Here is a 116,889-nt window from a genome sequence, read left to right as displayed (position 1 = left end):
CCTCAGGGTCACGGGTGAGGTCAATGTCACTGTTCCTGGTACCAAACTTTACAACATCTCTAGCTTTGCCTCTAAGATGAATGAGGATTTCCTCGGCTTGTTCCTCAGATCTCAGATTACCTCTCTTAATAAAAGCCTTCATGAGATCCTCCCATTCTCTCACGGAAACAGGGTCAGAGCTGTCCCCTCTGAAGCATGGTGGATCTTTCAGCTTTCTGTGAGACACAAGCTGCACATGGGAGGCATCTATCATGTTTGAAGTTGACATGTCATCTTTGGGCGGTGGGGTGAGAGCATTGGTTAAAGGGGTGCTAACAGATGGGCTAAGTTGAGTCATAATGTTCTGTAATACCTTCTGGCTAACCTGCTGGATTACATCTCCCATCTGACTGACAATTTCAGTGGCAAGAGCATCAGGGCTACTAATAGTCGAACTGGCGTTTTGAGACTCATGTGTAATTACATTATCATGCCCCCGAACAGGAGTTTCAAACTGCAAGAACTTAGGAGAACTCAATAATCCTCTTCCCCTTCCCCTGCCAAAGCTATGGGGTGTGCTAATATCTTCCCCACTAGTACTCATCATTAAATAAAAAAATATAGAGTATCAGAAATAAAAATGAAACACTCAAAATGTAAAAAGTTAAACACAGACGAGTGGCGAAAAGAAAAAAACTTAATATATGTGCATTCAGCTTAACACAAATCGAGTTACATGTCCACCTGGTCACACAGAGAAGATCAGCAGCAGCAGAACAATCCCCAGATCGGCGCTGATGATGAATCCACCATCCAGCAGGAGAATCGACGGGTCACGGCACCAATGTGACGGTCTCTGTTTTGCTCTGCTGCTATTTCTATGTATTTCACTGGAGTCAGGTTTAATGGAAGCAGTGTAACTTTATTCTGCAACATCTGCAACATCTGCAACATATATGGGACAAAACTGCCACAGTCATCTACAAAAGAAAGTTGCATATTACTTCACAGGTTTCATACACTAAATTAACCATAAGCAACTAACTAAAACACTAACAGGAAAGAATGACAACCTACCCGTAGCGCGCGCACCTGCTTCTGAGGTAAAAACAAAGTGCGCCAGACTTAATCCCCCAGAAGCTCCCGCGATAGGTTTTCAAAATAAAAGACACGGCAAAATTAAAGAAATACATCAAAAACTGTGACTGCAGTCCCACGTTGAACAGGATTTAACAAACAACATATTTACACCCTTACATTGGCAGAGCTCTGTCCTGGCTTGGTTTGGTGTCTGTAAAGTGAAGCAGGGCTGATTTCCAGCTCTTGTTCGTCCTCCATGTAATAAATCCTTTAACAAATGTATTTCGCTGAGGTTAAAGGCATTTGATTTTGCTTATATTTTCCCTTAATGTAACAAGCCTACATCTTCTCTTTGCGTGTGTGAGGATTTGTAAAGTAGCTGTTATCAACTGAGGAAAGCATCATCTGAATCCCTTTCAAAGCAGCTGCAAGACTAGTTCACTCAAAGGTGGAAAATTATATTGTTAAGTTTAGTAAAACATCCCATTATTTTCATAACAAACATTAAGATATGCATAACACACTGGTCCAGAAAAGCCCGATTCTCTTCATTTTGTCTGCAGAAATGACATCTGTTCTCAATTGGAACACCTGCAGGCAGAGGTAACATGAGTGACTCTCTCTCTTTTCAGCTGCTCATTGTTGCGCACGTCACTGCTGAGATGGTGAGACTGACACGCCACGAGAAGGAGAAGTACTTCCTGACCGCCTCAGGAGAGAAGGAGCCATTCCCCAGCTTGCACGACCCCCATTCCAGGGAGCTGTCGGTGGTAGTCCCGGCCTACAACGAGGAGCTCCACAGTGAGTGATATGGAAGGGGGGGCGGGGGTGTACAACCTGTAACTGTTCCACACAGTCGCCTCTGAGGGGGCAGAGACCCAGACTTGGTAACATCCGTCCTGAGTGATCCGATCACATGTGGTCAACACTAAGTTCAGGTCTGAATGCCCGCAGATGTGTCCTGAGATCAGATGACAAAATACAAACATTCTAAGGTTCTGACACCCATTTGGCCTCATGCTTTACGCACTGTGAAAGCAAATTTGTCCTTTGCCACACATGAGATTCAACCTCCTCAGCTGACATCCTCTGACCTGCTACACTTTCACAATGAATCTGTACTTTTACTCCTCTTGGTGGTCATATGTTGAATTGCTTGTGGCCACCACCACATATCAACAAACACACAAAAAACCTTTGTCAATGGATACATCTGTAAACTTTGATATTTATTTATTTACACATACTTAACGCTGTCGTCTTGTGATAGGATCTCTCAGGATGAATGTTAATACAACAGGGTCCGACTGACATTAGTCACTATAGTCCTATCAGCGTTTGACTTGGATGTGTAGATACAGAAAACTGTTGCATAATTTGTTGCAGTTGCATTATACTTATTTACAGGGAAAAAAACTTTTTTAAATATAGCACACATAAGTCTGTTTTTCAAGCAATTAATAGTTTTGGATCTGAAGTTCAAAAAGTGACAAATGCTCAGTTTACTTTATGTTGAACTGATGAATTGTCAAATATTCATTGTTTTACAAGATTCACCATGAACCTGCAGTAGGCTATAGACACTAACGGGGTTTTAACTGTGTGTCATGACAGTGCCTGTGATGTTGGATGAAGCTATGGAGTACTTGGAAAACCGACAGGTAAGTGCTCAGCTTCATATAGGTAAGTCTTTACAATAACTGAATTTAAGAACTTGAAATACATGCATGAACTGAGGAATAATGAGGAAGAAAGGGAGGGAGTCAGAGTAAGCTGCCTTGTCTGTTGAGACAGAATTCCTTATCGATGGGGCAGGAGTAAGAAGAGGAGGCAGGAGGGAGGAGGGAGGAGTAAGAAAAGGAGGCAGGAGAGAGGGAGGAGTAGGAAGAGGAGGCAGGAGGGAGGGAAGGAGGCAGGAGGGCGGGTGGGAGGAGTAAGAAGAGGAGACAGTAGGGAGAAGTAAGAAAAGGAGGCAGGAGAGAGGGAGGAGTAGGAAGAGGAGGCAGGAGGGAGGGAAGGAGGGAGGGAGCGAGGGAGGTAGGTAGGAGTAAGAAGAGGAGGCAGAAGGGAGGGAGGGAGGGAGGGAGGGAAGGAGGAGTAAGAAGAGAAGACAGGTGGCAGAGAGGGCAGAGGATGTCACACCTTGCTAAAGCCCTATAAGACAAATTGTGATTTGTGGATATGGGCCATACAAATAAAATTAGATATATTAATTGATTGATAATATCAGATGTATCAGATGTATGTACAAATATAATTAATTTTAGTAATACACAAGTCATATGTTTTTCATTTTCTAATGTTTACATTTCCGGAGGAACAGGCAACGCACCTCTACAACATGAGGCCAAATCTGACGTGCCGACACTCAATGTGTAGCAGCCACTATATGTCTTGAAAGAAAGAAGGAATCTGAAAATAAAATCCCAAAAATGCACAGTGGGTATTCAAAAAAAAAAACTGTTTTTTTTATATTAATACTTATTTTTTTACTCAGTTGGTGCTTGGTGAGAAATATTTTGTATGAAAGTTGAAATGCATGAATATCTGATTATTCTTTAATGTTTGTGCCACACAATTAAAGAAATGAACATATCTTTGGAGCCATTTCCTGTTTTCTTTTGTGTTTATTAATTAAAAATCTGTTTATTTTTTTTTGTTTAATATAACTAGTGAGACTATGCCAGTAAAACTATTGTTGTAGTTATTTTTACTTGGTTTTGGTAGTTTAAGCTTTTATTTTGAAGGTAAAACAGTTAATTTTATATATGTGTAGGCAGCATAAGCAGCCAGGGTTCATGTTTTTTTTACCAGGGCTTTTTGTTGCTTGCAAAAATGGAAAAATAAAGCCTACACAGCCTGCACAGCCCCGGCACAGTCAAGGGTTTCAGCCTGCCAGATTCTACCCTATATAGCTCTGTACTGTAAACCTTCGAGGAGGCTGGCACACAAATTTTCTTCGGGATTGATTAAGTCTTATCTCACCCTATGTTATCCGTTCGGAATCCTGAATGAAAATGTTTTTTTCTTTTATTTTAACATCTAAATAACTTTTTTGTCAAAACTTCACTGAGGACAGATTCTGAATGTGCTGCTGTACAACAGGACTCCTTCATCAGTGAAAGTTCATGGTTGACCATAGTTGATAGTTAATGTGGAGGAATGTTTGACCATCCTCACATATTACATCAGTACAAAACCAATGTGAGGCCTGTCTAATTCCAAACACTCCCTTCTCTCACAAAACAATATCCAAGGTCAGGTTGTAGACAAAAGGCCGACCGGCAGGACATTGTAGTGTCTACGCTCATGGACTTTCACATCTAACTCAGATGCCCCAGACAGAGAGAGTGACAACAATTCTACCCGTTCATGGATGTGCTGTTGGAATGGGTGATGCAGGGAGAGGGAGATATACTGGGATGCTGTGGGAAACATCTTCAGACTTGTTGGGGGTGACAATTGCTCATTTCCAGGGATGGACTGGCCATCTGGCATACCGGGCATCGTCCCGGTGGGCCGTTGACCCAATGTGGGCCGGTCTGGTCCGCTATGTTTTTTTTTTCTCTTCTTCCTCTCTAAATTCCCTCCAATTGGGCCGGCCAATTGGCTACAGATGGCTAGCAGTGTGTTGCCAGCATCGACACATATTATTGGTCTATTGTTTGTCATTGTCAATCAATCATGGGCTGACAGGCTCAGAGAGCCCTGACAGTGCTGTCAATCACAACACAAACCAGGGTGGGGCGGGACCTCATGGCATTGGCGGGGGGAGTCGCGGGACGGGCTGCTGCTGAGACAGAAACTTAAAATGGATAATAAGAGTTAAAAACGCCTGGGTGGCGCTGAGAAGCATCAGGAAAAAGTCTCTGAAGGTGGAGGCTGCTAAATGTGCCAAACTGACGGACCTGTTTGGTGCCGGGTTCACCAGCCCAGCAGCAGCAGGTGCGCCGGGAGACGAGCGAGGAGGACTCGACAAAGATGAGCGAGTGGAGGCAGACATGGTGAGTAACGTTGGCCTGGGGCTGGCCAGGCTACATTTTTTAAACATGTCCAAAACAAAGTAGAAAACGTTTTTGATTTTGTTTTAAAATGCCGAATTGTGATATTATGGGTTATTATTGTTCAGATGATTCAGCTAAGCTAGCTAAGAGCTGTTTCTGAGCTGTAAATAGAGATAAGAGTGCTTATGTGTTGATCCTTAATGGTGTGATCATGTACACTAAATGATCAATTATTCTCCATTACAGGTTGTTGTGATATATTTGAGGAGTCGTTCTCCCTCTGTTTTACATGTGGACATTTGGGACCACTGTTATAATTTGGTAAGTTTATCATGTATTTTTTAATGTATAAGTTCATACTTCATAATTATAATAATTTTCAAAAGGTTTTAAAAGAAACACACATCCAAAAAGTTCTCAACTCTAGGTGCAGGACAGAGGAAAACATTTTCTTTATTTTTTAGACATTATAATGTATCCATGTCCTTCTCAGGTCGACCACTTGACATGTGAGAGCCTGAGGAGTTGTTTTCCAGACACAGGTAGAGCTGGCACTCACCCTGGGCCTGCCCTTTTGGGCTGGGCTTCAGCTGCAGATCTAAAGGCTGCTTCCAGGGGCATGGGGCCCTCAGCCTTTGTTTTTCTTTGCTTATGCACTTTACAACATACATCACACCTTATTTTCACACATCCAAACACTGTTAACACCACTGACGCGTAACATATTTTACACATCCCACTACGTATTTAGAGCTATCTTGATTTGGGGTTAAATAAATTTACTTTTGGCTTGAGAGGTTTGTGTGTGGCCTCCCTTCTTGTTGCCATCTTTGAGCTAGGTGATAACAGTAGTATGCATGAGAGAAGACGCCGCGAGATTTGTGGACTTCTATGTGGTGTCCGCAGGGGCGGTTCTGGCTAATTGGAGGCCCTGGGCAAAGAACAATTTTGAGGCCCCCCCCCAAAAAAAAAATATCTATTTTGACTATGTGCGTGTGTATGTGTGTGAGAGAGAGAGAGAAAGAGAAAGAGAGAGAAAGTGATTAAATAAGTGTGTGTGAAATGGAGACTTGTCTGTGTGAGTGTGTGTGAGAAAGGGAGACATGTGAGTGAGTGAGTTAGTGTTTGTGTCATACTAACCCAGATGTAGTCAACCTTTACTATCGAAAGAGCCATTTTGCCCCCTCTTCCCCCAAATTAAATCTGCCTGGAGCCAAACAAATATTTGATAACACAGGTTATAAAGTTATATATATAGTTATACAATATATATAAAAACTATAGTTTGTTGCATTTATTGAATTATAGAACGACAATAAAAAAACTGTTTAACTGGTATTTTAACCTGTTATAAAAAAGGAAAACACCAAACTCTTATGAAGAGGAGAACATAATACATGTGTAGGCCTACTTTGAATTAAATGAAACACAGAACTCTGCTTTTTTTGCTCATCTCCAGCTTGGTACTTTTCAGCAGATGCTGTGTGCTTGCTCTGGAAATGTCTTTCAACATGACATTTCTTATTGCTTGCTAATTCCTCGCCACATATCAAGCATACAGGTGTATGACAATGTATGGTGATTTGTCATACACCTGCATCGTTGCATCGTTGGCAGTGAAAGCAAATTAATCTGTCCACGCAGAATTAAACTCTCTATTTACCTCATCTTCCATCCAGTCTGCATCTGAGAGCTCTGGGCTGTCCTTGCCTTTCTTTTCACAAAACTCTTGAATCTCTGCTCTCAGGTCCCATACTGTTTTAAGCACTTTGTCCAGACTGAGCCATCTGACAGCTGTGTGGTAGCCTACGTCCCCATGTTCAGTCTCATGCTCCTCCAAAAGTGCAACAAACTGTCTGTGATTCAGCTCCTGCCCTGATAAAGTTAACTAATTTAGTTACAACATCAGTAATGATTCATTTTTAGCACTGACTTACAAAACACCTCCTGATGTATAATACACAGGGTTCATACACATTTTTAACCCATGGATTTCCATGACTTTTCCATGACTTTCAATATCTTTAAACCAACTTTCCATGACCAAACATTTTGTCAAATCTCACTGTATACATGCAAAAGAGACTAAATTTAGTATTTAAGGTAACAATGAGAATTTCAAAGCATATAAGTAAACCTTGAATTACACAAATGAGTGAGACAATAGTTTGATTGACGTCTGTTGTAACATATGGCATGTACTTTTCCATTTGTAGCCAAGCATGGTTAAATCTACACTTCCCTGGCGTAGTGCATTATCTCACCTGCTTCCCCACCGAACATTTCAATTAGTATGAGATAGTAGGCCTGCTTATATTTTGAGCGTATTTCTTTTAAAAGCATTTGAATTAATTAAAACTCAGCGTAAATGAACGACATGAAAATATGAATATAACAAATCTCCATGACTTCTCCAAAACGTTTGGGATTTTTTTCAAGCACTTTTCCAGGACTGGAAAATAAACATTTAACAATTCCATGACTTTTCCAGGTTTTTCAAGACCGATGTCCTCGATCCTTCTCGTTACGTTTCGTCCGTAAAGCCTGAAACATGCTTCTGCGACTGCGTCTGCGTCTTTTCACGCCGCTGTGGCGCAAGACTCGTTGTCATTCATGCTTCCCCAACCATTGCGCGTCTTACAAAGCAATTCCGCGCCAGAACACTAGGCGGAGTAATGCTTTTTGTCGAAGCCTGAGAGACGCCTTCTTTCTTCTTCATCGATTGTTTATTTACATAGCTACTGCGGCTCCTTGTAGCCTTTTTCAGGCGGACAAATACGCCAGTCAGTGACAGGTTATACAAGTGGACATACTTTCGGATCTCTTCTGCCAAACGCTCTTCTATTTGGTCCATATTCATTCTTCTAAATCTCCCGTTGTTTCTGCCTGTATTATGGGGCATGAAACCGGAAATGCAGCTCCAGAAGGGATCTAGAGCAGACCAATCACAGCCTTGCGGGCTGAGTGAGCTTGCGGAGCTTTGCCGTAAATTTTAGAAAAGGGGGTCGACACCCGTCAGCACGTAAGGAGGGATACATAAGCACGTAAGGGACCCGGAAGGGCTCTTGCGCTTACGGGCCCGTGAAAACGCAGAAGCATGTTTCAGGCTTAAAGGCCTCAGTATGCTTCTCCGAGTCCGTTTCGGAAGGAGGGACGGACGGATCGGACGGACCCTTTTTGATTTATAGTTCTACGAGCCTTTTTGTTGTGAAAACAATTCACCGCCAGAACAGTAGATGGCGAAACGGAAGTCGAGCTTAGAGAAGCCTACCTGATGAGGTATATAGAAGTCCACGCTGGTTTATTTACGTCCTCCCGGCTCCTCACACACAGTGAACGATGGCAACTAACAGAAAAAGGATGTTGATGACGCGACAGTTTTTGCTGAATAAAGTGACACCCAGCGGGTCAAAATGCTTATGTTATCGTGTCTTAGCGCAGCGGTTCCCCGGTCTTGTTTCCAAACTGCGTTGCTAATTCAACAGCTGCAACAGCTTGAAGCTACACGGAGGCAGCTAGCTTCCCCCCAGCTTCCACACACAGTCAGCAGGGACAGCCGATGCTAACTACTACCAAGTGTTTGCTTCTAACCTGACGGTGTTTGAGAAACAGTGTCATGACAGCCTTGGGATTAAAGTCAGCGGGTTTTTGCGCTGTTCCCACCGCAGTTAGCATTGTGGCTAGCCCACTAGCCCCGTTATCAAAGTTCGTTATAACCTCATGTGACCGTACACACATGCTGTAAGTGCTCTAACCAGCCACCGTCAGCCGGACAACGCCGCTGGCTTAACACACTTGTCACATTAATCATAGAGTCGTAGTTGTGATTTTGGTTTATTGTGATGTAGGGAATGGAACAGGAAGTTTCCATTCCGAAATGCTGGCGTTAGCGGACCAATCACAGCCAAGTGCTATCCGTGGGCTGTCCGTCATTTCGATGTGTAGTTAGAAAAATGAGAGCTGCACGAAAAGCTCTCCGAGGAGCCTCGGAGAGGCACGGAGAGGGCGTTCCACGTTGGAGAGGGCGGTCCTATCTGTCCGTGTCCGTCAAAACGCAGAAGCATACATTGGCCTTAAGTCTCTCCGTGCTTTGTCTCGTAGTGGCGGTTCAAATTGTAATCCTTAAAAACAGCGATCTTTTCTCCACAAACTAAGCACACGGCTTTCCCATTGACTTCAGTAAATAAATACTTAGTAGTCCATGTCTCGTTAAAAACTCTATCTTTCTTCTCTTAACGTGGGCTGACATTTTTGCGGACTTTAACAGCTTTCACATCTCTTCTTAACTCCGTTCGCCAACACATCATCCGCTCGCGGCATTCAGGATGTACGTCAGGTAAATGTTAAAAAAAGGCACCTTCAAAATAAAAGAAATGTTGTTGTATTCTCTGCATGATGTTCACTTATTTACATGTGATTCCTAATATTCCGTTGACCTCACGCGGGCCGGTCACAGACAGCCAAAGGGCCGGATGCGGCCCGGGGGCCGTACAATGCCCAGGTCTGCTGTACAGTGTTGTGCGGGCGAGTGTGTGCGTGTGTGTCCCCAGACATCACACACACACAGGCTCCGCCCTCTCACATTCGCTCAGAGACGCAGAGTGAGATCAGAGCTCGTTCCTGTTAAGCAGCCGGTCAGTGAAAAACAAGACACAGTGTTCAAAAACCAAGTTGAAAAGAAAGTACGATGAAGCCTGTCTTGCTATTGGGTTCATATTGAATGAAGGAGGACATGAGGAGTGATTTATTTGAAAAATAAAGAAAAAAATCATAAATACGACGAGGCCCCCTGGTGGCCGAGGCCCTGGGCAACTGCCCGACTTGCCCAATGGGACGCGCCGCGCCTGGGTGTCCGCTGATAATGTAGTGGGCTGGTCTGGACAGACAATGCCAGGGCTGAATTTTTGTCCCAGTCCACCCCTGCTCATTTCCCTCTGTTGAAGGAGTCTGTTGTTTGCACCTTCTGGTCTCATTGATGCATCAAGTCTACATTAAACTCTTCTGCATCAGACTTCAGCTGCTGACTGAGTTCTCCTTTCATCAGCTTCCATTAAACGTCCATTACTCCATCTCGACAGAGCTGGTAAGTTGCAAGTTTAAAGTTATTCTTTGATTTGCCTTACCAGGTCAGAGCTTGAGAAGATCGTGAAGAACGACTGGCCTCATGGTCGACAAGAGTTAAATCCAAATTGATCTATCTGAATCAAAACTGAATGAGCAGAAATGAAAGGAAGGGAACTCAGCTGTAGTGAAAATTGGATATTCTATATTTATAACATTATAATGCACTGTACCAGTGTGCTTAGTCTATACTAAATCTGTTTACCAGTGGTCGGTCGGTTGACTTCGGGACATGCCTGTCAAAGGCATATGCCACCACCTGGTTAGACCCTGACCTCTGTGTAATGTGCAGTTTTTGTGGGAGCCTGTGTCTGTCAGGAAAGATTAGTGTCAGACTGTGGTGTGTTAGTTGAACCCCACAGCCCCAAAAAGGAGGGAATTTTTTCGGGGGCTTCGGGCTGTACTCGACACAGAGGGACCCACCTGAGGTTCAAACTATAGAAAAGAGGGTAGTATCTACTCTGTGTCCTTTGGGAAAAGCGAATACTTCGTTGGGATTTTCTGATCCCGGTGCCGAGGCCCCGATGGTTTTGAGAGTGTGTACACAAGGCGAAATACTTTCTGAGTTTCCGTTTAAAATCCTGTAAGTTTGCCACCACTGACGTAGTAAAGCTAAATGTAACTGTGGGAGCTCTGATGCTGCAGCAGGGTTTAGAGTGTATGAGTGAATTTTTTTAATTTTCAAATATATGTGATTATGCCAACAAATAAATCATCAGTCCACAGCCGAGGTGAAAACTAAACTGCTGAAAATGTGTTTTAAAAACATTTGATAAAATAAGGCAAATCGGAAAGCAGAGCAAAAGTGTCAAGTTAATTAAATCAGTCCCACGGTGATGAACAGGCAAAACAAGGTGCCTGGACTGAAGCCATGTTTTGCTCCAGAATGCCATCTGGAGCCACAGGCAGATGAAAAGAGCAGAGTTACAGTATGTTATGTATTTTACTGATGGAGACTAGTCTGTTGCTTTGTCATTTTCCCCACAAAGTTAAAAAGGTTATGACAAATGAGAGGAGATTGTAGAAACCAGAGCAGATGAAGCCTTATCCACAAATATCAGTGATAAAATGTTCCTGATGAATGCTGATGAATAAATGTACAAAAGTTTCATAAGAAAACACAATGATAAAGTGAACAATGATTGTTTTTTCACAAATCTACAAGATTAATGTGCTAAATAGGAAGTAAAGGTAGAATGTGTTTGTTCTGACATCCCTGTATGTGAGTCGGTATTCGTTTGAGGAATTTGCTACTGATAGCCGAAGTGATCATATCAGATAATGTGCGATATGCTTGAGGGAATCAATAAAATGGGATTTAGGAATGTATACTTAAGGCTTAGCTGTCCAATAGGATGCAAACACCTACATGTAACATGGAGCTCAAGCGTAAGTTCAGTAAGGAAGACTTAAAACCCCACTCAGATCAGCTGACTGCGGGCGGTCCTAAATATCGGGAATGCCCATGGGAGGGCTTAACCTGTATGCTGTCAGCTGATCGTAGGTGTTCCCAATCATCTAATCAGGCCCGCGCTGTTTCCTTCAGCCAGTCACACAGCAGCTGTCAAACTTTAAAAATCCCTTCTCTTCTCTTCCTCAGCAGTGTCAATGCAGTGACTTGCACAACGCAAGCGGTCACTCATCTAGCTTATTCACATCGCTTTCATTTCGACGTCGGATCCTGACAACGATTATCGTACACAAGAGGTTGGACCCATCATTCAAGAGATCGGTCAAATCCTGCGGCTCGTCGGTGCAAGGCTTCGCCGGTTTAACTTGACGAGGCTCCCATGGGGAGGCGACTTCATGGCTCAGATTCAACACCGCGGCATCATGCCAGCTTCAGGCGGCCTCCTCCTCGGCTCCGTGAGCAGCGGTTCAAGGAAACAGCTTGATTCTACCGGGTCGCAGTTCGGAACCTGATCCAGCGACCCCAGCGGGTCCCGCGCCGCATCTGTTCGCTGTCGAAAAAGTTCAACAAGCGACCTCTTCCAAAGCCCCCTCCCGAAGATAAGTATTACATTGTCCTTTTTAACACTCATAGTAACCACTCTAGCTTTAGATAATATTCTGACCACCACTCTGCAGTCCCCGGTCCTCAGCACACTGACACTCGTCTTAAACCCTCGCACACCGCAGGCGCCGCATCGGCGTATTTATTATCTGATCTGAGACTCGGAAGCATTTTACCTTTTCAGAATCATAAAACCGCGCTCAACTCAAATGGAGAGAAATAAAGTCTCAATGAATCGAAAGATATAGCGCTATGAGGGACACTATGACATTAAGTTTTCACTAGCATTAACTGATTATAAACAACAACATTCTATAGGCAACGATATTATTGTTTTAAAATACTAGAGATGGGTATTAATGCAAAGAATAGAGAGCTGTCGATAGTTTTTTACATTTCAAATTTGCTCGTTCAGTCTTGCTCACTGGAGACATTTTCTAACAAAATAGCTAGCTAAGTTGTTAACATAGCTCATTACAATATTCCCTTTCATTTGCCTCAAGTAAACCTAAATTTAGGCAGGTAACAATTGTTAACAACTACAGAGCCACATTTCGTAACTACCTGCACTTAAAATGTCACTCCGTGCATCATTTACTATGAGCTAAACTCCTTGGCTGTAATCCTGCTGTCTTGATGAGAGACGTTACTTGGCAGGGTGAGAGTCAGCGCAGCAGCAATGCAGACTCCCCAAGGTCCTAGTGCCCGGTTTTATTGTTAAGTATGATGAGAGGCTATTGGATCGTAATTTGAAGGGGGAGAAAACATACAAAACAGAAACGCACTCGCATATGTAGCAGGTTAGAGTTATAAATAACTTGTTCACTTGAAAACAATAGTTGATAAAAATAAAGATCCTAACTTATTTGGGGGGGCTGAAGAACAGTTTAGGGGGAATTCAGCCCCCTAAAAATCGTAGAATACTGAGCATTTTCATGACGTTTAAATACAGACTTATAAACTCTGGAGTGAACAACAATCTAAATTAATAGATAAATTAAATCATTCTTTATATTAAATCGATTCGTTCAACTCATCGTTCCCATAAAATAAATGCATAAATTCAAATATAAATAAATAAAAACAATCTATGAACACGTTTACTTACACGTTAATACACAAACTATCCCCAGTGGTGAGATTATAGGTACACCGCGATCTGATCAAGGTGCAAGCGCAACAGCGACTTCATTTTAAATTGTCAGATGCGTGTTCCTGAGAGGTCCTGCGGTTTTCATCTGCTGGATGATCCCCCCCCCCCCCCCCCCCCCACGATAGTTCCACGGAGTCAGGCACAGCCTCTCTAACTAAATGCTTCAATCATTCGGTGTCCCGCAGTCCGAATTAAAATAAATAAATCAATTGTACAGCATATTCGCGACATAAATCCTCCCATGCAGCTAATACGCCACAAATAAGCGGCTGCTTTCCTCAGCACTTCGCGGTACACATCATCTCATGAAATTCCATTAACTATTCCATCCATGGGACTCGGGACGTCACGCATAAGGTGCCGATCCGACCTGCGTCTGGCCCCATCTGCACAATCACATGTCACAATCAAAATAAATAAAAATAATAATATATTTAGCAGTGCATCTGACTGATTATCTGCAGTTATTCACAAATGTACTGCATCTGTGAGTTTTGGGGATTTTCAAGGACAATGGCGTAGCCTTGGCCTTCTCTATTCGTCCCGTATTCCTCATTGTGGAAACCTCCTCTCTAAAACAAAACAGTTCTTCACCAGCATAAACAAGTTTAATTAAAGCAAACTCTTGCCGCACTCTATTCAGCCATGCGTTCAGAATAGGAAATGCAACTTCTTCAGCCTTCCAAGGTATTCCCTTGGCTCACTAGAACAACCGGGAAGAGTATCTTTTGCCTTCACTCCCTATATCCGTCCTCGCATAAACACATTCCTTTTGAATCAAAGTTTGAAAAAAAAAAAAAATACTGATGTCTTCAAATGCATATAACTGGTGGTGGTTCCGGATCATCTGCTCATTCTTTGAGTGACGCTAGCTATACAGTTAAATTCTCTTTAAATCAGAATTATTTTCATTGCCATGTACATTTGCACATACAGGAAATTGCCTTGGGCACTCTCCTCACTACATACTGCACTACACCTGGTCGGATGACCCCATACGTGCGAGCGGCGTATGTGCACCCTGTATTTTACTTTCGGTCCAGCGGACCTTATTTTCAGTTTTGTCATTTGACTTAATTTCTGTTACGGTGTGCCGTGCCGATTTGCTTTCTGTTGACATTTAATCTCATTTGGTCTTGGACCGTGATTCTGTTGGTCGAATGACCTTTTATTTACGTTTGGTCCTCGCGACCGTTTTTTAAGTTTACATTCTGCATTCACCATGGCTTTAACTCGGTCAGTGGACCTTCACTTAAGTTTGCCATGCCACTTAATTTTTCTGTTGGCGGTGTGCCGAGCCGCTTTTAATTTCTGTTCGTCATGCGACTTAATTTCTGTTGCGATGTGCCATGCCGCTTTGCATTTCCGTTGTTATTTATTTAATTTGGTCTTGGACCTTAAAATTCATTTTTTGGTCGAATGACCTTTTATTTATGTTTGGTCCTTGTTGACCGTTTATTCAGTTCTACATTTAGGACCTGCATTCACCATGGCTTTAATTCGGTCAGTGGACCTTCACTTAAGTTGCCATGCCACTTAATTTCCGTTGGCGGTGTGCCGAGCCGCTTTTAATTTCTGTTCGTCTTGCGACTTAATTTCTGTTGCGGTGTGCCGTGCCGCTTTGTATTTCTGTTTCCATTTATTTATTTTGGTCTTGGACCTTAAAAATTCATTTTTGGTCGAACAACCTTTTATTTATGTTTGGTCCTTGTTGACCGTTTATTCAGTTCTACATTTAGGAGCTGCACTCACCATGGCTTTAACTCGGTCAGTGGACCCTCACTTAAGTTTGCCATGTCACCTTATTTCCGTTGGCGGTGTGCCGAGCCGCTTTTTAATTTCTGTTTGTCATGCGACTTAATTTCTGTTGCGGTGTGCCGTGCCGCTTTGCATTTCCGTTGTTATTTATTTAATTTGGTCTTGGACCTTAAAATTAATTTTGGTCGAATGACCTTTTATTTATGTTTGGTCCTTGTTGACCTTTTATTCAGTTCTACATTTAGGAGCTGCACTTACCATGGCTTTAACTCGGTCAGTGGACCTTCATTTAAGCTTGCCATGCCACTTAATTTCTTTTGGCGGTGAGACGAGCCGTCTTAATCCCTGTTCATCATGCGACTTAATTTCTGTTGCGGTGTGCCGTGTCGCTTTCAAATTCTTCTCAAAATGTTATCTAATTTTGGTCTCGGCCTTATTTCAGTCGTTCAAATTATCTTCTTATTAAGTTCTACATCTAGAACCTGCACTCACCACGACATTTTACCTTCAGTCCAGCGGACCTAATTTTCATCAAGCAACCTAAAAATGTTTGTAGCGGTCGCTTTATCGACATGTAATTACCTTCATATATTTTTGCTCCAATTATGTTTTAGATCCCTGTTTAAACTTGTGAATACCTCTTCATTCACCTCAGATCTTGTCCACTCGGGGGCGTAGATGCACTCCAACGAGTCATCTTCATATTTTTTGGATAAATGTATAACTATCGTCGTTTTCCAAAGTATGTATTATCCTCTAGGATTCTACAACACAAGGTAAGACTCACCAGTATCTCACTTCCCCTGATCTACATTCTTCGTCTTCCTTCTTTTGGGGGTATTCCTGTAAGACGTTCTGCTCCACCCCCTTCTAATCCTGATGACATCACACAGGGGTCTAAAATGCCAAAGACTATAAATATTCGCATTCTCTGTGCACTGTAAAAAATAAACTTGTTAGAGTAAAAACCAAGTCTCTCCTGATTGAAATGGAGCTCAAGCGTAAGTTCAGTAAGGAAGACTTAAAACCCCACTCAGATCAGCTGACTGTGGGCGGTCCTAAATATCGGGAATGCCCATGGGAGGGTTTAACCTGTATGCTGTCAGCTGATCGTAGGTGTTCCCAATCATCTAATCAGGCCTGCGCTGTTTCCTTCAGCCAGTCACACAGCAGCTGTCAAACTTTAAAAATCCCTTCTCTTCTCTTCCTCAGCAGTGACTTGCACAACCCCTCCTCCACCCCAATCTCCTCCAGTCCTGAGAAGAACATTCATCACCTCTTCCGGATCCCGATGACAACCGATCACGGACTAAGCTGGCAGCTGACTGCCTGACAACAGACTGTTACTTGTGGCATCCATTGCACTTCTGTCCATCCTGGAAGAGGGATCCCTCGCATGCGGCTCTTCCTGAGGTTTCTACGTTTTCCCTCAAGAAGGTTTTTTTTGTAGTTTTTCCTTACTCTTGTGAGGGTTAAGGACAGAGGATGTCACACTTAGGAAGTCCAATAAGACAATGCTCATACATGGACCATCTAAACAAACGATTGACCAATGAACCACCACCTGCTCCACCCCCTTCTAATCCTGATGACATCACACAGGGGTCTAAAATGCCAAAGACTATAAATATTCGCATTCTCTGTGCACTGTAAAAAATAAACTCATTAAAGTAAAAACCAAGTCTCTCCTGATTGAAATAGAGAGTGACTGCTATTCTAGCCATTCCTGGAGGATATGCTTTAAGAACGGGTGACACAGGGTGAGGAAGACATACTGGGATGCAGTGGGAAACATCTTCAGACTTTGTGCGGTGGTAATTGCTCGTGTTACTCTGTTGATGTTTGCGTATTGTTCAACCTTCTGGTCACATTGATGCATCAAGTCTACATTAAACTCTTTTGCATGTTAGATCAACTGCGGACTGAGTTCGACTTTCACCAGCTTCCATAAAACTTCCATAGCGGTAATTATATTAGTTATTATCTTTCTGCAGTAATAAAATTCACCTCAAACATCACTTGATGACAAAGTTTTTTATTTATAAGTAACTGAGTAACTTCCAAGATCAGGTAAACCCGCCATAAAATCTTCCACCGAGCAGCAGGTCATTCTCTCTGTAGTATTGATCAAGTTTCTGTGTGTCTTCCTTTCTTGCGTCCTTCCTTCTGTGTTTCTAAATATCAAAGATATTGTTGAGATCATGGTAAACTTAAAAATCAGGGACTATGACAGCATCACATCTTTTCTTGGAACTTGGGGACCTTTCCAGTTGAGGATTTTTTTGGCACTGGCTATCAGCTCCTTCCCGAATGGCTTTACCGGCGTCTATATAGTATTTGTGGGTGATACCCCACCTCACGAGTGCTATATCCCCGAGAACTACAGCATCAGTGAGATGTGGAGAAATGTTACAATCCCACTGGAAACAGTCAATGGCATCGAGAAGCGCAGCTCCTGCTCCAGGCTCAACTTGGACCTAGTCAGGAACTTCTCCCAGAATGAACTTGTTCCAAATGTGGATGTAAACATAAGTGAAGTTCCTCTGGAAAGTTGTTTGAACGGGTGGACATACAGCAACCAAATCTACCAGTCCACCATTGTCACAGAGGTGAGCAGACAATTCATGAATGAACTTCTGAAGATGTTTATGTTTTCTGGTATTTAGTCGGTTTTTTGTAACTATTCAGGAGGGTCATAGTAATGTAATCTGTATCCCACAGTTTGACCTGTGCGATAATCACTATAATCGATCAGAATTTTAGGCAATTTGGAGAAAAAAAGTTATCACAAAGAGTAATTGGCAATAATCAAAAGCGATAATCAAAAGCGAGACAGGAGACTTTGAATTAATTGAAACATACGTATGTGTAAAGTCCAAACCAAACCTGCTAGGATAACAAAAATGCTTGATTTACGATAGGACAAAGCCCGGTCAAAGGCCGAACTTTTAATCATTTTTAATGATTGTGTGATTGATGATTAATGACTTTTAATCACACACACACACAAACCTCGTCCCGTTTGCTATTGTGAACCAATACTTTAAACAGTGTTCTCACATGAAATAGTTCAAAAACTAAAAAAAAAATAGTTTCAATTACATTAGTGACACTAGTGACTTGATTTAGTTATGAGGAGTTAATAATACCAGCTTTGTATGTTTAAACTGCCGAGGTTATTGACTGATTTAATTGTGTGTAATCAGTAAAATAAAGCTGAGCATCATCACAGATTCTAGTTCATAACAGGAGATGCATTGTTTCTGGATATTTACAACCGAAACTATCAGCCATGAATGGTGTATCTGTAGCAAAGTAAACCGACCCCAAAGAAAAAGAAAACAAGGATTCCTATCATTTTCAGCGAGGAGTAAAGGAAAGACAACATTTGACATGAATCTATTGGCAGAAATTTAATAAAAGATAATCCTTGGGAAGTTTTCATTAGTGTGTGATCATCTAAATTGTACGAATTGTGAGTCCTCTTTACGGATTAAAATCAATTTAATATATCATTTTGTTTACTAACTGGAATGATTTTAAAGGTTCAGTGTGTAGAATTTAGTGACATCTAGTGGTGAAGTTGCATGTTGCAGCTGAAGACGCCTCACCTCACCTCCCCCTTCCAAACACGAAAATGAACCTGTGGTAGACGTCAGTGGTCATAAAGAATCAAAAGGTCTTAAGTTTGTCCAGTTTGGGCTACTGTAAAAAGCATCAGTAGAGAGGACCCGCTCCAGATGTAAATATTAAGTATTTAAATATGAAGGGCCCATTCTAGGGTTAAAAAAATCCTACAATTTGGATGAAACACACGTGCAAATATCACTTGGGTTATTTGATATTACATTTCTGCTAATAGATCCCTTTCACGTAAATCTTACACAATGAACCTTTAGGTTATAATTTCACAAAATTAACTCACGAGACTAATATCAGTTCTTAAATTTTGAAACCTTATGACCATAATGATTATATACTGCTGCGTGGGTTAGTGTAATCAGTATTTCTTAGATGTGGGAGGAGACAAAGATTTTTTGTTCCTGTATGTTGAGATATATTCATTATGTACTCAGATGTATATGTAATGCTGTATTGTAATATGTATATATGGTTACGCCACAGGATGGCGCCAAGGTACAGGCTATAAGAGCCAACCTGCTATATGTTAGTGCGTCAGTTAAAGTAGCTCTGACCGTGAGACTGATGTGTCAGCAGCCTGTTAATAAATACGCCAACAACGGCTAAAGATAACGCCATCATTTATTCTTTCCTCCGAATGCAACGGTAGCTGCAGCAATAGTGCAACACAACTCAACACTGTATGTCAATGAGTCTTAGCCGAGCTGAGATGTTAGAGGGGAACTCGTTATTTTCAAATACTTTTCATAGCCTGTACTTTAATACTTTTTTAGTTTTCTACTTGAGAGAATAATGTGAGTACTTTTACCACCTCTTGTTACTCATTGCACTGATGGATTTTGCAGTGGGACTTGGTTTGTGACAATGCATACAAAATGCCACTGACCACCTCCATCTATTACCTCGGTGTGCTGTTTGGGGCATTAATCTCAGGCCAGATGTCCGACAGGTCTGTACACTGTTTTTTTTATCATTGTTTCCATTATTTATATTTTTTTTCTAACTTACTCAAACCTAATCTGCTTTATGCATACTCAGGTATGGAAGGAAGCCTGCACTCTTTTTCATGATGATCCTTCCAACTTTAGCGATCACGGCCCAGATATTCTCCCCGAGCTGGGAGGTCTTCACATTTCTGTTCTTCTTGGTCGGTGCCGGGGGATTTTCCAACTATATCATTGGATTTGTGCTGGGTATGTTTTACCATTAAGGATGCAGCGTTTGGTTACTGCTTAATGTGTCAGGTTACTTTTTGAAAAATTCTCCTTTCATTTATCAAAACTACAGGAATAGAAATCCTAAGCCAAAATTTGCGAGTGGTCTTCTGCTCCCTTGGGGTTTTCATGGCCTCTGCTGTGGGTTACATGGCAATGCCCGCGGTGGCTTACTTCCTCCGTGAATGGCGGATGCTGATGATTCCCATGGCGGCCTCTGGCCTGATCTACATCCCTCTGTGGTGGTGAGAATAATAAGAAATGATCTTCTCACACAGCAGCCTTTACATTCCTTTGTAGTGACTTTCAGTTAATGACTCGGGTGTGATGGTATCAATAGAATCAATCAGTTTATTTATTTCAACTCTCCAGGTTTATACCAGAGTCGCCTCGCTGGCTGCTCTCTCAGGGACGCATGAAAGAGGCCGAGGCCATTCTGAGACGTGCTGCCAAGGAAAACCACATCGAGGCTCCACAAGACATCTTTACTCAAGCTGAGGTCAGTTCATCAGCAAGTTTACGATTTGTATGTTTCGGGGTTGTCCGTTGGGTTGTCCGTTGGGTTTAGGCAATCCTTTCACATTTGGCACAAACATTCACCTTAAATTCCAAAGGTCTAATTCACGGTTGCCTGATGAACTCCGTTTATGATTTTCTTTTAACATGATATCTTAAGATCGCTTTGACTCATGGATAACCTAGTTAGAATTTGGTGGTCAAAGGAGAAGGTTGCTGTGAATTCGCAAAACACGTGATTTGCCTTTTGAGTGCGATACCTCAGGAAGTTTACTTGGACTCACCGATAATCAGATTAGGTGAGGGTAGTCAAACGTCGGGGTCAAAGTGGGGTCAAAAACTATTTTCAGCTTCTTCAATATGATATCTTAGTTGTCACTTGGAACCAAAGATGAAGTAATTAAATAATGTGGTTAAAAGTCAATCTAGTATATAATTCTGGGGTAAGAAATATGTAGAAATGTGTAGACAGAAACTGCACTTGTTGGCAGAGGCACAACAGTGTGGTAATTGTAGTTAGTTGTAATATTTCATACATCCTAAAATGTTAAAAAATATATGTAACCTTTTTTTTATCATGTGTACCATGTGATCTCTAGGCTCAGTGTTGCGTTTCAGGTTTTCCTGTTTTGTTCGGTAACTTATCTTCTTGTTTTTTCCCAGATTGACAACACACTGGGCAAGAAAGAAAATAAATACAACATTTTAGACATCTTGAGGAACTGCAACCTGTTCTCCATCACATTAATTTGCGCGCTCCTGTGGTACGTGAACCATTTCCTGACATGACATGAAACCATAGACTGTATATAAAGATGGACGACATGACCGCTCCTCGAAAGTGAAGCCAAATCAGCTGGGTTCCTGTTCTTCATTTCTCTGCAGGGTCATCATCACACTCAGTTACTACGCTTTAATCCTCAACACGTCCAACCTGCATGGAGACCCTTACATAAACTGCTTCGTGTCTGCTGTGACTGAGGTGCCAGCTTACCTAGTCGCTTTATTACTGCTGCAGCACTGCTCCAGGCACATCTGCCAGTCGTCTTCACTCTTACTCGGGGGCGTGATGATCCTATGCGTTCAGCTCGTCCCGCTTGGTAATGCTCAAATCGGTAGCTCCGGAGGCACGAGGGTGACAAGTCAAACTGTACAAGCAGCTCACATAAATATGTTGATAAATAAATTAACACAATGATGAATATGCTAAGACATTTAATGGAACGCAGTAAAGCACATACTTATAATTAAAAGTACTCTGTGATGGGGGTAAAGGGCCAATGTATTACATTTAATACAGTTACAGATATTTCAGTCAAAACTTCCAATAACTGTAATAAATGTTAGCCTTCACATTGCCATCACAAGGGCTAATGCCACTAGCATAGATATCTTGCTGACAACTCATTCGATATTTTCTATTTGCTGTAGTTAAAGTTGTCCCTTTTTTGTTTCCTTAGATTTACCAATTGTGGCTGTGATCCTCGAGAATCTGGGGAAGTTTGGCATCACGGTTGCATCGGCTATCGTGTACACCATCTCGTCAGAGCTCTTCCCCACTGTTATTAGAAACACAGCAATGGGGTGTTGCTCCATGTCTGCTCGGATTGGAACCATCATGTCTCCCTTTATCATTTACCTGGGTACGTGCAAGTCGTTTCCCAGTTGGCACAAATGATTCATATTTCTGGAGAATAGAGCTGCAGTGATCAGTCTGAATCTGAATCTGCAAATATTTCAGCCATGTTCCAATCAAAATGCCAAACATTCTCCGGTTCGAGCTTCTCACATGTTTACTCGTACATGCCAGTAAATTCTATATTCTAAGACAAGCTACCACAGTTTGGGGAGACCCTGCCTTAATCTGCAAAATGATAGTCTTATTTTCCTCACCAATAATCATTGAACAAATATTATACCTATTTAAAATGTTTCATTTGTATTTCCTCTGCCTTCCTCGTGGTTATTATTTTCCTCTCTATGTAGGACAATACTTCAGGGGACTGCCGTACATATTGATGGGGACTCTCGCCATCGCTGGTGCCGTCTTGTGTCTCCTGCTGCCTGAGACTTTTGGGAAGACGTTGCCAGAGACCATAACACAAATGCAGCCGGTATGGAGGTGAGTGCACCCAGCGAACCTACTGGACTGATCCCAGTCTTGTAACATTACTGCACAGAGGGAGCCAATGCAAAGATCACAGTCTTAAAGTTTGACTCAGTTTACGGTTTAAGATATGACGTTAAAAAGTAACTTGTAAGTGCAACATTCTCTCTTTTAAGTGTTTTTTTTTATATGTTTTCATAAAAATGCAATGAATATGAATTATTGACTAGTTAACCGCTGACTACGCTTTTAATGTGCAGAGTTGTTTAATGTTTACGGGGTAAACTGCAGCTGTCCCATGACCTTTGATGTCACTCTTACTGTAACCATTATCATCATTATTATTCAAACAGGAGAAGAGGGAAAAACCAGAAGGAAGCTGAACATGGAGAGAGCGCGGCTGAAAATCAGACTAAAGAATCCAAGTTTTAATGACTTATCATCTTTTGTTTATTTGCATTGTGTTTATTTGACTCTAACTAGACACCAGGGAGTTGTGCTATGAAACAGGATTTGTTCTTATCCTTATAACTCCGGGTTTACTTGAGGATTTTCAGTCCTAAGAAGCTCGTTCACTTCTCATCGCGACAAATGACCTAACTGTGTTTCTTTTAGCCTTGATAAAGTGTTTATACTGATGTCAGTACATGATGGTGATTGGTCAATTTCAGTAAACCCCACCCCTTTTATGTGCACCAACCAATTATCAAGAGAAGGAAAACCTGGGTTGACTCGTGGAGTTTATAATAATTAATAATCCCATTTGTTGGTTAAGGTCATACAGATAACTGAAACCTATCCTAGGTATATTGAATTTTTTTGTTATACAGGCCCTAGGTGACACATTTTATGAAATCTTGTTGTTTTATGTTTGGTTGTATGTCTTTGTATTTCAAAAGTTTTAAATAAATTGTATCCGTCTAATCATTTTTTGTGCAGCAAGTAGAACATTTGAGACTAGGCATGTTTTAAAAAGACTTGCACTTCTTTTTATTTTTAGACTTATTTACAGTTCGTTTGTTTGAGTGTCTGCATTTTCGCCGAGATAAAAAACTACTTTAAAATGATTTGGTAAGTGGACAACGTGGATTTAATATTGATTACAATGTCTTTTACTCATGTCTCAGTTACACTAGCAACCTTTAAAGTTTTTTAAGCATCTGATGATGTTGTAAATTTCACCAATAAAGGATTTCTAAATGTCTTGTCTCCTGCAATGGCTGTATCATTCCTGAGATCAGGGAGAAGCTTCGGGATAGATTTGGTTTATATATGATACTTAACCATCTCTGAGATTTCTACATCCATCACTGACTTTAATTTAGTTGTGCTCACACAGCATTGACAAGTTAATGACAGGGCACAATCATCTCGCCCTAGGCCATCTTTTCATTATTCGTATTCTTATTATTCTTATTATTATAATTAATATTCTTATTCTTATTCTTATTCTTAATAATTATATACGAAGAGCAATTCCTGTTTTCTCAAGCAAATCAGTTTGTATATAAAAAATAAAAACATTCCTTGGGGTTATTCCACCCCCGGCCTCTAGGGGTCAGTGTCGGTTCCCCTGAAGGTCTCTTCCTTCAAACTGATGATGTGTCGAAGAGAACTTGTCACTTCCTCTCCAACGCTGTGTTGAGTTGTGATTGGGGAGAGGAGTTTACGGATGTGGCCGCAGACTAATGGAGCCACGAAGCTTCTTATTTACTGTTTACACCATATAAACAACCTGTTAAGTTCCTGGTTCCTCGTGTGACCCGGGAAGTCAGAGCGCAGGCGGCCTGACACGAAGCTCAACCGGTGAGAAGACGAGCTAGCTTGTAGGCTAGGTCGCTGTGTCGTCAGTGGCTGCTGGACAACTTCTGGAAAATGGATTGCCTCTGTGATATAGTTCAAGCTTTGGTCGCATTAGCAGCTCTTTGTTTCATTGTGGTAAGTGGTCATAGTACAGAGTTCATGTTGTATTGGCAGAGCTCTGTCCTGGCTTGGTTTGGTGTCTTTAAAGTGAAGCAGGGCTGATTTCCAGCTCTTGTTCGTCCTCCATGTAATAAATCCTTTAACAAATGTATTTCGCTGAGGTTAAAGGCATTTGATTTTGCTTATATTTTCCCGTAATGTAACAAGCCTACATCTTCTCTCTGCGTGTGTGAGGATTTGTAAAGTAGCTGTTATCAACTGAGGAAAGCATCATCTGAATCCCTTTCAAAGCAGCTGCAAGACTAGTTCACTCAAAGGTGGAAAACCAAATTGTTAAGCTTAGTAAAACATCCCATGATTTTCATAACAAACATTAAGATATGCATAACACACTGGTCCAGAAAAGCCAGATTCTCTTCATCTTGTCTGCAGAAATGACACCTGTTGTCAATTGGAACACCTGCAGGCAGAGGTATGAGTGACTCTCTCTCTTTTCAGCTGCTCATTGTTGCGCACATCACTGCTGAGATGGTGAGACTGACACGCCACGAGAAGGAGAAGTCCTTCCTGACCGCCTCAGGAGAGAAGGAGCCATTCCCCAGCTTGCACGACCCCCATTCCAGGGAGCTGTCGGTGGTAGTCCCGGCCTACAACGAGGAGCTCCGCAGTGAGTGATATGGAAGGGGGGGTGTACAACCTGTAACTGTTCCACACAGGCAGAGACCCAGACTTGGTAACATCCGTCCTGAGTGATCCGATCACATGTGGTCAACACTAAGTTCAGGTCTGAATGCCCGCAGATGTGTCCTGAGATCAGATGACAAAATACAAACATTCTAAGGTTCTGAGACCCATTTGGCCTCATGCTTTACGCACTGTGAAAACAAATTTGTCCTTTGCCACACATGAGATTCAACCTCCTCAGCTGACATCCTCTGACCTGCTACACTTTCACAATGAATCTGTACTTTTACTCCTCTTGGTGGTCATATGTTGAATTGCTTGTGGCCACCACCACATATCAACAAACACACATAAAACCTTTGTCAATGGATACATCTGTAAACTTTGATATTTATTTATTTGCACATACTTAACGCTGTCGTCTTGTGATAGGATCTCTCAGGACGAATGTTAATACAACAGGGTCCGACTGACATTAGTCACTATAGTCCCATCAGCGTTTGACTTGGATGTGTAAATACAGAAAACTGTTGCATAATTTGTTGCAGTTGCATTACACTTATTTACAGGGGAAAAACTTTTTAAAATATAGCACACATAAGTCTGTTTTTCAAGCAATTAATAGTTTTGGATCTGAAGTTCGTCACCAACATTCAAAAAGTGACAAATGCTCAGTTTACTTTATGTTGAACTGATGAATTGTCAAATATTCATTGTTTTACACGATTCACCATGAACCTGCAGTAGGTTATAGACACTAACGGGTTTTAACTGTGTGTCATGACAGTGCCTGTGATGTTGGATGAAGCTATGGAGTACTTGGAAAACCGACAGGTAAGTGCTCAGCTTCATATAGGCAAGTCTTTACAATAACTGATGAGAGGAGGACCTTTTTAATTGTTTTTATTATTATTATTATTTTGACTGATCAAGCAAATCAATTTTATCATCCCGCTAAAAAGCAAAACAGAGAAAATGTTTCAAGTTTATCCGTTATTCCTTGAAAAGGTCAGCAGGTGGCAGCATTCAACTGTAAATGTGCCTGTTTCCTTCCTGCAGAAACAGAACCCATCTTTTACCTATGAGGTCATTGTGGTGGACGATGGCAGCAAAGACAAAACCACAGAGGTAATACCTTTTTTTGGGGGCACATCTGTTTCCATTAACTTTATATGGTGCTAAACATTTCAAAGTAGATGTGGTGAAGATTTGAGTTGTGATGAACTCTGTTGTGATGTTTTGCCAGGTTGCTTTGCGGTACTCTAAGAAGCACGGTGCAGATAAAGTGCGAGTCCTGACGCTGGTGACTAACCGGGGGAAAGGAGGAGCTGTGCGAATAGTTCGTCTGACCGCACAATAACATTAGTCAGGAGACTAGGAGTGTAATTTTTTGTTTAGATTTTTACCCACATTTCTTTCTCACCCTTTCTCATCTAAAGGGAACAATGAGCTCCAGGGGCAAAATCATTCTGATGGCCGATGCTGACGGAGCTACGAAGTTCTCTGACATTGACAAAGTGGAGGCAGGACTTAAAAACATTGAGCCTAAACCAGTGAGTCCGTATCCAGTTTTTGTTGTTGTTGCATTACGTAGATATTTGAATATTTGGCAGCTAGTGTGTACCTTTCTATAATTCAATCCTTATATTTAGGAAAACATGGGGATTTCCTGTGGTTCCAGAGCTCACCTGGAGAAAGATTCTGTAGCCGAGGTGATTATCTTGCTTGGAGTCTTAGGAGTATTGTGTGTTAAACAACGAAGTAACCACTATTTTTATTTTGTTTCCCACAGCGATCAACTTTTCGTACATTCCTCATGTATGGCTTTCACTTCCTGGTGTGGTTCCTTTGTGTGAGAGGCATCAAGGACACACAGTGCGGCTTCAAGCTTTTCACTCGGGAGGCTGCACTCAAGACCTTCTCTTCCCTCCATGTAGAGCGATGGTAAGGTGTTGTGCTCCCCGGTGGATTTTTCTGTCCTGACATCAATACAAAGTCTGCAAAGAAAAAAGATTAAAAAACAACTTTTAAACATCTCTACAATTCTTTCTCCATTTCTTCTCCTAGGGCTTTTGACGTGGAGCTCCTGTACATTGCCCAGTGTTTTAAAATCCCCGTAGCAGAGGTAGCGGTCATCTGGACCGAAATAGAAGGTAGGTTTTTCATGGAATATGCGGTCATGGATCCTCCCAGTGGGCCACCTTTCTGTGGTTCTATAAATATCTCTGTAGGGTGTGTGTGTACACGCCTGTGATCGACTGATTACTTCTAGTTACTCCTCTGTTAGAAATTGTACTTCATACCTGCTGATCCTTTCAGTTTGCCGTCTGTTTTGGTTTCTATTTTTTTATTTTAACAGATTTACACTGCTACTGTTGCATGCCTGTCTTATTGCTGGAGTGATTATGTATTTGCTGATGACATTACCATGTGGACCAATCAGCATTAGATGTCAGCAAATTGCTCTATTTCCATCATCTGTCCCTCTAAAAGCATCATGTCTGTGTGTTTCCTCCACCAGGGTCCAAGCTGGTCCCGTTCTGGAGCTGGCTGCAGATGGGTCGAGACCTGATTTTCATCCGCATGCGCTACTTCACCGGAGCCTGGAAACTGGAGTCGCCTCGGAAGACTGACTAGCCAATCAGACAGGCCCTGGTATCCCAGAGACAGCCTTTGATAGGGCCATCAAACCCTTTGGATGAGGTGGGATAAACAACTGTCAGTCGTACGCTGTAATGAAGGACAGTTTGCCACAGTCTTCTCCTTTCCAAAATCCACAGGAGAGGAAGTGAAGACACAGCCGTGGGTTCCTCGTGGTCCAGCCTTTATTTTAAATAATCTGATATCGGCTTGTGATGGCCCCTGTTACACGCACACTTCTGTGGCCGCGGCTCACAGAATGTCCCTATGAATGAAACCGTGTACTATGTTACTTAATGTTTATCTTGTGGCCAATCAAGTGTGACTGACAACAAGTTGTAGGAAATGTGGAGGATCTGATAATCAGTGCTTCATGATTCTGATTAGACTGAATGTTGTTACTGTTTGTGAGATTGTCAAAATTGGAGGGGTGGAACTTTTGAGGAAACGTGTCAGTGGGATGATGGCATGAATGATTTAAACAGAAATAAAAACAATATGAATTATTTATGCTTTTGAAAGTCTTTCTTAACCAAAGTAGTGGCAAAATGAAAAGTATTTAATGATTAAATATTCTCAAATTATTTTAGCTTTTCTTAAATTGTCGTTGCTTTAAAATTAATAATTTGGACTATTGGTCTTAATAGTGAAAAATCAATTAGTTGCTCTACTATTAAAAAACTAATTAGGTTTAAAATTATAAATAAAAAAAGTTCACCTCTTTAGCTTCTCTGAGATTTGCTGAGAGGATATTGTGTGGAAGAGCAACAACAGCCAATAAAAGACCTGAAGGTCTCACCATCACTCACAGGACACCACTCATGAACCTGTATCATCTTGTATGTCAGTCAAATCATAATGTGGCAGGAAGCAAACACAGACGAGTTTAAACCTGTGGCCTAAAGGCTGCTGCCGAGATCTTCTTACAAAGAAAACCAGAGAGGCTACTTGTTTGTAATAATCAATTACTCATGGATCAAATGTAAGGTTGAGTTTTTACACTAAGTGAAACATTTAAAAGGTTTTGTAGGATATGTTTTCACCTTCTATCAGTCAGCTTCCTGTCTCTGCCCCCCCCCTGATTGTTTAAACTTTCTTGATACTTCCTGGATATTTTAACAGATGCACCTTTTATCTTAGTAAAGAGGCTGACAATACATAATTGCTTCTATCTCAGGTCACTGTTTCTCAGTCTGTGGTCTAAAGGGTCTTTATCAGGCACTTGAGAGAGAATACTCAGGTTTTTCTCAATATTATTAGAGGAAATCTCCAATATCTGACTTATTTTATTGGGTTTGAACTTTATTAAACAGCAGAATTCCTTAGGGGGTTAGTAGGGATCAGTGATGTAGTTTAGTAGAAGTATAGGGGGCTGAGTTATCAGTTTCCCTTTACATGAAAGAAAGCAGGAAACCCCTGGATTACATTATTAATCACCAAAATCATCCCTTTTTTCCTGTCTTGGAAAATGGCCAGCAAGTTGTTTTGGCGCTGGCAGTAACTGAAGTTCTTCATAAGGCTGAGGTCTGCAGGCTTGTTCGAGCTGATGATGCCTCCGGGGCCTCTCGGAGCCTCCCGGAGCCCCAGGGAGAGCATCCTGTTTGTGCTCTGTGACCAGACAAGACACACAGGCGGCGGATCATGATCCAGCTCCGGTTTCCTGTCGCGTTTCAAAATGCAACACATTTGAAATGTTGTTTTTCGTATTTCATTGATCAGATAAGGGGAAGGAAATGAATGGAATGTCATTCATGGAGATTAGTTTCACTTTGGAACTTATGTGTGATGCCACAGACACAGTATTCAATGAAACATTTATTAACCAGACTTTTATAAAAGCATGACTTTATTTTATTGTCACCTCCATAAATCTATCTTGACTCATGGATAATCATGAGTCTATAAACATGAATCATGAAAGATTTTATGCAGGTGATTATTAAATGAATTAATCATTGATATTATCAGGCTTTTATTTACTTTAGTTATATTGTATTGTATTTGCTAAACTGACTCCACTTCCAAACAGTGAAAATTAACATCGTCAGTATTTTGCCCTGGGACCTTCCCCGAGGCACCAGACTCTCTTGGCTCCGGTGGACCGTCCCCACCTCCCCAGTACACACCGACATGGTGCGCGTGTAGCCCGGGTTAGAGCCACCTGGTGGCTCGTGAGGTTTCAGACCTGATCCCCAGAGTGGTTTCACTCCGTGCTCGGAGTATTGTTACGTTCCGCAGCAGTTGCTGTAAACTGTGAAAATGTCAAACTTGTAGACTCACTGTCGCCAGCCGGGGCTTGCGTCATTAACTGGACCAGTCACGGCACTCCAAATAAAAGGATCGTATCCATCCGCAATGAGAAGAGACGTCCGTGTGCCTCCCAACAATAGATCATGACACAACTATGAGTTTTTTTTTAAGAGGAATAGAAATGTGTGGTTGTTTTTGTGTTTCACGGTATGATCGAGTTCAGGAGGAAGACGGTGTATCCTTCCTCCTCCAGGAGACTCTACTTTCATAGACTGCAGGTGTACAGGCTGTGCATGTGGAGGCGTGCACACCAAACAGGTTAATTACTTGAAATGACAGGTTCCAGTTAGAAATATCTTATTATATATAACGAAATGCTATTATAGACTGTAGATCATATTGATTGTTGACTAATTAAGCTTGCAGCATCTATAATCCTGGCAAAATTAACCTCCCAGGAGAAAGAGACAACTTATTGAATGTTGGCATCTATGACATTGATCCGTACCAGTGTCGTATCATCTGTACATGCCAGAAAAAACCTGATTCATATAATGGGATGAAGAAATAGTCTGGAAGGAGGACGAACAGGTGGGAGGGTTTTTCCTCCTCACCTCAGTTAGTTAGTGCCAGTAAATGTGTGTAAAACGAGGTTGGAGGAAACTATGGTTGAAGTAGACGGTGCATGGCTCAGGTGGCGCGCACATGCACTTGCACGCGTGCACGCCCCTGCCGCTGGATCAGAAAATCCCTGAAATCCTGGTACAGTTCCAGGAGGGGGGAGGCGGAGGGATCTCTCGTGCAGGCGCTGCGGCTCCAGCCAAGCTGACGCCGCCGCGGCTGTGTGGCGCTCCGCTGGAGCTGCAGGAGGAGCGGCGTCTCCGGGCCCCGCAGACCTGCGTCAAGGTTCCCGCACTGGACCGCAGAGAAACCGGAACACTGCGGGACTCCACCTTCACAATAAAGATAATTATGCTCAGTGACTTGTGGAGCTGAGCTGTGAGTGATACATCGTCAATTTAAGAATGTGAACATTTGTCAAAGTTCACTGGTTTGCTTTGCTAATTTATAACTTTCTCTTACATTCATTTTTGTCTTTTTTATCTTTGTCTTTGTTCTTGTTTCAGCATGATCGAAATAATTTGCGAGAATATACCAAATTTGTACTTTCTCTTTGATAAATATATTGTAAAATGTATGAGTGAAAACAGTAACAGTAGAGACTACTTAATGTTAAGATACACGATGTGGTTTGTCCAATTAAAACATCTTAAACTATTCTGAAGACTTAACGTTTCAAAAAGGGAAAACCTCCATATGAGAGGTAAATTTGGCCACATGGGCTATTAAATTTAAAACCACAGTTAAACGTAAGACTAATTGATTTACAGCTCATTCTGTTGATTAATATTCACACTCATTTTAAAAATGTTTCTGTTTTATTGACAGATGAACCAAGTATGATCAGTTGACACCATGCATCACATTTTATTTATTTTTAAACTTTACTTTATGTTATTTTCCCTTCTTATTATTCTTATTTTGTTTTCTTTTTCCTTTGAGCTTCTTTAACCCCGCTTTTATTTTGAAATCTGCTACCGGACGCTATAAGTAATGAGGCCAGCTTGACACTTAAACGTCAACACACATGCTCGCAGATACTATCCACACCCACACGCACACACACACAAACAGACACACACCTTCACTGAGCCACCACACCGGGAACCCTTCTCATAGTCAGGACTGTCTGATGCGCACTTGTCATCACTGCTGAGGTGAGAACCCAAAACAAACTTTACATTTCTACAGAATTTAAGAAAGTCTCCCACAACCTCTGTTATTGTGAGTGTTTTTTATATTTGTGTACTGTTTTTAAAATACTTTTAAGAAGAGGAAAAAAACGTGGCACTGTTGGGCAACTTCTTGGGAATGAATTATTCTAACATTAGCATTATTTGAATTATGATCAAATATTGGGATGATTTAGTCAGATGATAACTAAATAAACACACACACACAGTGATTGGTTGTGATACTAATCCACATAATTAGGAGTGTGTTGGACGCGTGCGTGTGTCTGGCGGGTTGATGTTGTGTCTGCAGTGTCGGTATCACACTATGACAGGAATGACTGCTCACATTATCCACTGTGCCGCCAAGGTGAGGAGGCTTCTAGTGGCTTAGAGCGCAGCCCGGGTTTCTTTTGGAGTCTTGGCACCAAATGAGTGGTTGTAGTCGTAGTGGAGGAAGCTGGCGTGTTTACTTTATTTGGGGCAGGGGGTGTCCTGGTGATAAAGCATTAGGTAATTAGCCTATCTGAAGCTGCAGACTCAGTGACGCCAGGCTCCATAAAGCAGCAGCAGCAGCAGCAGCAGCAGCAGCACAGACAGGACTGATGCCGCAGTCTGTGCTGTCACTGTAAACCGCAGCTGTCTGTCTGTGCGTCTGTGTTTGTGCTCACACGGCTTGTGTACACGCACGGAGCACAATGTACAGCACCTCAGGTTTAAATCACACCACTTACTGCTGTTACCTGTTGGCATCTAATTAGAAAGTCCACGCAGTCCTGGAGGAGCGTGGTCTGACTCTGTTGTGTTAGATTTGGATGATTGCATGTCCCAAAAACAGAAGCTGTGGTTAAATCCCAAAAGCCTCCACTTCACCTTTTGAAGGGAGAATCATCTGCACAACATGTACTCTTCCTGCACAGCGAGCAGCAACAACCTGACACGCAAGAATGCTTTACAGTAGAAAGTGTTTTTCTGCCACATTGGGTCAAATATGATACCGTGTGCCGCAGGACGTCCTGCCACAGGAGATAAACCAAGTAGATCCCCATAATACAGTCACTGTTGAGTCTCACATGCGCTTATTGTTACTGTACGAATATCTGAGAAAACAGATGAATCAGTAAGATTCCCACTGGAGTGACATGCACGGAAAATGCCTCTGTGGTGCTGATTCAATAGGCTGGTGGAACAGAGTGAGCACTTAATTCACCTTGATATTCCCATACCTGATCGATTTCATACCAGTCTTCAATATTTTCTCGCTGGGCAGAGAGACACAAACATAAAAACAGAGAGCTCTCTCTTTCTCTCTCTCTCTCTCTCTGTCTCCCTCTCTCTCCCTCTCTCCCTCTCCCCCTCCTGTCCTGTGATGTGTTCTGGCCAGACAGTATGGCTCCTGGGCGTCAGTGGCATGATCATAGAAACAGAGGCCAGAAAGGACATTCCTCATCGTTGGTGAATCTAGACATGAGCTCGGCCCCATCTTGCCCTGCTCTCTCGCTCAGGCAGTTTGGGATATGTGGTTACACTTTATTGACAAGATGAAGAAGAAGAAGAAGAAGATAAGATTATATAAAATAAGATATACCTTTATTGAGCATCTGTAGAGGAAAATTCAAAGTTGACCAAGCAGCACAAGGAAATAGAAGCATAAGGGAAATAATAAGAATAGAAATAGAATCTAGAATGAATAAAATACATGAATCCCTACAAGTGAATCCTGTGGTCTCCTTTCTACCTGACCTCTGAACTCTCTTTACCTGCACATCTGTCAAAACTCATATAACAACATCTGTATTAATTCAGCACTTCACAAAAAAACAAGTAAAAATACATCGAAATAACAATAAAAAGATAGAAATAGAAGTAAGAGATGTGACAGAAATGTGAGCATGACCTATTAATACAATCATTTTGTTTTGATTTATAGAAAGCCACCGACTCAGCCTGACAGCTTTTTCCTTTTCAGCTAAAGTAGACCTTAATACCGGTTTCCCATCTCTTCTCTCGCCAGGTGAAACTCGACCTGAATTTCTGGCTGCGTTGAGGAGCAACGTCTCCTGCAGGAGGCTTCAAACCCAGCGCTGCCGGATCGGATCCCTCCTGTGCCAACCCCGAGAGCAGATTTAGGGTTTGCGCTGCGCTGGCGGGAGTCCAACTCCTGCAACCAGCTCTGCTCGGAAGTAACAGCGGAATACGACGAAAGACAGAAAAGCTTCTGTTTACACAGACTCTGCCTCATTTATCCTCACCTCTGTTCCCTCGCTGTCCCGGCTGCTCATTTCGCTGTCCTCGAGGGAGCTGTTTATCTCTTAAACATCACCCATCAGCTCATCTCGGCCCTCCCCCTGTCTCATTCATCTCAAAATGAACTCCTCAAGCGCCATTACGTCCCTGTTCTCCTTCACCAGCCCGGCTGTGAAGCGCCTGCTCGGCTGGAAGCAAGGGGACGAGGAGGAGAAGTGGGCGGAAAAGGCCGTGGACTCACTGGTGAAGAAGCTGAAGAAGAAGAAGGGGGCGATGGAGGAGCTGGAGAGGGCACTCAGCTGCCCCGGGCAGCCCAGTGAGTAACTTGGTGTCTAACGGGGTCACAGCATAAACCTGAGGGGTTTGAGATGATTAACAGGACAGGAAATATTTATTACCCTGATATTTGATTGTTTCTAACACAAAATGTTATACTTTACATTGCTGGACCTCTAAAAATGATGGAAATTGAACAATTTGAGAAGTAAAATCAATCTTTAGTGCACAACAAACATCATGTGACGAGGGGGGGGGGGGGTGCATGTTTTATTTTATGACTCGTGAGATAAACATGTTGGGAGCCTGTTGTCTCGTCAGTAAAATGTGAGCTCACAGGTTTGATTGCGACAGAAGCTTTTTTTGCAATGTGTTCTTGCACAAGACCTGGAAACTAAAACGAAAGAAACCATCATGAGCAAGTCTCGACAGATCCTAGGATTAAAAACCTGAAATAAGGAATTATACACATTTTATTATCATCTAGATATTTTTTCCATTTTTCTTTTAAAATCTTTTCTGAAATTATTTCAATTTTTTTTGTTGAAATCATGATAAAAAAAACAACCTTTTCTAGATTCATGTAAATTAGCCGAGCAAACAAAAGTACAGAATCCTCGTAACTTGCCGAGTTTCCACGCACTAGTAACTGTATCAGAAAGCATTTTCATACTGTGTGACATTTGACTGATTTCATGGAGCTGCATTGACGTCCGTGCCGTTCCATTTTCAATCCTTCAGGCAAGTGTGTGACGATCCCCCGCTCGCTGGACGGCCGGCTGCAGGTGTCCCACAGGAAGGGTCTCCCCCACGTCATCTACTGCCGGGTGTGGCGCTGGCCCGACCTGCAGTCGCACCACGAGCTGAAGGCCCTGGAGTGCTGCGAGTTCGCCTTCGGCTCCAAGCAGAAGGACATCTGCGTCAACCCCTACCACTACAGGCGCGTGGAGACCCCTGGTACGCACGTTGTCAAAGTATAATCCTCTGAGTTAGCTTTACAACGTGAGGTAATTGTTGAATTTTAATGTGGCAACTGTAAAGCCTTTATCGGTTCTTAAATAGAGGCAGGACATCTGATCCGCTGCAGCGTTCCCGAGCCGAAGGGATTTGCAGTAACATGATCTTTCTCGCTCTTTGTCTCTCCCTGTGTCTCTCTCTCCGTCCCTTGTCTCCTCCCAGTGCTGCCGCCGGTGCTGGTCCCACGCCACAGCGAGTTCAACCCTCAGCACAGTTTACTGGCCAAGTTCAGGAACGCCTCCCTGCACAGCGAGCCTCTGATGCCCCAGAACGCCACTTACCCGGACTCCTTCCCGCCGATGCCCTGCGCCTCCTTCTCCTCCTCCAACGCCTCCTCCCTCGGCCAGTCTCCCACCTCGCAGAGTTACCCCAGCTCCCCCAACAGCTCCACAGAGCCGGGCAGCCCGTATCACATCATGGGTAGGGAAACAAAAACAAGCGAGCCGCCACCTTTTTAGACGTTGCTGTCTTATTGGAGGTATTCAAACGTCTGACAAGAGATATCTCTATAGCCGGTTTTAGACTTGAACTCTTTAGAATGTCCGCACAACACACAACAATATCTGTGGAGATCATGTGTTTGTGTTGACTGGACATCAACACAACTTCTCGAATGTTTTCTTTCTGAGTTCTCATCTTTGTCGGAGTCTTGTATGGCTCCTCTTTTTCATTCCTTTCTCATTTAGTTATCAGTTTTCCTTCCATCGCTTTAGAAAACATCAACATTTGTGTAAAGTTTTCTTTGTGTTGAACCGTTTTTGCCAGTTCATCATTTCGTTGTGTTGTGTGACATGTTTTTCCAGCTGAGACCCCCCCGCCTCCGTACACCATGATGGAGACAAGTCCTCAAGACGATGTGAAGTCCGGCAACTCCACAACAACCACTAAACTCACCTTCTCTGCTCCACACACAGGTAAGAGAGTAGACATGCTGAGTACTATATAAATACATGCATGTTAAATTATAGAAATGCATCTATCTGAATGTATGGAGATATTTATATAGAGATAGGCATTGATTCTGCATATCAACAGCTCTGCTTCTACTCGCTGCTGCAGATAATGTTGCAAATCCAAGGCACCAGCTTTATAGGATTTTTACATCAATATGATAAAGTATCTCAAACTCAATACAGCACAGGACAGAATGTGTTCTCTCCGCCTCTGAGTCCCTCCTCTCTGGTGTCCGTAGATCTGCGTCCCGTTTGCTACGAGGAGCCGGAGTACTGGTGCTCCATCGCTTACTACGAGCTCAACAACCGGGTGGGCGAGACCTTCCACGCGTCCTCCCGCAGCGTCCTGGTGGACGGCTTCACGGACCCGTCCAACAACAAGAACCGCTTCTGCCTCGGCCTGCTGTCCAACGTCAACCGCAACTCCACCATCGAGCACACACGCAGGCACATAGGCAAAGGTAGGCCCGTGCAGGTCATTCATGTCCGGGAACACACAGTTTCCTCAGAGACTGAAGGAACGCTCCTTTTATTTCTGTAAAAAAAAAAATGAATGTGCAATCTTTATTTCCTCCTGCACCGAATCCTTCAGGCTACATAATGTTGTTTCTGTCTCGGTCAAAGACTAAAGAAAGGCTGCTTTTGTTGGACGCACATCAAGAGTCTCTGTGGGCTACAGTAATCTGTGCTCTGTGAGGATGTGTGTGGTTTTCTATGATAGGGGTGACACAAAGGGTGGAGGGCAGCTTGTCCCCAACTCAGACGCTGCTGACACGACTCAGACATTCCTCATTTACGAGCGGCGATGCCCTCGTGGGTTTTTTCCTCTGGTGGAATATAAAGAGAACGAAGCCTTTTCAGTGGAGGCGACACTGATGAGTGTAGTTTTTATGCTCTTTTGGACATTTTGACTGTTATTTTTGCATCACGGTAGAAACTTCCAGACATTCAAGATGTTGACTCCAATTTCCCCCTCCATCCCTCTCAGGGCTGCACCTGTACTACGTGGGTGGCGAGGTGTACGCCGAGTGCCTGAGCGACAGCAGCATCTTCGTCCAGAGCCGCAATTGCAATTTCCAGCACGGCTTCCACGCCACCACCGTGTGCAAGATCCCCAGCGGCTGCAGCCTCAAGATCTTCAACAACCAGCTGTTCGCTCAGCTCCTGGCCCAGTCCGTCAACCACGGCTTCGAGGTCGTCTACGAGCTCACCAAGATGTGCACCATTCGGATGAGCTTTGTCAAGGTACTGATCTGGGACATGATACGAATCTCACTGTAACTTTGTATTCTGTCATTTTGACCTTGAGGTTGTCAGAAGGCAAACAAATTAACAGCTTAGATTCATGGTCTGTCCTCTCTTCAGGGTTGGGGCGCTGAATACCACCGGCAGGATGTGACCAGCACCCCCTGCTGGATCGAGGTACACCTGCACGGGCCCCTGCAGTGGCTGGACAAGGTCCTCACACAGATGGGCTCCCCGCACAACCCCATTTCCTCCGTGTCCTAACACGAGCCCCCGCACACTCTTGGTCCTTCACACAGGTAGTCGTAGATTCTGTATGCTCCGCTCTGTCCAGGTTCTCTGACCCGGGGTCCTTCTCTCTTGACCTCTCACACAAAACGAGAAAAATGTATATTACAGCTTTGTCAGCCGATTGCATAACTGAATGATTGAGTGTTCTTATAATTTCAGTACGATAAAGCATTTATCTTGTTGACTGCACTCAAAGACGAGAAAAATTGGGACTTGTAGGTACTCAAGACCTGTGTTGTGTTTTAAATGTTATAGCTGTATTGTGTATTGTATAAGTGTTGAGTAATGTTTGACTTCCTGTACTTATTGCTTTTTTCTGTCATTCCATTAAAGTGTTTTTTTTTTCTTTAAGAGTTGAATCTTTGTTTTCGGATAATAAATGGAAGAAAAATATCTCATTGAAATATAAACACAGAGACAATGATCTGTGATATTGAAGTCTCACATTCACAGCAGGGGGATAGACACTATCACTGCTACACAGGAATAACACACAGTACACAGTTTAATTTCTAGACAACAACAAACATCCCATCAAGCTTCATTTGCATTCATTTTTGTACACCATTTGAATTGATTGTTCTGTGACATGATGAAAGTTGTTTCATGGAGCACCATCTGAATAAAAACGAGGCTACGGGAATGCACTGCGCCAACGGACAAATGTTCAAACAAAAAAATGTAAAAACTCAAGTGTACTGCATGAATAACTCCATAAATAACACTAAATAAATAGCACAACAACAAACAAAGAATCTAGTTCAGGAGAATCACATTTTTAAAACATCTGAGCAATTTTTTAACTGGACATTTATAATCCAGAGTTTTGATTCTTTTTGCCAAATGAGGAATAAATAATGGATGTGAACTCTAATATCGTGTATTTAGGGAAATTATACTTCATAAACAGCACAAGACCCGTTCTGATTGCATGGTTAGTCCACCTTTTAGTTCCAGTGAGCTCAGGTCATCTGTCTCACCGCGGCTGGAGAATTGTTTTCAGTATCATGACATTTCCCTTTATGCATCAAATGCCAGCGTTCAGGTCGATCAGCCGCTGTCAACAACCCGGGAACTGTCCCTGTGCTTGGCTGCGGTTCTGTGTGGCCAGGAGCTGCTGCTGCTGCTGCAGGAAACCGATCACCTCTGGACTCCGGAGCAGGGACTGGAAGACACACACAATCCAATTTGAGTGTAAAGTGCAACAACAAATATTTCTGAAGATCTAACATATGACTTCCTTTTCCTGCCTTGTGTCAAATTGTCCGTATACCACATTTCAATTCACTAGATCTGAATTTTATCATAAATATCAGTAAACACGTCTGATTCTTCATGAAGAAACATAAATTATACCAAGAGAAAGCAATGAGGAATCAATTTAGATTTTACAAATAAATGCCCCATCTCACAATGTTAAAGAAAGAGACACAAATCCTGGATCCCCTGTATTTCCTGACCCAAACAACAGCCTTACACCAAGTTTCATGGCAATCAGCCCAGTAGATTTAATACATCATCCTGCTAACAGACAAACAGACAAATGAAAACATATCCTCCTTGGTGAAAGCAATAAAGTAAGAAGCTGAAAATACAAACGCTTCCTTGCAAGAAGGGGGGATATCCTGGCATAACTGGATCCAGCCATTTAGTGGAAATTAAATTGTTGAAAATCACATATGAAACAACAAACTGGCTTGTGGTGGCCGCCAGTTTGAAGACAATCTGTCATAACTTTAATGTATCACTCCTCCACCAACAAGGTTATGTAATAATCAGCGCCTGTTAGTTAGTTGGAAGGATTATGTCAAATCTACTACACAGATTTCTACAGATGTGGAATGGGTCAGGGAGAAAAGAATGGGTATCTAGTGAATTTAAATGTGGTTGCATGAGGAAGTGTTGGGCCTTGGTGGAGGTAAGTGCTCTACTGAGTTAAATTAGGTTCCACCAGTGACCCACTGGGACTCACCAGTCTCTTCTGGTTGAGGACCTGCTCTATCAGGGAGGGTCTGGCCGGCCGGTCCCCCATGGCACCAAGTCGCTGCTTGTTCACAGACACCGGCCGCTCCTCAGAGTTTTCCTGAACACGACACAGAGACACAAACAACCATTAATTGACTGAACCACACTTTACTGAAGTTTGAACTAACACAGGATCACATGAGTTCAACCCTGTTAAGAGTCAACTACGATGTAAACAGAGATTAAGAGTCTTTCAAAATCATTTCTCCTCCAATCAACACTCATGGGTTGGAACGAACGGATCTCGTTATGAAAGTATGAACAAAGTTTCCTCTCACTTCTATCTTCCCACTGGACATGGCCTGGTCGCTCTTCTTCTTCTTGTACTTGTCCTTGTACATCTTGTTGCGGTGTTTCTTGCACATCCACGGCTTCCGCTGCTTGGCCACCTGCGTCGTGGTCTCCGTGCAGCCGTCGTACGTGCACTGCTTGGGGGCGTTGTCGCCCTCCGATGTGTCCTCGTCGTTCAGCTCCTCCGGGCTGGCGGCGCCGTCCCGGGGGTCCGAGGTGTCCAGCATGTCGCTCTCCTCGTCCGGGTCGTCCATGTCGTAGGAGGAGGCGTTGTTGTCCGGCTCGTGGGGCGTTATGACGTTCCGGCTGTCCACCACCCCGGCCTTGCTCACGTAGTACCGCTGCCCGTCCTTGGTGAGCAGGAGCGTGGAGTCCCGGTCTTTGTTCGCCGGAGCCGAACCGTCATCTTCGCTCATGACTGCGGTGAAGGAAGACAGCAAACAGCCGCAGCTAGCTTAGCTTAGCTTGGCTAGAGAAATACCATCCCGTTAGCTCTCGTTAGCTGAAGCAGCGATGTGTAGACGTGTCCGCGCGCATGTTACTTTACAACCGGACGTGTCTCTGAGTGGTTGTGATGAATATCATTAGATTTAGAGATAATACGAGAGGATCTGTAGCTTCCTGTCGTTACACTGCTGCTAAACTGACTGTGTTCACTGAGAGGACCTTCTTCTTCGCTGCTTTCAGTTCATGCCCTGCACTGAACCCCTGTGGTCAAAGGGAGAATGACATGCTCCAAAGATGTGTATATTTGATGCTATCAGAGAAGAGTTTAATAAAAACATTAATTTAATACAATATAAAACAATATATGTACAGATGGCAAGAGAAATCAGAGAGGGATTTTTACACACTGTCTGATAACGATTCCGACAGTAAAGGCAAGGGGTAGTGATGGATAAGGTTTTCTTTAACAAGTTAAGTCTTTCATTCTCACTTTCCACCTTAAATCTATGAAATGAACTGAAATATGAACTAGTTCAGAATTTAAATGGTGAACTATGAACGTGAACTATTCATGTTTACTTGTATGAACTGAACTTTGAACTAGTTCATGAGCGGTGTGAACTTGCACAACACTGAATGTAATGTAATGTAATACTCTACTGTTGATGGTTTATGGTTAATCAGGCAGGAAAGAATGACACTAAAATGACTGGTGCATTTTCAAAGATCTATATTTAACAAAGCTGAACGTTAAATTTCAGTCAAAGCAAGTGTTCAGATCTAGAAGCTCCACTTGTTCTGCTGTTTCTGGAAGTAACAAAAATCTGAACTTCTTGGGAAATAGCCGAGACAATTTTATAAATGTTTTCTCTGTACACAGTGAATAACCCTCTTTTCCTGAAACCTCCAGATACTCCTCCACGTTACCTTACGAGTGAAAAATGTTTTGTATTCTTTTTATCAATGCCACAGAGGACTTATCCTGCCCATCTCTGATAACTGCACTGCAAATGCTTTTTATTGAAATGTTACCACGAGAAAGTCTCAATCATATGTCCACGAATAGATGGAGTAGATAAAGTTTCCTCTCTTCTCCACCATCCTCCCACCTGTCGGGTCAAGTACAGAAAATGTTGGCTTCCACTTCTCCGACCACAACGGTTGTGGAATTCATGACAATATATCAAGTACCTCTATGGTGAAGTGGCCCCTCAGCAGATAGTGGATAACAATAGCCCAATACAAATTCTCAGTGGGAGGATGTGCCTTTTTCTAAAGGCAAAATTGACCATTCCATGAAACTGTGTGGACCCGGGGATCCTTGGTGCACTGTAAAATATGGGATTTAATGGTTGCATTTGAAAAAGCATAGAAACAAAGTGACAAATAACATAATTGAATAGATTTCAAGCTCTACATTTTATTATTAAAACGTCTTTCACAAATTGAAGCTCTACAAACAACACAGACACTTTGTTCTTGGAACATATTTTAATTATTACTATTATTATCGATAGATCATTGTTGAACAGAGGTACAGGTATTGGTATTGCAACAGATTTGAACACTGTGGCGCAGCTGTGAGAGCACTTTGGTAAACCACATGTGCCCGTGTGCAGTGGAGAGTTCATCCCCACGGCACAACAAACTCATACTGATCAATATCGGTCAACAAACGGTCAATATGACGGCACATCACTGTCTATGTGTGACGATGGGAACAAATACACAAACTTCTAGACACGTGTGACAACGGCAGGGAGAAAAATCTGAAAAGAGAAAACCCCTGCATCCCGCATCTTCTGTTTTTTTTTTTTTCCTCACATCAGTTATTGGGAATCCCTTTGCTTTTACAGAGGAAGTGACATCGTTCCCAGTGTCCGACAAGAAGAAGAAATGGTCGTCTCACTTCGTCCGTGTAGATGAATGTAAGCGGTGCAACGTCAGGTCTTTTTCAACGTTACCGTTTCATTTCGACCTGATTTAATTTTTTTCTTTTGCTGACACACACGTATGACTGAGTTCTCTACCAGTAAATAAATATACTGTATTCTGGACTATCAAAATAAATAAAATTATGTTATTTACATAACATATAAAACAAACACCTCATCACTAAACTGCATTTTTTTTGTTTTATAAGAATACGCTACTGAATGTCTGTCACGCTTCCGTCTGAATAAATGAAGCCATGAATGAGGTTGTACAGAGCTGAAATAAAATCCTCTTCACCTGTACTGCTTCTCTATTGTGCTGCTGGTTCTACGGCATCCATATTGACTCTGTCAGACCTGTGTGACTGCACCCAACCCGCAGTACTTTGTGCAAATAGGCAGTCGCTCTCCGAAACTGTACCTGAAACATTTCTCCAAAGCCACAAAGAAGTGTCGCAACAACTACACTTTTCTTCACTGCTGGAATATGTGGAGGAAACATGTCTTCAGTGTTTTGGAAAAAAAGTAAACAAGGCTTCAAGTACATGAGCGTCACAAAATAAACAAGATATCAACATGGAATGATTGAGGGACATTGAGTGCATCAAGGGGAAATACTTCAAATGGTGAGTTTGCTACACAAGCACCCAAATTCTGGAAATTTATATGGAAAGATGCTATGGATGAAGCAGAAATTTCAAGGAGCGATCCAATGCACCATTAAAGTCGTAATAGCAGTCCGTGTAAAATGTAAACTGTAAAACTGCAATCCAACGTTACAGGAAGGCAATGCCAATACTGTGTTGAGCACAGGATTATAGCACAAGTGCTGTCTTAGATGTAGCTTTCAGTGAACACTGCTTTCTTGAACACAGTAATAAACTTGTAATAAAAAAAGTCCTTTCTCCGCTCGTTTTTTCAACATTACACTGTTTATCAAGTCTATGCTCAGGCCTACCTCACAATCTGAGCTTCTACTTCTAGTTCCATTATGTCATTATTCCACAAAGCTCTATAGGACAAGTCAAGAAAAGGTTGTCCTCAATGAAAAAAGGAAAATACATAATCAATAAAAAGAAAGAAAAAGAGTATGAATAATAATGAATAAATAAGGTTCAATAAAACATGAACATTAGTCCATATTCTCATATTGCCTTGTAGAGCTGCTCCGCCATAAGGAAGTTTCCATGTTGAGCCCGGATCATCACTGAAGGGTAAACAACACACTGTCGCCCTTCCTCGCTCCTTGAGCCCTGCAACATGTGCTCAGGTGAGAGAACGTTAAAAAAGGAAATAAAGAAAAGTCTTTCACCTCGTTCTGCCCCTCTCCCTCTTCCTCGTGATCCCTGTTTCTTGTTGCCTCTTTAGTTCTTTTCTCACTCAAAGGTCTCCACCCTTTGATCGATCTCTCCTCCAAGTTTGGAAAGATGGATTCAGGGAAGATAAAAGTTTTTTCTCGTCCACAGTTTTCCCCCCTTTCACCCCCAGCGTCTCCTCTTCCTCCTCCTCCATGCAGAGGGAGGAGATGGATGAGGATATGTATCTCCTCGCTTCCTCCTCTGCACATCTTCTCCTCCACCTGCTCTCTAGAAGGGCGAGCTGGGGGAGCAGACGGCGCTGGCTGAGCTGATGGAGCTGTCGTCAGAGTCGGACGGGAGGCTGGGGTACGGGGGAGGGGTCAGAGAGGGAGAGGCCATGGGCAGGCCGGGGAGGCAACTGGGAGGCTGGGCCCAGGGTGCGTTTGTCGTTGATGTTGTCACTGGTGTCACCGTCAGAGTCGTCTGCAGGGGCGGCGGCTTCACATCCGGGTGGCGTCCTCGTCTGAGAACCTGCCCCTCCTTATCAAGAGCGGTGGCCTGAGGGAGGAACAGGAGAACATGTGATTAGAAGTCCTGGTGTTAGTAGAAGCAGCCATCACATCAAGCAAAAACAATCACATGACATTCACTGAGACAAAGATGGGGATCATATATTTGGAGAGGCAGCATTCTCAAAGAAATAGCGTAAATAAAAAGTGCCTGTAACTCTGTGAAAGACTCTGCAACATCCTGTTTGTTCATTAAAGAAACATGGGACATTTAGAATCCACAGGGTTTTCCACAGAAATCAAGGAGGCACCGATAAACAGGGACACGACAGGGAGGACAACCACGATGCAGGTATGAAATCTGATTTGCAGCGAGCGGGGGATGAGAGGAAGGAAGGGATAAGCCAAGGACACAGATCACAAAGCGGGGACGACAGGAAGCTGTGAGAGCAGCAGCACGGCATGCGCGGGGGGGGGGGGGGGACATCAATTTCAAGGACACCATTTTTGGTTTGTTTGGATTTCTCGCTGGTTTGTGAACAATCCAGTCCGAGTTGTGTCTCTATGGCAACCTGGCCTACCTTATCCAGTACATGGCCGGGTGTTGGTAGAAATCCAACGACCCAGATCTCTGCATAGAAAAGCTGTCATCCAGCTGAATACAAAGAGAAAGCAGCACAATCAATCAGAACAGCAGCTCAGTCAAAGGAATAAGACACAAACTTCACTCAGAGTCACATCTGTGATGAAAAGAGACAGAGTGTAAACCTGCAGGACAAGGTGAATCATGGGTAGTGTAGTTTCAATGACTTACAGAAATGACTGACACTCCTGCAGTGGTGTCGTTGACCTTGGGGCTGGTGTTGAAGTGCTTCTTAATCTTCCCTGCTACTGACAGCTGGTGATCATTCTCACATAGACCTTCGTCCTGTATCGGGTAAAGGAAGAGAGGTTTTTAATAAACGAAAAGAAAATCTCATATTTGTGGGAAAACTGAATGAATGTAATGGGCTCAGTTGGACTCACGGTGACCCAGGGGTGCTCGAGCACCTGGAGGGAAGAGTATCTCTGGTCCACCTCCACCTCCAGCATGGATCGGATCAGCTCCTGCAGCAGCGAGCAAACAATCGTCAGGTTTTATTCCTTCATTATAAATTTAAGTGTCTCTATTCAGAATACACACAAACACACAGGGATGCTCACCATGGCTGTCTCCGACACATTGTCCCAGTACGGGAGGGGAAATTCCAGCTGTCCCATTAGTATCTGATCAAAAAGCACTTCTTGATCGTCGCTGCTCCTGCAAACAAAACATTTCCACGTGAACACGAGTATAAACTGCTCCAGAGGAACAGTGTTATAAGGATTTCAGAAGCAGAATTAGTCACGAACAAGTGGAATTTCTCTCTTTGGAGCAGCTCTTACCCTCGAAAGGGGGGGAAACCACACAGTAGGATGTAGGTGATGACTCCAGCTGCCCAGATGTCCACCTTAAGGCCATAACTGCACAAAGACAAAAGGCAAAGATTCACAACAATTCTAAGCAAAAATAAAAACAGTTAATTCTCTGAAACCAGCATCCCAACGGCAGTCAGACGCAGATGTTGGCCATGAAATGACCCGCCACATTAGAGGAGCTGTGTTTACAGTGGTGTCCTCTGTCGGCAGCAGCTGATGCCCTCACCCTGTTTCTGCGATGATTTCGGGTGCTACATATGTCGGGGTCCCACAGACGGTGTAGAGGGGTCCGTCCAACACGGTCGCCAAGCCAAAGTCCCCCAGCTTCAGGCTCTTGCTGCCATCTGCATGCTCATACACCTGAGACAAGAAGAAATATTTATATAAAAATGCTGAGATAAGATACAGATAAATAGAGCGTGAGACTAACAAGTCATTCGATGCATAAACACTATTTGTGACTCCTACTGCATTCGTGTTTGTGCAGCAGTGTGAGCTCTTCGTTTTGTTTCCCTCAGGCCAAATCAGTCGGGGGAACTTGAGGACAGTGGCATGTCTGGCTTTTTGCTAAACTGGGCGTTTTGACTTGAGCCACAGGGGGGCGCCAGAGAGTGACAAGTTGTCGATCCAACACATATTGTCTTCAGTTTTTAACAAGCACACACTATGAGTGACCTGCAGCCAGAAACTACTATAGAAGTACCTTTATTGATAGTTTTTCATTCAACTATTTTACATTTTACGAGCCACAACTTCTCTGCTCTGGTTGACTCTCACAGTTCTCATCAGTATCATTTCCAGATGTTGCTCGCAGCTGTTTTTTTATTTAGCAGCTACAGAGCCAGACGTTAACAGCAGATCTTGGTGGAGAGTAACACAGAGTGAACGGTGGTTGATTATTGGACTACTGAAGTATTGGAATACTCTTAATCGTGGCGGATTATTAGCCAAATGACCCCAGAAGGAAGGTCAGCGTTGCTCAGTTTCTGGGTTGGACGTGGTAGAGTGGCAAACATAAACTTAAACCGTTTTAAAAGATGATGATAAATTTGAGATAGTGTGCACCTCAAAATCTCTCAGGATATGAGGACCTTCAGCAAATAAGAAAACAAATCAAAACTCCGACATTAACAGAAAAGGAGCCACGGCACAAATATTCAAGTCCAATCAAGCTCAACATTTATTATTTTACTGAAACAGCTGGAAAGAAAACCAAACAAGACGCTGCAATCCCATCTTTGGTCTGTAGGGGATGAATGTGGCAACACGGGCCATTCAATCATCTTAAGGCAAAAACCTCCTTAGAGCCGCTGCAGGTGAGAACGTCTGGTCCTCAGAGTCGGTGTGTTTCAAATGAGTAGAGCAGTTTGAGGATGAGAACACGCCAAGGAGGCTGACAGAGGAGGAAGATGAGGATGAGGAGGGAGGTAAGGAACGTACATGGCTGGAGAAGGTGTGTGCGGGAGGTGTGAGGGCAGCAGGGATGACTCATCTTTGTTGTGAGTGATTTCACTTGAGGACGGAGAAAGAGGGAGAGCGTGCTGCGGCACAGACACATGCAGAGCCGCTCGGTGTGAACTCACCAGCAGGTTCTCTGGTTTGATGTCTCTGTGCACAATGTTGAGGCTGTGGAGGTATTTGATGGCACTGGCCAGGTTGTAGAGCATGCCACTGGCGTCTCGCTCCGTGTATCTGTTGGCCGAGGTGATGGCGTCGAACAGATCTCCCCCCTGCGGACAGAAAAGGACGGACGGGCCGGCTTGTCAGCGGTGGGAACAATAGGTGTCACAAGAGTTTCTCTGGAGCTTTTCACACGGACAACTTGGCAGATTCACTTTTCAAAGTTTTCACAGTTGCTCATCTCGTCTGCTGAGAAGAGTTCTCGGCGGAGACGTTGGATCAGTAACGAGGGTTTTTCGTCTGCTCAGCACCTGGAGGGATAAACTGTGTCCTCATTCCCAGACTTAGTTCAAACATCTCCTCCTCTGTCTTCAATATTTCCCTTTCTTTAGATTTTTTCCCCCCTTTAATTCCCACACTCTCTCAGACCTTTTCATTGTCTGTGTCGTTTTCTCATATTCTCATTCTGTCTTAATCACCCTCGTCTTACCTGTCTCTCTCTCCTATTCCCCCTCTCTCTCTCTCTCTCTCTCTCTACCCCTGACTGGACTAAGTGGAACAGAGGCTTAAAATAGGGCCGGATCTCTCCCTCTCCCTCTCCCTGCACAGACTCTGTCAGCGTTCAACGTCCACAGCCAGTTATTTAAATATGAGCGCTGTCAAATCCCAGAGCTCGGCCCATGAGCAAGGCATTGCATACACTTCTCTACAAAAGTATGTTGACACTGGGTGAGAGGTTACACAGCCATACATGCAATTGTTAAACATCTCATCTCAAATGCAAAGGTTAATAACATGCGGCTGTAAGACTCTTCAGATGGGTGCAGGCACATGGTACACAGACATGTCAGTCAGTTAAACCACTTGTTCCATGTTCTTCTACAACATATTAAAATATAAAAAAACACACTGGGAGTCGTTTATTGAAAGGAACTTCCCAACACTGTCAAAGTTGGATGCACACTTTTATGTGTGTTGTTGCATTTTTCCCTTAGTAGAAATTAAGGGGGAAATGCCTAAAACTGCACCAGGCAAAAACTATGTTGACATAGTTTGAGTTATATTCTGCACCATTTATTTTTTGCATGCTGCTCTTGCCTCTGCTACAAATTCACCCTCCCTGTCCCTCTCTCTCCACCTCATTCATCCTCAGCCTCCTCTCCATCCTCCTCCTACACTGGGACACGCTCACGTGTGCACACACTTCTCCAACAGATTGCCTCTCATCTATATTCTGTAGTACTCCACGCTGCGACACGAACAGATGGATCACATTCCTGCCTCCTGAATTATGCACAAATATTTCTTGACTCAGAGAATGAAGAATGTGAACACACGAGCGCTCCGGGGCCACAGATTTCTATCTCTCGATCCCACACTGGGTGATGGGTTGGAATTCAACATTCGCCTCAGTAGCTGAACGCTGCTGCTCTGTGTCTGTTGCTGATTCTGCCTCCCTGCTCTTCTCTAACTGGAGATAATCATCATCATCATCATCATCATACACAGACAATAGTTGCATCCATTATATCGGTCGGGCCAAATAGCTCGGCCTGCTCCCAACCACAAACATAACAAAACTAGAATCTCACTCAATAAATTGCAAACCTCCACCAAGGCCAATCAGTCCCTTTATATGCTGCACCAAATCTGTCATATTAATTGGGACATAGTTCTAAAACTATATATTTTATTATTGCTATATATTATATTATACTATACATGCACTAAATTTACTTGGGATTAATAAAGTATCTATCTTTCTAAACGTTTGCTTTCCAGCTGAATCCACACTACCTCAGCTCAACAATTGGTGGTAAGTACAGGTCTGTTTATGAAGTTTTTATGAAGTTTTTATGAATTATTCCCTGGGAAAATCTGTGAAAATGAAAATGTCCCAAAAAAAGCCACAACTCGTGATGTTAAAGAAATCGATACGTTAATCCTGGACCCCCCTCCCTGGATCGAGGCAAGAGCTTAAAGCGTTCTTGTGTTTGTGTAAATCCATTTGGTCGTTTTTGTGTAATACTGTTGACAAACAAACAGATAAACCCCCAAAACATCGCAACCAACAGCAGATAAAAACGAAATCCTTTGCAGAAAATAGTAGTTGACGAACACAGACACACACCTTGACCAGCTCCATGACCAGGTAGAGTTCGTTGTACGTGTCCACCTCCTCTATCAGCAGCACGATATTTGGATGTTTGACTCTGCGGAGGATCGCCACCTCGTTCTGGATCATGTGCTCCTGGAAAAAGAATTCCAATCAGTTTTTGAGCCATGGAAAAACAAACCGGGAGAAATACTGTCTCCTAAATACGATGGTGGAAAGAAGTTTCAGCTTTTTTGTAATCTTTCCCGCCTCTACCGGAGTGATGGGTGTGGTCAGAGGTGAGTGACCACACCCAAAAGAACAGAAAACTGGCTCATGTCTTCAGCAAATAAAGCTAAATTTAAAGAAATGATTGGAGAAAAGGTTTTCACTGAGTTTTGTTGTTTAATTCTTGGTTTTCTCAGCTCTCTGTTCGTTGTATTGTCACTGACATCATTAACTGATGTTCAGAGGCTAAAGAACCATTTTCATGTACTTAAGCAGTTTTCAACACAAGTATCATTTATGTGAAACAAACTTCTGCTTGTCCCGCCTCAGACTTCTGTACCTTTCCTCTGCATTTGCCCTTGTTGATGATCTTCAGAGCGTACTCCCGTCCTGTGGTGTGCTCCACGCACTCTCGGACCACGGCAAAGTTCCCGTCGCCGAGCATGCGTCCCACCTTGTAACGGTCTGATATGTAGGATGGCACAGCTGGAACCTCATCCACGAGAACCTCGGCTGCAGGGAGGAAACACAAGGTTAAGAACGGAGCGTGGTTTGTAAACTTTTGTCAGACTGCATCTATTGTATAGAGGTAACAGAGGACATAGAAAATCTTGTTAAAGTCTCCAGCGTGGGTTGAGGCTGTAATGGCTAATAATTGGTACAGTGTTTAGCAATGTGGCCTCACAGCCTCTGGGTCCAAACATATCTCTACAGTGGATGGATAGATGATTCGATGATTTGAAATCAACTTTCCATCCACGGGTGGCAGATGGTGGAAAATATTCTTAATGGGGCTTCTCTGTGCCACTTAGTTTTCCATAACCATCCCAGTACTATTTAACACAAACTGCAGGAAACCAGTTCATTGTGATATAGCAGGTAATTATTCAATTCCAATAATAAGCATGTCAGTCATTTTCTGAATCATTCTCTCATTTCGAATTAGAAAACAAAATCAAATATGCAGAAAGTAATAATCAGCAGATTGATAAATAATATAAATTATTAGTAGTTGTTGCCCTTGTGCTCAGATAGTAAGTAGATTATGAATATTTAGACTACAGACTGAATATGGTTACTAGTATTTATTAAGTACACATTCCTGAAACATATACAGTGCCATTAACAAACACTTTTAAGACAAAATAAAAGGAGGAGCTATATACTGCTGGATTTCTTATGAGTTAAACTTTATTCAAAGGCACATTGGGTAAGAGGAACATGTGTGTGTCTGTGTGGGACATCTTATTTGTACAGGAATTTGGCCCTTCTGTCCTTCTGGTTAGCAAATCTCTCAACGACCCTGTTGTTGAAGTCAGGGATGTTTTGGACTAGCTTCTTTTCCATGGAGAGCATAGCCAGAGCGTTCAGGTGTCCCTGTGTCTTGGTGTTCCTCAGCAAGGTTTTGATCCGTTGTACGGTGGAGAAGCACCTCCCGGATTCTGCTGATGTCATGGGTGTAGTGATCAGGATTCGGAGGAGACTGACCGTCTCAGTGAAGGTGTCTTGGAGGTTGTTCTCCATGAAGAACCGGAACAGAGTCAATGCACCACTGCAAGCTCTGAACTCGTTGTTCTTGTATATAAGGGATAGCTCTGTTTTCAGCTTGGCCTTGCTCAACATGGGGTAGGCCTCGACTGTGGTATCCAGCGCTGAGTCGGGGAACCTCCTGTCGTGCTCTGGGAACAGGTCTCCTTGTAAGAGGGTGGCACTGATGAGGTGCTTGGTGAAAGAGAACCGGTCCTTGGCATCATTCAAAATGGTTTCACATACCTACGAAATGAAACGTACAGAAAACATGTCACGTGGCAGGATAAAAAGTGTGCAACTCCTATATTAGTACCCAAGAATTTAAGAAGGCAGACAGTGAAACATAAAGGCTCATTTTACACATTCACAATAACTTAAATATTGTTAATAACAGAATTATGTTACAGCTTACCTCTGTAGCCAACTGCTGGTGTTCTCCTTGTCCTAGTGTCCTCCTCTTCTTTCTGGGCTGCTCCTGCACAGACCCACTGGCTTGCCCATGCAAAGCAGGAAAGGAGTCCCTGATACAAAACACAAGTTACAATCAACAATTATTGTTTCAGAAACTAACCGGCAGGAAGCGTACAAAATAGGTCTGTCATTGTGTACTGTGTTTACAATATTCAATTAAGTATTTAATAGTTGCTCTGGTGTGTTCAACCATGCACATACTGCTTATTGTTTCCATCTTTAATATTTTCTAAGCCAATAATAATAATAAATTGTTTACCTGATCTTTTGCATGTTGTCGGTGAAGCTCTGGATGATTCCTGAGATGATGGCCGAGTAATGTGTTATGATGTTCTTCTTCTGCAACTCTTTGGACAGCGTGTCCACGTTGGGCATGATTTTGTGAAACAATGCCAGGAAAAAGCAGAAATCTTCGTCTTGAAGCATCCGCACGAAGCCCCCGGCCTCTCTGACGGTTTGAGGGTCGAAGTGACTCGAGTCTCTGATGGTCTGGAAACACAGCAGGAAGTCGTCCTGGTGCTCGTACACGGGTTTAAGAGCACGAGTGTGGAGCTTCCACTGGGCTGTTGAAGTTCCGGGAAGTCTTCGTGCCACCACTTCCTCCAGCACTGCGGTTCTCTTGAAGGACCTGAAGAAGAACTCAGAGAACCCACCGAGGTCCGAGAAGAACGCTCTGACCGGGGGGATGTGTGACGTCGCCTGCTCCATGACGACATCCAAGTGGTGCGCGTAGCAGTGGACGTGGTGAGCATTTCCGTAAACCTCCAGGACCCGGCCATGAACTCCACCTTTTGCCCCCCTCATCACAGCAGCCCCGTCGTAGGCCTGGGCGATCAGCCGGCTCTCCCGGCCCTGGGGGAGCAGCGTGCTCAGCCTCTCCAGCAGCGATGAGACGATGGAGTCCGCGTTTGCATCTTGAAGTGGGATGAAGTCGAAGAAGCGCTCCTGCACGTTGTGGCGACGGTCGATGTACCGCAGCACCAGCACCAACTGGCTGTGGGCGGACACGTCGGTGGTCTCGTCCACCTGGATGGCGAGATACTCGGCGCCGTGCACCTCGTCCAGGATGCAGTCCCTGAGAACGGACAGCATGGAGTCCAGCAGCTCCTGGTGCACTGTCTTCGAGGAGCCTCTGAACACGGTGGCCTTCTTCAGGTGCTCCTCCAACACGGAGTCCAACGAGGCCACGCAACCGTCCAGCCCCCGGCCGGTGGAGTCCGCGTCCCCGTGGAGGCTCGAGTCCAGCTCGAAGGCGCCACAGAGGACACAGTCAACTAACTTGGACAGAATGTGCCGGTTCTTCAGCACCTCCTCGTTGTGCCTCCTCACCCGGCCCCGGTGGCTCTCGTCCAGCTGCTCGGCGACGCTCCCCGTGCCCAGCGTGGCCAGCTCCATGGTGTTCACCAGGTGCGCCCTCGAACACTCGTGCATCCTTATCTTCTCGGATACGTTGTGCATATCTTGGATTCCAGTGACCGTCCATGCTTTGTCCGCTCCGGCGGTTTTTAAAAGTAAACACGGGAAGCAAAAGAAGGCGTTCGAGAGGCTGCATCCCGCTAGCCAAGACTTCCTGCTGTACCACTTCCTGGAAAACCCCCGGCGGTTCTTTTTACCTGCCCTCTCCCCGGCGGGAGGGCGGACAGTGAGTTCCGGTCGGTCGGGTCCGCTCTCTTTGATTTGCAGCTGCTCGTCCAGCGGTCTCCTCTCGAACGGGTCGCGGAGGAGAGATTGAATCGAGTGTGGAAGCGGAGCTGCTGTTTTTGGCCGTGTTCCAGCGTCCATAGTTATCGCCACCGTCTTACTTCCTCCCCGACTCCCGCCTCCAGCGACCCCTCGGTGACCGGGCTCGGGCCCAATCAGAATCGCCCTTCTGCCTTTCCCCCCGACGATGTTGATTGGCCAAATTTACTTTCCCACGCGCGTACCTTCCCCAGTATGAATCCCTTATTGGCTACTGGTCTCTCCTTCATGGGTGACCTGCCCAGCGCCCCTGAACCACAGACTGGGCCCTCATCACTCGTTACCCCCTGAACATATTTATTTATATTTCATACAACACACGTTATGGTGAATTTTAAACACATAAATAAGTTATAATAATTAATGTTCGGTTTTCTAATTAGAAAGAAACGCACTCTCAACAAGGGATAGAGAATGATCTCTCTGTTGGATATTGTCTCTGAATGTGTTTCATGTTGTTTCTAAATGTAACCTAACGTTTTATTAAAGAAGAGACAAAGCTCAATTTGAATCCCTCTAATTGACCATAACAATTATTATATATTTACAAGTAAGTAAGAGGACTTGTGAAATGGATGAAAAACAAATACAGACAGCACAGAATCTGATAATAAAATACTTCTTATAATAAAAGCATATCTTATTAAAATAGAGGTTTTTAAAATAGCGTTAATCATTGAGCCCATGACAATTAAAAAATATATTAATTTTAAAGTTAACGAGGGCCCTGGTTACATCCCACTGATGACATTTAGTCACACTGAGGCTTAGCAGAGGGTAATCACAGTGGCAAATTGAAAAATAAACGCGGCTGAAAATGGGTTAATATGCAATGAATGTTTGGTTGAACACATTCGTGAATTTATTCGTGTCACTTGGGAAGGTTCCCCAGCTCCTCTGTAAATGATTCAAATCAAAGATAAATGTCACATGATATTAAGATTTCTCCAACTCCGAGAGATTAAAGCTGTTTGTGGTTATTTCTTTAGTTCAGTGGATTGAGAGGAAGCTTTCTACTACTCACAGTCACAGCCAAACAACAAAATATAACATATCCTCTGGTTAATACATACAAAGACTTGCACTAATGTTGTTATTATCCGCCTTTTAAATGGAAAAAGCTGCAATCTGTCCCACAACTGCATTTGTTAAATTATGCTAATCACGATTCTTGTAATTGTTTTACTGTTCTGTTCTTGTGTTGCTTTTTATTTATCAACTCTTTGTTGTTTCGTATTTATCAGCTGATTGTAACTGTCTCTCGTTTTCAGATCTCTATTGAAAAAGTAATGAAGAACTCAATGAGTCTGCCTGATTAAATAAAAACTGAGCTTTATGAAGTCAGGGGGGTGGTGAAGAAAGGTGGAGGGGAGAGGTGGCGAGAACAGCCAGTACAAACCAGAGGAAGAACACAGAAGAAATGGTTGAGATGGAGATGCATCAAAGGTCATGAACATGATTCAGACACGCATGATTTCCATCACCTTTGCCCACTAACGCACAGATGGGACGTGTCGAGTTTTCTCACCTTCAGTGACGAGTCCATCCCCATCCTCCACGGAGCTGGAGACTTGGGCGGAAGACAGAGAGCTGGAAGAACCCTGGGACCCCTGCATAGAGAGGAGCGGCAAGACGAATGTGATTATTTTAATCTATAGTTCTGCCGGAAATAGTTTGTAAAGCCACCTGACATTCAATTGTCGTGTATATTCCTTAGAGTAGATCATGTTGGTACGTGCCATAAGCACAGTGACAGGCTTACATTTATGATGCCTATCTTCTGGACTCACAAACATTCTCAGAGAGCCCTCCAGATGTTTATCTAGTTTGCTCTCTAACTCTTGAGGATGACCTTTGACTTCGGGTGTTGTCTCCGACCATCTGGTGGATGGATGCAAATGGAATGTTTTTGACCAATGTGTCTATATGTTCGGACACAAAAACGTGCCCTTATTTAGTTAAACATTCCATAGGGGACGTCATTTACCTGAAGTCAAGGGCGGAACCAATGTCCCTATATAACTGTGTGTAAGACCCCCGAATGTCAGATTTTCACCATTTGGCTGTGTGATGTCTCCGGGTATCTAGATGCCCGTCCTGACCTGTAACTTCTTGTAATAAACTTTGTTATACTGAAAGTACTAGGTCCTCGGAGTCCTTCCGTCATCATCAACAACTACTACAACAACATCTACCTCTCGGCTGCATAGAATATACGATACAATAATACACAATGAAACTGTCCCTCCTGCGACAATCCTTGAAAAAGACGACTCATTTCCTCCCCAGAACATCCTCCAGTCTGTCTGTTATTGTGCTGCACGAACACAGTGTCCATGAAAACAGCCACAACCGATTTGCTTAAGCTACTTGAGCTGAATATAAATCTGTTTCTTATTCTGCAAACCACCTGTGTGCATGTGTGCACACAGACGTGCATCCCAGTAAGCTCCTGTCCACTCACCAAACACAAATTCCTGTCTAATCACCCCTTTCTTTTCACTCCTCACCACTAAACCATAACATAAACACAACAAATACAGGTTTTGGTGACGCTAGTTAAGGCAGATGAATATCACCTTTCATGCGGCTGCTAAGTAGGGGGTCATTAGGGGGAGGAGGAGGAAGGAGAGGGGCTGAGATGCGGCGTCTGCGTCTGTCCAAAGACAGAAACTCATTACGGCCTCCACCTCGTAGCCCTCTGTCTGGTTGTCATGGAAGCAACCAGGATGGGGAGCGAGGATGGAGTCAGGACTGTAAATGAGAATCCGCCCCTCCTCTCTCATTTCTATTTCTCAGCTTGCCTGTTGACAGTTTTGAAATTCTTCCACTCTATTTGTCCGGGGTTTGGCTGGGCTTCGTTTGTAAGATATATGTTATATGTTTTCGATATCCATCTCCGCTCAGAGTCGTCTCTCTGTCCTGAACACACAGCAGCAGTAATGCAGCTTTGGGGTTTCAGGTTTCCAGCACTCAAAACAAATCCCACTGGCGAAAGTGGCACATGAAGTCGGACCCTCACACTTTTTTCTACAATAAAAGCAGAGCCCCTGGACAGATGTGAATTATAAAGAAGTGCAGTTGGTTCTATACTGTGTGTGTCTGCATGAGCCACTTGCCTGAAACGTTGAGGTGTAGCCGGACTTGTGTTTTGACCTTCGATCATGGTAAAGTCACCTGTTGTGATGCGTAAATTCAATAATGAGTCGGTCCTGAGAAATTTGAATGACAGCCGGCCAAAAGTGACGCGAAAACACCTGGATGTCCCCCTGGTGGCTGGCTGATTGGCATCGAAGTATTATAGCAATACATAATTATGGAATATTTAAGGTTCACAAAAGAAAACGTCCTAAAATGGTGCTGAATTAAATCTCACATCATGTGATATGGGTTTTCAACAACCGTGCCGACCAGGGGCAATGGATCTTATCCATCGTATGGATGAAAAAAGTGACCTATTGTAATGTAACCTGTGTTTGTTCCGGGAAATAAAACCATTTAACCCCTCTGATCTAATTTCTTTGAACCCAGGCCTCATGTGAAGCTCTCGTTTCTGTGGCGTCCAGTGAGAAACGGGCGAGAGAGCTGGTTTGTCGGAGGGGGGAAAGGCCACCCATCATAACGACTTAGATCTGAAAACTATTTTCAGAGCTGAGCTGCCCTGTATCTGGGGCCAAGTAACTGTCGGCTCCTTTACTCCTCTGTACTGCTGCGGCCTCAGAGCCACCCAGGTGAGTGTGGCTGTGAGTCAGGCAGAATATTGGTTTATGTAATGTTATTTTTGGTCTGGCGCTCATCCCGGATACAGAGAGGAAAAAAAAAAACTAAACACCCATAAAAGCCAATGACCCCCCTGTTCATTCTCCTGCTCTTTTATTCCCTCGTCCCCACTGGCCTCGTATATTCACCTTCCCTGTGTCCTTATCGCACATCCAGCCCCGTCGTCTATACTCTCATTTTGAATCCTATCTCCCTCTTCCTGCCAGCGAGAGAAACAAAATGTTGTTGCTATGGAAACTGCTCACAGAGAGGAGAGAGAGGCCGCATCATGAGACTTTTCCAGTGTGGAGACAGCAAGCCTATATATGGCCATTTCCTGTCTGCGGGCCGGGAGGTATAGGGTTGTGCCTTTCGATGAACATTGCGTCTCTTTGCTGTGAGACAGATGGAGTGACAGACAGAGTGAGGAACAGAGAGAGAGAGAGAGAGAGAGAGAGAGAGAGAGAGAGAGACGGAGGAAGGGAAACAAAGAAATAGGAAGAATGATGCAGCCTATGGAGTCTGGTGTGGTTCGTATTGATCATTAGATTTGTCTCGTTATCGTTAGACCGTCCTGCTTTCTCGCTGTTGCACAATACGACCGACGTGCACTATTCCTGGCTCTGCACCCCGACACTCTTTGCTCTGGGCTGTGACTCACACCACTGAAAAACACACCGACGAACCTTTTTGCATCATGACGGGGGGGCAGCAGCTCTTCAAACCCGTTGGGCAACACTCAGCGGGTTGAATACTGATCAGGGCATAAACAGGAACTCATCAGGATGTCCATGATTGACCTTAAACACGTGGAATCAGACGATGATTTATTTTGTGGTTGAAAAGGAAAGTCAGCAAATTGTGGAATTCTGCATTTAAGATGCACCGCGGATTTACATAACCAACTTAAGAGTAATGCTGGACTTGTCCTCGGTGCCCCCGGTTTGAATCAGATTACGCTACACGTCCTAAAGCCTTCTTTTCGCTCTGTCCCTTAAGCTGGAGGAGGAGGGGTAAAGCCAAACCTTTCCTCTGGCAGCACTTCTTCACTTTCACTCTCATGCAATATCCAGCAAGAGCAGCATTTATTAGTTTGCTTCAGTGGGAACACAAGATTTGATCAAATTTAAGTACTGTTGTGTTTTAAACTCCTCACAAGGAACACAAGGTACAGGAGGTAAAATATGAGAGCACTCAGTTTGGCGTCTAGACAGACAGGATACATAATCTATTTGAGCTGATCTGCAGGGATCAGCCCTGTTTGGGTTTTTCCGTCTCTCTGCTCTGCCAGTTGGACACGGGCCGACTTCCAATCACGTTCCTGATGGTCTGCAATCCTGGTGAAATCACAGAAACGTGATTAAATGCTCAAGGGAAAATTAAATACTTGGTCAGAGACTTTGGCTGCAGTGGAACAGGGGAGATGAACACACACCCGGGACTGGGATTGTGTTGTATTTTCTGCTCTGCTGAACACAGTAGTGAGTTTAACAAAGCGGAACCACTGATAAATGTAGATAAACTCAATTATTTTCATTATAACCTTCCACCATCCACTGTGAATTATCATGGATGAGGTGTTTTTTTGCATCTGATGAACCACTGTTAATAAATGCAAATGAGGAGCATGAGAATAAATGAATGAATAAAGGAATAAACACAAAATGAAAATGAAATGACAATGAATTTAATTGACATCAACAAATGGAAATTAATACATTAGACAAGGAAAATACAAACAGAAACAAATGAGCCATGAAGAGCTGGCAGCCTCACATCAGAAAAATCACAACACACAGATGATGCACCGGATTATTGAAGAGACTTTGTCACAGATACCTTTCATATTTACATATCTTTCATGGCAGTGCAAATTTTCAAGTTACAGATTCTCAGATGGAATAAATATAAAAAATATGTAAATAGGAAACCACGTTGGAATGGTTCGGTTAAGCCAGTGCACCAGTTTCCTTCGCGTGCTGCCGCCAGTATCTCTGGCAGCGACAGGAACAGAAATGAACAAACCATCTAATGACAATAACACAACAAATAACAAATACAATCCTTATTGTAACAACACAGTCACATGGATGAGATGAGACAACAATTCACAAGTTCATAATACACACATGCTGGCTCAGCCTGCCCTCGTTCTCTCTCTCTCTCTCTTTCTCTCACACACACATACACACACACACACAGACACACACTCACATAATTTAATCATGAATCACCCAACACAAAATATGGACGATAAGAAAAAGAGATGGAGCATGCAACTCAATGGATTATGCACATGAATGACTCAATGGTGAGAGGAGGATATAGGTGACATACACTGTAGCTAACAATTAGCTATCTCTGTCTCTCACACACGCTGACACCTGACTGAATCAGTCGTGTGTTGGAGTCACACACCATCTGTTTGTCTTGCCTTCAGTCTGTCGGTCACCGCTCTGATTTATTCTCCTGTCTGGTTTTTTCCTGTCATCTCTAATCGAGAGGAAAGAGCCATGGCCACGCCGGCTCGGCCACTTCATCTGCTACGAGCTTTAAAACCAGAAACTGTTTTCTTCTCTGCGTGTGTCTTTAAGGTTGATGATAAATATTACAACAGCGTGAGTACGGAAAGCTGGAGTGCTCTCAGTGAAGCAAGTGGCCGTGAGAAGAACCAAGGAGAAGGAAGAGGGGGAGGCCGGATGACTTCATGAATGTAAACCATCATGATCCTGTTGCTAATTCATAAAAATGGGTCATACTAGCGGAACACCAGCAGCAGGAAGCTGTGCACAAATGGAAATAGCATGTATAGAAGTGATTTTTTCTGAAGCCTACATGAACCTAGAGGTGTGCACGTCTCGGCTTGCAGCTATGTATGTGTGAAAACGGAAAAGATAAAAGCAGACGCTATAGGTCTGTATGTTCTGCTCAGGTTGTGATGGTCTGAACCCAGCGATCAACCTTCTTCAGGCAGCAAAGTGCCTGTTAGTGTTTAAATGCAGGGTCCAGAGAGGTGAACGTTCTGAATGCAATGCTCGTAGCGGGTCACTGAGGCTTCTTGCATGGTGAATAGCTTGTGGAAGCTTTCAGCTCTTTACTGGCAAAAAGATACGAGCTATTTTTAAACCAGAGATGTTCAAATTCAGGAAAAGGGTAATTTCTGAGTCACGGTTTTGTTATGTTGAGTTATGCATTTCAGCCACACGGGCGAGAAACATAATCACTTGCCATTTTAAGCGTAACAATAACAGGATTTAACTTTGAGTACTCTACGATTACTCCTGCATGTTTACATATAAGGGGAACATAGACGGAGAGAAAATGTGAAATTATAGTGTCAGGAACTTGGCGCCTACTTCTCAAAGAAGCTTAGAATTAATCTACAAGGGGAACTGGTGGAATATGATTTCTTCCCTGTGAAGTTAATACTCTTTCACGTAGGGGAGAGAGAAAGGGGGATGGGTGGGGGGGAAATTCGAAAGTGTCGGGGAGGACGAGGAAAGGGGGAGGATCACTAACGAGACGATTAGGGGAAAAGTAAGGGAGAGAATATGCCACTGTAATATGGCAGGAGCTGCAGAGTGGAGGGGGGAGATAATGGGCTGCGAGGCTTCCTCTCCCTTCTCTCCGGGCAGGAGCGGTGCAGGCTTAGCATGGAGTGGCTGTGAGTGCAAAGCCTGGAATAATCTCTGTTTGAGAAACACACACGCTCAGCTGGTCGTGTAAAACCACAACTTACATGTCATTACACTGAGGTCACAACTGCACTGCACGGTCGATTTGTGGAGGTTAAGGTTTGATGGAGGAAAGTGGGTGGAAGCAAAACGACAACCGGCGTGGCTGATTGTGGAGAGGGAGGGGAAACATATGTGATTTCTCTCAGTGCATCATGGGTAGCCAGAGTCTCACTGGGAGGAAAGAGCGGAGCCACTGAAACTGATTACTTGTAATGATCTTAATTATAATACAATAATTATTTTAACTGTCCCACATTTATTTACTCATCGAGTCGACAGAAGGAGAGAGCGGCTTTATAGACGAGTGCACCTCCAATCCTCTTTCCCATTCAAACTGTGCTGACCCACTTCCTTTGTGCAGACGACTGTGGAAGCTCCGCTGCACCTTGACCTCCTCTCAGTCCCCGCAGCCCCAATTTGATCTGTTTCCTGTTGCCTGGGCTGACCTTCATATCACATCAATACAACCCCATCACTGATGGAGTCACAAGCCTGAGGGCCAAACTCTCCACCGTCAAATGGAGCAAGGGACTGAAGCAAGAGATGAATTCTGTATACTGCACAGATTTCAGTGTACATGGTGAAGCCCGACTAATGTATTGGCCGATATGAGCCTTTTAACAGACGGATCAGACGGTATCGGCGTTTAGCTTTGTCGATATGCGCTGAAAGGAAAAACTTTTGTTGTACAGACTAAACAAAGCAGAAATGCTCTATATTTATGTAAAATATGTCAAATAAATATGTTTATTTTCTTAATTCAGGATTTATAGATTTGTTTGTGTCTGTGGCTCTAGTAAAGTCACAGTCAAAATACACACAACCACACGCACTCAATTCTGTGCAAAAGTAATTTACAATCACGCTGTGCCCCATTAAACTTCCTCCACTTTCTTGTTTTCTATATCCTGAAAAGGTGTTGTGCCTGCACCAATAAATATTTAAAAATAATTAAATTATCATACTTTTCTCATACTGAGATTTCATTCGGTCCAAACGCTTAAGAAATACACAAGACGCTTGCAGGATGGAGCCTGTATGAACAAATCCCAGGTCCACATACACACACACTGCTCTGATGTGTGTGTGTGACGTGAGCTGAACGTGTGAGTGTTTGTTTACGATGGAGCTGAATCTAGATCAGCAACGGGCTTAGGAGGCTTCTGCAAATTAAAGAGCGGCTGTTGGGATTGAGGCTGATATTAAAAGCTCACCATCACTGTCAAAGACTGGATTAACACATACTTGATCTCGAACGAACGCACAAACACACACACACACACTCACCCTGAGCATTCACTTAACCTCTCTAAAGTGAGATTCAAGGTTATCCGGTTCACTTGCATGCTCCTGCTCTGCACAGCAGTATTTTACAGTGACAACAAGATATACAGTGCACAAAGCGAGTTTGCATCTCAGGTCCTTTCCCCACTGCTCGCTACAGAAAATAGAGTTTTGATGTTTCAACACATGTTTTTTAAAACCCAGGTCAATTGCTGGCTGCAATGATCAAATATATTCTAGTATAAAACTGTCTTTCTAGAACTCTCACAGAATAGGACATGTACAAAATTACACAACTTGATAAAAAAGGTCATCCCTGATCAAAAGATCAGTAATGTTTGGGTCTTTCCTTTATGCCAACTTGCAGAAAAGCCCTGCCTAGTAGCTGACAGGGGATGGAAACCCTTTTTTAAAAAAAGGTTGAAGGTTGAAGCACAAAGCCAATTGTCGGCCTCATCTCTAGATCAGATTAGATCAGACAAACTGCCGTCTGACAGATGGGGTCACATGGAAAAGTCAGTGATAGCATAATTGGCTGTTGAGCTACCAAAGGCAGAGAGAGTTCTGCACGTAGAGCTTTATTTGTGGGAATGTGACAGGGAATCAGCACGAAGGGGGGGGGGTTTGCCCTTTAAGTCAAATTAACATAACATTTGTAACATAACTGGGTCTTAACATGAGCCTGCCAGTCTTGGACTCCCATAGCAGCACAGCATGAGGTCAAAGGTCAACACATCGCCCCTTTTCTGAGACATTATAGACGCTGGGATGTTGTGGTTCCTTCGTATTCTAACAACTCTAAGAAGTAGTCGGCCTATGCTCAGTCACAGCTGTGTCCTTTTCCTGAGAACATAGAGGGAATGTGTTATAGATTCAGCGTCACTAAATGTAAAGGATGAGTGTGTTTGTGTGTGTGTCTGTGTGTGTGTGTGTGTGTGTGTGTGTGTGTGTGTGTGTGTGTGTCCGTGTATTACCCGGCGTTGGCTGAGGCTGCCCGGGCTGGTCGGGGAGGGGCTGGGAGATTTTCCCGAATGAGGAGTGGAGAGCTGACTGGCCGGCGTCCCGTTCACTGGAGGGAGAAGGGCGAGAGAGGAAATGGAGCAGGGTGAGACCGGGACAGAAATATTGAAATAGATGATCCTTTCAGGGCGAATCCACATTTTCTGGAACAGCTATATTTCCGAGTGTCTGGCAGCGGCCCACACTTCCGCCCCTCAGCATCCATCCATTCACACGAGTGAGGCAGAGGAGGATGAGGAGGATGAGGAGGAGAGGTGGGGGTGTAAAGGAAAAGAGCACTGAAGCACACACTGCTCTTTTTTTGTATTTATTTCAGCCAAAATATAAAAATCCTGTTGGTAGAACAAATCCGAAACCTTCACACATATGTGCGTCTAACAGTCACAGCACGCTCTACATACAACACAGGCTGTCCTCATTGTCACCACTTCCCCCTCTGTTCAATGCACTTGTGACCCCTCAGCCTGATCTACTTCTTCCAGCAGCGGCACGGCACAAACACCCAGTGGCACCACCTCATTATTAAACAGGAACATTGGATTAATCAACGCTGCCCCTGAATCCGGTGTGTGTGCGGTCGAGCACAAGTCAGACGGCGAGCGTCACACACACAGCAGCATCAGACCTGCACACAAAACACCAGCCCTGTTTGTCATCTGACTGAAGACATGGGCCATTTTCTCTTGGCTCTATACCAGACAGTGCTTAACCTCAAGTCAACTCAAGGCTGCCCTGGCTTAACCACTGGTCTCTGAAGCTGCAGGGAGGGAGGGGGGGGGGGGGGGGGGGGGGGGGGGAGTCAGTGGTCAACAAAGCAGTTGCATTGTGGATGCTCATGCAATCCAAATAAATAAAATATCCAGTGTAGATTTTCAAAAAGCATAATAAAAATCAGGGTTCTCTTTTTTTTTTTTAACATTTTATTTGCATTAAATTCCCATTATAAGCCAAAGCCAATGACGTTTCCAATGCCAGTCCCATTTGATGCAGGAGACAAATCAAACCTGTGCTTCCACCGTCACTGTATAATGTTTATTGTTCCCCTGCAGAGATCAGATAACTTTGTGAATTATTCAGGGCAGAGAGGGGATGGAACCCGTGCACAGCAGAATCAAACACCACCTGCCGCCATCGCATTCCACGAGTCTGTTCTCTTACTGGGAAAACGAAGTAGGCCAATGCAATAAACTGCTTTTGTTTCGCCCCGTTCCCAGACATCTCCATTGATGAAATTCAGCATCAGCGTTACGCACACGGACAGACACTCCTCCCGGTTACACAACGGCACAGCATTAACACCACATCTCCCATTGACCTCATAGTACTACACAACCACACAGCGGCTGGCATCCAAAAACACACACCGGTGGCGACACATGCATGTCCGAGGGAACGCGCAAGCAGCAAGGACGCGTGAAGTTTACGCGGTCGCTCGACGGGGGAATATGACGGAATCCGCCCGAACATGTAATGATCCTACCTTCCTCTTCCAGCATGACGGAAAACACAGTGATAATCCAGAAGACGCGGACAGAGGAGAAGGAGGAGATGGACAGCACCTCTGCACGAGCTCCGTCCGAAGGGTGATAGTAAACTGTGGTGAATGGAAGAGAAGGAGCAGCGCTGTACTACACCGGAGAGGCGGGGAGGAGGGATGCTTGCGCAAAGGCTGACGCGCATCGAGGAGAGGGAGAGAGGGAGAGAGGGAAGGAGGGGGGGGGGGGGATAGAGAGAGAGAGAGAGAGAGAGAGAGAGAGAGAGAGAGAGAGCATGGCACTTTGTTGTCCAAACATCCCCAAAGGCTGCAGCTCTGCTCTGCATATCAGGTTTGCTTTTCTTACTCCTGCAGCCCTGCACTGACTGACTCACTCATGAGGACATGGAGTGAAGCATCGACGCTGAGCGATGGTCAAGAATCTGAAACCTGAGTGGCAGCACACATGTTCTGGATGAAGGATGATCGAGATGTCCGAGTGTTAAAATGTAGAGGAGGGAGACACTTCGGATAAAAGAGATTGCCGGGTTTCTCTCTAGATAGGAGTCGAGGTGGATTTGAGCTACACAAGATGTATTTATATTTATAAAGCATCGTTCCTAGTCTTGATGACCACTGCAAGCAATTAGCAGGCTTCAGTAGCTTGCCCGAGGACACTTCGGCATGCAGATGAGGAAGACTGGAATCGAACTGCTGACCCTCCCCTCTCGCTAGAGGATGACCACTACCCCCTCAGCCACAGCCGACCCCCCGGCTTGTGTGTTTCAGCTTCTTTGCACGAGTCATCCCAAGTGAGCTGAGCTGAGAATAATACAGGACAGCACCTTGTGTGCCCGCCTGTCTCCAGCTGTGCCATGTTTTATAAAAGGTCTAAGCATCATAACATGGCCTCACAATGACATACAGAGTCAAAATGGTGGCTACAACATGTAAAACAAAACATGTAACACGCAGTACAAAACACCTACGACTCAATCCAAGCATTTAAAAACCCAGACTAAACACTGAGTACATCTGAAGCTGATGGGGAGGCAATTAGTTTTGCTCTATTTGGTCATAAACCTATAGAGCAAATGAAAACCTTAATAGCACAGATGAAAAGTTAGAGGGCAAATTTGTACAACTCATCCTGAGGGGAACAGAAGTGTCAGCAGCTGTTAAGAGTTTCACTCAAAACCAAAGACGCCTACCTCAAGGTGGCGCTAGAGGAAAAGTCGGGGCATCGTTCCAAGTCATAAGCATTCATCCTCTGGGGACCATGAATGTCTGCACAAAATGTGACAGCAATCCATCCAGTAGTTGTTAAGATATTTCTGTCTGGACTAAAGTGGTGGAGCAGCATTAACTGAGAACTGTGATTCCATAGTGTGGCTAAAAAATGCATCACTAGTATGACAAAACAACAGAGTGAAAAAATACTTTAGAATGTGGCAGGAGTGCATCTTTTCATTCGTACATTTTTTAACAATTGACAAGCAATTAATTCTAAATTTAGCTGAAATGGGTCAATATATATATATATATATACATATAGATACACAGGAATCTCTAGAAAGAGGATAAATTCTGGATTAACTTGAACCTTAAATCAGCCTCATCTTTGAAAAGACTCAATGCATAACGGCCTTAATGGATTAATGGAGTCTTGATTACCAATCAATCACACCCTTCCCTTTACATCTCATCACATTATCAAACACGTTCCATATCGCACAAGCGTATAATCACACAGTTATTTTTAGAACTGCATTCCACCACACACATTCTCTGGGGTAATTATTGTATTATAATTACAAACACATACGGTTCTTCATATAAACATAGGAAGAAATATGGAAGTTAATGCATGGTCTTTAAGAAGTCTGTCAAAAAGGAAATCTGGGAAATTCATCACATGAAACTAGCAGGTTCAGCAGAAATATAAACCTTATGAAACACATGGGACATCTTCTCCTAAAGAAATAGGAGCCAAACATCTCAGATTCATAAACAAGTCTCTGCTTCATAAACACAAATCTGCCTCGAGGCTTGTTTTAATCTGGCCCTTACAGCAAATATCAATACCGCCCAAGCCACGGATTAGTTTTTGCTTGTAGCCTCTGTTATTTCACTCGCTTCCTCTGCTCATCTGGTTTGTACCGTGAAGGTTTCTATAGAGAAGAAAAGTGGCAACGGCAGCCAACGTGGTGCGATCCCAGTTCAGAACGTGTCCCAGCAGCCGATCCACAGGGTTTTATTTGTTGGTCGTCAGCCCTGCGCACTTCCACGTGAAGTCGTGCGGTGCTGCTCGTGACGGAGACACAACGGTGAGACCCCGAAGTATCAGCGTGATGCTCGTTGGCACCGTCTCTAGGCCTCTGTTAAAATTAGCTGACATGAGGCATCGGAGGAGAGCAGGGAGACAGATGGCGGGACGCGGCGAGAAACTATGTCTGAGTGCAAATTAGTTTTCTCACATTATTCTGGTTGTGTGTGTGTGTGTGTGTGTGTGTGTGTGTGTGTGTGTGTGCAGAGAGCTGATCTGGGGTTGTGAGATCAGAGTGATGACAGTCCTTGGCTGTCACACAAGAACCCGCTCACACCCACTCACACGTATACATACACAGAACTTATAGGACTTATATATAACACCATCAGATAATCTATAATGTGAGGGTGGATTTCTTTCAGCGGCTCCTTTTGGAAAAGAAATTCAATCAGCTTGTTGTGGTCGATGCTGAGATTGAGGAAAAGTAAAGGTGTGATTTGTATCTTAAGATTTAATCAGATAAACGCACTAATTTTAGTGTGTCACTTTGAGGCTCTTAATTTATATCACAATTATTATTTGATAAGTAATGATGATTAAGACTCATGATTAAGAGCCACCTCCCAAACATACGACACACAAAATGCTTTAATGTTTTTTAATAAGATAAAAATGACAGAGAGGAAAATTCTGGGTTACAGGAAGCAGCCTGATAAGAATTAATATACTTATTACCGTGTTTCTAAATTGATTCTGCGTGTTCAAATCCATCATTGGGTCTTTGAGTGAAATTTTCTAAATTATATCTAAAAATATTTTTCCTCTAGTGATCAGTCACTTTGTCAAATATATGTGGAGAGTTTTTACACATTTGTGAAGCAAAATGATCTGCACCAAAACTGACACATACAACATCCTTCCGTCAAGTTTCATGTAAAACTGTTTCACAATATTTGTAGAATCTTGATCATAAACAAACAAACACACAAACAAACATACAAACGGACAGGGGTGGAAACATAACCTCCTTGTTGACGTTAATTAACTTTCAATTTGACTTCTGAAAACTGTTTGGATCTGCCTGTGTCCTAATAAAGAAGTAAATCCTAATGAAAACGTGTAAAATTTTTATTTTTAATAATATCATGTCCAGTTTGTGTCTATAAATAATAATGCAATAAATGTACTTTGATTCAATGTAAAACAAAAACAAGAACATTTACAGGCAGGGCGAATATTGATCATAGTCAGGTTAGGATTTTACAATAAAACTTCTGATTGTGTTCTATGTCTGTGTGTGTGTGTATGTGTGTGTGTGTGTGTGTTTACAAGTGTTCGACTGACTGTCTAACCAGTCTGTTTGTGCGACTGTCTGTTTGTCTGTCTGTCTGTCTCACCAGTCTGTTTGTGCGTCCCTCACACACACTCCTGCTCCTCACAAACAATGTAAAGCGGCCAGACACACAGAGGGACACCAGGTGGTGTTTGACAGTGTGTTGTGTTAAAGTCTTTCTCCACCCTCCTCTCTCTCTCTCTCTCTCTCTCTCTCTCTCTCTCTCTCTCTCTCTCTCTCTCTCTCTCTCTCTCTCTCTCTCTCTCTCTCTCTCTCCTTCACTGCCTCAGACATCATTTACACATCACCTCTTCTCTGTGCAGCTCCTCCAGCTCAGATTATTACATGTTATAAAGAACTTTCTTTATTAGCCTGTGCGTTGGCTGAAAGAAAAATGAATATGGGACTTGGAGGCTGGTCTCAGAAAACCTTTAGATCTGCAGAGTTTGTTTATTAATCTTCAAATCTCTTACTCTCTACTCATCTACGTTGCAGATGTTTTATATATTTGTCCTGTGAGTATTTATATCGATTTCAAAACTGCAGCTAAGAATTATTTTCATTATCGGTTAATATGTTAATTATTTTCTCAATTAACTGACTAAATGTTTAGTCAATAGACTCTCAGAGAAAAGTGAAAATCCTATTTTAATTTCCAATTTTCCAACTGCTTTTATTTAACCATGTTGAATTTACAATTACACACAACAGAGGAAAGTTGCAGGTCGTCACTTTTGAGAAGCTAAACCCGTCAATATCTGGTATTTTTGCATTTAACTGAAATTAGGATTAATTTTGTGCAGATCAGCTAATTAATTAACCCACTAATCCTTTCAGCAACAGTTTGACGGGATAAGAAACAATTTCAAAAACTCAACTGTTTCTCAAATAATAAACAAATTCCACACGTGTATCCCAAGTGTAAAGCAAAGGCTCCTATTGTCATCACAAACATCAAACCCCTGTAACACACTGGATCTGTTCAGAAATCTCCAATTTCCTTCCCACACATTTGAGGTATTCTGCTTTATCACATCTACATGTTCATTATTAGATTTGAGACAAGATCTCAGTGCACAAACACACACACACACACACACACACACACACACACACACACACACACACACACACACACACACACACACACACACACACACACAACTGTTATTGACTGTTACCCTCAGCCTCACACAAACTGTCAGGATCCATCAGTTATTTCCCATCACCTCTCGTGGCTCCAGCACAAACTCTCCTGGTGCAAACTGGTTTCGGGGACTGAGAACAAAACGCGGTGCAGAGCTGTCGACAGCCCATCTGGGGTCATGTGATGATGTTGGTGGCTGAAGCGGCGCCTGCAGGGAAACAATCCTTCTGGAAGCTCTGACTCAGGGTTCCAGCGAGGACCCAGCATCAGGCCGCTCCACCGGAAGTCACTGCCAAATATGGCCGTCACAGTCTATTGTGTCTGTAGCTACATGCTCCTACTGTGCTATGTTTCCATGGCAACCAAGACGAGTCAGTCTTATCTCTACCTCTTCTCTCTCTCTCACATACACACATAGACACACAGACACACACACACACACATACGCACACACTCGAATGCACCTTGATTCCAGACACACTTCAGCCGACGAGATCAGACCGTGCATGACTCACTCTCATAACCTTTTCCCCAAAGTTTTCAAGCCGTCAACATCCAGAACTTTCTCTCCTCGCCCCAGTTCTTTCTCTCAAACCACTTTCCTTCTCACTGCCAGCGCACAACTCAGCACAACACATATCAACAACTACAGGTTTTCATTATAGGACATATACATAAGAAGCCTGTGTGTGTCCGCGAGTGCCTCGGCTGCAGGTGGACTTGCCTCCTTCTGGGGAATTTCTGTGTGTTGCATCAGCCAATTGAATCATCCCCAACCTTAACGTCTCTCCAGGCACCTCATCACAGAAACGATAATAGTGAGAAGGAGCAGTCAAGGGTGCTGTTGCATAACGGGGGTGTTTTTTTTTTTGTTTTTTTTTTTTACATGCAGCCACAACACAAGCTGTGCAATCAGGGGGAAAAGAACAACCAGATATATTTGGTGAAGCTCGGAGCAGATCGCCAAGTCCTCAGCAGCTCTGGAGTTCACCACACACACCGCTGCGCTCAGCTGTTTCCAATTATCACTCTGCTGTGTGTTGGCTCTTCTTCTAGTTTTTATTCTTGCATCTAAAGACATTTTTGGCCTTTTTATTATCAGCCATAAACAAGGCAGACGCCTCAATAGCAAGCTCTGACCATTTGATTGAATTTTTTTGTATATCAGGTGAAGGGCGGCCGGTGGGGAGCTGCAGGATTGCATCATCAACCTCTTCCCCTCTTCTTTCCCTCTCATCTTCATTCCCGCTCCCTCGCTCTCTTTTTTTTACCTCTCTGTTTGCCTTTTTCTCCGTTCCCTTGTGAAATCATTCTCATTTTGAATTCATATATTCAGAGACACAGCTCACACAGCTCTCTCACACACACACACACACAGTTGACACTGCCAGACGCTCCACACACTGAGCTCTGATTTCATCGCAGTGTGTATTCACACTGTTTTCCTTCGATGTGAGTCTGCAACACTGATTGAGTTATGAGCTCGAAAATACTAAGCAGTCACATGAGGGAAGTATCAGGACGCAAACAAGTCCCAACTGTGTCCATTGGGACTGAGAGGCTGCACACACTCCTCATGCACAAACTCACATACACATGATAACACACACTCATTGACAAGCAGGACTTGTATATACACACTGTATATAACCCAATAAGGCAGTGTAACTTTCTAATAAGATGGAGATTGTGTCTCTGAACTTATTGGTTGCAAAATCAAATGCATTTCTACACTGTATGACATCATTTTCTGAATTCATAGTGACATCATTCATACCACACGATCATAAATTATTAATTGATCAACAATCCTCGGGTCGTCTCTTTAGTCCTGCAGGACGCAGAGAAACCTCGAAAGGTAAATGTTTGAACTATTCATAACTGTATTTTCTGGCTTCTTTGTAACATCTTGATCTTTTGATCAATATAAGCTTCAGATTAACTCTTATCTGTGGAGATAAATTAACATATTCTTGTTGACCTTGTCCTTGACCTTTAACAGATCAGATATAAAAGTTAATCATCTGGGGATACCTATAGGTACACACACACACGCACACTCACATATACAGGGAGGAATGCAATACCCTGCATCCGGCTAAGCCAGCACGCATGCAGGGTAAATATCTGTCAGGCCAATTAAAACATGAAGAATTCCATTGAGGGATTGGAGGGGAGGGGAAGACAAAGGAAGACACTTCATTGAATTGTCTTACAGGAAGCAGGAGACTTGCTGCGTCGGGTTTGGACGACGGTTCTAGGGGAGGTCCTGGTCAGAGAGCCGGACATCTTCCCGTAGTTCACCGACTTCATCATACGACACTCTGCAAACAGCACATGGACCAAACAGACAGATGCTTTGGTAAATACACAAACACAGGAACTGAAGGAACGAAGAGTAAGTGTGTGGCACTGTGACGTGTCATTGTGTTACCATACAATAACGACCTAGCATTTTGAAAGACAATTCTGTTGCGCTGAAATTCAAATTTTGGGGTTTACAAACCAACTATTGTTTTAATATTTTTGATTGATTCTGACCTCTAGTCTGGAAAACACTGAACTAATAATGTATCAACAGAGCTGTAATTGCTTTTCACCTGGAGGTCGCCTGCAAAAATGAGTTCTGACCTTCCTGGGCTTTTTTTATTAGGATTGCAACAACCAAACACATTTATTGTGGTTTTGCAAGAGCAACAGCTACGACTGACGGATGCCTGACATTTTTTCAGACACACACTCCTGATACATAAACACAGGCACACACACACACCCTCCTTGCCTCCCTCACCCCCAAAACATTGCTCCTCTCCTGCTCATTAACCAAACCCCATTGTAGCTCATTGTTATTTTACACCAGCAGGAAGGAGACATTATACACAGTCTGGCATTTGTCTTTAGCTGCATATATGAGTGTGAGTGTGTGTTTGTAAGCATGGGGGCATGTCTGTCTACTTGTGTGTGTGTGTGTGTGTGTGTGTGTGTGTGTGCGTGTTATGAGCTTGTGTGGCAGCCATTGTGGCCCTGTGAGTAATGTACAATGCAGAATGTTAACATGATGACAGTGTGCCAGAGCTGAGGCAGAGGCGATAATTATAGTGATGCTGAGAGGAGGCAAAGTTGTGTGCAGCTCTGACTGCGACTGTCTCTCTGCTTGGTTCGCCGCTCTGCCTTTCTGTCAGTGTGTCTCTACCTCCTGTTCCTCCTGTTCCCCCTGTTCCTCCTGTTCCCTGTGCTCCAGGACATCAGGCATGAGGAGGTGTCAAAATGAGCTCCGTGTCCCAGAGGACGAAGAAGAAATAAAGTGTGTGCGTGTGTGTGTATGGTCGAGGTATTACTCATGTTGACGCTGTATTGCACAGTCACATAATGGGGACTTGTTTTTCCTTATGGGGACAAAAAGCAAGTCCACATAACAGAAATCAGTCAATTTAAAGGTGAAGACATTTTTTTAAGGTTTGGTTTAGGTCAAGATCAAGGTTCGTTATTCTCAGACAAGGCCATTTAATCTTAATATAAATTAAAGCTAAATGTCAGAAGAGTCAAGTGTGAAGGTGAGTCCCAGAAAGTCAAAGGCCGGGTTTAACACTCAGATATGTCAAAGCACCTGAAAACTGTGAGTAGAGATTGGCCCTTCACCTTCTACGACCTCATGTTAACAAAGTATCTCTCCGCCTGCACCCCCTCTTTTCCTATAGACAACCAACCACTTACGGAGACAATCATCAGTAACTAATGAAAGTGCAGATACCCTGGAAACATCTTTGAGTGCCGTGTTGCGTGGAGGAGGCTGTTTTATGGTCTTTATCCAGAGAGAGGAGTGCTACCAAAGGGAATCCGGCTAATGGAAGCAACTAGCCATTATAGTTTTTCGCAAATGTGAGGAGAGTGAAGGGGCAGAGAGTAAGGGAGAGGGGAACGGGAGAAAGGGAGATGAAAGGAGGGAGGAGGTGGGCACCGCTGATGCCCGTGGGATGAACACAAAGGGGAACAAATGAACTGAAAAAAATAACAACCTTTGAACAAAAGGCACAGTCATTCATGTGGGAGACAGAAAGAGAGAGAGTCAAGAGGAAGAGAACGCAGAAGAGGGCTAAATGGCAGGAGTCTGCTGTGACAGCGAAGACGGAGAGGGGGGGGGGGGGGGGGGGGGGGGGGTGAGGAGACAGAAACGCAGGTGGGTGAAGTGAGGACAAACCACATCCAGACAGTGGTGGGAAGACGAAGAGGAACAATGACACAATATGTGAGGAAGGCTTTGGTGTAAAGACATGAGGAGCAGAGAGGTGACGGAGCTAATGAGCTGGACAGTCTTCACAGAGCTCGGCCACCTGAACCAGGGAGTGGAGGCTCACACAGGGCAGACAGGGTGAAGAGGGGAGACCTTTTTGTCAACAAGGAGAGAATAATGGGGCCAATATTGTAGCGATATTATTGCTGTGTGTGTGTGTGTGTGGAGAGAGTTGTGTAAAAGTATCTCATTTTGTGTGCGGAATCCGGTTTGTATATGTGTAAAAGTATCTGGAAATGGGTGTTATCATAGATCTGTGAATGTGTAGAAAAATCCTTTTACTGCTTTACACCAAAACTGTACGTTTAAATGCAGGTTAAACACACTGATTGACTCTAATCTCATTATCAGTTTTCTTGTTTCCCCCCGGTGTGTCATGTCTAACGTCACTGAACACTGAGGTGCTCTCTCTCTCTCCCGCTGTCTTAATGTCAAATTAGCACATTCACCCCGGTGTCATGTTTCCAATGGAAAAGGGGCCACAGACATTACCGGCTGAAGTGATTTCCTCTAGGAGCTGGAAATAGGTTTAATCGGTTGCAAAAATCAGGTTTAAACAAGCAACACAATCTGTTACTTTACATGTGATTTATTTGCTGCACTTCTGTTGCAGCACATCTGCAAGTGTGTGTAAGGATCTGCACGTCTTAACAAGATGTGGTGTCCTGTCATTTTAGTTTGTTAATTTCAGTCTTTGTGTTTTCTACTTCCTGTTTTATTTTGTAGCTTCACTTTCACTGTCTTGTTCCAGCTTCTCGGTGTCTCACTTCCTGTCTTTGATTGTCTTCCCAGTCCTCATGTGTTTCACCTGGGGTTAATTGTTCCTGCCTTCCCTCTGTGTCTTCTTAAGCCTCTGTGTTCCCCAAGCCCCTTGTCGGTTTGTACTAGTTGTTTTCTCCCCACGTCGTGAGAAATGGTTTGTTTGCTCCTGCTGTTTCGTCCAGCTTCTCCTGCTTCCTCGTTCCTTGTTCTCAGTGCGCCTTGTCGCCAGTGTTACTTTTGTTAGTGCTCTTGTTTTGTTTTTGTCTTGTTTAAACCCTTTTTATTATATTAAATACCTTTTGTTTGTAACCTCTGCATCCTGGGTCCATCTCCTCCTTCAAACCGTAACACAAGATCCACAATGTATTTTATGGCAAGCAAGGTGGCCATTAATGTCACTTTTCTCATGCATTTTACTGCATGAGTTACATAACTCTCCACACACACACACACACACACACACACACACACACACACACACACACACACACACAGATAAATACTATTGCTACAACATTGGCCCTGTAGAGAACCCAAGAGGGGCTGACAAATATGAAATGTGAGTCGTCTCACCGCCTTCGTCCAGCATCAGGTCATCCTGGTAGCGGTACTTCTCCGGTCCACACGCAACAAAAATGTCCTCGTCCCCGAAGAAGTCCTGCAAACATGACACCTGGAAACAAAGACACGTAGATGACGTCAGTTGTTACTTACACAGACACACACATTCAACCTCTGGCAGCTGGAGAAAGCAAAGTCAGCGTTCGACTGTTGCTTTGTTCAGGGGCACTTTTGTCTGCAGAGATTTAAAGTCCCCCTCCAGGGAAAAGCAAGTTTTAAAGTATGTTACCGTGTTCCCCCCTTGAGCATTTTATATGATGAAAGCCAGAGTCATTGCCATGGCTAAGTAATTCCACATTAACACTGGAGGGAGAAAATGCTTTTCTGACAAAGTGGATTCAGACAGCCAGAGTTTGAGATTTCACAAACCTAAGAAACCAATCCTGTAAACCTGTGTGTGGGGCTCAGTGGATGAAGGAGAGCTGTGATGGTGGGCAGACTGGGACAGGGATGGGGTCCCAATCATGAAATGAGGGAGGAAGGGGGACAGTTTCATTTCAGCCATTTTAAGGCCAAGAGGGGAATTTTTTTCATGACAGAATATGTAAATTTGAGAAACAAAGAAGAGATAAAGGGGCCGAAAAACCTGCTGGAGTGAGACCTTGAAAGACAACTCTCCAATCAGAAGTCTAGTTTACTTAATCCCAGGCGACTGATGCTGTGAATGCATACAGGGCATAAACTGCATTCTGTGTTCATGGTCACAAATATGAAATGTCCTTCCCTGTACTCAGGTGAAGAGTCCCACTGCACCCTGAGCCCCAGGAGACGGATAAGGAAGATACTGGGTGCTTATTTGTGTGTTTTATGTTTGCATGTATCCTCATTGGTGCCTGTGAATAACCAAACAAGTCCCTGAGCTGCAGGTGCGTGTCTTTCCTGCTCTCATCAGTCCATCAGCGACCACATCGAGACCTTCGCTGACTCACTAATTTGCTAATGCGCTGCGGTGCGTTCGCCGGATGTCTAGAGAAACAAGTGGTGGGTCTGTTCCCTTGAAACGCCACAGCTCATGAATGGTAATGAATGGCGAAGAAAAACAAACATAAGAGCAGAGAGGGAGACATGAACAACCCAGAGAGAGAGAGAGAGAGAGAGAGTGTGTGAGGCAGAGAGAGGTTAAGTCTATGGGCTATCTGACTCACAGAGACAAAGTCCTTGTGAGTCACTGTGGCTCTTTGACAGACCCCATGTTGTGACGCTAATGCAAAATGTACAGGGACACGCTGACGGGCATTATGTTAAAAACATTAAAACACTGAGTCACCAAACACAACACAACAGGAGCCGGATCAATGAAGAAGAAAAGGTCTTCTGGAAAGAGGGTCTGCAGGCCCATTATTCATTATTCCAAACCTAAGCTCCTAATCTGTTCATTTTGTCAGCTCAAGACAGATGTTATTAATTTTTGTTATCCACCAAGAAGTCTCAGCAATAAGGTGTTGATGATGACAAATTGGCAAAGCTGCTGTTCATTATTTTCTATTTGATTTAGTTGGCAGCTGATTCCATATCTGATCCTCACTCGGCACAATTAACACAAATAAACTTTAATTACACCCCACAGGCCAAGAGTCACATTTCAATCTCAAGACATCAATATCCCAAATCATATCTCCCGATGGGCAGAATAGGATTAACATGAAGACAATAGTTGATTCATCCTCTATGACGAATCCCCCCCCCCCCCCAAAAAAAACTATTAAGAGCTATTACAGTTTCAGCGGCACATGCATGTCAAGCACCGCCTGGAGTTAACACACAAACATAAAGCTACCGCTCACTGTGTTTCATGGAAATTACCGTCCAAGAATCCATTTAGATCTTTATTAGGAAGCGATCAACATCCCAAAATAAAAGTCACAGCTGGTGTAACAGCATTTTCAACAAAATACCCAGTAAACAGCCAAGAGGCCTTTTTTCTCTCTCTCTCTCTCTCTCTCTCTCTCTCTCTCTCTCTCTCTCTCTCTCTCTCTCTCTCTCTCTCTCTCTCTCTCTCTCTCTCTCTCATTTTCCTGTTCCCCATCTCAAGTTTAATCTCAGACTCAGACTCTCTGTGGAATATGGGAAGTTTTCATTTAACTTTTCAAATCAAGGCCGGGGGGGGGCGTCTGTGTGTGAATCTGCGTCCGTTTGGCCGCACATCGCACGAGGACACGTTTCAGTACACGAGGAGAATCCAGTTTCATAAAGAGTGCATATTGCCTTGTTGCCTGATATCCCCTGATACCACGTTACTGATTAGTTCTCACGCAGGCATCTCGGGGTCCTAACAAGATGGCTGCAGATACAGATGCCTGTGTTGTCAACACCTCCCCAGTGTGTCTGAGCCACTTCTATACCTCTAATCACACTGTTTTTTTTTTATTTCCCTGTATTTTCACATTATTTTCATCTTTACCATCAATTTCATACTGCTGGCTATTGCATACATTACTTATAGATTCTGTTGCACACTGGTTCCACTGTGCACCATCATCTAACCTTCACAGTATTGCATTAATAATGCTGTTTGCTGTTCTTGGCTCAGCTGTTATCACATATTCATAGGCAGCCTCTCTGAAGCTGTTTGTGTGAGCAATGGTGATGGTGGTTTGACATTTTTGTGACAATTCGTTTATGAAGAAAGAACAAAAGCAACAAATTAATCAGTAATTAAAATAATCAATAGTGCAAGCTAGTCATTTAATTATTATGGATTTAATCTGAATTATCGATCAATTGTGTTTCGTGTGTCATTTTTTGGAGCAAACATGTGAAGTTTTCTATGTGAAGATTAGTTTTGATTCTCTTTGTCTTGTATCATGAGAGTCTTTATGCTTTCAAACTGTTGTTCAGACAAATCAAGTCACCTTTAAATTAAAACAAGCCTTATAGCTGAGGGCACCTTATGTTTCTCAGCTGCACCCTGGTGGTTGTTACAGGTTTCTAGGCAGATTTGTTACACTACAGCACCTGAAAAACAAACTACACCCCTATAAAACCAGGTTTAGATATACTAGATCCAGATTTTTATTTGGAACTGCTCGAAGTTTTGTTTCATCGGGATCCATGCATTGATGTCTGAAAGGAATAGGTTGGAAAACACATTATTAGAATGTAATGGCTTCCTCCTTCGCTCCTGCCCCACCACTCCACACAATGTCATGGGAATCAGCTTCGTGGTTTGTGCGTAATCCTGGTCACAAACAGACAAAAACATAACCTCCTTGGTAGGGGTACTAATCAATTGAATCAGCACAGAACCACTGCTGCTGCTGCTGGACTCCAACCAAGAGGAGGTCGGTGAACAGAGGCTCTTTGAAGCTGCTCGTCCAAATATAGAAACTGTAGCACCAGAAACCACAGGTATAGAGGGAGGAGAGTGTAATCAGGAGGTGGTGAGAACAACAGAGGAGACGAATCCGGGAGGGAGTGAGTCTTGATGTAGGACAGCCTCTGAGGGCACCACTGAGCTGAGGGTAAACCAATACGGAGCAACGCCCCACCAGCACATACTGGGCAGTGTTACTGAGGAAGGGTGTGAACAAGTATGGTTGCCATGGTGACAATGCCCTCTAGGCACTGGTGCACGGCTGGTGCGTGCCACTGATTCCACGGTGTGCAAACTGCCATAGAGAGCTCCATCATTCATAATTCATCTACTATGAGCAGAGTACTCGACAGAACTGTGTCATTCAGGCAAATACACACCAACACACACACAGACGGCCTGGTTCACATGGAGATGCAATATCCCCTCGTTCCAAGGAACAAGATGAGATCCTGAAAGGCTCGTGGAGACAGACGGACCGATGAATGGTGACGAGGAGAGGGAGCTGGTGAAGATGAAAAGAGTCGAGGAACAACAACAACAACAACAACAACAACAACAACAAAAAACAGTCTGAGATGAAACCGAATCTCCAACTCCTCTGAGTCACAGAGGAAGCAAACAGATGGAAAAGAGTAATCGATGAGGATGAGATCTATTCCTGACTGCTGCTGCTGCTGCTCGGAGCCCAATGACAAAACAAGCCGCTTTGATGTCTCGGGTGTTGCGTTCACACAGAGAACAAGCAGCGTTACACAACATCCACGCTGCTAAAACAAGGACGGCAGGAAACAAACAAAGAGGCAGCGGAAAAGAACGACTATAATAAGATGATGAGGGGTAAGAAAAGGCAGAGCACTGTGGAAGTCGGTATATTCATAACCCTTCTAACTCTAAGGGCATGTCACAATGATCGAACAACTTGGATACGTTAGATTTGATCTTTACATTTTATTAAACATCGACTGCTGGAGTCAGGCAGAGGGTTAGATAGATAGATAGATGGATGGATGCTTTATTAATCCCGTGGGAAATTCAGGGTTAACAGGATTTAAACAGGTTTGTGCATCAGATCTCACGTGTCTGAGAAATCCTTCCCTCTTATCGTCCACCTGCCACCATGACGGAGAGGATCCTTCATTATCTATGATGGCATCTGGAATCCGATCGACATTTAACTATATCACACATGTTACAAGAGTAATTACATCGTAAAGCTCAGACACAAAAGACATCTCTCTTCGACCGGAGGGGTGTGACCTCCAAAGATGTGACCACCATCCCCTCCTGAAAGTGTCTTATGCAACAAATCATAGAATAGCTCTCAGGAAACCCATTTATACTCTAACTACGCCACCTAGTGTTGAAGCAAAGACCAAACACCTTCTAATCTACAGTGGCTGATTCTGTGTCTCTGATGTCTCTCCCTGGATTGTTCTTCTCTCTCTTTCTTTCTTTGAGATTAAATCAAATTTTTTTGGTTGGATACAAGGAGCCGCACGTCGCTTCATTTGCACATCGTTATTGCAAAGGATCATAGAACTGAGGCAGAGAGAAGGCTGACACCACACGGTGGCGCTGTTGAATAACTTCACGCCGAGGAACCCAAAAGCTGTTTGACACTGCAACAATTAAAATTAAAAAGCCTTGTTTTTTGTAACACAACAGCAGGGGTGAGGTACAGTCTGGAAGCCAACGTCTAAAGTATAATGGTTGGTAGCAGATGCATTGAAGCTTTTTAAGACTGTGTCTCTGCAGAACAAAGCTTTGAGTCTGTTGGTGGGTGTCAGGAGGGATGACTGTCCAGATTTTTAGTCTGTGTGCTCTAGGACACACAGGAGACCAACAACTAAGAGGCTGACAAGGACACAACAAAAATATAAAGTAGACACTAAGTCACCTTTATGAGAATACACAAACACTGTCATGTATCCATACGCACACTCACTGGTTATCTAGCGAGTCTCACATTCACAAATCTCTAGGCAGCTGTAAGCAGCTTCTGAGCACAGTGATGGTGCAAAATTTTCATGAAACTATCTGCTGACAACACAGCTACATCCCATAGTTCTGCCTCCATGTTGGACTTCAGCTCTACTTGAGGACTCTTCTGTCAGGAACCTGATTCACACAGCATTGCACACGTGTCAAAGCACATGCTTTTAGTTTTACCTGTGCAAAACAACCAACATATTAATAATATAAATAGTTTTATTATAATTATGTGCTTCCAGTTTTTCCAAATGTGAGGATGTTGGGTTTGTTTATTCCACAAACACAAATGTTTGAAGCCATCGTTACAGCACATCAGTTTTTTTTTTTTCTTTTTCATATCTTTGCTCTGAGAAGAAACAGAGCTGTTTCTCCGAGACAAACTGACGCCTGCAAAGGCAGAAAGAGGGAAAAAGGGAGAGGCACTAATCTGCTGCACCACAATAGACTCTCAGTGGTTACACAGAGGACGCGGTGAGGTCAACGTAATCCTTCCCGCAGAAAAGACACGTTTAGGACGGACGGGCTGTCGCTGCCGGGGGAGCTTAGCTCGGTGGAGCTGTCCCTGGTGCTGAACCAGCTGCAGCTGGCCGAGCTGCTCTGCGCCCCACAGACAGACGGACGGACAAACAGACAGATGGACGAGATAGATAAGACAGGTAGAGACATAGGCTGACAGATGGATGGATTTTGAGAAAGATGCAGGCAGATAGAAACAGAGAGAGAGAGGCATTTGTTGCAGACGTGCAGTGCATTCGAGGTGATGGGATAAAAGGGATGAAATATATGATGGAGCTTTGGATCTGGCACAGCAGCCGGTCGGAGCTACAACATCCACCCTCAGTGTTTCTGAACAGACCACAATCAATAAAAATATATAAATTTGACAGACACATGCTGTGTAGGAGTATTATATTGAACTGACAGTACTGTTAGCAGTGATTGATGTGTTTTTAAAAAGATCTACATATCTATATTCCACTGAAGTCTTATATATTTACTGTACAAGCTCGAGATGACATGGGCATTCTCTCCATTATCTATACTGCTTGTCTTACATTGCCAGTATACTTCAAAAATGCTGTTTTACTGGTACAGGGAGTTCTTAACGGTCACAAACTCTAAAAGAAACGAACACTTCCCTCGGCACTGTCAAGAATACATATCGTATTAGAACATCTACAAAGAGCCATGCAGACTGACAGGAGGGGTGGGAGACAGAAATCAATCTGAAAGAAGCGAGAGGGAAACGGATAAAACCATCTCCCCCCCCCCCCCCCCCCCCCCCCCCCCAAGGGAGAATTCACACACCGCATGACCTCCCGCTGCCTCAATCAGGGAACCTGCGGATAGAGTGAGGCGGCCGGGAAACAAGCGGGAGATGAAGAGAAGAAGGAAGAGCTGAAAAACAAATAAAGGGAAAGAGAAGAGGGTTGATGTGAGCCAATTAACGGTGCAGCGCTCTGAGTTACTGGTCCTGCATGCACCTCAAAGCAGAGCAGCAGACTGACTGCCAGGCTGGCTGCTCAGCTGCATAACAACTTATGTAACAGCCTCTGCTCTCTGGAGGGGGGATAGCAAACTTTCTTCTGGAGCTGGAGATGTGTGAGCGTATCCTCCTGTCCTTCAGGGAACCGGTGTTTTCATTCTGACATGAATGGAATCAAAAATAAGGTTTTGTGTAGCGCTGGTCCCAAGAGGGGACAAGTAAGACCTCTCATGGCGTCAGTCTAAAGTTCCTCCTCCTCTTCCTGCCCTTTTCGAGTGCTTTTTTTTTTGCTTCATCTCTTTTGTTTTCCTAATGATTTAATTTGTTTAATTATACTGTGCTTTAATCTGACACCCATTTTCTCCTCAACCCAAATCTTGCATTCTTCTACAGAAGATTGACGCTTTGTCCATTCAACAATCTGGATAATAAACACATGCAATTTACTGTCACAGGAAGAAATTAGCTTCTGCCAGTTTTTATAAATAAATAAATTTAATGATCGATTTTCTGGTGATGGACTAGTTGATTAATCAGCTTATTGTTTTCGCTTCATGTGAATGCAACACAGGCAAACTCTTAAACACCTGATGGGAAATATATGTAAGGATAACAGGACTCCCACTCCAGTTTAACTGCAGTGACAGAGGTGCAGCAAATGAGCCCTTAAGTACATACAAAACTGTTTTGATTATACAGTACAAAAACAGATCAAATAAAATAAAAACAATCAATATGCGAAACAGTTAAATGGGACTTTTTTATTATTATTTGAGATTGGATTTATAATCGTTGCATCTGCACAGGAATTTCCTATTAGTTCAAAAATGATGCAGTGCAGGCATTTTGCAAATTGGGATGTAATTTCTTATCAAGATTCCAGCAGGAGGAAAGCAGCTCTGTCATGTTTACAACCAGGTGTCTCCGTGCCTCACCCACTGAGTCATGACTCAACAAAACCTCTGACAGGTGATATGTGTGTGAGTTGCGGCCGACAAATAGAAAGAGGGGACACACTCTCTCAAAAGCAGATTTAGCTGCGTGAGTCAGGAAAAGTATGAGCCAGACAGTGTGTGTGTGTGTGTGTGTGTGTGTGTGTGTGTGTGTGTGTGTGTGTGTTTGTGTGTGTGTGTGTGTGTGTGCGTGTGTGTGTGTGTGATGAAGTTGTGGTGGTACAGGGTTCTCGACAGTCTGCCAGAGCCCGAAACGTCTGCTATCGATCCTAATTTGGCAGCAGGTCCTCTGACTACAGACAGCTCCCCAATCTGCCACAGTCACCAGACACAGACTCAGCTAACTGACCGACTGAAATACAGACAGACGGGGAGAACGCAAGATATGTGTTCGATACCATACCGGCCATTTATCAACAATGTCATTTAGTGCACAGATACTGTATAGCAGCATAAATACTGTATACCCGGTCCAGACGCTCCACAGACAATGCTGCGCAGACTCGCTGTGACTCAGCAAAACAGCGGGAGCAGATGGACTTTGCTTCCCACAATCCTCCCATGAAGAAAAAAGTGACATCACCAGCAAACAACCAATCAAATAAAGATAAACTAGCAGCTAAATGGTTTGTTTTTATAGCAGAGCATATTCCCTGCTCTTAATAAGACGCAATGTGTTTAAGTGATGTCCCTCCAGGGCTCGCTATAGCCAAAAGGGGAGAAAGGAGATGCAAAAAAAAGTACGACCAGGAGGGTGTGGAGGGACAGACAGAGAGAGGGAGGGAAGGAGGGCGAGGGAGAGGGAGAGGCAGAGGATGGGGGAAGGAGAGAGTGAGGCCATATGTTGCAGCTCTTGGATTTGGGGGTGCATGCCGAGTGTGCTAATTAAACGAAGACTAAATAGCCGGAAAAACAATGGCACGTTGACAACAAGAGTCAGAGTGAGAAAAAAAAAATCAAGTAGAGGGAGGCGAGAGAAAGAAGAGGAGAGGGGGAATCTGCAGCTAACGTGATGAGAGGAGCAAATTTGTTTGATCGGAGAAAAAACTAAACATTATGTAAGTGAATAAAAAACTGATGCGTATGAAGAGGGAAGCAGAAATTCGAAATGGTGGAGGCAAATAGAAAGAAGCGTGCAGCACTTGAGAAGACAATGACGATGGTGGAGGAAGAGGAGGAGGCTGCAGAGAAAAGACAAGAAGATAAAAGAGTATTAAAAGCTCTTCGGCGTTGCCAACAAGAAGAAGGACAGGCCAACAATGCAGCTCGAAAAAGTGAGAGCTGCACTGCAGATGGTGAACAAGTGGTTCACTCTCACTCCTCTCCTCCAAACGGTATAACCTTTGTTTAGCATGTGACATTTCATTTGTACAAAGACAGAGGGCAGCATTACCAGGGACACGCAGCGTAGACGAGGTGGACAAAGGAAATAACTCTTAGGAGCGGACCAAGTTGAATGTCAAGCAGCAGCGCAGATAAGAGCCTTTAGTAGGTCTTTGTGGGTTTACAGTGATGTAAAGAAAATTCATCTGCGCAGATTTCAGGTTTTCAACTGTTGAATGAGGTCGTCTCAAAATGTCTGACAGCATCATTCATACGCAGACAATATGCACAAACATAAACAAGAGTAGGAGTTGTAATAATGCATAGTGGATCCAGGGGTGGATCCAGGGGTGGATCCAGGGGTGGATCCAGGGGCGGGGGCTAGGGGGTAGTGCCCCTGTCCTGTCGGTGAAGTCTTAAAAAAAAAAGTGTCACTCACTAACAATGTTAACAATAAATTTGACAATATGTAAAGTACACAATATGCTTGAACAAGGAACAATTCTCAAATTTATTCAGTGAAATGTGGTTTTGCTTAAAGCTACTGAGCTAACAGTTAACAGGGAAAGAGTTGAACGTGCTAACATATGCTAGAGGAAGATGATTGGTGCGAAATGACTTAGAAGGATTTGTTGTTGAGATATTTCCGTCTGGACCAAAACAGTAAACCGACAGGTCCTCACAAAACTAACATACAACTAGTGTAGTAGTGTTAATATACAGGCAGTTAATATGTGAATCATCGACACTTGCAAATGCTCAACCCACAGAGACACACACACCGAAGGATCTCATTAAATAGTTACAGCTCAACAACTAGAATGCAAACAACTCAAAGGACGACAACGTGGAATCACTTCATGCGTTGGTTGATAATTGCCTCCATTAAAAAAGCGTGTGTGTCACTGTGCGTGCCTAAGTATGCGTAAGCCTCGCACGGCTCCCGGCTGGCAACTGGGGTCCAACACAGCGTGTGTGTGTGTGTGTGTGTGTGTGTGTGTGTGTGTGTGTGTGTGTGAGTGTCTTTTCTGTGTGTGTAAACAGAGCTTTACGTGTATTAATAGACCAGTCATGTCCGTGTCCTAAGCCACTTACAGGTCGTCTACCTTCCTGATCAGACCAATCCTGCGAGGCCATCATCACAGCTTCACCGCGGGTTGGCTGGTTCCTCTGCAACCACATCTAATTATCACTAAAACACGGCCAAGGTGAAGACGCTTGCCTCAGAAATATGAGGCTGTGGTAACCCCCAGGGGAGAGGGAGCTAAAAATACCACCTATCAGATACAGTGAGACCTGAGACAGGGGGCGAATCAATAGAGCGGTGGGGGGTCGGAACTTGATATATGGCTTCTCGCTCGGTTGCCTCGTATTACACACAGAAATATGATATCTAAAACGATCACAGTGGAGTAAGCTCCCACTGGGCAAACTGAGTGTGTGGCACATATCAGAGGCTCAGAGACACTTGTTCGCGGCCTGTCACATTTCCAATTTCCAATTTCTCACAGTGATAAGAGGAGCAGACTGAAAACCACAACCAAAGCCAAAGTTTTATAACAAAATATTGATCTGAGGTCCAAAGCAAATACAGTGCACACTCACAGACACACAAATTATGAAGAGTCATAACAAGACAGCTGAGAGAGGACTAGCAGAGACAGACTGACTCTCGGGTGAACTCTTTGCTTTCAGATACCAAAAACATTATCTATTATTCATCTCAGCGCTTTTTAGCCTCTGCACCAACATTTTTAAGGAGAATCAAATGACTAAAAAGTATAATATTTGTTTTAAACCCACATGAAGAGTCTTGTGAGCAGCTGAGATGAAGAAGATGAAGAAGATGAAGAAGGTGAGGAAGATGAAGAAGATGAAGAAGATGAAGAAGATGAAGAAGATGAAGAATATGAGGAAGATAAGGAGGTGAGGAAGATGAAGAAGATGAATAGGACGAAGAAGATGAAGAAGATGAAGAAGATGAAGAAGATGAGGAAGATGAAGAAGATGAAGAATAGGGCTGTGGGGATGTACAGTACATATCCATCCTGCCCCACTGACTCCGGCCTCATTACAGGGTTAATGAAAGCAAGGAGCCTGAGCTCTGGTTCTCAGATTCTCTCTCGGGCTCCGCAGCTCTGCCGAGACGCAGCATTACTTCCAGCCAGGCCCAGAAACCTACTTCTGCCGTGGGCTGGATGACGGACGTGTCTCAGCTGACGGCAGCAGGCCCATTCTCACAAAAACACTTAACCCTTAAAGTAACCTGGTCCCAGGGCAGGTAATTAATTACCATTAGCTCTCTCAAATATTCAATAGTGTATATTTGAGTGTCATCGACATACGGTAAGTTCATCCCTTCATTCATCTCTTTGTTGTTGTTGTGATTCTTTTTCTATTCAACTTTGTATCTAAACAGTTTATGCAATTGTTAGTTCGCCGTAATTTCATAATGTCATGTTATACTGAGCCTTATTCCAGGAAACGGTTGAGTTAACACGGATTAACTACATTTCACAGAGGGTTTAAATGTGCTACACGATTATCCAGCATGTTCTCACTCCTTTGCATTCATTCCCATCTTGCTTTTCGAATCCCACATTCTTCCATTGGCAGTTCACTTAGTAACATATTCAGAGACGCACACGCTCCCACGTGCATTCACCCACGCACACATTCGCAGTCACACACACAGAAAACGAGGACTCGGTCCTGCACTCAGCCCAGTTTGGTAGCAGAGCGTGTTACCATGCCTACAGGCCCAATCAATATCACAATCTAAAAATAGAATAACCATAATAGTCTTACTTCCAATCGCAGTGGGGGGGACCGGGCGAGAGCAGCGTTTATTGTGTAATCTCCAGGACAACTGTAACAAGTGGCCGCCGCAGAGCTGTGGAGCACTAGTGCAAAAGTGCGAGTTTAATCCCCGACAGGAGGTTTCTCAAGGAAAACCTGATCTGATCTGACCGGAGTTTATTGGCTGGTGCTGGGATCTCACAGCAGGTCAGGTCAGGAAATCTGGAATGACTTCCTGCTGGGTGGAAAGCAGGTCATTACACGGCCAGCACGATTAATCTTTACAACTGGGATAAGTGGAAACACTGAGGGACTTAATGAAAAGAGCACAATCATGAGAATCACAAATTAGCCAATCGGGAGATGATTGCTGCTGTGCGACACAAAATGAAAGGACGCCCTTGATGTCAAACAGAAAGTGTTTCAAACAGCTCAATAACCTGGAGCTACAACATGACCCAGACAGAGAGCAGACGGACAGACAGAACCAGTGATGGGGACGGGAGGCGTGAGAGAGGAGGGGACACAGAGACAAACAGGAAGACACTGAAGAGGTTAGAAATATTAAACTCTCAAAGACATGTTCTCTTTCTCTTTCTTTCCCCTGTCCACAAACATGAGCATGTGCCACTTCCACATACACAGAAGCAGCCGAGAAAATGTGCATGGGTCTATTCGTATGTTTACTGTTCTCTTACACTATCTTACAATCGTTCTGTTTATACCCTCTACCTCCACAGCTGAGCTGAGAGGGAGCTGGAGAGGTGGGTGGACTGTCAAGGAGCCCGAGACCTATTTTTGTGTTGGGAGGCAAAGCTCTGGCACACATTGCTGCAGCGTGGGAGAGAACCCAGACTCCATTCACTGACTCTTTACCTCCTCTCGACCTCTTTCACTCTCTGTGTCACATGTTTGTCTCCGCAACTCTGACTGTAAGCGGGGGACACGGATGCTCTTCATTCACAAAGGGCTCATGAAAGAGAAATGAGCCTCTGGTCATTCAATATTTATCCGTTTGGAGCCGGTAACAGCCTCTTGATCTGTGTTTTCCCTTTTCAAGCAACACCATCGCACAAACCACCACCTCCTTCAACGGGTTATGCTAGTCACCTTGATTTGAACTCTTTCTGCTGCACATAAAACCTCGTCCAACACAGCAACAAAAGAAAACCCCTCTATATTTCCAGCAGTACCACCCATGATAAAACCACGTTAAAGCCTTGTCTGATGTCCTAACAATCCAATCGGACACAACTGAGAAATGTATTCATTCAGTGCAAAGATTCCTCACCAGTTTCCCCTCCAGTGTGTAGATCTTCTTCACTATTCCGGAGTCAAGCTTGATGGCGTCAGTGATGTCGGTGAGGACCTGCTCGTAGGAATGGGCGGTCTTCTTGTTCAGCAGGATCCTCACAGCCTTGCGGGGCTTCACGCCGCTCCGCACCACTGTCACCAGCTTCGGACGTATGAACTCCTTGTTCTCGCGGTTCTCCGGTCCGCTGGCCTTGGCGCTGCCCAGGGAGGGAGGGCCGCGGGAGGACGCCGCCGCCGCCTTGACGTTCACCGACCAGTTGGGGTTGACGTTCTTTGTGTAATCCAACTTTTTGAAAGCTTCAATGGAGCTGCAGACGTAGCTGTCACCTGGGAGAAGGGAGAGCGAGATTAATTGTTAAAAGCAATACAAGATTTTAAAAAAATATCAAGAGAGATGAGAAGCTCTTTCTCTTTGGAGATGGGAAGGTCACGAAAAATGGTCAGAATGACTAGAAAGGTGAAGAAAGGAGGGAATAATCTTTGTTCTGAGCAACATCTTCTAACCAGCAGCTGAAGCCACTATACATATTTGACAAACAGATTCATACAGCTTGCTTTCCTTTCTACATTTGTATATATACAGTATAAATATATATTTCTCAAATCCTAAATCGCTTAAAGAAGATGCTGAAAGCTTACAGCTCCTCCCATCACAGTAAAGTTACTGGCATGCACAGTATTGGAGTAAAACAGATCAGGGGAGAGCTAATCTTAGAAGAAACATATGCCTCTGACACCAGATGGCAATCCAACCGGTGATATAATCTTCATAATAATAATCTACAGTCTGCTCTGCTGGATTAGCCAGTTTTGGAGCACATGGAGTGTTGAGCCTGATTTCAAATGGGTCTAATTGTGGGGTCATGGTGTTAGATGAGTTCTGTGCAGCAGGTGGATGTGCAGGAGAGGATCACAGAACATGGCAGCACAGAACATGCAGCTGACATGTCAGGCAGGTTCTTTAAGAGAAGAAGCGATTCACAGACAGGCAGAATGTGTCCAACTAGATTTTCAATATGAGTCCAGGACTGAAAAGCTTTTGCATGTCAAGCCCTGGTTGTGTAACCCTCTAAGTGAGCCGTGTAGCCTTCTTAACCTCACCTTCCACAAGTTGATCAACACAGGTGATCTTCTTGGAGCCATCCAGGGTGTAGATGGTCCGGACCCCCTGGGGCAGGTTGACATTGTCGGATAGAGCGCGGGTCAGATCGGCCAGCAGTGCGTCAAAGGTCCGGAACCTGTCCACGGAGATGGCGTACACTATCCCGTCGAAGTAGCGGTCTCCGTTGCGGTAGAAGCGGACCTTCATGGCCCTCTTCTCCGCGCTCAGCGTCTTCAGGGTGCGGGTCCGGTACAGGCTGCAGTGGGCGCTGTGCGTCGGGCTCGCCACCCCGTTCATCCGCGCACTGGAGCGGCCGTGCCTCTGACCTTTGTCCCGATCGTCGAAGTGCTCCAACTCCATCTCGCTGCCGAGGCTCGCGACAACGGCCGTGCTGTCTGGGTGACACACAACGGGTTGTGGATGAAAGTTTTTTTTTAAGCGGCGGGGCAAGTCAAACAGAAACAAGCGGAGACGGGGACGAGGCGTAAAAGCAGCCGGAGTCCGTCGCTGGCGCACGGTCTGAAAATAACTCCCTAATGACAGATTAAGTGCTCTTAAGCCGGGCAGTGCTGGACAGTGCGCTCCATGACGAGTCACACCATCAGGCACAGTTGTCCTGAGGCGCAGGTGGATGTGCAGCGAGGGGACAGGGCGACGGTCACGAATCGATAATAGTCCATTAATGCCCCTCTTTATAAATATTCACAGGCTGCGTGCGTGGCACAGAGAACCGCAGCCTGTGACCCAACTCAATATAAATACCCCAGGACGCCACTGGAGCAAATAATCAAATCTATATATGTATACATTGACGAGTTTCGGATCAAGAGACGTGGATCGTCAGAAGTAGAGAATTCAAAATACAACAATAAAAGAAAGGATCACTTTTCACGTTAAGAGGATTTTGACGCACTTACCCAAACGCGCGATTAACGCTTCCCTGACGGTCAGCTCCATCCTGACTGACGCTGCGTTTCCCTGCAGATACGAAAGAAAAGAGTTCAGTGAGCTGGTCGCTGATGGTGAAGAGTGATTCCAGTCCTGGATCCTGCATAGAGAGACCCCCCCTCTCTCTCCCTCTTTCTCTCTTTCTCTCTTCTGTCTCCTCTGTGTGTCCCTTTGTGGTCCTGTTGATTTCTCCACCACCACCACCACCTCCACCAGCACCGAACACCAGTGTGTGCGTGTAGAGAGGCACGGGCTGGACTGGGAATGGACGAGGTGGCAGCTGTTTCCCCTCCCATCCTCTCCTCACCCACCTCCTCTCTGCCCCTCCACGTCACTCGGTCGTGATTTCCACCGAGGCACCCTCCCACCACCACCACCACCTCTTCATTAGGATGCAAACCCACGCTTGCTGGACGCACCCCCTCGAAGAGACACGAGTCGGGGGGGGGGGGGGGGGGGGGGGGGTCGATCTTTTCCAAATTATGAAAAACAACATTTAAAACGCACATAATAATAATAATTATAATAATAATACGTGTGGGTAAATGTGGGTCTCCTGTTTACTCCTGAAGTACCTGGATTATAATCCTATATGTATTCAATTCATTTTACATATATATAACATATAGTTATATCTGCATATTTGCGAGTGTGGATTATTTTGTTTATCAAAAGAGTTAACATAAACTGTAGATATACAAGTTGCCTATATCAGAAGTTCTGAAAGTTTTCTGAAACAACGAACCACCTATACAAAATATACATGATATATTCATATCTGCTCCCATAGGAATAATTTGACATGTGAAAGAACGACATGAGAAGATATCTTGAAAAATACATGTTTTTCTAATGAACAATATTCTAATGGATGATTCTGGAAACTTTTTGCAGACCCCCATTTGAGAACCACGGGCCCATACAACCTACAGGTTGACGTGCATGGACTAATCTCATCTCATTAAAACCTTGAGACTGCACAGGCACAGCAGCAGCCTCATGTTAAACCCACTTGAACATTTGCACGTGAGATGTTACGTAACACCCTGACTCCATTATATTAACCACAGGAGTCTCAAGGCGGCTGAACACTAACTATGTCGCTCAAACCGCACAGAGCAGCGTCCACGAGGATCCAAAACCAACGCGAAGGATGTGATGTGGGACTGCATGAGAGCTAGAGACGAAATGCTGCATGTGTCATTCTCATACGAGCTGGTTTCTTCCCATGAGCTCTGAGGTGTGTTTGCATGTAACAGCAGGAGATGATCTCCTCGAGCACTGGAACAGATAAAGACCCCTGGCCTACATCCTGGCCCCCGAGAGACCACCCAATTCTGCTCCATCACCACTCCCCTGGGATCCATATACGAGTGTGTGTTACCCAGCATTTATGTATCTGTGCCAGGGATGATGAATACTCATTGTTTTACATGTTGAATACATCACAGCGTTATTGTTTTAAAGTTTCCCTTTCCTTTGTGTGTGTGTGACATTCATTCACTGCCTGTTTTTAGAAGATCTGCTTCGTCCAATCCAAAATGTCCAACAGGGTACATGCTTGCATCTTTTATGGCTGCTACGGTGAGCAGACCAGCTTGCGTGAATATGAATCCATCGAAGTGTGTGACAGTGACAGAAGGAGACATTTTTTGGAACCCCCCCCCCCCCCCCACACACACAGATTTTCTCTATTTCAAGGAGACACGCGCAGGGACCCAGTGTGCGTCAAGAACTGAGGGGTGGACAAGGTGTTCCCGTGTCAATGAATCCTGAGGAAGCAGGGCATGTGTGGGGGGGGGGGGGGGGGGGGACTGTCGTCAGGACAGGGTAAGAAGGATGGAGGACAAGGGCAGGACACATTTAGTCCTCTCGTCTCAAGAGGAACTTGTGAGTCACTGCGGGTTTTTGTCTGTGTTTCCAAATGTGTTCAAATCACAGACCTGCAGCTTTTTTACGTTTTTAGTGCTTTCATTGGATCATAAAGTAAAGTACAGTGTTGTGCATGAACGAACGCAAAAGAACGCGCTCATTGAACACGTTCACTTTTATGAGAACGATGAACTGAACGCAACTCAATGACAAATAATGAATTTGAACGGTGAACACGTTCATATTGTAGCGTCCTCGCGTATTGACGACAGGAAACTTCTCTCTTTATGTGTAACTTTATTAAAGTCCAGCGAACACGACACACTTCTTGTTCGTAACTCCTATCATCATCCACCAGGCGCTCCGTCACTTCTCCTTATAAACACACTTTTAGCGTATTTTCCCACAATACCCTGGTAAACTACGTCACACACTAAAAACTTTCCTTAAAGGGGCAGGCCATACCTGCGACACAACAGCTCTCGGTCTCATATACAGATGGCAAGAGAAAGCAGAGATGCAGACTCAGCAACTACATCCGAGATCCGATGCACCTTATTATTATCTGAGGGATTTTTACACACTGTCTGATAAACATTCCGACAGTAAAGGCAAGGGGTAGTGATGGATAAGGTTTTCTTTAACAAGTTAAGTCTTTCATTCTCACTGTCCACCTTAAAACTATGAAATGAACTGAAATATGAACTAGTTCAGAATTTAAATGGAGAACTATGAACGTGAACTATTCATGTTTACTTGTATGAACTGAACTTTGAACTTGTTCATGAGAGTAGTGAACTTGCACAACACTGGTAAAGTAATAAACCATCCTGGACATAAAGGTTGATTTGCATCCTCACAGTATTGCAGCTGACGAGCGTGATACACGGGAGACTTGGTAATGTTGCATTCATGCATGCCAGCCATAAAATTGGGTAAAATTATTCAAAGAAGGAGAATTCTGACATCTGTGGGCAAGGCCATCGAAGCTTCTTTGCAGAAATAATTAATTTGAATTACAAGTCAAACTTCATGGAGAATATTTAATGTGGAGTGGACACTTTTATGATTTGCTTTGCCTCATAAAAAACAAACAAGAGATAATTACTTTTTTATGACCTTGACTCACGACTTCCAATTTTGTTATTGTAATAGCTGTTTCAGCGACACTCAAACACACGTTAAGACACAATTCAGCACATGCAAGATTAAATATTTCTCAATTTTAGAGCTCAGGAGAGACATTTAAAAGACTGTCCCGTGAGACTGTTGACAGATCCTGTCGGTAATCACTGCGTCTTTATTCAACAACAAGATTGCACAGCACGCAATGTGTGAACGTGGGAATGGCCGTAAAAGTCGGAATATTCAATTCACAAGTATTGTGATGTATTTCACAGCTACACTTGTCTTCTGCACACACACACACACACACACACACACACACACACACACTGCATGTACACATTTATTTTGCAGCATGGTGAGTGCAGAGATAACTGAATTAACAAGGCAGGCAGCAATAGTGTGATTCATGCTTTGACACATGGTGTATTGATTTGTCACCACATTTCACCTGGGGGGGGGGGGGGGGGGGGGGTGGCAGACGGAGGCAGAGAGCAGTGTGCCGCTAATGTGCTCTCTCTCTCATGAGGCAACATCATGAAGTCATTAATCCGAGATAAACAACCCGTCACCAGCGCAGCAGCAGCACATTCAGGATCGTTCACCTAACAAAACTGAATTCACTCTGTGCTGCTGCAGGGATTTAAGACAGTGAAGCAAACACAAAGACAAATCTCCCGTAGCTATTAGAACAGTCACTGATTCTGCAGTACTTTTATTGAATGAACAAATAAATTACTAAGTGATTGAACCATGTTTTGAGGTACAACATCCAAATTAGTTGCAACATATCATTTATCTGTACATGTGGTTTAAAGGTCAGCTTTGGAAAAAAATGGTTTTCTTAGCTTTTTAACCCAAAGTGTTATATTCATGAGATCAAATTAAACAAATTGATGAATTCATGCTGGTACTGCCTGTGAGACTTCGTCCTCAGAAAGGAGATGCTCTTCCAGCCTCGGAGTTTTGAAGCTGACAGGAACTGAACCCATCCTCCGCACTGCTCCACAAAACACCAATGAAACAGCTCCTGGCAATTTTCATATTCACTACTTGGACACAGATTTCTTCCTCCCACATCTGTAGAGGTGGTCGGTGGGTGGGACGGGGGGGGGGCTCTGTTGCTCTGCAGATGAACTACATACTGTGTGAGAGGTGGATGTGCTGCTGCTGCTTACGTAATGGAAGTTGTAGGAGATGTGTTTTGATATGACCTCACTGCGCTCAAAGCTTGTAATATCTGCCATCTCTAATATCTCTCCCTATAGAGATGCCAGACTTCATTATAAATGTGACATTTCTATACCATGAGTTCAGTGTAACACTGTTTGAGTTGTATAATAAAAACACTGGATTGTGATACTGGCTGTGGCATGTGGGTAGAAAACCTAAGAACCACTTTTGAGAAATGTTTACAAAAACATATGAATCTGACATGTACAGAAATACAAAATTCAATTCACAAATAAAAAAGAATATAGAAAATATCTTCTGCCTTCTGTCCATCATATGCAGAAGAGAGCAACATTTACTGTATTTAAAGAAAGGGCCTCTAACATCAGGTCTGGGTCAGGGACTGTGTTTTCAGGTACAGTGCTTTATGGTGGGTAACCTGTTCCCCCTTTGGGACCTGTCCTCTTCTCTCCTCTCTGCTGTCGCTCCACAGCCACCTCCTCCTTTCATGTTCGCTCCTCCTCCACCTTCTTCTTCTCTTTCTTTTCCTTTCTTAGGATGAGCCTCTGCATTCCTGCTGCTCTGCTTCCCTCTAGGCACCGAGAGATGAGAGGAGGAAATTAAAGACCTGCAGAGTGGGAATGAAGGCTGTGCTCATTTCTTCAGCATGATTAATTTATAAGCTGCGTATCAGAAGCTTGTGCAGCAACTTCACAACTAACACACAGTAATATACAGATCAGTTGGCCAGGAAATAAAAGAATGTAATCTTTTCAGAGTAAATGTAGTAAAATAGTCAAGGAGATACACATTTTAGTGACTTGTCTCTGTCTCTCTTCATTCTCAGGGCATCATAAAAGTTGTTTCCTACTTACATTTACCTTAAGTTGCATTACATTTGGTAAATCATAAGTAAATCTGAATTAAACATTAAGATAAAAGCAATAAATCTATTCTGTATAAAGATGTATTTGCTGTTGTGAAACTAATAATTGTTTATTAATAATTGAGACACCCTCAAACATGTGTTAACCATGTGAAGGGTTTAATATCTCATTTTGTTCTCTCATATCTGTGTGTCCATCAGCTCTACCTGTTGTGCCTCACTGAGCTCCTCAGCTTGCTGTCTAGCGCCCCTTGTGGCCTGGTAGAGTACTGTCTTCTTTGGGCCTCGATGGTGGAGGACAGCTGTGGCAGATGGGGACAGATGGGGACAAATTACGGTTCCAAGTGCACTTTAGACTCATAAACCTTAAGTGTAGCTGTTTTTGCATCATGTACTAGATGTGTGTGTCTGTTTCAGGTCACAGGGGAGAGCCAATCACATGTTGGGAAATGCTTCATCACATAGAAATGTGGTTGAGTTTCCTTGCAGCTGTATTTCCTCCAGCTCTGCAGGAACCACTGATGTTGCAGCATTAGGCAGAAAATCCTGAAAGTCGGGAGTTCTGAGAACTTGTATTATCACGGATCTAAGAGAACACTTACCTTGGCAATTTCTGAAAGATACGCCCGTCTCTCGTCGTTGGTTTTATGAAACGCCTGAAAGAAACAGAGGAGCTGTCAGTAATCTGTCTGCTCGAGGCAAAGTGCTTGTTGTGTGTGTATATTTCTACAATGTTAACGAGCTGCAGATTACAACAGGGAATTAGTGGTTGCACGTGAAATCTTGCTGTTTGTTGTTGAGCAGAACAATAAACAAAGAACCAAATCACCAACCTAAGAGGACATTGGCCCGATCGTAGCGGCACAAGACAAAAAAGAATGTCAAACATTCAGAAAATATCAGACAAATCTTTTTCAATTCATTGCTAAAGATCGTAATTTGTCATTTTAATGTTAAACAAGGGATAATTTAAAGCTGTTTCTGCTCAACAGAAAATCCCTGTAACTGTATCAGGGACAACGACACCAGCACCTTTCCCTCCTGCTCGGTTCTGAGGTGACAGTCCGTCAGCTGAGTCCGGAGGTCGCTCTTCTCTTCGCTCAGGAGCTTCAGACGCTGCCTCAGTGTTTCCTGCAGGGAAACGTGTAAACACAACAGGAGACTTATAGTAAAGAGGGACGAGGCCTGGTGTATTTCTGGGTTTGATTCCCTCTTGTCCTGGTTATTGAGTATTGAACATTTTAAATGTTTCTAAACCAGTTTTTAAGAACCAGTCGGGTGTTTTAACTCCGCAAACTATTTTAAAACATGCCTGCAGGCTGCTGTTGCATTTTTATGTAAGCATTTGAAATAAATATGTTAATCCTGCTTATCCTGTGTGCAAACTTGGTATGCCGGAAGCACTTTGTGGTTTTCACCCGTTTCTGTGTGATGGTGAGTTTGTGTGGTCACAAAATAATGGACGGATCTTCACAAACTTATCTCAAGACTTTGGAGCAGATCGGTCTAAGGTAGACAAAAATATGGTCTGAAAACCTTTTCCAAGATTTCTTATATGATAGATTGACACATTCTGCTTATATTGATCAGAATTTTGTTTAACCCCATCCTATGACATCATGTGATCGGTGACATCCTGAAGAAGCGACAATGAAGTCAGAAATGACATCATGCCTATTTAAGAGATGAATTTTTTTTTAATTGTGAAGCCCCTCCACAAGTTCCCAACACATACTAACTCAAAGTATATGTTATTGAAAGTATCAGGAAGATATATTAATTTGCTGATGCATTACAAAGTTCAGAATTCAGAAGTTCTGATGATTCAGCAATCATCTGTTGTTGCTCTATTTGTTACCATGGTCCTAACATGTCCTCATGGCACTAGTTGAAGACTAATCTATATTCTTCTCACATATTCAGTCTGTCTAAGTGTCTCTCTCACAGTTTGACTCCTGCTCTCCGGTCAATGTCGTGGTCCCGGCTCCACTAATGAGCATCTGTTAGCTCTGCCTTAAGGCCCAAGGACAAACACACACATTTAGACTGTATAGTGAATTCATGTGTATGTGTTAAAACGTTGTAATTATCGTGCATCACTCTCCGTTGGTTTGTAATCCTGTGATTACAGTGCTGGGATTAAACTGGTGCATCAGTGGAGAGGACAGAGGGAAGCTGTTGTCACAACTCTCCCTGTGCAGCTCGTCTCCTCCCCTCATTCTGCGTCTCTGGCTCCCTCTGCTGGTGTGAGCTTCTAACTCATGTTCACCTCCAGCTCTGGGTTTCATCGTAATTTTTTAAAACCTCACAAAGCAAAAAGGAACAGAGTGAAAACAGATGACTCACTACTGCCATGTCATCATAAGACCGGATGGAAGCCAATCGATCTGTGTGAAACAAGAGAGTGAGAACATCACGTACAAACACAATAGATACAAACTGACTAGAGATGGATGAATATATCTGAATGAAGGAATAGGAATAAATATAAATTATATTAGATTTTCCACATGCATCTTTCAAATGGGAACATTGTGAATTAACTACACCCTGATTGACTGTGCATATAGAACTGTACTTGTATACGGCTTTATTACTATACTGTATTCTTTAAGAATACTTCATCAACCTTCTTCTTTCTACTTTCAGAGCAAACAGAAAAGCCTGAACTAAACTTTTCTATGTGTTCCAGATCTTGAACTTAAGCAGTTTTTTGTGTTTAGTTCTTTTTGTAGATTTATTGCTAAGGTTCAGTTATTGGTGTGGAGAATGCAAATCAAAGTATTTGTGTGTGTAAAGTTTGATTTTAATTTACATAACCAATCAAATCTAATAAATATAAATGGCCTGCAGTTGTACTGTGCTTTTATAGTCTCAATACTGAAAGTACCTAAAAAGACAATTCACATTCAGCCCTTCACACACTGTAGAAGACATGAATAAGTCAGGAAGAAGATTATTATTAATATTTTGGTTATGAAACAAGCTGTAATGGGTCTGTATTTTGGGGGTATCATTTTGATTATTTCAATTTTATGCTATTTTCTATCACACATCCTCATTTACATCATTTGATTGGACAAACAACCTTCTGGTTAGTGGACAACCGTCTCTACCTCCTGAGCTGCAGCTGCTCAAAAACCTGAGTGTACTTCCAGAATAAAAGCCTTTAAAAGCTGGAACCTACCCATGGGGTTCCCTCGCAGGTCCTCCAGTCTCTCGTGAATGAGTGAGATCTGTCTCTCCAGCTGTCCGTTGAGCTCAGTCTGGGTCTCATACCTCGTCTTCCACTCGTTACCTGGTGCGGAAGGAGAAACAGAGGAAACCGTCACATTTCATAAACAACCGACAAGAGAGAAAGTGATAGAAACTACAGGACACCAGCCTAGATAACATTCTCTGCTTGTTGATAGAGAACTTTTTTTAACTTGAGTGAGCTTCAGTGTCGTGCTTTTGGAGTCATCTTAACTGGTTTCCCACTTTTAGAGAGAAGCAGCCATTCATTAAACAGTTTCTCTTAATGTAAAACAGATAAATATCGGAACTATTTGAATCTTCCAGCTTATTGCAAGTCAACTAAAATCTTGATTAAGTCTCTCTGCAAGGCTAGTCGTGTGAACAGCTAAATGTAAATGTTTGAGTGGGTTTTTCTTGTTAATCAAAGTAGAAGCTTTAAACTGTCTTCAGGGACTGTTTTCCAGATTTGTTACTCCAGACTCCAGTTTGCTTTTGTTGATGATAAGTTATATTTGTATTTATTAATTTACCTTCATACGACTCTTGATCTTTGCATTCAGAATCATCCATCTATCTATCTATCCATGTATCTTTCCATTTATCCATCTATCTATCCACCACCCATGCATTTATCCATGTATCCATCCATCTTTCTTTAGTGTAACTTTAATGATCATCTAACCACATTTTCAGACTTCTTCATAAGATAGTTCCAGAGGGTAAGAATAGCTTTTATCTGAGTGTAACCCCCCCCCCCCCCCTGGATCTGTGACGGGGCACTGACCCTCTCCATCCACACTGTGGAGTCGCTCCTGCAGCTCCCGCATGGTTCCCCGCAGGTCACTCACCGACTCCTCCAGCATTTCCCTGGAAGGAGGAGACAGACACACGAGGCTGATTCCACAGGGATCCAGTCAGTGATGAAGTCCTGACGTCTCCTCAGACTCTAACTCACCTCATCTCCTTCTCCTGCTCCAGCTCCTCCTGCAGACGCGTCGCATCGTACTTGCTGAACTCGCTGTCTGTAGCCATGTTTCTGTCTGTAGCCATGTTTCTGTCTGTAGCCACGTTTCTGTGTATAAACAACCGACGGCAAGTTTGTGCCTGGCGGGTTTCCATGGAGACCGCTACTTCCGGCTGCTTTAAGGGCCGTGCCGGAAACAAGGCAGCTACTTTGGCGGGAGGTTGAGATATGGATTTAAAAATGTCTTAAAATTTAAAACTGGTTTAAATTGAGAGAAATTACTCTCTTTATTAAAGATCAGTTGATTTATACTGCAGATCATTAATAACAATTGAGAAAACAAACAGAAAGAAGGAAAGAGAGAAAGAAATAAATAAAGAAAGACAGAAAGAAAGCAGTATTTTTTTACAAACATGTTTTGTACAATACCATTAAATAAATATTTTTTGCCAGAGCAATCTCAATATCTCTAAAATAATTATTATATTGTATAATTGTTTGTTTTATACGCTTCTTTATTTTTATGTTATATGTTTATTTATAAATTACTTTTTAATTTATACTTCTTAGTTTAACTGCTGAAATGCCGCAAATGTCCTAGTTATGGGATTAATAAAGAATTGTCTAGTTCTATCCTATCTTGATTTTTCACCCCTCTCTAAAATAAACTTTAGCAAATAATGTCAAATAATCAGTTAAGTGTGAGAGTTTTTTAATATTTAACATTTGTGCATAATATCACAAGATTCATACAGATCTCAATATGAAGGAGGTCATATCCGGCTGTAGCTGTACATCCACTAGTAGACCTTTAGCCAGTGAACAGGTTGTTGTAAAGAATATTAGACAGATCACTGTTATCTAAGTTAAAAATCACATTATGATAATTCAAAGCATTGAGGTATATAAATAACTTAAATAGCTTAAAATAGATCTGGACTTTGATTTCAGCTACTACCTGAGCTTGTTTTTAAATCCTTATCTAAAACAAAAAAACATCTCTTCCAAAAACAAATGGCCTATACTTCCTTTTATAAATGTACAAATGAGATAGTGACCCATCAATCAGACCTCGCACATCCTGTGGAAATCTTATTTCTTCATCTCTTCCTCTTCTTTCTTCATCGCCTCCTCTTCTTTCTTCATCCCTTCCTTTTCTTTCTTCGGCACCTCCTCTTCTTTCTTCATCACTTCCTTTTCTTTCTTCGGCAACTCCTTTTCTATCTTTGGCACCTCCTTTTCTTTCTTCGGCACCTCCTCTTCTTTCTTCATCACTTCCTTTTCTTTCTTCATCACTTCCTCTTCTTTCTTCGGCACCTCCTCTTCTTTCTTCGGCGCCTCCTTCCCCTTAATTTCTGCTGTCTCTCCGTCTGGTTTTTTGATCATGGCCTTGGCCGTCTGCTTGCCTGCGCTCTTCATGAAGGCTTTGATGCCCAGGTTGTCAATGTGGTACGCAGTCACACCGACATTGACCACCGACTGCAGAGCTTTGTCCGTGGCCTCACCTGCATCATTACCGTACCTTCACCACGGATGATACGGTGGAGTTAGGGAAGAGTAGTTTGGTGTAAATTAATAACATGTGGAGGATGTGTATGGAATTGAAATTCTAGGCAAGTATGGGATGCTCCTTCTGTCGCCAGTGTTAGTCAACACACCGTAGTTCAAGAAACACACAGTCATAATTCGCTGTGCAGCAGTTTTATTAGCAACAAACCAAGAGAAAGTGTTTCAGATAGTGTGAACAGCATCACCACCCGACACCAGAAGACACTGCAGGTAACATGGAGAGACAAACAGCAGAGGATTCAACTGTACAAAGTCAAAAAATAACTCAAAATACAAACGTATAGAATTTCTGTGTTAGCTGTTGCTTAGACTGGGATTATGTCAGATTTGGGGTTATTTTATGAGAGAGAGAGTGAAAAGAGCGGAAAGGATTTGCCTTTGCTCCCCCCCGAGTAGTCAGATGTTGCTGGACATGTTAAATAGACTCGCTAAGCCCCTAAATCTGAAAAGAAAAGGGTGTGAAAGCAGATCAGTTTCCCAGCGTACCAAGAGGAAAGCCACACAGTAGGAAACTGTAAAGACTGGTTTCTGTTCTAATGCAGTTTGAAACACACCAAAGAAAGTCAGAAACAGGCTCAACAGTCAGAAACAGGCTCAACAATCATCCAATACGATCAGAGCATTTCTATCTAAAGAGGTGTTGGAAATGTCAGAACTTACTTGTAGGTCACAGTTGTGACGGTCTCGGCTGTAACACTTTTGCCAACCAGCTTTGCTCCAGTCTCCAGACTAGACCAAACTGTAGAGAAACCTAGTTCGGATGTGAATGAGAAATTGTGCTCTTAAAAACACCATCTTTAATACAAACAGGATATTTTGACTTTTAAAGTTTGACTGAGATGGTGAGATGAGAGCAACATTTACATATTCAAGTGTTTGTAAATGCTCAAATAACTTTACACTTCCTGGAATTTCCTGTTGTGCTGGTTTTTACCTTGAACGCTGGTGGCTGCCACTAACTTGGCTCCATCCAAATTTGAAGGCTTGCCATCTTTGCTCTTCATGGACTCTGGGACCAGCTTAGCACCGTGTTTTTTAACGTGTGGCGCCACCTTATCTGCCACATGTCCTGCCACTGTACTCACTCCATTAACTGTAAACACACATAATTACACAGGGATATACAGCCAAAGAGAAAATTAAGCTTTTCTCAGGATTTACTTCAGGTGTTTGTATCTTTATTATCGTATCTGAACGCTCTAGTTCTTGTCAAGTTTTAATGTTTTTTCATGTATTGACTCGAGTCCTTACCCAAGAACTGGCTGACTCGCACAGCTCCCCCAGTGGCCGTTTTAGCCACCTGCAGACCTTTGCTGACCCGGGGGCTGACCTCTGAGGGCGTGTCCTCAGGCGTGACGTGGTCCCGGATCTTGGCCGCTCCTTTATGAATGGCCCGACCTGTGGCCTCTGCTCCTTTTACCAGCTCTAGACTAAACCGTGACGCTCCTTAAAAACAGATGTTTTACTAGTTAAATATACACAGGGAAGTTGTGTTGTCAAATTATCTATTGCGGCAACATTTTCCTTGCCTGATGCAGGAGTGAACACCACCCTCCAGTGGCCATTTTCTATACACAGCACACAGCCTAAACAAACCTGTCAGGATTCCTTGTGCCATCTTCTCACTCCATCCAGGAACTGGTCGTTTTTCCTTCTCCACAGTCAGTCCTGTCTGGTGCTGCGAGGGACCAAGAGGGACTTTCATACTCAGGTTGACGACCTCTGACCCCTCTGGACCCTGTCAGGAAATGTAGTAACGCATCACTTAAACAGGTGTTGCAAGAGGAATCATCATATTTTGCATTTTAAATGTGCCAACATTCCAAAAACATGAAAACTACTTTCTGCTTTTAAAATAGTTCCCACGTAAGCAGGAACTATTTTGAAAATACAACTGTGTTCCTTGGGATAATAGTAGGGCATGTGTTTTCACTTTCAACCCCACTGCATCATGGATATTTCCGAGAAGGAAAAAAAGGTGACAATGCAATGGATAAACGCAACAGTTAGGAAATGTTATACACTAGAAGAAACTCTCTTCAAACGTAAACCACACCCGATACATTTTATATGTGCTCCCTCCACTCCCATTCCTTACATAAGCTCGGTACTGAGAGTAAAGCCTGACCTGGATCCTGAGTTCGGCGAGCTGCGATAGGATGTCAACAAACATATCTCTGTAGGCCGCGGGCAGTTCAGAGGACAGCACTATGCCCACGTAGGACCCGGGCGTATCTGCCAAGGAGTCAGGGAACATGAAGATCCCGGAGTTGGCCAACAGCACCGGTGTTTCTGCTGTCAGTGGGTACAGCCAATCACACACCTTGGAAACACAATCAAACCACAAATCAATAAGGAGGTTGGGGAGGATGAAGGCCTCCATAGGTCAGGGGTCATCATCCATCACTATGAGAGAAGTTGGATTTATTCTAACTTATCAGCAACTGTAGTTCATTTAAAACAGGTAACAAAAGTACCTGTATAAAACATCATTAAACGTTGCATATGATTTTACTGCAGTGGGAGGGTAAGCAAATTGCAGCTTTGCATGAGTTATACATATAACAGTGTAATTTCTGAAGGATTTATTTTAGAATTAAATCCTGTTTTCCAGTTAACGGTATATGTGAATGGATGGTTTCTTATGGGACTGAATACAGATCATTTATCTAGATTTGATTATTTTTTCAGATATGAAAACGCGCCGTTATTTCCCAGCAGGCAAAGTGACCCAAGCTCTGATGTTTACATAACAGGAATTTAGCCACATCAGGTTTTAGGTCTGACATAATACGGATTCAGACTTGCTGTAGCATCGTGCCACTGGTATGCCACCCCCCCAAACAAATGACCCCACGTGAGGGCACAGCACGCCGACCAGCAGCACAACAGAAGAGCAGAGTCATCTGTTTAATGGGACCATTGTCTTGCTGGGAAACAAAGCAGGGCCAGAATACAGGAGAGCAGCCCACCAGCCTGGTGCTGTAGGAAACAGAGTCATGGGGTGAGACTGAGGTTTACTGGGCTGCATAATACACTCTTTGTAGAGGTGCCAGAATACAGGATTGTTGTTTACAAGTTGTATATTTGCTCAATACAAAAATCATCACAAAGCTCTGCACCTGGCTGTTACATCCAATGTTTTTAAAGTCGTGCTTTTGGATGAGCTGTGCCTTAAAAGTTCTGACTCTTTTAAGCCAAAACTTCAATAATCATGTACTGCTTACAGGCTCAAATTTACAGAGATTATACATCACAAATATACATTTCTGAGAATAAAGACACACTAAATACTTCTGAAGTATTATTATTTACGAACTGCAATGGGACAGCTCAACACCATTAATTTAAACTGCAAATATACAATGTTTTGTATCACTCAAATGTTTAATATAATAATTAAATATATATAATGTTTTAGCATCTGTCAAACTTATTTCATCTTCAATAGCTGAAGTGTAAAGGCAATACATTAATTATAACTGGAGCTGAAACAATAAGTACTTGAGTCTCAAATGTGAACATTTATTCAATTTTAAATGAAAGTAAACTGAATGTATTGGTGTTTTAGACCATAGGTAAACAGTTGAGCAAATTACATTTCAGTATTTCTAAGTGTTTTCTAGATTACACAAAGTGATTAAATGAGAAAATAACCGAAATTATTCACTAATGAAAAGTATTTATTGTCTAACTAACTGTTATATCCTTAATATGCCAACAAACTATGTACAGGTCATTAACACATTTTATGATGTAGATAAAAAATATACTAATATCCAATTCAACAACTTTTAAAGGTCAGTTTGACATGTTTTATCATATCATGTGTGTTTGCTGTCAAACTCAATGTGTACCAGCCACACGTATGAGAAAATTTCACCATGACAACAGCTGTGTATTTATTAGTATGACATAACTCTGTGTCTACTACTCATCTGAATACCAACACACTGACTCATAGTTAGTTCTGAAACTTGTGGAATGACGTGGTTAAACGCTGTTCACACCTCGGGGACACACGCCTAAGAAAAACCTTGTGCATACGCAGCATTCAGAAAGTTATGGTGACACACTGTTTACTTACATGTAGAAATGCTGAGGGTCGTCCCGCAGTGGAATCCTTGTTCTCAGTATCAAATGTGATGACACGCAAGTACCCTGGGTTAGACAAGGAGCTGACCTGTCCGTTCGGTGCCACAAAAAACATCTGCACACCAGTGGGGACGAGGAGCAGCTCGTTTCCATCTCGTCCTGCTGCTGCCGCTCTGCTCCGCTGCCCCGTCCAGAGCCCGGCTCCAGCAGGGCCGTAAACCAGGCTGCGGTGCCCGTCGGAGGGATTTGGTGTGTACGCTGGAGGCTGGTCCCCTGGATTAGCCATGGCTATAGCTCCTGGAGCCGCAGCAGAGAGGGAGTATCTGTACAGAGCGGAGGAAACAGGACGGGGAGGGAGTGGAATTGGGGTTGGGGCTGGGGTTGTGTTCTGGGTGGGAGGGATGGTGGGGTACAGGTGGAGGAGAGAGCCACTGGGAGGCTGATTGTTGAGATCCAGTAACAGTCGCTGCCTCTGGTCACCTGTTGTCGGCTGGGAGGTCTCCAGGTCAGAGAGGTGGGTGTTGACAGTCCTCAGTGCCTCCCTCATTCTCTGTTGGAGCTGCCTGGCCGTGTCCCAGGCCGCTCCGTGGTGCCTCTCCCCCCCAGTGGGAACCTCCACTCCATAGGTCAGGTGCTGGCGGCCCTTTCTGTAATACTCCAGGGCCTCGGCTCTTTCCCCGGCCTCTTCGGCAGTCAACCCACAGCTCAGGGAGTGAAACGCAGAGTCATGCTGGTCTTTGATGAGCAGCAGCTCAGCAGGCTCCATCGTACCGGGAGTCGGATGGAGACAGAGACTGGAGAGAAAAGAACGGAGGCAGAGTTTAAATCCAAAGAACGAGCAGAGCTCGACCAATTGGGCTGATTCCGGTATTAGGGAGAATAATAAATATCCTATACCTATATAACAGCTGATATATATATTTAATTTACTGCCATGTTTACAAAGACATATAATTGATAGGGCCTGACCACAATGTTTTTTTTTTTAAGGGACCATTGCCAATAATGGTATGGATCTGCTGTAACACCTGATTTATAGTTGTCCAAAAATTGTCAATGATTCCTGAGATTTCGTGTTAAACTCTCACAATGAGTCTTAATACTTAACAGTTGAACCCTAAACTTAGCTATAAATAAAAGGGAAACAAATACAACCAAATATATAGAATTTGAATTGAGAAAATAAACATATTTCTATGTAATATACGGTCAGGCTTGAGTAATTGACGATCGATATTTTATAGTTAACGATAAACTTTATGATAAATAACTGTATATAAAATACAAATATTTATCTTTACCGCACCGTTCATTCTGTCAAATTAAAGTTCTGATATAAGTAAACCTCAGAAGACTTTCACATTAACACACATGTAAACACGAGCTACTGGTTGGTTGTTGTTGTTTTTGTAGTTTGTTTATAAAAGTGAACAAATGATCATTCAGTTAGTTGGATGAGGACTAAAGACAAAAACAAGTAGAGGATAAAGACAACAGTGAGAAAACAGTGAGGAGGGAAGCTAAAGTTCCTCTCAGCAACATATTCAGCTAAACCAGGTGAGATAAAGAGAAGTGAATCAAGACTCCTCACTGACTCAAGAACTCTCCACAGGAAAGTAGAGTAGAAAAATCTGTGTAATGTGGGTAATGTGCCTGGAGCATCAGGTTTTACCTGAACAACCTGAATGTGAGCATCGTGTTAAAACAGAGATTTAACTTTCAAATCAACACTGAATCTTTAACTCACTTCTAAATGTACCAAGAAACAACTTCTCACACATCACATCCGACCACTGAGGCCAAACAATAACCAAGTTCCAGATTAAAAGTTTCTTACCTTCAGCCAAACTTTAAAAATCCTGCGAGAGGATCGACCTGATGGTGAATAGTTGATCTCAGAGAATCTTTCCTTCACTTGGTCAGATATCTTGTTCTTTCATTCTGAGTAAACGTCTATTCTCGGATCTATTTGCGTTCACAGATCTTCACCTGACGCAGCCGCAGCACGAGCGTCACATCAGCCAGAGCGATGGTTCCGGTCAGAATTTTCAAAATAAAACGTTAAACAATAAAAGCTTTATTCGGAAATACATGTAGCAGTACACCCGACACTTGACACATGGGAAATAAAGCGTGGCCATTTGATTTGAGCAATTCTCGATTTATCATGAACTTTATTACATTCTGCACAAAACATCAACATATATTACCACTCACGACAGTGCTTTAAAACATTTTAAATGAAATGAAATCGGAATGTCATGAAGACAGTTTTATTAATTATTATCATTTGTTGTGCTTTGTTTAAGTATAAGAGATAAACAATCTAAATTAAAAATCGTGTCCAGGGGAAAGAGAAATATCTGCAGACAGGTTTGTTCTCAGTCGTTGTTCTGGCAGAAGCTCCGGTTGATGGGTGGAGCAGTGACTCATGGGAAAAGCAGCGTGTCGGGTGGAGTGATCCTCGACACGTGACAATACCTGTAAACAGACAGAAGAATAGACGACTATTTACAGATGAGTCAACGACCCAACGAAACTGAAACTGCACATGAAGTCAAACGGCATAAAAAAAAACAAGCTACATCTCACTTTGAACTCTTGTATTTCTTCGTGATGGCCTGTTGTGGGTGACTCTCTGCCCTGATGAAGAGCTTGTGGAGCTCATTTAAGCAAGGGCCAATGTCAGCCATGGTGTAGGCAGTAAATAAAGATAAGGAATCAGGCTAAAATATAAGAAGACATGTTTTTTTTTTAAGTCTACAACCCCCAAAAAAATTACTTTTAGGATTCAGAACAATTATCCAATCAAACTTACCCAGAGAGATTCGTTCACAGTGTACAAGGCCAGGCAGAAGGCTGCCGCTGCGACTATGGATGACGTATAGTGTAGGAAGGGTTCAATTTCCATCAGGCTTAACTCAGCTACATACTAGAGACAGAAGAAAATCTGATTGAGGTAAGTGGAAAAGTGCCTCTTCAAAGGTGGAGGGCATAAAGCCAGAGTCTGGTTGAAAGGTGAGTGATTGGCTTGACTCACCAGGGCCAGGTTCTCTGTGTTGGCACTGACCGGGTGGATGGACATGAAAAGACGGAGGAACTGATTCATGGTGGGTGCTGCCATCTTGAAGGCCAGCACTTTCAAAACAAAATGCTCCATCCGAATCAGCTGCCCCTTAGTGTAGGTGCTGTCGGTGATGTACACAAAGTCATTCAGCTTGGGGGGGTAGATCTCCTCGTATTTTCTACAAGGCCAAATATCAGAAGACATCAAGTTAACCATCGGCTGAGTTGATTAGGTAGATTCCTAAAAGGAGATTCAAATCTTTTTGACAAATCAATACAGGAAAAGTATCAATAAAAAGCCCTGACAGATAATTTTTTACAGTGTGAAGTCATTTTGTAATGACGTCATCGTGACATAATACTAAAAAATTAATTGGTTAATAGAAATAAGTTGTAGGTAATGCATGACTTCACAGTGGTGTAATGGTGACATCAATGATCATGAATACATTTTACAAGCGTCAGGTCGTGGCTGTGGTCCTATAGGATGCAGACACCTGAAGAAATGCATTTTTGTATAAATGCATGAGCTAATTTTCTGACTTCTTCATGATCTCACTTCTCAAATGACATCATATGACAGGGAATCATTTTCTGATGGAGAAACGATTTTAGATGCTCTCTGTAAACCTATTACTGGTTTCCTGAGCATATTTTATTGGACTTGGATTTTTGACCAATCAACTCCTAAAGTGAATGGTTTGGAAATATACATGTAGGCCAAATCAATATCACCACGAAATCTTTCAATGCACTATTCAATTATTTTGTACATACACACACGTGGGGGGGGGGGAATAACCTAAACGTGTGCTTACGAAGCAATCAGTAACGCCGTTGTGCCAACGAGCTGCAGCTTCGCCCGCTGGACGAGCGCAGTGCCGGAGAGGAAGCGGTCCAGGTAGTTGACAGCGAGGTGCAGAGTCTCCAGGCGAAGGTTGTACTCCTGGACGACCTCCACCATCCAGTCCACCAGGACCACGCGCATGCTGCTGGTGACCTCTGGATGATTCTCCAAGTGGCCGGGCTTTGCCCTTAACCTCATCTGCCATTTGAGGCAGAAGCAGTTTTTCATGATGCATTGCAGTACATCATAACCAGGGCGTACTTAAAGTTGACTACACACAGTGACATGACAGAAATGACTCAAAGCACATATCAGTTCAGATCGTTTCGCACTTCGCTCTCCCTCAGGTGAAGGTGGATGTCCTCTGCGTACTCAGTCACAAACAGATCCTCGTCTGACATCAGGGAGTCATCTACTTCAGACTGCATAGACGATTCCAGGTATGGACCTTTACGAGTGGGAAACAGTCGTTGGGACATAAACAAGACAACACAATAATAAAAAGTCTTGATGGATGTTTTTTTAACCGGCGAACTCACTTGAACTAAGCCCCAGCAGAAGTCTCACATCTGTATCTTGCAGGCCGGCGGTTTCAGTGGCAAGGTGATAACTCTTTGTCACTACTTCTTGACCAGAAGCTGAAAGAACAACCTCACGAGCCTCTTCAACGTTTACATCACATCCAGAACTGGAGGTGCAGGCAAGAGAGGTGTGCTGGGAGCTGCCCGAGACCGAACTGGGTCTGGAAAACCGGTCTGCCTGTGGACAAATACAAGTCACCCTGATAATCACAAGAAGCTGAAATGAATACTCTGTGAACAGAATTGAAAATCAGTAAAAAAAAAAAAAAAAGTGTCTTGCTCCCCTTTACCTTGGTGTCAGATCGGCGCTGCTGCTGATTCTCCGACAGCACTCCGAGCACTGTCCGCTGTTTGGGCCTCTGGGCCTGTGAGGACTCTACTTTACTGGAAGGTTGGACATTTTCTTTGCTGCTGTGCCGCAGTGGGGCACTTGAGCTGACGTTCATCTTTAAACAGGGATACAGGGAAAGATGAAGTTGAAAATGTAAAAAATTAATAATAACGGAAACACATAATTCAAATAGCTTGGAGGGACCTAAATAAAGCGCCTAAAAACATGGACCTAATTACAGTATGCAGCACTGCAATGATCTATGTTAGTGGTTGGAACCCCAAGATGAACCTGATGGGCTGTGAGATTAGTAAAATCACACGCAATTATAAATAAAGCATTCTGTGCATCACTGCGACAGAAATTATGAATTTTCAATATTAGTTTCCTACTGTGAACTGCTGAGCTGTTTTTATTATCCAAGCCTCTAAGTCTATTCAAATTAACCAATCAGGGAAATAAAGATCACGCATTAACCTGTAACCTGTAGGCAGCTGAGAAGATGCATTCTTTTTTAAGGGTTATAAGATAAGAAAAGGTTCGATATCACATAAGCAGCACATGTTGTACATCAATTAGGTGGTTGCTCTATGCCCCCCTGACAGCAGGATTGAATCTAGTTTTTGAGTGTAAAGTATCATAAATAATTAAATATGTGACAGGTGATGTATTAAAATAGCTTGTTTGCATTTTTGAACGCTACAATATGTAATTCATTATCACACTGTAATAATAACTACATATAGCAGCTTTCAAAACAGTTAAAAAGGTAAAGAAGCTAACAATTACAAGCATTAGAGCACAAATACAAACGTAACATATTGGAAAAGAGAGAAGCTGAACATAAACTGTAGTTTATTTTATAAAATATACTAATTGTTTAAAAGATGAGTGCAGGTATAAAGGTTACAATCACGGAATTCAACCAAATTTCCTTCACAGACACCTGCAGGGAGATGGTGGAAATTTCAGGCATTAAAAGAAGTAGCTTGAACATTGAAAAGATTAAATAAAAGTGGACTGATGCACAAATCTCTGTATCATCAGTTCTCTAAGTTCTCCCACGCGCATGGTGCTGACCCTGCGGTTTCAGAAACATAATCACCATGGTAACAATAATTGATCAGATCGTGAGTAACAGAAAACAAACAGTTAAACAAAGACTGGGGGGGGGGGGGGGGGAATTAACAAATAAAGTGTGATTAACAGATCCACGATGACTTCCTGTTGGTTTGCACACATCACCTGCTCCTCACTGTGAACTCACCATATTCAGGCTTCACAGCTAAAGCAGCGGCGGCGGCGGAGGGATTCGTCCCGTTGCGAAACCAACGGACTATTTCACGTGGAGTTTCTCTATATATCAACCTGGAGACGAACAGCGACCCCAGGTGAATTAATGCCGCCTCCCGATTGGATGGGCTGGTTGGAGGATTCTTCCTCACGTTGTTTGTCGACCAATCAGGTTGTTTCCTCTGAGCCGTTTGTTTGTCCAGTAACGTGTCCGAGCGCCAGGGGCGGCTCTTGGTTCAGGCGACATAGGCGGTTGCCTAGGGCGCAAAATGCCGAGAGGGCGGCACCAGCAACCAGTGCACGACAAAAATAAATCAATAAATACAATGTAAATACAAAACAATATAAAAACCCTACAGACTAAGTAGCAGGGGGAAATGAGCTTTTAATAAATGAATTGATAAGTCGAGCAACAGAAAATTACCGGTCAACTATTTAGATATTCTAAAAACATTTCTTTCTACTTTTAATTTCCTGTTGTGTTTCTAATTGTTATTAATGTTGGTGACATTTCCTTGATAAATGTGTGGAGGTTTTATTAAACTACTGGAAACTTCTGGACCAATATCCACACAACTTGATAGAAGGAAGCTGCATCGATCAGAGATGAACCTATACGGCTCTGTTGAGCTCTACTGAGTGCCAGTCTATTGAATACAGGTCTCTTAGAATAATTTAGATAAACTATTAATATTAGAAGAAGAGAATTTCCTCCTCAAACAGAGAAACTGTCTCTGTTTACACCTTAATCCTAATATAGCTTAAAAACCCAAAGCAAAGAATTAAATCATTTCAACCTGCATCAGTAGACATTCAATTATCTGAAATAGTTTTAATAACACATGCACTTGTCAAAGTGTAGGTGTGCTATGTCTTGACCGCGTCTAACGGTCGAAGTCATGCGTCAGGCACGTCAACAGACGGTCAGTTGTTTACTTGAGCTTCACATTAAAATGATCTGATTAGACATCAATATGGAATCTATTATATTCCTCTTAGGTTTGTATAGTAATAATAACAATAACAATAATAATAATAACAATAATAATGATAAACTTCAGTTATATAGCACATTTCAGAACACAGTTACAAAGTGCTTTACAAGTTCAAAATGAAAAATTTAAGGCAAATAGGAAACAGCTAAATGGAATTTGAAGATCATACAGCATTAGAGCTCAAACCTATAAACTATATAAGAGACTTAAAAAGAGGATATGGAGTTTTCCTTATGGATGTTCCTTAATTTTATTTTTTTCCTTTTCAATTAATAGAATTTCATGTCTATTAAATAAATATTGTCTTTTAAATATTTGTGATTCCGAAACTTTTACTATGCTCATGATTAAATGACCTGTCTGTTTTATTGTGTTGCACAGTGGTTCTGACCTCACCAGTAATATCAAAGTATCCTGATGGAACATTGTCTGTGTTTCTCCAGTTTCCTTCAGGCCTTCTAAGTGTCCTAGTAAAGGTGGAAATATACCATGGAGCAGAACGACTGAGCAATCACCATTTAATAGAGGATTATATGTTCAGTAACAACTTGAACATCATCCATTTATAACACAATATATGTAGAGTTGTGTGGTTCCGTGGAACAAGATTTACACTGTCCAGCAAAAACTATGCGAAGTAGATGATACATTTAAGGTCGATAAAAATAGATAATTGTTAATAACAGAAAAGGAAAAGTCACCTTACATCGACAGATCAATGTTCAGTCTGTTTAGAGAGCAACCTGCTGACAGCCTGCAAGTCCCTCATTGACCATTAGATGGCAGCCTTCCTCTTCAGAGACAACAGCCTGATGTTTTTCCATCAGCAGTTCAGTCAAGCAGACTTTAGACATCTTGTCACGTCACAAAAACATTTTGGAGCTTGTCACATTTGGTCACCACAAACACACACAGGCTACAAAAAAAAACAAAAAAACAAGAATAATGTAAAATTCACCATTTGACCTTTTGACCCCGTTATTTTTTTTTTACAAATGATCACTGAACCTCTGCTGAGCCCAACTCCTCAGGGATGGAGAGGATGAAAAGTGGATTCAGTTGATTTAAACACTTTGGTACTTGGACTCTGCTTAAGTTTCCACTTTTCTATGACTGCAAACCATGCAGATGTTTAAATGTCCGTTGTCTCTATCATTATATGATCTACAGGAGGTATTCAAAGGAGGCAGGTAGAAGAACCTGGGAGGATCCAGGGCCATTGACTTCCAGACTTGTCGTGCCGCTGCTGCTACTGCTGAGCAGCTCCACTGGAGCAACGGCAGATTACGGATTCCAATTTGCAACCTTTTGGCCACAAGGCTGCTTCTTGAACCCTCTGTCAACCATCACTCTTAATACTTTACCGGCAAATGCATGTGATGGAGGACTCCTTCTCTTGGTTTTACCGGGTTTTTCTTAAACGTGCACCAGAATAATATGTTAAAAAGGATTTTTTTCGATTGCATTATATTTAGAAATAAAAGTATGCAGCGTTATCCGTATAGAGGCGGTACATTGTTCTCCTCAGAGTGTACAATTATGCAGCGCAAAACAGACTGAAAACACAACACATATTTTGAGAGGTTAGCATGTGTATTTTTTAGGTCACAGAGGGAATCGTGATGTCATGCAGGACTCTTTCTATTAAGCTGTAATGGTAAGGCTTCAATTCCTCCACCAAGGAGGTTATGTTTGTTTGGTGTTTATTGTGAACAAGATTACACAACAATTGCTCAACAGAATACCACTAAACTTGGTGGGAGGATGTGGTGAGTGTCACAGGAGAACTCAAACGTTTTTGGTGCGGATCCAGAATGGGAACTCGAACTCAGAATGCCCTTTTACCCCAAATGAGATCCATGAATAAGTCTGAGAAATCAAAAGGTTAAAAAAAATGCTTCATCTTTTAATTTAAAGGAAAGTGGATTCTAGACCAAATGTTCCGTGGTTATTCGTCCAATAGTTTTTAAATCTAAGGCGACAGTTGGGTAGTTGCAGACATATGCTGAACGTCATTCTAGTTGACAATGAAATAACATGGAATTCTAAAATAAATAAAAAACACGAAGTAGCTGCACCTCATGTGAACACATTCTGACTATGTCAATAATACGTCGCGTAAAAGCCTATATCACAATTACACTCAGAAAATGTATTTTTAATAACATTCAAGACAATATCCAGACATTGTCAGACATCATGACTCAATGGCCTCTTCTATTTGAAGTCAACTCAAACTTGCCAATGTTACTTGCACTGAAATCTGGATCAGAGATCGTCAAGTCAAAGAGGATTCAGTCGTTTTTCTCAGTCGGACCGAGTCTTCTCATGCAGCTGCTCTCACTCTCTCTCTCTCTCACTCTCTCACTCTCTCTCTCTCTCTCTCTCTCTCTCTCTCTCTCTCTCTCTCTCTCTCACAGGTGTGTGGAGAACATTCTCAAGACCATGGTGGGATTTTTTACGTGTCTAGAGTTGAATTTGACATCAAAACCAGTTGCATCGAGGACCAAGTCTGAGAGAAACAAACACAAGAAAAGGGAATATAAATAAAAAGAAGGTTCAGTGAATATCTTTCTCTTTTCTTATCTCTTTTTTTCTCTCTCGCAGTTATGATGCAATGGAACTTTGTTCTAACGCAGTGCTGAAGAGGAGGGACTGAGTCATGGACGCACACATTCATACTTAAACACACAAACACGGTACCTGCTCGGGGGGGAGGAGACGCACAGTCTCTCCCTCTTCCTGCCACTTCCTCCGTCTTTTCATCCCTCGTCCTCATTTCCGTTCAATACCCAAGCAGATGCAGATTGTTTATGACAGATAGCACTGGGCTGGTGCCATTTCATTAGTGTGATGTATCTCTGGTGACAGCCTTGAGGCCAGATTGGCCAGGAGTCTGAGCATCACCTCTAAAATGACTGTGCCGTCCAGGAGCGTCCCCCCCCCCCAGCTGTGGATGGACATGTCTCATCTGTCTCTCTGTCAGACCCTGTTGGGAAAATGACAGCAGAGATTGTCTCACGCCTTGAGCTGAAAAATGTCCCTTTATTTTTAGGTCCCAAAAAATGTAGTGGATGTGAAAGAGGCTGAAACGTGGAAGACAATGAGATGAAATCTGATCTGCTGATATTTTATTCATGTTGAACAGATTTTCTCCTCCACCTTCGGCAGGAGACTCAGATTTTATTCTCTGAGAAATCAACGAAAGTGATGAAATGTTGCCCAATCTTGCAATTTTAGAGAGAGTGGAAAACACTTCCTGGATTCACATTAAAGTTTTATGGATTCTTCCATGACTCATACCACAACCGTCCACCAGGTTTTTGGTTAATCTGTTTTTGCATAAACTTGTTTTCAAACGAATAAACGCAGATGCTAAACACAACCTCCTTGGCCGATGACAACTTTTAGTGACACCTCAGGAACCTTCCTCTGATCGGTGAGATCTCTGTCATCTGCTATCCTTCTCCATCCAGAGCAAGTATACTCCACCAAGACCCAGCAGTCCCCTTACACTTAATAAAGCCTCAACACACTGCACACACTCATTGATATTGGTCCAAAACTCAAAATATGCCAGATTTCTTTCACCAAGATCCAAGAATGATTCCCTGGGAAATTGGTGGAAATGTCAAAAAGATTTCCCAGCTCGCACGCCAAAGTTGAATGTGCTCTTTATTGGCCCGTGTCCCATCCCCTCCACCAGATTGTGTGAAATGGCATTTGTTAAGCGTGTTCGTTTATCCTAAATATGAGAAGATGAGCCAAACTCGGTTTGTTCAATCAAGTATTTATTTAGAAAGCAATGAAAGGTAACAATAAGCAAAGCAATGGGCATCCAACAAGTCGCATCAGAACACGAGACCCATCAGAACGCATCAAACAGCCGGCGCCTGTCTATTTTATAAAAGCAGATCTTGGTTCTTCCTCCTCAGGCGTAGTCCCTCCTTCTTGGCTTTGGAATAAGGAAGTGACAAGTCTCAAAATGTTCATCTCTTGACCAGCCTTGACACAGCTGATGGCATGTGGGCCAACGGTGTTGACAATTGGAGAGAAGATTATTGTGTTCTTGCTATATCAAAACAATGTTCTGTTTGTACAGACATTCAAAACAATTTAACCAAAACAACGAAACAGCATTGTGACGCAGACACATTCTAATTTTCAAGATTAAACACTTGGAAGGAAAGGGTTATTATTAATCATTTGCGTGAAGGCCTTATCTGGCTCAAACTACTTCTATCTTTATTCATTTAGAGTTGAGTTAGACACAGACTATAGCTAAAATATTGAAATCCTAACACATTCAGTAGTTTTTGTGTAGTGCTGCTGACACACAAACAGACAAACAGGGATGAAAACATAAGCTCTT

General features: G+C 43.2%; 8 protein-coding genes across 9 annotated transcripts; 3 read left to right on the top strand and 5 right to left on the bottom strand.

Moving 5' to 3' along the window:
- The first annotated feature begins 17,310 nt into the window (after positions 1-17,310).
- LOC128457382 (organic cation/carnitine transporter 2-like) lies at positions 17,311-23,020 on the top strand. The gene is made up of 10 exons (XM_053442049.1): positions 17,311-17,718; positions 19,597-19,700; positions 19,790-19,944; positions 20,039-20,210; positions 20,338-20,464; positions 21,145-21,245; positions 21,367-21,581; positions 21,942-22,124; positions 22,468-22,603; positions 22,942-23,020. The coding sequence occupies exons 1-10, from the start codon at positions 17,311-17,313 to the stop codon at positions 23,018-23,020; spliced, it is 1,680 nt and encodes a 559-aa protein (XP_053298024.1).
- Positions 23,021-24,198: 1,178 nt separating this feature from the next.
- alg5 (ALG5 dolichyl-phosphate beta-glucosyltransferase) lies at positions 24,199-28,341 on the top strand. The gene is made up of 10 exons (XM_053441189.1): positions 24,199-24,526; positions 25,010-25,178; positions 25,983-26,029; positions 26,255-26,323; positions 26,442-26,534; positions 26,635-26,748; positions 26,848-26,907; positions 26,988-27,139; positions 27,263-27,348; positions 27,717-28,341. Exons 1-10 carry the CDS (start codon positions 24,464-24,466, stop codon positions 27,830-27,832), a joined length of 969 nt encoding a protein of 322 aa, XP_053297164.1. The 5' UTR covers positions 24,199-24,463; the 3' UTR covers positions 27,833-28,341.
- A 3,398-nt stretch (positions 28,342-31,739) lies between these two features.
- smad9 (SMAD family member 9) lies at positions 31,740-38,258 on the top strand. The gene is made up of 8 exons (XM_053442283.1): positions 31,740-31,863; positions 33,893-34,441; positions 35,143-35,358; positions 35,581-35,838; positions 36,222-36,332; positions 36,611-36,832; positions 37,360-37,616; positions 37,737-38,258. Exons 2-8 carry the CDS (start codon positions 34,246-34,248, stop codon positions 37,878-37,880), a joined length of 1,404 nt encoding a protein of 467 aa, XP_053298258.1. The 5' UTR covers positions 31,740-31,863; positions 33,893-34,245; the 3' UTR covers positions 37,881-38,258.
- A 136-nt stretch (positions 38,259-38,394) lies between these two features.
- Positions 38,395-40,904, bottom strand: rfxap (regulatory factor X-associated protein). The gene is made up of 3 exons (XM_053442284.1): positions 40,211-40,904; positions 39,880-39,990; positions 38,395-39,072 (listed from the first exon to the last, which is right to left on the bottom strand). The coding sequence occupies exons 1-3, from the start codon at positions 40,637-40,639 to the stop codon at positions 38,968-38,970; spliced, it is 645 nt and encodes a 214-aa protein (XP_053298259.1). The 5' UTR covers positions 40,640-40,904; the 3' UTR covers positions 38,395-38,967.
- A 1,448-nt stretch (positions 40,905-42,352) lies between these two features.
- LOC128457194 (serine/threonine-protein kinase DCLK1) lies at positions 42,353-89,895 on the bottom strand. Of its 2 annotated transcripts, XM_053441771.1 has the most exons (17): positions 89,535-89,895; positions 88,411-88,760; positions 75,203-75,302; positions 71,793-71,900; positions 67,415-67,423; positions 63,308-63,402; positions 55,082-55,163; positions 50,153-50,325; positions 49,621-49,740; positions 47,453-47,599; positions 46,096-46,229; positions 45,837-45,914; positions 45,615-45,711; positions 45,438-45,518; positions 45,226-45,339; positions 44,401-44,460; positions 42,353-44,295 (listed from the first exon to the last, which is right to left on the bottom strand). In XM_053441771.1, exons 1-17 carry the CDS (start codon positions 89,893-89,895, stop codon positions 44,191-44,193), a joined length of 2,214 nt encoding a protein of 737 aa, XP_053297746.1. In that variant the 3' UTR covers positions 42,353-44,190. The 2 variants fall into 2 exon arrangements, with proteins under 2 accessions (XP_053297746.1, XP_053297744.1); XM_053441769.1 differs by lacking the exon at positions 67,415-67,423 and adding an exon at positions 44,993-45,066 and having other exon boundaries at positions 44,231-44,460.
- A 4,814-nt stretch (positions 89,896-94,709) lies between these two features.
- On the bottom strand, positions 94,710-100,035 carry ccdc169 (coiled-coil domain containing 169). Its single transcript, XM_053441768.1, has 8 exons — positions 99,732-100,035; positions 99,561-99,643; positions 98,727-98,837; positions 97,886-97,926; positions 96,572-96,670; positions 96,142-96,195; positions 95,747-95,841; positions 94,710-95,245 (listed from the first exon to the last, which is right to left on the bottom strand). Exons 1-8 carry the CDS (start codon positions 99,893-99,895, stop codon positions 95,065-95,067), a joined length of 828 nt encoding a protein of 275 aa, XP_053297743.1. The 5' UTR covers positions 99,896-100,035; the 3' UTR covers positions 94,710-95,064.
- Positions 100,036-100,435: 400 nt separating this feature from the next.
- Positions 100,436-107,445, bottom strand: sparta (spartin a). The gene is made up of 8 exons (XM_053441766.1): positions 107,242-107,445; positions 105,397-106,198; positions 103,438-103,632; positions 102,906-103,047; positions 102,561-102,755; positions 102,244-102,402; positions 101,970-102,060; positions 100,436-101,262 (listed from the first exon to the last, which is right to left on the bottom strand). The coding sequence occupies exons 2-8, from the start codon at positions 106,168-106,170 to the stop codon at positions 100,833-100,835; spliced, it is 1,986 nt and encodes a 661-aa protein (XP_053297741.1). The 5' UTR covers positions 106,171-106,198; positions 107,242-107,445; the 3' UTR covers positions 100,436-100,832.
- An 85-nt stretch (positions 107,446-107,530) lies between these two features.
- Positions 107,531-111,627, bottom strand: ccna1 (cyclin A1). Its single transcript, XM_053441767.1, has 9 exons — positions 111,497-111,627; positions 110,179-110,344; positions 109,857-110,072; positions 109,650-109,765; positions 109,289-109,515; positions 108,445-108,649; positions 108,223-108,336; positions 107,997-108,130; positions 107,531-107,885 (listed from the first exon to the last, which is right to left on the bottom strand). Exons 1-9 carry the CDS (start codon positions 111,497-111,499, stop codon positions 107,834-107,836), a joined length of 1,233 nt encoding a protein of 410 aa, XP_053297742.1. The 5' UTR covers positions 111,500-111,627; the 3' UTR covers positions 107,531-107,833.
- Positions 111,628-116,889: the final 5,262 nt, after the last annotated feature.

Source organism: Pleuronectes platessa, chromosome 15, assembly GCF_947347685.1.
Source record: "Pleuronectes platessa chromosome 15, fPlePla1.1, whole genome shotgun sequence".
Classification (NCBI taxonomy): Eukaryota; Metazoa; Chordata; class Actinopteri; order Pleuronectiformes; family Pleuronectidae; genus Pleuronectes; species Pleuronectes platessa.
This window is presented reverse-complemented; position numbering and strand designations above follow the sequence as displayed.

What these genes read in the sequence shown, in the direction of transcription:
- LOC128457382 (XM_053442049.1), top strand. Translation starts at nt 17,311, where the DNA reads ATGGTAAACTTAAAAATCAGGGACTATGACAGCATCACATCTTTTCTT. An exon ending in ATCTACATCCCTCTGTGGTG is followed by an intron (nt 20,211 to 20,337) that starts GTGAGAATAATA and finishes TCAACTCTCCAG; the next exon opens with GTTTATACCAGAGTCGCCTC. An exon ending in CAAATGCAGCCGGTATGGAG is followed by an intron (nt 22,604 to 22,941) that starts GTGAGTGCACCC and finishes TTATTCAAACAG; the next exon opens with GAGAAGAGGGAAAAACCAGA.
- alg5 (XM_053441189.1), top strand. Translation starts at nt 24,464, where the DNA reads ATGGATTGCCTCTGTGATATAGTTCAAGCTTTGGTCGCATTAGCAGCT. An exon ending in CAGCTCTTTGTTTCATTGTG is followed by an intron (nt 24,527 to 25,009) that starts GTAAGTGGTCAT and finishes CTCTCTTTTCAG; the next exon opens with CTGCTCATTGTTGCGCACAT. An exon ending in CATCTGGACCGAAATAGAAG is followed by an intron (nt 27,349 to 27,716) that starts GTAGGTTTTTCA and finishes TTCCTCCACCAG; the next exon opens with GGTCCAAGCTGGTCCCGTTC.
- smad9 (XM_053442283.1), top strand. Translation starts at nt 34,246, where the DNA reads ATGAACTCCTCAAGCGCCATTACGTCCCTGTTCTCCTTCACCAGCCCG. An exon ending in CAGCTGCCCCGGGCAGCCCA is followed by an intron (nt 34,442 to 35,142) that starts GTGAGTAACTTG and finishes TCAATCCTTCAG; the next exon opens with GCAAGTGTGTGACGATCCCC. An exon ending in CAGCCCGTATCACATCATGG is followed by an intron (nt 35,839 to 36,221) that starts GTAGGGAAACAA and finishes ATGTTTTTCCAG; the next exon opens with CTGAGACCCCCCCGCCTCCG.
- rfxap (XM_053442284.1), bottom strand. Translation starts at nt 40,639, where the DNA reads ATGAGCGAAGATGACGGTTCGGCTCCGGCGAACAAAGACCGGGACTCC. An exon ending in TGTCCAGTGGGAAGATAGAA is followed by an intron (nt 39,991 to 40,210) that starts GTGAGAGGAAAC and finishes TGTCGTGTTCAG; the next exon opens with GAAAACTCTGAGGAGCGGCC. An exon ending in TCCTCAACCAGAAGAGACTG is followed by an intron (nt 39,073 to 39,879) that starts GTGAGTCCCAGT and finishes TGTGTCTTCCAG; the next exon opens with TCCCTGCTCCGGAGTCCAGA.
- LOC128457194 (XM_053441771.1), bottom strand. Translation starts at nt 89,895, where the DNA reads ATGGAGTTGGAGCACTTCGACGATCGGGACAAAGGTCAGAGGCACGGC. An exon ending in TGGTCATGGAGCTGGTCAAG is followed by an intron (nt 47,600 to 49,620) that starts GTGTGTGTCTGT and finishes TTCTGTCCGCAG; the next exon opens with GGGGGAGATCTGTTCGACGC. An exon ending in TCAAACCAGAGAACCTGCTG is followed by an intron (nt 46,230 to 47,452) that starts GTGAGTTCACAC and finishes TTCTTGTCTCAG; the next exon opens with GTGTATGAGCATGCAGATGG.
- ccdc169 (XM_053441768.1), bottom strand. Translation starts at nt 99,895, where the DNA reads ATGGAAACCCGCCAGGCACAAACTTGCCGTCGGTTGTTTATACACAGA. An exon ending in GAGCAGGAGAAGGAGATGAG is followed by an intron (nt 99,644 to 99,731) that starts GTGAGTTAGAGT and finishes TCCTCCTTCCAG; the next exon opens with GGAAATGCTGGAGGAGTCGG. An exon ending in GAACCGAGCAGGAGGGAAAG is followed by an intron (nt 96,196 to 96,571) that starts GTGCTGGTGTCG and finishes TGTTTCTTTCAG; the next exon opens with GCGTTTCATAAAACCAACGA.
- sparta (XM_053441766.1), bottom strand. Translation starts at nt 106,170, where the DNA reads ATGGAGCCTGCTGAGCTGCTGCTCATCAAAGACCAGCATGACTCTGCG. An exon ending in GACCCTCAGCATTTCTACAT is followed by an intron (nt 103,633 to 105,396) that starts GTAAGTAAACAG and finishes TGTGTTTCCAAG; the next exon opens with GTGTGTGATTGGCTGTACCC. An exon ending in GCGAGTCAGCCAGTTCTTGG is followed by an intron (nt 102,403 to 102,560) that starts GTAAGGACTCGA and finishes GTGTGTTTACAG; the next exon opens with TTAATGGAGTGAGTACAGTG.
- ccna1 (XM_053441767.1), bottom strand. An exon ending in TCTGCTGGGGCTTAGTTCAA is followed by an intron (nt 109,766 to 109,856) that starts GTGAGTTCGCCG and finishes CCACTCGTAAAG; the next exon opens with GTCCATACCTGGAATCGTCT. An exon ending in AAGAAATACAAGAGTTCAAA is followed by an intron (nt 107,886 to 107,996) that starts GTGAGATGTAGC and finishes GTCTGTTTACAG; the next exon opens with GTATTGTCACGTGTCGAGGA.